Below are 144,179 nucleotides of genomic sequence, written 5' to 3'. Positions count from 1 at the left end.
TTTGTGTCTCATCTGTGGTTATATTCAATCCGGATTGCTCTTGGCTGACTCTGCCAGTGTGACTGTAGCAAAAAGTGTTCTCATGCCACAGTGACACAATGGAAAACAACGGTCACTGATTTTGAAATGGTTGCTAAAAAGCGGGAGAAGACGTCTGTGACCATTAGGTTGCTGCAATTTTCAAAGTCACTTCGAGTCAAGGCAGCAAATGTGACAACAAAATGATTAGTCTGCCACCAGCCTGCTGTCAGTTTGTGACTGAATGCTTTCAAGCTGGCAAATACCAGTTTGTTTGTTTTTTTATAATCAGATGTTGATTAACTGTGACAAATCAGCAAAAATAGCTCTGTGGCAAATTAGGCATTCGCATAAAACGTTGAATGTCCAGCCACAATGTCATAGAAACTCAGGAAAAGAAATTCTGAAATTCCTCCATAAATAGTGAACTAGTTGCTGCAGGATGATGATTTAACTGCAAAATGACATGGCTTGGCAACCATGCTTTTATAGAAAGTAGGAATATAACCATATTACAACCAGTTGGTAAGCAGCTGAGTTGAGTCATATATTGCAAAGAAACTCTGATGGACCGCAACCAATGTGTCTGAGAAAGATTGCAGTTAGCCTAATGCAGGACTCTGATTTTCTGCCACCAGGTGACCTACACTATCGCCTCGCAGAGTGGTTGCGACAGCTAATGTCAATACTAACGTTTCTGAGACAGCTTTTCTAGTGTCCCTGACCCATGACACAGAAAAACCACACACTACATTGTCTTTAAAGGCTGTAACTTTTAAAAATCTGCATTTCTATTTACACTAATAAGTATTTCAATTTAATTCAATTCAATTTTATTTATAAAGCTCCAAATCACAACAACAGTCGCCTCAAGGCGCTTTATATTATGTATGTATAGTATTTAAAAAAACACATCAAAGTAAGGCAGCCTCAACAATGTAGAGCTTGAGAGGAATATTTTAAAAGCTTTGAAAAGTGAGAGAACCAAACAACAGCTTATTTCACAAAGTCAAACCCTTTGTTTTTCTTCCATCAGACAGTATGGTCAGCTCTGGTCAGCTCTGGTCAGCTTAAGCCTCAGGGCCCACACTTAGTGCAGCTGTTTCTTTTGAGGGGATAGTTCATCTTAGAAGTGGTATGCTGAGACAGTGGCTCTCATTCAGTTCCCGTAAGTGTTGATGACAATGTTAATGGGAACAGAACGGAAGAATCGGAATGACAGTTGTTTCACAGTGTGCAGTTCCTGTTAGAATGTCCTGTGTTTTGAACACCTGTTTCACATTCAAACATTGATTTCCTCTAGATGTTCCCATTGTATTGAGACACAGACACGAGAGAAGTTACTGTGAAGCTCGACACTATTTATTAATAAAGAAGCAGAATCAATAATGGCATTAACGTCAACGTAAATCCATTCAGTATCCATCGCTCTCTGTGGATCATTTACCTGCCACAAGCCACAGGGTGACCTCTGACCTCTCTGTGGAAAGAGAGACAATTTTACGTTGGAAATTAATAAAATTAATAACAGCAAAACAACCACAACAATGATGAATATAATGATAATAATAATGATAATAACGATGATGCTTCTTCTGCTGCTTCTTCTTCTTCTGCCTTGAAGTGATGACAAATACTTTCTATTTATCTACATCAATCTCCTGGCGTGGTCAGGGATCATTAAAGTCCTGCAAACCTTCGCAAAGCACTACATAAACAAATATTATGAAACTGATTTAATCTAGCTGAAGAGAACATTTGCACTGCCATGACTCCCTCTTCCTGCAGCTAAATAAAGGATGAAAACTCTAAACTATGGAGGAGTACACATTGGTATCCCACATACTTACAGTCGTGAAGTGTTGCGCAGGATCGCTCAAGGGCCGCTTCCCTGCGAAGCTGATGTGTGGACTCATTTCCTGCTGCAGCTGGAGTGTCTTTGCAGTTTGCAGTTCCTCTCATTTCTGCTATGTATTTCTTTCTATCTTAATTGTTAACTTTTCTAACCATCTCCCAAAACTGATGCTGGTATTTAGAGCCCTAGTAGGTCCTACCACTTAGCGCATGCCACTAAATGCTGCCCTTCTGGTTTTCAGTAAGGGTCTCCATGTCAGTGTGTGAGTAATTTAGAGTGTTCCTGTGGCTTTTTGAGTATTCACCTATAACAAAGCCTGTAAACAGAGCCCCTACTCTACTGCCTGACTCACTCTGCCCTCGACAGCTACGCCAGTCTCATTACATGGTACTTATCAGGATTTAAATGCCACACTGCAGTTGTGTAGTAGCTCCAGGACCTAGCATCTTGCTTGCATTTCAGCAGTGTGTATGAATATACAAAGGGTCATCATTACAAAAGTCATTGTCAGGTACCTTTTATCATGACACTTACCAGCGAAATCCTTTCTTAGAAATTAACCTGTACAACTCATCCACTTAACACACTGTTTACTGCAACAGCTACACCCTTTTTGCACGTTCTTCCTTTTTCAGCTATTTATTAATAAGTGACTTTATGTATATATATGTATGTATATATTGTGCTATTCTTACTATTGTGCTATTCTTACTTAATGTATTATCTGTCTTTGTTACTGTTTGTGGAGCACTGTAACCAAAAATAATTTCCCCTAGGGATCAATAAAGTATTCTGATTCTGATTATTTATTTATTGTCAGTTTATTTTAATGCAACCTCTGCAGTTCTTTGCATTTAGTCGTCCAACATTAAGTTTGTTAAGAAAAAAGAGGAATTCAAATAAGGACATAAAGCTGATTGGTTATTATGTGATATTTTCTGTTGATTTTAATTACACTTGGTGGGTGAACTTGAACTGTTCTAGTTCCATTCCTCATCATGTAAAGTATACCATGTTAGGTCTATAAGAAGAGATGTAGATTTGAAGGGTGGCATATAGCATAGAGGGTCCACATCAGGGGTTAAAGTCAGTCAGAATGCCAGTGATCCGGCACCTTAGGAGGCAGATGGCCTGCCAGGCTGTGGCTTGGCAAGTCACCAGCCCCACCCTAGGAATCGGTGTGGGTGCCAGAACCTGCTGGATGCCAGCCACCCTCACCTGGGGAACTGGTATGGTTGCAGTGAAAGGCAGGGTCCTGGCTGCCCTGTGAACAGGCTAAGAGACAGGTTCTAGCATGATCACAGGAGGAGAGAAATGGTCAGATTCAAAAACATAATAGTCCTGGGAGATAGTCTCAGAGGCTGGAACAGTTCTTATGGAAGTAGGCTGATAATGAACAGTCATTGGCTTTTTAGCAGAGCAAAGAGGAGTGGCTTTTGTTGAGCAGGAGGAAAAAAGTCTGACCCACTCTCCCTGGGGAACAACTCTGCATGAGAAGAGCGGCGACAGCGGGCGCTTCAACCTCCAATAAGCCAAGATGGGAGATGGAGCTGGTTAGCCATATCGAGGCAGAAGAGCTAATGGGTAAGGAGGAAGGTGGATGAGCAAGGAGTAGAGAGGGAGTGAGCAGCCAAAGATCAATGGGTGGCACCCATTCCCCACCATGGAAGCTTGTGTGCAGGCTTAGCAGCAAGTGGAGGAGCGTGGCACCTTCGAGGACCTCTCAGAGTCAGAAAAATCCTGTTGAAAACTTTCTCATATTCAGGTATGAGCCATGGTTTCCACCTCACCTTCTCCTCCAGAAGGGAAAGCGCTACTTCAGAGTCCATTCCTTGTTTTCACGGCAAGGGTCTTGTCAATCTGTCACAGTCAGGTGTGTGGGAATGGAAAGAAGACCCAAATGCAGGACTCACGGATTTATTATAATGGCTGGATGAAGTAAACATGAAAGACTTCACCGAGTGACTGAATTGAACTGGGAACACACTTGAGGAGCCTAGAACGAGACGAGAAACTGAGGGCTTAAATAGACTCCACGATGAAGATTGGAAACAGGTGAGAACACGGCTGAAATAACTCTCACTAATGACACTGAGGAAATAGGACTAAACAGAATGCACATGGACAGAAGACTAACATAATAAACATAATAAAACAGGAAACAGGAAATGAAACAGGAAACATGCATGTAAAACTAAACAGTGACAAAAGTCCAAGCTGACAACACTGGGTCAGCAAAACCAGGTATCCTGACAAATCATTGATGTGCTGCAGCCTGTTGGAGATATTTGGTCAACAAGTTACAAATTAATGTCATCCTATGGTCCTATTACAATCTGATGTCTTTCATGTGTTCATGGTGGAGTGGAGATGTCAATAAAGTTGTTGTCGCTGACACAGTCAGCACATAGCCATCCAAGCTAGTGCTGCAAAATGGAAGAAAGCCCCAAAACAAAATCTGTTCAGAGTGGCAGATAATTTCAATGCAGTGCTTCAAAAAATGTTTCGAGGTCAGCTGGCCACAGCTGGTACACAAAGAAAAATGTACTGGAACTCACAATGCAAATTATTTCTAAGGGACTCTTTTCCTCATGTTGCGTTGCTTTCTTGTTGTTGTGCAACTTACATTTTCCACTTGAACTCCCTGACCTCCAGCCACCATCTACCCAAACTAAAATATGAAATAAGAAGAGGACTACTTTGAATGAATGGGTATTTGTAGTAAACAAATACTACATGCACCAGTGTTGTGAATCACTTTACTGACTCATGAATCATGATTCACAAGCCCAACTGACTCACTGACTCGTCCCTGTTGCTGTTAGCAGCAACATATCTAGCTTATAATTAAAATTGGAGAGAAAAACACAACATCCAGTATCTTAACAAAAACATTTCTGCTCTGAACTGGAAGAAAAAACCCTGAGTAGAAGCTCACATCAAGACAATAGCTCCTCGGTTCACAGTAGCATCGCTCTGCTAACATGCTAACAGCACATTTGAGCTACTCACCCCCTCCTTTCCTGTGCTGAATCGTAGGGTAAGCAAATCACTCAGGACTCGCTCACCCCTCCCTCCTGTGCTGAATCATAGAGCTAAGAATCACTCAGGACTCACTCACCCCCTCCCTCCTGGCTCACAGCTTCTTCTTCTTCTTGGTTGGCAACCAATGTTAAGGCACATTACCGCCCCCTGGCTCACAGCTCAGTGGACATTTAGATGAGAAAATATACGTATATTTGAAACATTTAAGGAAAATACTAATAAATAAAAATAAACAAAATAAATTTTCCCTTTAGAAATTTTTTTTGCTCTTTTTTGCTATATAAAATAGTTGTTTTCTTTAAGAATCACTCATCTTAGCAGTAAGATTTACATGAAAAGAGAAAAGAAATTAAGTTTGAGTGAAAATGTACATTTTTTGCACTCTCTGGTCAACTGACTCAGTGAATCAAATGACTCAAAAAACCCGATACACTTTGGTGAGTGACTCATTAAAACTCGATTCAGTAAAAAGAATCAAATTTACCATCACTAGTTGATAATGAGGTCAGGTACAAGTGTCTGTAGACTATAATGTTTGCAAAAGACAATGCGATCTGTAAGGAGATTCAGGAGCAGGTGGAAGAGAGGCTGGAGAGGAGGAGGTATGTACTGACAGAGGAATGAAAGCCAGCTGAAGCCTTCTTCTCATTCCCACATGTGTGACTGAGAAAGGTATAATAGTGAAGATGTAAAGAGCAGAGGTAATGAAAGTGGATGGATTTCAGTGCCTTCAGTCAAACATTCAAAGCAACATAACAGTTTTATTATAAGTTTATCTGTTTTTCTTTGCATCAATAAGGACATCTTCACTTATCATTTTGAAAGAGTAGAATTGGTGCATGCCGATAAATTTATAAATTCATGAGAAAGAACTGAAACTGTTAGAGAGCAAAGCAGTCACATTTTATGCTAGTGACAGTAATCTCCAGCAACCACTCACCAACTGGTTGTGGAAAACACTATTCTCTAGCAACTGTTGGTTGCCACGGGGTCACTGACTGGTCTCCTGCATGATCTGCATGAATAGGCCATTAGGAATTGATTTCCCAGCCACTGCCAACATCCACCTGTGTTGGGTTCATTTTTTATGAGAGAAGATGAACAAACTCAAAGTCTAAGTTTTCAAAATTTGTTATTAAAAGGTTGGAATTTTAATTTAATAGCAGCACCATGTCTGTTATTTTGCTCAGGAAACTGAACAAAGAGCATCACACCCAGGCAGAAAACACTTTTATTATTAGACTTAAAACAGACTCTTAATGTGATTGGTCAAAATAGTTGTGGGGTGGCCATGGTTTAGACTTCATCCTCCTTACTTGTCATGGGTCTATCCCTTGGGTCACCCTGCATGGATATCTCCCTGTGTAATGAGAAGAGCAGAAAAGGAAACCCCCCACTCTCTACACACAGAACCTATTCCTTGTGATATTTTTCCACTAGCCTGGTATTGGATAAGATAAGATAAGATAAGATAACCTTTATTAGTCCCACACGTGGGAAATTTGTTTTGTCACAGCAGGAAGTGGACAGTGCAAAAGTTATGAAGCAAAAATTAGAATAAAATAAAATAAGAATAAATACAGTACACAACTGTACAGAATAGAATAAAATAAAATACTATATACAGTAGAATAAAATAGAATAAAATATACAATGAGATAAAAATAGAGTACAAATGCTATATACAACTAAGTAAAAATACAACGATGCCAGAAAAGATTATTGCACATTAGTGTTATTGCACATTTGTGGATGTGTGTGTTTGATCAGTTAAAGTCTATATTGTGGAGTCTGACAGCAGTGGGGAGGAAAGACCTGCGAAGTCTCTCCGTCCCACACCGTGGGTGCCGCAGTCTCCCACTGAAGGAGCTGCTCAGTGCTGTCACAGTCTCATGCATGGGGTGGGAGATGTTGTCCATCAGGGATGACAGCTTAGCCACCATTCTCCTGTCACTCACCACCTCCACTGGGTCCAGAAGGCATCCTAGAACAGAGCTGGCCCTGCGGATCAGCCTGTTCAGTCTCTTCCTGTCCCCGGCAGAGATGTTGCCGCCCCAGCAGACCACACCATAGAAGATGGCTGAGGCCACCACAGAGTCATAGAAGGTCTTCAGGAGTGGGCCCTCCACTCCAAACGACCTGAGTCTCCGCAGCAGGTACAGCCTGCTCTGCCCTTTCCTGTAGAGGGCGTCTGAGTTATGAGTCCAGTCCAGTTTGTTGTTCAGATGAACACCAAGGTACCTGTAGCTGTCCACAGCCTCGATGTCCATACCTTGGATGTTCAGTGGTTGCAGTGGAGGATGTTTGTGCCTGCGGAAGTCTACCACCAGCTCCTTGGTTTTACTGGTGTTGATCTGGAGGTAGTTCAGCTGTCACCAGTCCACAAAGTCTTGAGTCAGTCCTCTGTACTCCTTGTCGTCCCCATCAGTGATGAGGCCGACTATTGCAGAGTCATCAGAGAACTTCTGCAGGAAGCACTGGGTGGAGTTGTGGGAGAAGTCTGCAGTGTAGATGGTGAAGAGGAACGGAGCCAGAACCGTTCCCTGTGGGGCCCCCGTACTGCAGACGACCCTGTCCGACACACAGCCCTGAGTCCTCACATACTGTGGTCGGTCGGTGAGGTAGTCATGTGAGGACGGGTGAGGATGGGTGTGACATTATCTTTACAACACTCTATTCTACAATACCTATTTGTGTAATAAAAGATAAAATGTAAATGTATGATAAAAATTCTGAGGTAATTGTATAATATAAAATAATGAGGTACAGATGTATTAAGGATAAAAAATAAATTCTAGCACCAACTGCTCAACTGGTTTTGGATGACTAATATTTCCCTTGTAATGAGCTATTGCCAGATGGACACTGACATGATATAGCATGTTCTGACTGAGAGATTTCTGAAACATTCAAATGTACAGCTCTGCTATCACTTCCAACATAAATGAAGACAGAAAACTAAACAGCAGTGGCGCTTGTAGGGTTACTGAAGTTGGGCTAGCTGGTATATAATGATGTGCTACGTGATCGCTAGCTACACAGCTATGTTAGCATAGCATAAACACAGTGAAGCTGGAGGATGAACGCTAACTTTTTTCCACTCGATAAAAGTTAACGTGAGGGTTCCCGATGGTTAGAGACAAATGCAATCGCATGGCAGGATGCTGTAAACGGACCAAACTTCAGTCAGGAGAACAACTGAGATAATCCATCCACAATACCAGGTTAGTCATTAATATACTGCTGCATGGGCTGGGCTGTAGTTACATCGTAAGGGTTTAAACACTGAGCTTTAACAGAGAGAGGCCGACAGTGATCACTGACTGTTTTTAGGGGCTTGTTCAGATTAAATAGAACAAGATACAAAGCATTAAAACATGTTAAAAACACAACAGCCTTAATAAACTCAGAGTAGTTTGGACCCAGAAGCAGGGTTCATACGTCATCGCTTAAAGCCCGGATAGTTGGATACAGCGGTTGGGAAGGACACCTCCCTTCTGACTAATGGGATGCATGTAGTGTCAGATTAGCTACATTCGTAGTATACCAAAAGCACAGGAAGAAAAGTAGAATGAGCTCACGTGCTGTGGAGGGGTATGTAAATTTGTGCCTTCACTTTCAGACTCCAGATTTGAGGGATCACACATGTGTTATCCTTTGAAAAAGAGTCCCCTTCGCTAAAGACACAAACAGTATGAAGAAATGACATTAAGCCTCCTCTCTTGAAATGAAGATTCGGTAGCACTTTCATTTCATTATTGTTATTATAAATCCTTAGTTTTATTATTATTAAAACTTCCAATTTTCCAGTATGCAAGTGGGCAGCTTGGTGCTGCTTGCTGCAGGAGAGTCTGGATCTTTGGATGGTTAGGGGTCAATCAGTGATGAAGGCAGTGCAGGACGATGGTGTTGCTGCCCCCACAACCCTGAATTGGATATGTAGGAGAACATGGATGGCATCTCATTTTTGTGTACTTGAAATTTTAAAAATGTGCTCCACTTTCTTTCCGGCCTGAATTATACCTACCATATTATGTGTTGTCATCCATGTATAAACTATGCAGTGAGGGAGGGTCCTCTACACTCCTGTGTGAATCTAATGTATTCATATTAGTGCTGTCAATAGATTTTAAAAAAATGAACTAAATCCCATAATTTTCTGCAATTAATCGTGATTAATTGATTGATCAATAGCCTGGCTACAATTACATTTTTCAATTTTATATTTAAGCTTGTAACTGACATTTATGCAATATAATGTAGTAAATTCAGAATAAACACAAAGAATGTTAAATGCTTGAATTCAAAGAGAATTTGAACAGTTTTCTTCAGTCTTTGAACACAGGTTCTCTCCTGTGAAATACAACTTTTAAAAAAAACCTATATACTATTAGGGATGTATACACTAATATATAATATATATTAGTGCTGTCAAACCCCATACAGTAAAAAACTATATTTTAAAATATATTTTGAAATATATTTCAAAATATACAAAAAATGGCCAAAAAATATATGCGCTAAATTACATTTTAAAATATATTTATATATTTTGAATATTATATGAGAAAAGGCACCTGCTATCTTGATGATGGAGGCTTCATAGACCGGCCACCCGCCTTTTGGCTCCTTGTCGCCACTCCACCAAATAAAGGTCCGTTTCCTCCATGCCGGCTAATTATTCATCCTCATTAAAATATGTCCAGTTGGCAGAATTGAGAATTTTACATCTTCCAACCACTTAATTAACGCGAACATAATCGGCTTGTTTCTTCCCGTCTCCTGTATCCGGCCATTCCTCTCACTGTCGGAATTCGCGCCTCAGAGATGTCGGTTATTTTTCAAAAAAGAAAGAAAGAAAGAAAGAAACAGCAACAACAGCAACTAATAAATAGAATTTTTGCATGTTCATTGTACATTTGTGGGAATATTTAATTTTTACTTTTTATTAATTACTTTTCATTTTATCTTTATTTTTAAAATCACCATGGCAATGCGCATGCGCATACTCTCCTGCACGCAAAGGGCTTTGGAGTTGACGTAATGCTGCAATAGTGATGGTAAATTTGATTCTTTTTACTGAATCGAGTTTTAATGAGTCACTCACCAAAGTGAATCGGGTTTTTTGAGTCATTTGAGTCACTGAGTCAGTTGATCAGAGAGTGCAAAAAATGTACATTTTCACTCAAACTTAATTTCTTTTCTCTTTTAATGTAAATCCTACTGCTAAGATGAGTGATTCTAAAAGAAAACAACTATTTTATATAGCAAAAAAGAGCAAAAAAAATTCTAAAGGGAACATTTATTTTCTTTATTTTTATTTAATAGTATTTTCCTTAAATGTGTCAAATATATATTTTCTCATCTAAATGTCCACTGAGCCATGAGCCAGGGGGCGGTAATGTGCCTTAACATTGGTTGCCAACCGAGAAGAAGAAGAAACTGTGAGCCAGGAGGGAGGGGGTGAGCGAGTCCTGAGTGATTCGCTCGCTCTATGATTCAGCACAGGAGGGAGGGGGTGAGTGAGTGAGTGAGTGAGTGATTCGTTCGCTCTATGATTCAGCACAGGAGGGAGGGGGTGAGTGAGTGAGTGATTCGTTCGCTCTATGATTCAGCATAGGAGGGAAGGGGTGAGCGAGTCCTGAGTGATTTGCTTCCCCTACGATTCAGCACAGGAGGGAGGGGGTGAGCGAGTCCTGAGTGATTTGCTTCCGGTACGATTCAGGACAGGAGGGAGGGGGTGAGTAGCTCAAATGTGCTGTTAGCATGTTAGCAGAGCGATGCTACTGTGAACCGAGGAGCTATTGTCTTGATGTGAGCTTCTACTCAGGGTTTTTTCTTCCAGTTCAGAGCAGAAATGTTTTTTTTTAAGATACTGGATGTTGTGTTTTTCTCTCCAATTTTAATTATAAGCTAGATATATTGCTGCTAACAGCAACAGGAATGAGTCAGTGAGTCAGTTGGGCTTGTGAATCATGATTCATGAGTCAGTAAAGTGATTCTTGAGTATTGAACGATTCGTTCATGATTCGCGCATCACTACGCCGCAATGCATTATGGGAGCACACCACCATATTTGCAGGCCAATCAAAACAAACACACTGTGTTGGAAGGACGAGCCATTCTGAAAAGCAGCTCAAAAGAAAAGGACGGTGTAGAGACAGATTGTGTCCAGATGCAAAGAGACGGTACTTGCAAAAAAATAGCGTGCATTGGAAATGTGGACCCGTATGAAATACGGCCGTGGAGCAGAAACCCTGAAGACCAAACCGCTATTGACTTAGCATGATCTAGTCTCGTACCTTGTCTATGGAGTCAGCGCATACACGGCGAACCAATTTCGCAATTATAAATCTCTGGAGGCGCACATCCAATTCACCAAGGACTGGGTACAAGATTTGGCTATTTTTAAGTCTCCACGTTGTGAATACATCGTCATCCAAACAAAGGTAAGTCAGCTTGAGTACTGCGAGTAAAATGTGTTTGATTTCCCTCCGAACATTCAGATTAGTGCAGCATAAATTCATTCATGAGGGGGAAATTACAGTGAGAACATGTGGAGGCTGTTAGAGGGATAACATAGTGAGTTCAGTGCACTGATGTGACATTGTCCTGAAGTATTTAGTCATTCTCTATGGTTAAAGAAATTGCAATGATTAAATCATATTTATTATAAATAATCCTAATTACACATCTTGCTTCCTTGTTTGTGTCCTGTGTAACTAAAACTACATTCTATTTTAGTTTTATACATTGATCAATGACCTGCAGAATCTCCTTATCATATTAGGTGTCCATAATTGTCACTTAAAGTCGAAGTGATTACATCCTTGCATTACATACTTTAGGTTCATTTTTTTGCTGATAGGTTTCTAAAAAGAAACAGGCAGATTTAGAATATAACATGCAGCGTTCTATAGATGGATACATAAAAACACTTTATTTGTTACATTTATGATAAATGGATTTGAAAGTAGATTAAACACATCTGTGTTGGCCTTGGCTCATTAAAGTTCTTGTCTTTAAATGAACTTTGTCTTTGTGTGTTTCAGGTACTGAAATCTCATAGACTGAATGAACCAGCATTGCAGCCATGGGTCATTGTGAGCATCACAGGGAAGGTCGAAGCCGCCCACTGCACCTGTATGGCCGGAGTCACGGAGACCTGCAGCCATGTTGCTGCTCGTCTGTTTAAAGTAGAACCAACAGTGAAGATCTGTGACACAAGGACTGTTACAGATGAACCTGCATACTGGGTTTTGCTGGGTAATATGACCAAGATACAGTCAGTGGTTGGCCATAAGATAGACTTCTCCTCTTCAGCGGCCCAAAAATCAAATCAAATCTCTCAATCAAAACATAAATAGACCATGCGTAGTGACAGGTAAAAGAAGCCGTCCTCAAAAAAGAAAAATTACTACTACTATTACTACTGTGGAGGAGTTGTCTCAACTGATGGGAAAATATTTTTCCAAGCATAGTTCTGTTCCGAATAACCCATAATGTTGTATTTAGGGGGCCATGTAAATAATTTGCATTTACTGAATATGTACTTACTAAGTAACACTGTTCAAAAGTTGAATAAAGAAACAAACAAATGTTTGCCTTTTTTTAATTAAAACCACTTTGTAGAACATCACATCGGTTACAATGTAGAATCCATGTGGTTTATAGTTTACAAATGACAAAATGTTTACATAAAATCATGACAGCATTTAAATAATATCACCCACTACTAGCATTCTGTAATTTACTGTCTCTTTTGAAAACCTATCACTACATAAACAGCACAAGAATTAAGAGTATTTAACAAGAGCATTTTTCCCTGGTTTTACTACCACACTGGGGCACATGTTCACCAAAACGCAGCAAACCTTCACCATCTTATCCAGGAGGGTCACCTCTTCACCCTCACATGGAAGAAGTAATCTGATTGGCATGATGGTATGTAGCATGTAGTTTGAAGCAGGGATTTCGTAGAGCCCCATGTGTAGCGTTGGAACCCAGTCAGGATTTGTTTCATTCATTTCATAGACTGGTTTGCTGCAATAATGAAAAATAATTAGCAACTCTCTAAATAGAAGGTAGTTCTGCAAAATCACTCATTAGGATGTTTGTTCTAATTTGCTATGACCTCAGAGCGCATTGAAAATAAAACTAATAGGCTATAAAGAGTGATATGAACTTATTTAGAACTTACCAAAATGAAAATACTGGAGCACACCAACAGATATCTGGGGATGGTAGAGAACTGAATATCAGCTCGTCTCACAGCTGCTATCCAGGCTAGATGCCTTCTTTTGGTAACATCCAACACATAAGCTCCCTCATGATGCTTCCAGGTGAGGAAATAATGAAAAGAGAGCCCATTTTCAAGCTTATTCCCTTGCCGGTAGTGCAATCTAACATTACAACCGACCACACAGCAAGCATTTGTTTGGCCTGCTAATATGGCGGCTCGACCAAAAATCCTGGCTACACCCCATCCCATAAGATCACGCTCCAGAGCCCTGTTAACGTACGGATCTAGAAAGAAGACGCTGCACTTTTAACTCTGAGGGAGATGGAGAATGAGCCTAAATCCAAAAAAAGTTGAGTGTGTTCCTTTAAGTACTATATTGTATATATTGTCAAAAATTAAAGTGTACATAGCAGTTGTTGTATCTTGTTTACTGTATCACTGACAGATAATTTCAAAGTCAATGAACGCTACATTATAGTGAGATATTGTGTACTTTGAAATACTGTAAGCAAATGAATAAACATCCTCCATCCATCCATCCATCCATCCTCATCCGCTTTATCCGAAGTCGGGTCGCGGGGGCAGCAGCCTAAGCAGAGAAGCCCAGACCTCCCTCTCCCCAGCCACCTCCTCCAGCTCATCCGGGGAACACCAAAGGCGTTCCCAGGCCAGCCGAGAGATATAATCTCTCCAGCGCGTCCTGGGTCTGCCCTGGGCCTCCTCGGTGGGACATGCCCGAACACCTCACCCAGGAGGCGCCCAGGGGGCATCCTTGTCAGATGCCCGAACCACCTCAACTGGCTCCTTTCGATAAACATCCTAATTCTTGCTAAACCTTTGACTCTGTTTTGTTTGAATCCAACTGTTTTTTGCAGATGTGCATATAACGTGTGGTTACTTTTATTATTATTATTATCGTTGTTATCATTATTGCACTAAATACATTTTAAATGCGGCTCGGGCAGTGGCTGAAGCAAAAACTCGGGTGTGGGAGGAGTTCGGAGAAGCCATGGAAAAAGACTTTCGGACTGCCTCGAAGAGATTCTGGCAAACCATCAGGCATCTCAGGAGGGGAAAGCGGTGCTCTACCTGCACTGTGTATAGTGCTGGAGGAGCGCTGCTGACGTCGACTGAGAAAATTGTCAGGTGGTGGAAGGAATACTTCGAGGACCTCCTTAATCCCACTGACACGTCTTCCGAGGAGGAAGCAGAGTCTGGGGATGAGGGGAATGACCCGCCAATTTCCGGGGGCGAGGTCACTGAGGCAGTTAAACAACTGTTTGGTGGCAGAGCCCCTGGTGTTGATGAGGTCCGCCCCGAGTTCCTGAAGGCTCTGGACGTTGTAGGGCTGTCTTGGTTGACACGCCTCTGCAATGTTGCGTGGAGATCAGGGGCAGTACCCCTGGACTGGCAGACCGGGGTGGTGGTCCCCATCTTTAAGAAGGGAGACTGGAGGTGTGTTCCAACTACAGGGGATCACACTCCTCAGCCTCCTGGGAAAGTCTATGCCAGGGTGCTGGAAAGGAGAGTTCGTCCGCTAGTCGAACCTCGGATACAGGAGGAACAATGCGGTTTTCGTCCTGGTCGCGGAACACTGGACCAGCTCTTTATCCTCTCAAGGATACTTGAGGGTGCATGGGAGTTTGCCCAACCAGTCTACATGTGTTTTGTGGACTTGGAGAAGGCATTCGACCATGTCCCTCGGGGTGTCCTGTGGGAGGTGTTGCTGGAGTATGGGGTGTCTGACCCATTGCTACGGGCCATTCAATCCCTATACAACCGTTGCAAGAGCTTGGTTCGCATTGCCGGCAATAAGTCGGACTCGTTTCTGGTGGGTGATGGGCTCCGCCAGGGCTGCCCTTTGTCACCGGTTCTGTTCATAATTTTTATGGACAGGATTTCTAGGCGCAGCCAAGTGGCAGAGGGCTTTCACTTCGGTGGCCTCAGAATCTCATCTCTGCTTTTTGTGGATGATATGGTTCTGTTGGCTTCATCGGGTGAAGGCCTCCAGCTCGCACTGGAACGGTTCGCAGCCAAGTGTGAAGCAGCGGGAATGAGGATCAGCACCTCCAAATCTGAGGCCATGGTTCTCAGCCGGAAAAGGGTGGAGTGCCCACTCCGGTCGGGATGAGTTCCTGCCCCAAGTGGAGGAGTTCAAGTATCTCGGGGTCTTGTTCGCGAGTGATGGGAGAAGGGAGCCGGAGATCGACAGACGGATTGGTGCTGCGGCTGCAGTGATGCGGACGCTGCACCGGTCCGTCGTGGTGAAGAGGGAGCGAAGTTCTCAATTTAACGGTCGATCTACGTCCCTACCCTCACCTATGGCCACGAGCTGTGGGTAGTGACCGAAAGAACGAGATCGCGGATACAAGCGGCAGAAATGAGCTTCCTCCGAAGGGTGGCTGGCCTCTCCCTTAGAGCTAGGGTGAGAAGTTCAGCCATCCGGGAGGGGCTCAGAGTAGAGCCGCTGCTCCTCCACATCGAAAGGAGCCAGTTGAGGTGGTTCGGGCATCTGACAAGGATGCCTCCTGGGCGCCTCCTGGGTGAGGTGTTCCGGGCATGTCCCACCGGGAGGAGGCCCCGGGGCAGACCCAGGACACGCTGAAGAGATTATATCTCTCGGCTGGCCTGGGAACGTCTTGGTGTTCCCCCGGATAAGCTGGAGGAGGTGGCTGGGGAGAGGGAGGTCTGGGCTTCTCTGCTTAGGCTACTGCCCCCGCGACCCGGCCTCAGATAAAGCGGATGAAGATGGATGGATGGATGGATGGATGGATGGACATTTTAAATAAAGGATACTTTGATATATTCTACTGCAAGGTTGGAAATGTATTTTCTTCACCCTAAAATATCTTTTGAAATGTATTTTGGTTTGAAAAACATATATTTTCAATTTTAAAAATATATTTTTTTGAGCATCACAAATACAACATATATTTACCATATATTTGAAATATATTTTGGCCAGGAAAAATGTATTTTTTTACCGTATGGGACAATTAAATGTTTAATCAGATTCATCACAGGGTTACTGTGGATTCATTTTGATTAATCACGATTAAACACCATTCATTTTTATTCTATATTAATCGCATTTCATTTAGCATGAGCAAACAGACTCGAGGAAAAAGGGGAAATATACGCACTTGTGTTTATTGAACATCTTGAACATTCATGTTAACAAAAACTCTGTAAACATGTATCCTCTCTGTCTCTGTCTCTCTTGGGGAGGCTTCAAGTCCTTGAAACGAGGAACCAAAGCTGTGTACAGCGCCTGTTCTCAACAATATTAACAGGTCTGCAGTTTGATGCAGTCCACTTGGTGTCAGTCAATATGTCCGAAGTCGACTTGAGTGGTTTGTCCAAGCTGGGTGTCGCGTTAGCCAAAGTGCTAGCAGCATCCCCGGCTAACGTTTGCTTGGCGTCAGTGTGATATTTTAAGCTGGAAGTGCTTCGGTGAAAAGAAAACTCCTTCTTGCACAATGTGCATAATACTTTCTGTCGGTCGACTGTTCCAGCTTGTTATTTTTTTAATGCTCAAATTTCCCATCGAGAGGGCCAATGTGCGTTTATCATCTTCCATATTGAGTTGATTGGTTCAGCTGCCCGTCACCAGATCTACTGCTCAGTTGCGCATGTGCAAAGGTAACTCTACTTGGACAAACTGCCCAAAATGCATTGATAGAAACATTTCAGGGATTTTGAGTCATTCTGCACTCTAGATACGTTAATTGCATTAAAAATTCTAATTTTAACCGTGATGGCGGATTAATTTGTGTTAATGTGTTAATTTTGGAAGCACTAATTCATATGTGTTATTCTTTAAGACTTAACTATTAACATTTTGCACAAGTGTTTCCAGTTCATTACAGACTTGCTGGTTCTTTTATTAATCAGCTATCATGACCATGGTAATAAATTACTGCTTATTACCACATTATTACTTTCTGTAACTAACATACAAAAATGCACATAAACATGCTTACTTATTCCCAATATTGTCGCAGTTACCTGCGTGCAGTCTCTCGTCTCTGGACAGCTGACAAGAGCTGGCTAAACAACAACAGCTGGTTTATGACGTAACCTTGTGCCAGTGTAGCAGATTTCAAATGGAATACTGCGTTGTGACGACAGACACAGACTGGTCTGTTGGAAACTGGATTTATTTTCTAAAAGACAGTTCAGCAGCAAAATCAGTGTCACACAGCAACAGCAGGCCTCTCCTTATCCCTGTTTAGCACAAGGAACACATAAACGGATGGTGTAACAGATAAAAGGCAGTTCCAATTACTATTTTCCTCATTCAAAGTAATCAAAAACACTTTGGAGCCCTTTAGCCATAAAAACTAATACTTAGTAAAGAAAAATACACCAAATTTAAACATATAATAGTACAGGGAGAGGAGCTACAGTCATGCAATTCAATTTAATTCAATTCATTTTTATTTATATAGCGCCAAATCACAACAAAAGTCGCCTCAAGGCGCTTTATATGGTACAGTATACTATTATATTGTACTACTATACTATAATAATTGTCGCGCTGACCTAGTAGGTGTGGCTGTTACTCTTCTCTTCCTCCTCCTGCACTACCTGCTCTGCGCTGCTGCTGATTAGACCTGGTGCGCGCTGCTCCGCCAGGTGAGCTGAATTAGAGCAATCAAGGGCTGGCATGCCTAGTAGACCTTAAAATGCATGTAGCAGTCATTTGACCTGAGTGCGAGATACTGAGAGGACAGCAAACAAAGCAATCCACTTTCCACTGTGAGGAAGACTTTGAGCTAGACGGGCTAATCGGTAAGCTCTTGGACTCATATTTGCTGCTTATATGTTTGGGAACTATGGAAGCTCAATTGTGGAAATGTATTTATGCTTTGGGAAATAGTTACTGCATTTAAGTTTAAAAAATTATATTGATTAAAAGGAATGTTTAAGTTTGAATAAATTGTTTATGTAGATAGTGTTTCCCACATATTTATGTTAATTAATACTAAAAATAGCTATCCCAAATCCTTGGTTAAATCTTAGAACTAGTGTAAATGTGTTTGGTTTAATTTAAGGAAAATAATTCTTTGTAAAAGAGAATCCTTGGTTAAAGTCTCTATTAAAATACTTGCAAACTCTAAAATGTATGCTTTAAAAAAGTATAGAATGCAAGGTAGACACGGTTTGTGTATTTAAAAACCACAGTTTATTTCATCTTCGTTGTTTGAAACTACTTGGGTCTGTGATTAAAAACCAATGAATGTAAAACTAACTTAAACTGGGTTAAATGATAGTTTAGCTAAATATTTTTGTCTATGTTAAATGGCTTTACTGAAGTGTATATATTTTTGTTATGTATTCTATATAATGCATTTAATTTATTTGAATGATTAATGAAATGTTCGTTATTTTTTGTGTGTTTAAAGGTTTTTCACCTATCTATCTAGCAAAACAGCTACCTACCTGAATGAACTTGAAACTGGTCAAAAATAAATGGAGTGAAATTCAAAGTCTGGTCTTTTTCAAGTGTAGGCTCCTCACAGACAGAGAACACTTGACAGTGAAAAACTGGCCTGGCCAGTAAAGAAACCGGCCTTGACCAGTGAAGACTCCACAAAAGGTCGCCACAAAGACGGAGAAGACTCCACCTGGGGGCCTGGAGGAAATCGCAACTTGCCGTTTGCCTGTCCAACCAATAACCAAGAAAGCAGCATGGCTGAGTCCAAGTCACTCGAAGAGCTGAAAATAGAGCGAACCACTGCAAAAAGACTGTTTTCCAGGCTCACCAACCATATAATAAGGACCCACATGGATATGTCTGTAGAGGAGTGTTAAGGGTTCAGAATTGAGGGGAGATACAAAACCAGAACAGTCCAGAAGGGTTGGGTCAGAACAATGATTTTATTTAAGCACACGCGCGGGAAGATAGTTACTGCACACATCAGCAAGGATCTTCACCAAAAATACATTTCAATTTGCTTTTATAATGTCAGGGTATTATGACGCCCCCTCATGCATTTACAAGCACATAATTTGCATCTTAAGAACATTGATCAATTTTTAGAAATAATGCAGAAACCAAAGTTCCTCTTTCTGGTATCTTCTTCCAAATAAGGCGATGGTCTCAGGCCTCTGGGTCCCCATGGGCTGGTTCTCTCCTTCTCGTCATCTGTTACTAGGCAGACTCAAATGGAACATGTTTGCTGAATACATTCAGGCCTCTATTCAGGTCTGTTTCTAGGTTATGTGATATATATGTGTTTTGTAAGCCTGTGTGCGATCTTTCTTAAGCTCCCGGCATCTCCTCCAATGGATCGTCCAGACCTATCGCCGAACGAAGCTCGTGACCTTTAATTATCTGGGGGAGCTTCAGCTCTTTATAAGCACAAAACTGCAATATGTGTATAAGGATATAACAATATAAAAATGGTTATCACTGCACCTGTGCTAAAGGTTAATATGGTGTCAGTGTGTTAAATGTCTCCCTGCCGTCTTAAAGCTATATGTGATACTCTTAATGCGATGCTAATGCTATGAGATATATTGTAGCAGTAAAACAATTTCTTTAATTCCACAGGAGCTGCAGGATTCCTTCAAGAGACTCACAGCAGAGGGCTCCAAAGTGATTGACGTGAATGAGGAGCTTGAGGCCGCCTACATCACACAGTGTGAAGCAGAGGGCACACCGGAGCTGATGGGCCAACAGAGAGCAGACGTCGAGAAAACGGAGAAAGAATGTGAGCAGAAGTTGAAGGAGGTGAAGCACCTGATCAGAGAGACCCTGTGGACATCATATGGTGAAAGAGAACTGACCCTTGCTCTAAAATCAGCAGAAATGGAGTGTGAGAACGTCTCATCCACTCAGCCTGATACACCCCTGGAGGCATATGATTTTATGCTCCACCATCTAGAAGAACTGGTGAAGAAAGCTAAGCAGGCACACCAGACATGGAACCGCTGGGCTCCACCTGCTGAGAGGCGAGATTGTGATCGTCGACTAATGGAGCTCGAAACCTGCCTTCCAAAGCTTGTGTCAGGGAAAGCAGCCCTGATCAAAGCAGAGAGAATTAAAAGAGATGCCGACCAAGCAGTTGTCACAGTCCGCAACGCAGCCCCGGTCGCAGCCATAAAACTGAAAGCCACAGCTTTACCAAAGTTCACCGGCAGCCAGCGTGAGTTCTACAGATGGCGGAAGGAATGGGAGGCTCTGCAAAAGCAAGGTGAACCAACCGGGTCCATGGAAGTAAAGAAATTCCAACTTCTCGATAGCCTCGATGATAAAGTGGCCAAAGATCTGCGCCTGTCCACATACACCTCGGCAGATGAGATCTTCAGAGTCCTTGAGAACCGCTATGGAAATCAAGCCACCATCGCCATTGAAGTCATTGAGGAGCTTCAAGCTATCCCTCCTGTCCGTAGCAACCAGCCTAGAAGAATAATAGAGCTTATCCACGCAGTTGAAAAGGCCCTCTATGATTTAAATGACCTGGATAAAGCAAATGCCATGAAGAACCTATTAGTAATAAAGTCTATTGAAAGCAAGCTGCCTGAGTCCCTAAAGAAAGACTGGCTTACCCACGCTGCTGATCCAAAGAATGCTGTGACTCATCAGAATCGGTTTGACAAGCTGCTCGCCTACCTCCAATCTCAAGAGTCCATCTACGAGCAGTTAGACCAGCTGAGAGACATCGACCCTGCCAAGGAGAGAACAAAGTTCCCAATAAAGTACGCCCGTACCAAGTCAGTTAAATCCAGTACTGATCCAGCAGGCTGCATCATCTGTGGGGACCCGAAACACAAGAGAAAGCTCTACATCTGCAGACAGTTTAGAACCAACACAAAGTTACAGGAGAAAAAAGATGCAGTGCAGCAACTTGGAGCCTGCAAGAGGTGCCTCGAGATCCATGACGAACCCTGCAGAAAGACGACTTACCTGTGTGGAAATCCAGAGTGCAAAGACCAGCATCATTACCTTCTTTGTCCCTTGCACGACCCTTATCACAAAGGTCCAAGTCTGGTCCGGTGAGAGCTGAGAGGAGGAGGTACACAGAGGTTCAAGAAGAGTTCATCTCTAAACTATCGCCAGAGCTAGCACAGCAGTGTTGGGAAGCTTTCTGCAACATCTCATCACGAGCCTTCAACTCCATGGCAGCAGAGAGAGGTCTACTGGAGGAGACTGGTCTAAAAGAGTACCCTGTGATTCTGATGCTCCTTGACGTCATTGCCAATGATGGGCAGAGAATTGGGACACTAATTGATCTAGCATCTGACACAAACTACATAACCCACAAAGCTGCAAGTAAGCTCAACCTTCGCAGTGAAGATGTCATGCTTGTCATCCACGGTGTCGGAGGTATGAAGGTGTCTGTGGCAACCAAGCGCTACCTTCTCAAGATCCGTGTCAACACCTCGAGAGGAACTTTAAAGCCTCACCAGTTAGTCTGCTATGGTCTTGACAAGATTGCTGAAGTGAAAAGACACATTCCACCTCAGAAGCTACAGAAGATCTTCCCGGACGTCCCGCTCCGAGACCTCGTCAGACCCAGGGAGATCCAGCTTCTAATCAGCCATAAAGAAGGCCAGCTGGTGCCCCAAAAGATCCGCTCCATCGGTGACCTGGTGCTCTGGGACGGTCCACTTGGCAAGACAATCGGGGGCACGCATCCAGACCTCTTTGAGGAAGTATCCTTGATGGCCCACACCTCCAAGACTCACTTTGCAAGATCAATGAGAGCTGCTGCATTCAAGTACCAAGAGTTCACTAAAGACCTGGCTTCCTGTCAGCATCCTGGTCACCCTGAGACTCTATCCACCACAGCTACCAGCAGCAGAGACTTTCTGAAGTGGTGGAGGTGGGAAAGCATCGGAGCCGCTTGCCAGCCGAGATGTGGAGGGTGTCGTTGTGGGAACTGCCAGCCAGGGGGTAAAGAAATGACGCTCGCTGAAGAGAGGGAGATGGAGATCGTGAGAAATGGCCTGACTTATTCAACTGGAGATGACCACAGCAGTGAACCGCATTGGCATGCCAAGTACCCATGGGTAGAAGATCCAGCAACCTTCCCAAATAACAGGAAAGCAGTAGAAGCAACATTCATCAGAACCGAGATGAAGCTATCTAAAGAACCTGAGTGGAAGACGGCCTATGCTGCACAAGTTCATGAAATGGTAAACCGCAGCGCTGCAGTGAAGCTGTCCAAAGAAGTCCTGCAGAGTTGGACTGGGCCAGTATGGTATATAAGCCACCTCATCGTGCCGAATCCACACTCGGTCTCTACCCCAGTGAGGTTGGTGTGGAACAGCAGCCAGAAGTACAGAGGCCTCAGCCTGAATGACATCCTCATCAAAGGTCCTGATGTCCTGAACCCGATAAGAGCTGTCCTGCTGAGGTTCCGAGCTGGTGTCTACGTCGCCCTTGGTGACATCCGCAAGATGTACAACTCCGTCTGGCTGGAAGATCGAGAGGTCCACTTGCACAGATTCTTGTGGCGTGACACAGAAGATGCAGGCATAGAAGACTATGCCACAACAAGAGTCAACATTGGAGACAAACCTGCTGGTTGCATAGCCCAAGTCGCCATGAGAGAAACTGCAAACCTACCTTCATTCAGTCACTTCAAAGAAGAGAAACGTGTGCTGGAAGAAGATGCTTATGTCGATGACATCCTGACATCACACAATGACCTCGACCATCTGAGACGCCTAACAGCCAACATCGAGCACACCCTGAGAGCTGGAGGATTCTACATGAAGCCTTGGGTCTACTCCAGTCAAAGTGGGAGGGAGGAGGCAAAGAAAGAGTTGCCTCAATCAGACCCAAAGACTATGATCCTGCCAAACCAGCTGATGGAAGATGACAACAAAGCCCTTGGCCTTGGCTACACCATCAATGATGACAAGCTTCATATCATGGTTGCAGTGAACTTTTCAAAGAAAAGGAGGAAAATGCACCTTGGTCAAGACCTGCTCAGAGAAGAAGTCGGAGAGCAAACACCTGATCCACTAACCAGGCGAGAACTGCTAAGCCAAGTCTCCGGCCTATATATATGACCCACTCGGTCTTGTGACTCCTGTCAAACAGAAGGGTGCCATCCTGGTAAGGAGAGCTTTCCAAGAAGCAAAAGTAAAGTACCGCCTCTAAGACACATGGGACGCAGCCTTGTCTGAAGGTCTCCGAGAAGACGCCATAAAACTTCTGGAAGAATATGCTGACCTGAAGAAACTGCATTTCACTAGAGCCCTGACTCCACCAGATCCCTGTGCAGAGCCCAGTGCCATCACGTTCTCTGATGGCAGTGAACACGCATATGGCGCAGTGATGTACCTTCGCTGGAGTTGCAGCAATAGTGTCATCGTGAGACTAGTAGAGTAATAGTGTGCCTTACCAGTGTGGAGTCCACACAGCTCTGGCTGGGAACCCCCACACATGGGCTGTGTCCCAATTCAGGGTCTGCACGCTTGAAGTACGCACACTACGCGTACTACGTACGGTGCGTACTACAAGTACGGGAAGTGCGGAAGTGAGAGGCTTGTGAAATGGGATGGTCTAGCCTTCGTCGTGCTGTTCAGGTTGCCTAGCAACCATGATACTAACCGCGAGAAATGTTTCATACAGCTTTGTGTGACAGAAATGAAGGAGAAAAAATGTTTTGTTGGTCATTCATTTTTGTCATGACATCACTTTGATTAGTTGAGACCATAGGACTGTAAAACATGATAGTTGGGCTTCATTTCTGTACTGAACAGTCATTTCAAGATTAGTTAGTAAATAATAATTAGCTAATGTTATTCATGAGACTAAAGTCATCTCACTGTGGTAATGTTAATATAATATGGCCAATATTATATGTATTGTCAGAATATATATATATGCAAGTAGCAGTTAGTTATTTATATCTCCTATCACCTTAAATCTTCAGTAAAAGACAAGTATCTCTGACAGTGTATATACAGATGTATTATATATATAAGAGACAAATATTGTTCTTTCAATATGTTGGCATTACTAAATTTGGCTCAATGCTTACATATATGTGTAAAAAGCAAATGTACGAGCTGTGAAAACTGTTTCTGATAGAATGAAGATCAGACTGATATATGAAATATTCCTTTATTGGGTGAGAAAATCAGACCATGTCATAACTGCTTTAAGTCATACAGAATAGATATCAGAGCCTTAAACAGGCTGACTTCTGCTAAATGGGTCAAACTGGGCAGAAAGTCTACAAACACATAACATCCTTATAGAATATGATGTAACACTATAGATCAACTTACCTCAGAATATATAAAGCATATAAACAATTACAGCAATATGATGCAACAAACACAGCAGTGCTACTAATCCAAAATACTCAAAGCTTCATAGAACTGAAACAAACATTTATTTTTAGCTCCATTCTGCTGCTGATACATACTTTAGGTTTCTGAATATTAAACTTGTTGCTGCCTTTCATAGTGTGTAACTTGAAGGCCCTGAGTACTTTCTCCCACACTGAAAACACTGGGATGATAACATTATTTGAACATTACCTAATAAGACTGATTCAGGACAGACAATTAGTTATGTTAAACTTTCCTAGCAGTCCTTCACAGACAGGGAACAGTCTGTCTATTCTCTCCATCTGTCAGCTGCTGCTGGCTCTTCCTCCTCCTCTTCCTCACACACTGCTGAGTTTGTCCTGGTGGATCATCAGGGTGCAAAGCCTCACAGATGATGTGCAGCAATGGGTCCCTCAGTCTGTCCTCACTCTGGACACTTGCAGTTGTCACACATGGAAATCAAATGTGTGATAAGCTGCAGGATTCAAACACAAGTGTAACTTATAAATACATGTTCATACTTTTATTCCACAATCAGAGAGAAAGAAACAGAGAGAGAGTGCAGGACAGACAGACAGGTGACAGTCTCAGGTGTACACACTGCTACAAAACAGCACAAGAGAAGGAGGATTTAGTGTTTGTGTTATTACGAAGTGCTAAACAAGAAGAGTTCCAGATGGTCCAGTGGACACATGTGTGACTCCTGTGATTAAAGCATCTTTCTTTCAGCTTAATGAGTGAACCGTCAGCTCGTTCAAACACACGTTAAAGTCCGTTTGGCTCGACACCACCGAACAGAGGCAGCAATATAACATAGCTAACATTAACAGTGCAGTGAATCCTGCTTGTGCCGTCATATTCAGGACTGCAAACCGAGCAGCATCACTGACTTTCAGCTTGTTGTGTTTGTGGATATATCACTGACTTTAATTATCCATAAAATCATCACATTCTCTGTAAGATTAAGGTCGACTATATATGTATTTAGAAGTAGAGGCTTTAAAACCAAGTTACCGCTGAAAGTACAAACATCACTAATGTCACATAACTTTGCCGCCATGTGGCCAACAGTAATGTTTTAATGTTCTTAAACATTCGCACATAAATAAGTGACATCATATTCAGTACTTACTTTTGACAGTTCACTCTTGCCGCTCCCTTCTGCCGTATTTTTATGGTAAAATTATCCACACCCACCGCCGCTATGGATTGTGGGATATATATAATACTGAAGCGTGCACCGGACCACGCTTGATATTTGGGGAAATCGACGGCGCATTTGGAGTATGCATTTGAAGTACACTTTGAATTGGGACAGCCGTAGTCGCGTGGTGGTGACGTAATCGCACTTGAAGTGCATACTGTCACTACCCGATCCGTACCGGAAACCCGATCGGTACCCCACATGCGTGAAAGGTGTCTACTTCCGGTCAAAGCGTTTTACAATAGTTACGGGTCAGAGTATCTGTTAAGATGTTAAGAAAAATAAGTATCTCTTAAAATGTTTCCGATAATGAAACATTTAATATAATGTAGACAAAAACAAAAAAAATAAAAAGATAGGGACGGATCAGGACTCCCCGATCCTTACTGGGCATGTGCAAAGTCGGACCGTACAAATCGGGTCTACCCGATCCGTACCGTGCATGTGCAGGGGTTTTCTTCTTCGTCTGTTCGTTTAATGGCAGTTTACTCCCCAGTGTAAGAGGATACTGCCACCTGCTGACCGAGCGAATGAACCCAATTATAAACGGAATTAGCATCATTACAAACGTGTGTTAATTTTGATTTAATGATAGTCGAGTGTGTTTATGCTAGTCTGTGTGGAGAGGATTGATTGGAATAGTGATGATGATGTCCGCTATCACTGTCAATTGTCAGTAAACACTTCATTTGGCTGCTGAATCTTCACGTGACATATTACAAAGTCTGTATTACTAACTCTGTAATTAGGCGCCATTCTTCTTATTTTACGGCGCTGTTGTTCAATCAGGGAACGCTCTGTGTTGAGGAGAAAAGCGTGAATTTGTTTGTATACGGATTATCCATTGTTTAAATGTCCCGGTAGTCAAAAAGGAGGCAGAGCTGTTGAGAAATGCTAGGAGCTAACTGGGCGCTAACCGTATCATTCAAATATATTGAATGTCGCAATGTTGGCAAAGAGAGGAAGTGACACAAGATTTGCGCATGCGGGGTACCGATCGGGTTTCCGGTACGGATAGGGTAGCGACACATACTTCAAGCGTGCATACCCTGAATTGGGACACAGTCATGCTGCATGTTTACAAGTGGTGTCACACTGATTAATGCCCCACTTCAACAGTGACATGTGGAACCTTAGTTTTACAAACATTAAATTTACACAATAAAAAATAAACTATCTACAATACAGTTATGAGAATGTTCACAGTGACTCACTCAGTATATTATATCTCAGCTACACCAGCTAATGTTAGGCTTGAGTGTCCTAAAAAATTACACTTTCACTCTGATAAACAGTTTGATTACTTTCTCATATCATATGAGTTTATTCACTAAGACTCCAGCAATGTTACATTCACTTCAAAGAAAGTTTCACTTCTGGCAAAAGATGCTAACAGTAGCTAACAGTGCCAGAAATGCTTAACGACAGTTGAGGATATCCTCAACAACTCACAGTTTTATGGCTGTTATAGATATCGGTCTATAACTCTGACTCATAGACCGATCTTGTACCCCTTCATAGCTGAGGTGACTATGAAGAGGTGAAAAAGTTCCACAGATGGGGAAAAACTCTGGAGTGAATTGAGATCCAGTCCGAACTGTAGTAGAAACAGGCGAGACATTTCATTTTAATGTCATCTTGTTTTAAGGCAGGAAATACAAAAGGGATCAGCGGTTCAAGTGGCCCATGGAAAGGCAGTAGCAGTCATCATTACAATAATGGCCTCTTTAAAGCATATCATACAATTAAAATTAAAATTGTAGAATGCAATGATAGTAGACCATTAAAAATGTAGAGGTTACTTTGGTAAACTAAGAATTTTCAGGGTGCCGGTTTAGCTCAGAGCGCGATGAGCGGGCGCCCACATGCCTTATGGTCTCCCACCTTCTCTCTCTGCTTTCCTGTCCTTTCTTCACTGATCTATCTAATAATGCTGAAAAAGCTTTATTAGTTTACTTACTTTAGTAAGTAAACGATCCCATTTACAAATGTAATCACAATAAACATCTTCCTGTCCGTATCTGGGGGGAATAGCATCGACAAAGAGGTTTAAAACAGCCCATGATGCAATATTCCTGTCAAGAATTTGGTATTTTGGATTTCAGCACCGTCCCCCACCCCCACCGTGCCAAGGTTGTGGCAGGGTTGGTGGGTGGAGGAGAAGAAGGGAAAGGCAGAGTTCCTGTCCTGAAAAACACACTCCCAGCTTTGGGTGTTTACATCTCCTTGGCATGTCTGTGGCTGTTTCCATAGCGACTGGAGTAAAGGAAGTTGGGATGTCTCTGAGATATGGTGTGCTGAGTGCTGTTGATTGTTGAACCCGAGGTGGAAAATGAGCAGGGAAAACAGGAAGTGGGAGAGGAAGGTGCCGACTCACTATTATCTCAGCCTGAACCTGTGGGAGAAATCAGCGCTGGTCTCCATACAAAGACCAGCTGCTTTGTTTGTCTTTTACTCTCATTTGGAGATGACATTCACAGCTACAGCTGGCTTGGCTTTAAACACTCCTGTGTTATAAGAGTAAATGGGAAAGTGCAGCTACAACAATCAACTTCCCATCAAACTGGAGTACTGCACATTTTACTGAATGACAGTTTGACCTGAGGCAATACATTAGACATATTTCGCTTGAACCACATCAGAGAAATATAATCACACACATAACTTTTTTAAAGATATGAGTAAATTTCTCCCAGTTTTATCCCAATAAACTTTTACATTTTTGGGGATCTAGTTTCCATTCTTTATGCAGTATATCCTTGTTATATAATAAGACTACTTCTTTTTTTTTTTTTTCTTACAGAAAAATTGACAGCTGGATAAAGACCCCTCTGCTGAGATTTATTTGAGCAGGAGAGATTCATTTTGGAGGAACGTCTTCAGGTGAAGCTGCAAGTGTCAAATGGCCCTTACACCCCCACCATCGCTGAAATGTCCTCATAAGGAATGTCACACTAAGGAAAACAGCGGTCAGAGACCACGACACAACCGAAATTACGTCAGCTGTTTGCAGCGAACACGTTGCCTTTGAAATGGTTGCTTCAAAGACGGGGACCAACTACTCACAGCCAGCTGCCATCTTCACTCCCACTTTGTGTCGAGATGAGCAATGGATCAGTCTGGTTTCAGTAGTTAACTGAATAGGAGCAAGTTGGCAATTAAGTGTAATAAACTGGCAGAAATATGAAATCTATAAATGATGAAAATCATACATCATGGCAAAAAAAAATGTATCTGTTTGAGATTCACTGCAGTCAGTTTAAGTCGGGCAGGTTGGCTCCCATTGGACGGCTGGTTCAATGTTGAGGGTGTTTCACATGTAACCACTTGGTTGTTACAACTATTTACAATCACTAACCAAGAGCAAAGATTAAATAAAAATCAATGAAGTCAGCAGGAAAACACAGATTGTTCTTATTCACACGGAGGAATCCACTGCAGGGTGACTAAGTCACTAAGATAAAGGGAAAAATTTGAAGGTGGTTTCATAGGTAATGTTAAGCATTATCAAAGAAATAAGTGGATTTTCTATTTACAAAAGTGGAGACAATTGATTCCAATATGAAAAGTGAGGGTTTGTTTGGTGTGAAAACAGGTGAAATAAAGCAAAGACAGAGACCATTAGTTAAAAGATAAATAGTTTATGTGAGTCTCTCACATAGCATTTACCTTTACTCTATACACATTGTTTTGAACGTGATATACAATATGTCATCTTTATTTTATTTATTTTTTTTACAATTTGACATAATGATTTTTCTTTTCAGCATGCACTTGCCAACAAAAGGCTCCACAAATACAGACTTCAAACTAGAATTATGCTCACAGTAAAACACACGAAACATGAACTCGGATCAAAAGCCTGACAATTTGAGGACACGATGTAGAAGCACAGCATCAGACTACCAGGACTTTACAGGAAAGAGCAAAGTACTCAACAGTAAGACACAAAAATACATGTTCTGGTTTCAAAAAAATAAACACCTTTTTTTTCAAGTTATAACATCATCCTAGAAATACACGGAGAACGGTACCCCTTTGTCAATTCAAAGAGTGAAGCAGCGTGTGTACTACATGAGGAGGATGGTGGGTTCAGGGCGCCTACAACTGTGCCGGTTGTGCCACTTTCAGGTCTGGCCTGGCAGCTTCTACAGCTGCTGTTTCACTCGTTTTCCTTCACCTTCCTGTTTTAACAGGCTCCTGAAATCACAGTGTGGATCGGTGCTTTTGTTTTTCGGGTGCTTATTGCGAATCCAATCTGATTGTGTGGGTATGTGGGATTGCTACTGTGCAGATGTAGCCATTCTAGAAGTCCCGCTGTATAACTTGGTAAACTTCTGCTACACGTTTGCTTCACCCCCACAAGGGGAAAGATCTGGAAGAATCAAGTTATTTTTGTTAGCCACCAGGAGTCATGAGGAATAGTCTGGTAAGAATAATTTGGTTTGTATAGAGATGAACGTCTGCAGCACTAACGCAGGGTAGAGAGGGGACTTCTACAACGGCACTGCATCACAGGGGAGCTCTGTCTCATTTGTGTTTGTGCTAAATGTACAAGAGTGACAGCATCAAGTCCACTCGCTGGTCTTCTCTGACCGGGCCTTTCAGGCTATAGACCTTACCCTGGATTTTTAGGACACGCACATACACACACACGCACACACAGACACACACACACACACACACACACACACACACACACACACACACACACACAGTTACACACAGCTACACACAGCAGAGCAATTAACCTACTGAAATTACTGAAAGGAACAAAAGCAGAGATGATCGTAATGTCACATTTATTCAACGTTGCCTCTCTACACTGTATATACTCTATGTAGAATTTCATATATGAACACACTCCTTGTTTTGAACACAAAGTGCCTCGACTGATGCGTCTCAATACACTTATTGCGAGGAGGGATACCACAGCAAGAAATATGATCGACTCGGAGTGTCGACGTAGCAGCCAGCCGACTCGTACCTGACTCGCTATATCAAAAGACAGATGTGTGGACAGAGCCACATGGCCCAGATGTGCTGTGTTGTTTTGTATTTACAGGAGCAGAATCTACGCACTAGATAGTCTCTTTAAGGACAAGCCCAGTTTGCTTTCCTTTTCAAAATAAGAATTTTTTGTGAGTCGTCCAGTCTGCTCACCGACTGGCTGTCGGTCAGTGGCTCTCAGGTGCATCCGCGTCCTTATTGTCCAGTAGACGTGGCCTTATGGCTCCAAATGAGGTCTTCCCACTGCAATAGGTCCTCATACTGATGACATTTTATCCCGCTGTTATTCAAATAGGAAATGAATTGTCTAAATAAAATACGAACACATGTCTGGATGAAAGAAATGCATCAGACCTCACCATGCACACGCTGTGTGTTTAAAAATATATGCACAAAATTCAAAACAGTACAAAACTCATTTCTAAAGGCTCGTCTGTGTGCTGGGGTCGTTCATGTAAGGGGTGAGTCAATAACTTGGTGCAAAGGCAAAGAGAAGCTCCTCTTTCTGATAGTTTGACTTTTTGCCGAGCTACGTGGAAGATGCATCTAGCTGTGAGCCAGTTGCTTAGCAACCTCCTGCTACTTCTATAGACATACTGTAGTGATGGGCGAGGCACACTGCTGCATGGTTACGTCTGCCCAGACCTGTTGGTACGCAGACAAAGTTTATGCCTGTCATTGTCAAAAAGAGTGATTAGCTTTACTCTAGTCTGGGGACGTGTATCTATTTCTTTTTTGTGGACATTATCTCATGAATAAAATGCTACAAGTCTATGCTTATGCTTGTCACCTCACGGATTATTGCCCCCCCCATACACACACACACACACACACACACACACACATACTGGAATATAACCAAGAAAAGGGTGAGATGGCACGGCACCCTCATTCCTTTACCTTTCCACTATGGCGGTGCCTTTCTTCAAGCCATTAAGATAGAACGCTGCTCTCTGCTTGTGTAAAACCAGTAAAGACAACCTCTTTGCAGTTATCTGTGAGTAACAACCAGAAACACAACAGATTTGGTGGCACTATGTCAGAGGAAAGAAGAAAATTAGACACAGAGGAGGAGGGAGAGGGGGAGAAAGTTATTCAGAAATAGCAGCAAATGAGCAGAAAGCAACGCCCAGCTGGGCTTCTGTGTTTTTAGACTCCTCAGTGGATTGTTGCTGAAGCCAATGGCAAAATGAGACATGGTACGAGTCGGGTACGCCCTCCCTCGCCTAAATCCCAACGTTACAACATTTTATAGAAACAACTCCAAGTCTGTTCTATAGATCCTCGAGCTCTCCTCCCCTCCTCTGTGCACGCTGCTCGAAGACGATGGTTACAGGATGATCCATGCAAAAACACGAGCAGGCCCAACAGTGGGTGAAAAGCAACTTGTCCCTCCTCTCCATCTCCAACCCAAATATAACACAGTTTACCACCAACAAAGTCACAGTTTATGTGAGGTTAAAACAAAGTGACATCTCTCTTTCTTTTTCTGGAAGCACATCTATTTCAAGGTATCTAAATATAACAACATCTAATATCCCTGATTATTAAATGTCCTTTATTACACGTTATGGCTGCTACTTCTGAAGCCACCAGTAATAGTTTTTTTATTGCAAGACTCAAATTATGATAATATCAAGCTGAAAGGTACATCAGGAGATGAATGTGAGCTAAGCAGATGTACCTTGAAGGAAAAGCGCAGAACTTGCTCAGGTTACTCGAGATATTTACACGATTCTTGGCTACGATGGTGGAGTACTTATCCACTAGTCACAAGATCTAAAACAGAGTTCAGATTTGATGCCAGAGGGATGTGGTTTGTTAGTGGAACGGATGTGGGTTGGTTTGGGTCAAAGCGCTCCAGAGCTGGACATCTCACAGGATGGAAGGGATAGGGGAGCGAGAGCGGCGTAGCGGGCAGGGCGATCCGTAGGGCGAGGTCACAGGAGACAACCTCAGAGTGTTACCAGCCATGCCAGTCATGCCTGCTATGTTGTTTAAGCTCCGGGATTTCTCATAGCCTTCAGATGAGGGGGGGCGACAAAGGTGGTGGTGGTGGTGGAGGTGGTTGTGCAGGAACAGTACATGAACACACACAGGCAGGCAGGCAGGCAGGCAGGCAACGATCCAAATCCGAGCCAGCCGAGTAAACCGAGACAAGACAGGAGACAGGAGTGAGACATAGCAACAGTAACATACTGTATGGTGAGTGCATGTGCAGCACATTTCATGACAGTGGCCATAAGGCATATCAAAATTCTTAGGCCTGGAGCTGCTTGAGAGGAAGAAACAACCTCACTGGCTCAAAAGTGCTTCTTTAACTATATATTTAACTTTAACTATATATATTGTTGCTGAAATAACTGAAATATAAAATCCTTTACAACTACAACAAATACAAACAAATTTGGATATATTGATATCTGTTCACATCTGTAGTTCCTGCAGTAAATCGCTACATGATTAGATTAAATTCTCTTTATTTAAATCTTTGCCTACTCTGAGACAAAATAAGTGTAGAAAGCTGCCGTTTGTGTGGCGACATTTTAAACCCGAGCTTTTCTTTATGCTGCATTCATGCTATGCTAGCAGGGAGCTACTGGTAGCCTTGTCGTCACACCAGATGTTGAAAAAAAGGCTACTTTTATTGTTGAACAATGCACTAATATATAAATATATTGCTCAATAATATTATATTTTCAGATGGCAAGAAGTTCTCTGTTGTGTCACATCAAATTGACTAAATGTTTTAAAATTGAGTGATGAAGAAGTGGAAGACTTTAAAACCCCACCATGCGCAGTTTTCACGTTTTCCTCTTTAAGGTCCAAAAATGTAACAATGCCAACAGTTGAGCATGTCAGAGCTGAATCTCACTTCTGTTTGCTATTTGGCCAGCTGTGCCATTCATTTTAAACTTTTAAGATGAAATATCGAAATTCAATAGTACGAAATGCTGTCATTTAAAAATAATCAATATTCCTTTTAGTAGATTCCTAAGAAAACATTCTGCTTTAATGAACTTTTTCCTGCTTTGACCCACATCTACGGATCTCGATACAGCGAAGACAGCTTTGTGACGTGTTCTGCAACATCTTGGACCACAGGTTTGCTTACTCGTTAATGGTCAGTGAACTAGTGAATTAGTCATGGTAAAGGTTATCTGTTTCTACTGGAGTGCGGCTGCTCCTCTCTATCAGCGGCAGCTGCATACGCGTAATTTCATCACAGATGCCCCACATAACTGCATGACATCACAGATGGCAGCTTTGGTAAAATTAAGTTGAAAAAGTAAGCTGCACAGCTATCTTTGGTTAGGAACTCTGACGTCAGTGACCAGGCCAGTGTTTGACACACAACAGGAACATTCGTGGGATTTGTAGTCAGTCCTCTGATGCTGGGAATCTACTTCATTTCTCTTTTACTTTGCTGACGTTCATTTTTCCTCTGAAAAAGTGGTGCTTAGTCACTTAATGAAAAGTGGATATGAAACGGAAGAGAAAAGGTCAGTTTTTTATTTTATTGTTTATATCGTAGACAGTGTTTCTGTTTCTTGGTGCTTGTAATGAAAACTTAAACTAATAATGGAGCAGTCGTGCTACTCTGTAGTTAGCTAGGTAATTAGTTAGTAACATATGGCTATTTTGGAAATTTTATGTGTTGCCATTTGAAGCTGTATGTATCTTGAAAGTTCTTTGACCTTTGCAAGCCAGCGAAGCTCCTCTGTAATTGTATTTCTGTAACTTCCACAGCAAGCTCCACCTCTAAGAAATGCCTCTGTGAATTCTGTCAGAGTCTTTTTAGCTAAATGAGAGATATTATAATTCTTTAACTTTAGGGCTGAAAAATAAAACATAAGCAGTCGTTCATGTTATGGCACCGGTGACATCATCATTAGTATTTTCTCCCATTAGAAATGGATAAAATGTCCAAGGAACGGTTAAACGGTTTACAAGTGCACATATAAACCTCCAATTCATATATTGAGACACAATATGGAGGTTAAAATGAACAACATGTACGTGTCCTAGATTATGTATCAAATATTACTGTATTTGTGTGTATGAATCCAGACACATACTGATGATGATGATAATCGACACACCTTAATTCAATCATCTTAACAGCAACAGCTCAAACTTCTGCATGTGATGCACATCAGTAAATCTGCATTGGGTTCAAAATAAACAAGCAAGCCACAGCAGCCAGCACATTAATGGAGCATGCCAATCGGCTGATTAGGAACAGCAAATGGAAATGTTGCCTCATTACCGCCCTGCATACACCACCATTTGATTCACTGAGAGGATGGGTGCAAATTAAACTGGGGCTCTTTCAGAACGAGCCAAGCGAGCAGAACAAAAGAGAGCCTGGGTCTGAGCCAACAGGTAGTGGGAACAAGAAAGGAACCCATGTTTTATGCATTACCGTCAGTGTGGTGGCAACTGCAACCATGATGGATAAAAGGGACAGCTGCTCACCTGACTTCACTGAAAATCATGATGCGCTGTTGCTGAAGATGTGGACAGGTTAACCTGCTACATTACCCCAGTGTCTTCATAAGATTGACTCAGTATATCATGCCTCTCTATGGTTTATTACAAACTGTAGGGCTTTGACCCATTGTTGTGATCTCTACGCTCGAGTGGGATGGCCTTCGTTGTCCTCCAGGAGGTTTGCTCACTGGTGCATCTTTATTTATAAGGCCCTACTTGGACAAATGCCCACCTATATTTGCGATCTGCTCACACGGAAAAGTACTGTTTCTTACAGCCTGCGTTCAAGCGATCTTTTGTTGCTCAATGTTCCATTTGCCAGAACTGAACTGGGAAAGAGGGCTTTTACTTATGCTGCCCCTTTCACATGGAACATGCTGCAAAAAGATTGGAAGATAGCAGATCTTATTTCATTAAATGCTTTTAAGTCTAGATTGAGAGAGCCAGAGAAAATCGTTTTTTAAAATGTAATTGTTATTTTAAAATATGTATGTAACTTTGTAATTTCAAAGTGTTGTTGCCTCTTGGCCAGGACTCCCTTGAAAAAGAGGTTCTTAATCTCAATGGGACTTTTCCTGGTTAAATAAAGGTATAATAAAAAAAAAAAAACGCCTTAAAGCCATCAGCAGTTGTTGGTTTTTTTTGGGGGGGGGGGGTTTGTTGCTTAATGCATTTGGAAAAATAAGGCTCCATTAGCAAGCCTAAATAATGATGTGCATTCATTAGAATTCGTGTATAATGGGTGCTTTAACAAAATAATCAGTGGAACAGAAGCGCTGATTTGCCTGCCATCCAATGAGTACTCTGTGGCTTTACAGCAATAACATTGTGAGCCGGATATTCTGCAAGGCTCCTGGAGACGCAGTTACCTTCTCATAAAACGCAGTTAGCCAAAGCTTAACGTTTCCACTTTACTTTGCAGATTAACACAAGATTCATGTCTCTGCAGGTAAATAGAAGAAACAACCTGAATGACATGTTTTATGTTTCACATGGCATCCAAATGACATTTTAGTATGTTCTCTATTTAGCAGAGATAATCTGCATCTATCAAAAAAGCTGCAGTCTGAACTAATCTCTGCTCTGTGAGCTGCTTGATTCATGCACTTTGTTTCCTGACCTTTTCTGCCTTTGATATCACACAGAACAGCAACAACGCTTTCAGGAAATTCAGCAGGTGCAAACTTAACAATAACCTTTAGGTTGGGTCAAAGTGTTAGCAAGCCCTTTCTGAGTCTGACCTTTTCACAATGTACTAGCACAAGGTGACGTGTGCTATGCAATTCAGGAGGGCAAGTCTGACAGCAAATAATGATTAATTTTATTCCTGTAATTTTATGAAAAACATTATTTCAGTCATGCAATCAGAGCTATTTCCAACTCATAATATTTGGGAAAGTGACTTCTTCATTATTCTGTAAACTCAAATTCAAAGAACTGCTTTATCGGAACTGATGGTTTGCTAAATAATGTAAAAACCAAAGGTACAAGAGAAAAAGTTTAAGAAGCTGATATAATAGTGTATTTATCAATTCTAACAGGAGCTGATAATGTAAGCTTCCCTACCTAGCTAGCTTCAGTCTTTAGAAATAAATGTTACCTTCATGGCCAAGAGTTACAAACAGAAACTAAAACCTCGTCTATTTCCTGCATATCCTCTGATGATGATGTTTGGTAGGGCTCAGCCAATACAGGATTTTTAAGAATGGTACCCAGAGCTATAAGACTGATATCCACTGGTGATTTATAGCCTACTGCTTGGATAAGCTTGTTGTTGTATCCCAAACACATGTGTTGCCCACAGGGAAGTTGCCGAGTGTCGTTGGATGGACAAACTACGCAGTATCAACATCTCTTTTGCTGATTTTCATTTATTGGCCATGTCAAATAGAGCAGCAAATAACTAATATCAGCTCATAATATCGGTCTGCTGATAAATCGCTCATGGCCTAATGCTTGACTCTACCACTCTTTGCCTTGGACATTAGCCAATAACACAAATGAAGAAGTTAAATATGTTTATGAGTTGACTAAAATCTGGTTCCTTAACCTTTTATCCCCTCTGACAGTGAAAAACTATCTGCTGGTGTATCATCACCTTACAGGAAGATGATGTACTTGGCAATTATTTTGCATGCTGTAGACGGACAGTGGACCAGGCCACAGCCAAAAAAGTAAGACACTGGGTCAGAAATTTATTCAACTGTTTCCAGGCAACCAGAAAACAGGAATAAATTGTGAAGAAAGCAACAGTTCTGAGTCAGCTGCCAGGATGTGTTTGCCCCTCAGAAATGCCAAAAATGTTATGCAGTGTGTCCCTGCGGGGAGTCGCGGCAGCACATTAACTGGTTACGTTACCTGAGCTGACTAGGGCTGAACATAAAGCCTCCCCCCTTCCTGGGATGTTGGTGTGCCACTCACTAAGGACATGGATCAGCTGATGAGCATTTGGACAAGTATCTGTCATTTTATTCGGTTTATTCAGACCAGTGGTTCCAGGAAACTGAACTTTACTAATGATGACCGATGAATCAAACAACCAATCAGTAGCAGTGCACAACAGCAAGCGTGGATTTGACAATGATTTCCCAACAAACAACAGATCCGCATGCTTTTTAGAATACTTTTATAAAATGACATCACAATATTCTAATTCTATGATGAATTAAATGACATTAAAAAAGGTGAAATTTTCCATATCAATTAAACTACCTGTCTTTCGTATCCCTCCGTCTGCAGGGCAGGTGTAGTCACTGGCAGCAAGCAGGAAACAGGTCCCCCCACTCCGGCGGTCCTGTTCTCGGGTGCTTGACCTACGCATGGGAACCCTCTCCTCAGGAGACATGGTGAGGTCACTGCAGTCTGCAGACAGAACTGAGAGAAAAATCCATTTGCACATCCATATTCGCTTTTGTTCATTCATGGAATTTACACCAAACTGATGATTTTGTGGTGCTTTTCCCTTATAAACATGACAACAGAACAAGTTACCAAGCAATGAAACTACAATCCTCACGTCTGCCTTTAAGAGAAAGAAACTACAATCTGAATCCATAGAACGAAAGCTGAATGTAGAAATAAAGTATCGATTGACTTCAGTGTTATATCAGCAAATATCTAAGAGACTCATAATTTGAGGAGTTATGCAACGTGTCTTTTCAGCGAGGTTTGGGTCATATATGTTTTCTAAAAGTCACTAAGAATATTCTATATTGAACATAAAGGTGATGTGAGCAAACTCATTTTAATATTGGACAAAAATAACTCAGATAACTTAAGAAAATAATGCTTTTGTTATTTGCTCCGTTGTGAATAAAACATGTGTTTGTGTGATATAAAAAAGCCTTCTTTTATTTACTCAGTTTCCCAACTTTTTTGTAACTGGGCTTGTATATTCAAATATATTACAGTCAGTACAGTACAAAAAAGAAGGAATGTTAAACTTGTGTACACATGGGACACTGACCATCTCAGTCATCTCATCTCAATTTATAGGGATGTATGAGCTTAGAATAGGGGATTGGGAGGGAGTAGAAGAGCTTTGGTTGTAACAAAAACAAAACTGCCTCCTGCTTTAAAATGTTTCTGTCAAAGCACCTCTGTGAAACACAGCAAAGGTCAGAAATCTGACCACACTCCAGTGGATTTCAAAGATTTCAAGAAATCTGTTTTTACTTTAGCCTTGTGAAAAGATACAGATGAGATTGATGTTTCCATTCTACCCAAAAAATAAAAATCCTGCCAAATAGCATCATTCATAGAGCCTAAACCTGATGTAGTTTTTGCCTTGTCTACATAAAAGAGCTATGATTGTGCATTTGAGTGGCATATTCCATCCATTATCAGGAAGGCTAATACATTCTTCTTAACGTGTCACTACATGCTCTGGCAGTCATAGAGCTCCTCTTTGGGGACTAAAGACACATTCTGACAGTTTCACAATTGGCCATGTCAATTTTTATGATTGAATATGTCATAAAATTGAAGGGCTGGTACATTTATGTGGTTCTAATAGTTTGTGGATGACAGTGGAGGTCCTTGGCACAGTGGAATAAAGTATAGCAGTGTTTCCCTTTGCAGGAAAATCATCTCATTTTTTTTTTTTTTTTTTGGTAAAGATGAAAAAGTATCAAGATTAAATAACACCAGTGTGGAGCGTTAGTGATTGCCTTAGCTACACATATTTAAACATCTGTGCCCGCAAACGATTTTAAATCAAACAGTAATGATGTGATTGGTGCAGACTTTAACTGAACGGGTGCAAAAAATGTATTATCTGTTCAGGAATTACAGTCAGTTGTTTGACATAGTCTTAATTTCAGATGCACTTTCATGGCCAGGTGAGGCCTGTTCCCTGATTGCGAATATCTCAGGTTGATTCCAATGGATGAACTCGCATATATGTTACCTGGACAGGTGAATCCTCGATATTTGATCCAAAGAGACACCAATGCAAGGACCCACCCCCCAAAAAAAGCAAAACCAAAAACTGAAGGCACAACTTACAAATGAGTGGCATCTAAATAAAGACCTGGCAGAGCGTCTCAGTGGAGGAATATATATGTAATGACATCCGTGGGTTCTAGAATTAAAAGGATTCAAAACAGTCCTTTCATTTAAAATTATGTCAGTTTGTCCATGTCCAGTTACTCTGAGCGTAGGAAAATGCAAAGATTATTGTAAAATTCTTTAAATTAAAATCTGTACTTTATTACATTGTGATTATTTGATTCAAAAACTAAAACTATAAAAAATGCAAAAATATGTAATTGTTCAGAACAAGTTGTATGATTTGGAAAAGAAATATGTGTGCCATTACCAACAACAGTTAAAACAACAACATATTCTGATGTCATAGGGTTGGGGTTTGTATGAACTATCAGACTCAGTACAAAGCTGGTATCTACACATGAGGATAATATGTCCTATCTAAAGGACACATGAGAGGAAAGTATCTTTGCAGACTTAAATTCTAAATGACCTTTGAGAAAATCAGAGAAGTGACTATGGCAGAATGATTCTGTTTGTGCATCCAGTCAATGAATCATGAATTATTCTGCGGTTATTAAATGTAAGTTTCAGGGACTTAATAAACAGATAGTAGGGAGCACCTACCCTGAGGAATGTCTGCACTAGAATTCAAAGAAAGCGAGTATACCGAGGTCAACATTAATTTCCATCAATATCAGATGTGTCAGAGTCAATTACTGATATGGTCCTAGAGGGAAAAACAGCCACCTACGGTCTGAGAACCAAATGAGCAATCCTTACAGGAAGAAACACTTGGAAACAAGGAGTCTGAATGCTTATCTCCCACTTTCTGTACCTTTGGCATTGGTGCTGTAAAAACAGCTCCGTCATCTGTTGGGCAACTGCTTTGGTGCTTATGGGTCATATGAGGAAATCATGTCTAGTGTTGGGGAATCTGTCAGATGGCCACGGCTTTCTAACTAAGAGGAAGTCCCTCATGAATTCTCTTCATTGTCACTACATAAACAACCCCCTTCAGTGTAATCTGAATTGACTGTTAAACAAAGCTTCTCTTAGTTCTGTTTTCCATATGACCTTTGTCTGAACATATGGTCTTACCTGAACGGTTGCGTTCTAGTACCCTGCTCCCTTTGACGTGGCACAGGTCACCTTGAGTACTGTTGCAGGTGGTGTTGAGATCAGCTTTGCAGTAGGTGGGGGACCCTCCCTGCACTGCTTGAGGGATATGTTTCTTCCTCTTTTTGGGTAACTTCTGCTTGGCCATAGCCAGAGAATAGTACATCCCAAAGTTATTGACGATAACGGGCACAGGCATGGCTATCGTCAGCACACCAGCTAAAGCACACAATGCGCCCACGACCATACCTGACCAGGTCTCTGGATACATATCACCATATCCCAGTGTTGTCATGGTTACCACGGCCCACCAGAAGCCGATGGGGATGTTCTTGAACTTAGTGTGGAGGGTAGCCGTGGGATCATTGGGCTTGGCGCCGATTCGTTCAGCATAGTATATCATTGTGGCAAAAATTAACACTCCCAATGCCAGGAAGATGATGAGCAGCAGGAATTCATTGGTGCTAGCCCGTAATGTGTGGCCCAGTACTCTAAGTCCCACAAAGTGTCGAGTTAACTTGAAGATACGCAGAATACGAACAAAACGAACCACCCTGAGGAAACCCAACACATCCTTGGCAGCCTTTGAAGAAAGGCCGCTCAGCCCAACCTCCAAGTAGAAAGGCAAGATAGCCACGAAGTCGATGATGTTGAGAACGCTCTTAAAAAACTCCAACTTGACTGGGCAGAAGGTCACACGCACCAGGAACTCAATGGTGAACCAGAAGACACAAACACCCTCCACATATGTAAGAGCAGGATCAGTTTCGATCTCATACTGTGGACCTGAGTCGGTCACGTTGCTGTCCCGTGCCACATCAGTCTTGTTGATGATTTTGTTGAAAGCCTCATGAGTCTCCAAACAGAAGGTGGTAATGGAAACCAGGATGAAGAACAAAGACACAAAGGCAATAAACTAAGAGAAAAAGGACAAAAAAGAGAAAAACACATTATGGCCATTACATTTCATTTCAACCATGACATCCTACACTATTTAGGATAGATTTGACACCAAAATCATTCAATAAATGTTCTCATGAGAAAGGGACAAACTACAACAGGTTTATTACATTTCCATCATTTCGAAGGGACTAAAGAGAGGAGACTTGATGTGAGAATGCAGATCCAGTCTAGTAAAGCAAGAAAGGCCCAGTAGACTTCAACCCCAGTGGAGAAAGGTGTCGAGGAAGGGGAATCTCTTCTTTTGGGTTTGCATATTGAGTTACACATCTCCTCTCAAAAACATACTTCATTCTGACCTCATAGTATAGCTGCTGTTACTATATTAGTCTAGCTCAGGGGTCGCAACCAGCGGCTCCGGAGCCGCATGCGCTCTTTAGTCTTTATTTTTTATGCGGCTCTGGGTGGTTTGGGAAAATAAATTAGAAGTGTTTAGTTCTTTTTTTTTTAACTTGTAGTTCTAAATTGGAAGATTATTGTGATATTGAAATATAAAAATAAAATTATATCTTATTATTTTTTTCATCGCTCAAAATAAGCGTCACACTCGCGGAAGCTGGTGTACCCGCCAAAACGCCATGCATTTATCGAGACTTTCAACCCCAGGTAGGCCAATTATGGATCTTCGGATCCACATTATGTCAGCAGCTGTTCTCCACCGTGAACTATGTTAAAAACAAACACGCTCCCGCCTCACAGATGACAGCTTACAGTCCTGCATAAAGATGAAAGCCCCGATTTGCAGACGCTGTGCGCAGAGGTTTGGGAGCAGAAGTCCCATTGTAAACATATCACGGCAGACCCGACGATGTTTCCATGAGCATGCTTTTTGAGCATCTCTTTATTGAGCACTTTTTCACACACGGTTGCTGTACGCATACAGCCGGCTGTAGCTTTGCAGCTCACAGCCCAACAACACAACAGCAGAGAGAGCACAGACTTTAAGGCGGCGAGGCATGATTGCGGGTGTCGCTCAGCTGCATCGGCCTCGCATGCAGCGGCACTGCAGACCTCACCCCGCCACACACATTAACCAGGTAAAATACATATTTAGGCAGAATTTTGCAAATATCTATTTTTTTTAGCAGCATAGTGCTTTTTTTCCAATTACTTTTTAAAAGTCAGGTCAAGGCTCCAACAGCCCAAAGGAGATATAAGGGTGGCGGCTCATAACAGTTTTTGTTTGCTACATGGATCATTTTAGTTCAGCTGGGTGTCTTTCCTTTTGTTATATTTCTTTAAGAGTTCAAAATGTGTTAATTACATAAATAAAATGTAATTTTCTCTGTAACACTTCATGGATTACATAAGCAACACACTTTAGTTTCTCTGTGGATTCTTTTAAAAAGCAGTTAAAAACTTTTCTGTTCAAACAAGCCTTTTGTTGATCTACGTATTTTATATTCTTTACATTATTTACATTTGATCTTTCACATTGTGTATAATGTCTATTGATTGTATTGTTTATTTTAATATTTGTGTACAGCGCTTTGTGACTGCCTGTCTGTGAAAAGCGCTTAATAAATAAACTTTACTTACTTACTTTAGATGTTTGCACAAAGCACAAAGGTAAAAAACAATATGTTATCTTCATTTTAGATTTCAAAAAGTATTTGCAGCTCCCAGTGTTTTCTTTTGCGTGGAAACCGGGTCCAAGTGACTCTTTGGGTGTTAAAGGTTGCTGACCCCTGCTCTAGAGCCAATAGTTCGAAGCTTAAAGGGCAAATTAAAAAGGAAAATCTGGTGTAGGACATTCAAACCCTGATCTCTAACACATCAGGACATGTAGTCTGTTAGCAACACATTATAAAAAATGATTACCCTAATTAAAGATCGACTGACTTTGGCCTTACTTTTGTCACTTATGTTAGTGCTAAGCAATAGGTTAACTGGCACCCAGTTGCAGACTTGTTCTTAACTCATTCACTGGTAGTGTACCTTACTGGAGAATCCTTGTGCAGATGGAAATTTGTTGCACAGTGGTAAAGTCTAAATCTATAGATCTAAGATAAATATATCATTGACATCACTTTGAGTTTAGCAATCTATTCATTCTCCCAGACGTACTCTGCATTATTAAAGTAACATAGAGAATTTCTTAAGCTATTTTACTTCATGTTTTTGACGTCTTTTGCAAAGCCTTAATGGAAACAGCTTCCTGATGCGGAGCTCAAATCCAGGCATTCAGCCGCTGTGGAAGAAGACATGCTGGACTTTCTCTAAGAGCTAGATGGAGCAGATTTCCAGCCTGGTATGCTGCTTCTCCACCATCCTCCCACAGTCCACTGGTGCGCTCTACCTACTGTGCTCTAAAGAAGTCGTTTCACACTCTGTCTTGTTTTGGATTGCATGACTCACACGCTCTCAAAATATCATTGCCACTATTTGGGTTACTGTGATCCTGAACTGAGTGTGTACATTCACTCAAGCGCCTCTCTTTATGTATCTTCATTACCCTATAAGTGTTTTTGTTCATACACTTTCAATGGCACAAATGTATGCAGAAGATGTTGTAAAAAGTTTGAAAGCAGCAATATAACAAGGCTGTTCTGTTCCCACCTCTGACACTGGTCTATGAGTTTATTTTTCCTCTACTATAGACTGATCCAAGCTGTAGGCGGAGGTAAACAAGACGCCATTACTGAGTGGGATGTCACTTCTGAACTAACACAGTACAGTGTACTGCATGTGAAGGATTTTACATTTTCTCTGATTTTGCTAAGAAATTCAGCAAATCATCGGACTCACTCTGGATGCAATCAAATTCTGTAACCTGCTGCAAAATTAAACAACATTCAGAAGAATAATGCTCCCTGTAGAGGGCCGTGGGTGAGACTGTCCTGCACTGTTTGAATACAGAATATGAGCCTAGCTTTTGAGAGCTGAATGAGTAAAAGGTTTGTGTTTGTGGTTTGGAGGGTTTACAAGTGTGTGTATCAGCCACAACCACAACAGGCAAAGTGAAAAACACTGATCACGTTATTAAAGTAAGTAAACTAAGTAAATATTATTTTTACATTTAACCCTACCAAAGACAGACACCAAGCACACTCCCCCATGGTACCAGCCTGTGCCTGCAAAACACTTCACCCTGCCAAGGTGTTGACCCTGCTTTGAAACTGCAGATTTGAATCTGACGGAGCATGTGTGGCATGCACTGTAACAAACTAACCAGCAGGACCCAAACAATCCTTTGCCAACACCACAGGATGCCACCATAGCTCCAGTTTGCATACCCCGATAGGTCAGAGCTCCTGTGGCAGCTCTTTTAAATTTTCCACAGCATTTTTTGTTTGTTGTGTTGTTGCTTTTTTGTGTACATTAAACAGAAAAATAGAAAAATCTACTAATTTAAAATTCATTCTTTTTTCCTGTGCTTCTTTTTATGATGTCTTTATTTCACCTTCCCTGCTGTCTCCATCTCTGTCCTCTTATCATGACATTGCCTGAAACGAGAAGCAGGACTGCCTGAGCTGTTTCCTGTAGCTGTGTGGATGCTGTGCAAACTAATGACTAGTTCTGTCTCATGCTGGGATGTAATTCTGATGTGTTCACGTCTGTACAGAAAGGATGTAGCGTACAGCAGCCTTTAAAAGCTGCATCGTGTCACAGAACAGCAGCTGGACATGAACCCACACTCACATGCTGGTGTACGCACTGATGCCCATGTTTACACACACAGCCTCCCAAGGTTATTTATGGTAGGTGTTAAAAATGCAAATGTGCTAACTTACCATGTGATTGCAGCACACGCACTCTGCATGATGAAGAAGTCCCGTGCTGCTATAAGTCACTGTTTAAAGCCAGCACAGGGCGCACAACACACACACACACACACACACACACTGTTCAGTCGATTTCTGAACAATGCAGATCTAATTTAGCAGAAGCCATTTGTCTGGCATGCTTCTTCAGAGAGTTTGTCAGTGATAACGGCTCAGAAGGCTGCTGAGGAGCTCCAACCTGTGACCTTCATGTCACGTGCACATGGGGGTAGAGACTGTAGATTTGACAGTAGAAGAAGTATGTCCACCTACACTCCTGGCAAAAACTATTTGCTTATTTGTCACACTTTGATGTTTCAGTTCATTAAACACATTTTAAAATTAGACAAAGTAAAAAAAAGAACCCAAGTAAATACAAAATGCAGTTTTTCGAAGCTGTTCACTTAATAAAGCAGTTTGGATAACTTTTCACTTCTTAAGCTGGATTTTGATTTTCTCAGGTTATCTTTGTCTAAAAATAAATTTTGTCTAATTGTTGTGCTGATCAATTTAAAAAAAAACTAAGAAGTGTGAAACATTCGACATTAGGTGTGAAGAGAGAACAGGGGGAAAATGGCTCCTTTTCTGCCATCATGTTGGACAAGTGTGAGAAAATGGATCGATGGATGTTCATTCATTTTTTTTTTTTACCAGTTTACCAGTCCAGTTAAATAGGACTGCTCTACTACAGAACACTGTATGAAAAAAGAAATCAGAAATATGGCCTTTTTAAAATCTCCTGCATTGAAAAATTCTTCTCAAAAATGAAACATTGCATCAGTTCAACTCAAGGACTAGAACTGTTATATATAGAACTCTAACATGGTCTCTATGACTGAATGCACTCTTGGTTTAAACACGATGAATCTCAAGTTTCCTCTGAAGCTGATTTGGTGTTTTTAACACACTACCAATAAAATAAAAAATCATCAATGTGTTGTTTGTTCTGTTTGTCCAGTGGATTTATTCTACACACTGAATTGAGCATTTCGGTCTCCAAGGGCAACTAGCACAGCAATAACCTTTAGTATTGCTTTAAGCGTGACTGAAATCTCAAGCATGTCTTTCTCTCCCCTTACAGCAAACTATATGCAGCTGTTCCTTCTTACTGACTATCAACAAGTGGAAAAAGATGAGACCTTCATGTTGCTCAGGCGCTGATTTTGTGTTATTTTATTGTGTCTGAGCTGAATGTTTTCATATCACTGCTGCATCACGTCAGGCTTGGTTCCCTATCAGTCACTCAGACGAAGAACTGGGCGTCTCATTCAGGAAAGACTTTATTGTGTGAATGCCGTGAGGCTCATATCTTTTGGTGCTCATAAGTTTTATACTTCTTCAGAGATTAAGCTTTTTATGCCATTTTACGGCCCATTTTGCTGAATGGGACCACATTATGAGTGTGATCACCAGTTTTGCTTGCTGGGCTGAGCCATGTTTTAGCTCAGTGAGATGAGCAGCCATTCTCAGAGCAGGCGGTCCGGGTTCGAATCCCACTTATGGCAACATTTTCTTCAGTTAACAGTTCAACTGTTTTAACTCTTTTCAGCACAATTTAGTTTCTTCTGCACCGTGCACATTTTTTCTCTCATCATATCTTTGTTTGAGAGCAGAACTGGTTTGGCTCGGTGAGATGAACAGCTTCCGTGAGATCCGGTGGTGAAGGTTCAAATCCTACATGTGACATTTGCTGCACATCTTCCCTGCTTGTATGTACTGCGCTTTCTTTACACTGCTTAGTGTACCCTTTCAAATACAACTGTTTTCAGCAAAGACTTCAGCTTCTACACAATGTTTTTAGCAGGTAGTTCTCCTTCTACTGCTGTTTTCAGATTCCACTACACGGCATTCACACTGCATTTTCACAGGAAATGCAACTTTTTCTAGTTTTATTAAATTATCTTATGATGTAGTGTTAGCTCTGGTTATTCAGAAAAAACATAAACAGCATCATAAAACCAGCATTGCATAATAGCTGAGAAATGAAAAGCAGGAGATGTCAAAGTCGTCCATGTATCTCTGTTAGATGCACTGTACAAACAGAGTGATTCATTAGGAGTTTCTGTCAGCCGCCCCATCACCTCCCCAAACCCTGATGGGGTCTGATAGCTGTCAGACTTGAACCATGGAAGCCATCCTCACAATTACATAATTTTTCACTAGACATTACTCCCACTCAGGGATTCTCCCTGTCCACAGCCAGGAGAAGAGACACGAGGAAAATGCCAGATCAAACTGCTGCAAACACACCAGCCTGCCTTTGGCCTGGTGCCACAATGGATGTCACATTCAACACCAATGGAAAGGAGAAAACTTGCAGTTTGTATGTTACAGGCCTGTCATTAATCAGTGATGAATCAAATTTGACTGATACATACAAAAACTGTTTGTGCGGTTTTCTTTAGAAGATAAATTCAGGCTTAGGAGGTAGACCAGGTCGTCTAAAGACTGGATGGTGCTGGTGGTTCCACCCCTGGCTGCTCCAGTCTCCATGGCCAAGTATCACTGGGAAGATACTGGACCTGTTTATCAGAGTGTGTGTGTTTGATGGATAGGTAGAATGTGTGTGTGTGAATGGGTAAATGTGCTTAAACAGAGTCGTGGGGGTCGTCCATTTACCAAACGCAAATCTCCAATGTGACCCATAAAATCTTAACAGTGGCTCCTACATCGTGATGTGCAATAATCTTGTGCACTTATATGGCACTTATTATTAATAAACAAATGGCAACACTAAAGTAACACTTGAAAAATATCAATAAATAAAAAGTCCCAACAACACAGTAACAACAGCTAGAGCGTGTGGTGCTAAGTCTACACACCTCTGGAGTGAGAGTCGCAAGTTCGATTCCCACCTGGTGTAATGTAAAAAAGGTGACATTAATGGTTTTGGATGGAGCATGTGCAGCTCCACAGCTGCAGGGTTAATACATGAAACCATGAAAGAAAGCCAAACCCTTTCTTCGTCCATGAAGTCTTGGCTGCTTCTAGTCTGCACATCACATCTGCTCTGTTCTCTTTTTGTCTCGTTCATGGACCCGAGTACATGGTTTTAAAAACAGAAACACTTTGGACTGTGTTTGATTCACCACCTCCATCTATGCATACGTTTGTAGGCATTTGCTCCACCTGGGTCAGGTGCTTCCATTTGTAATAGTGATCAGACAGCAGTTGGATTTCCTATAGTGGCTACACTTTTATGAAAAGCCAAAGAAGAACAGTACACAGGCCTGTAGAGCATTGGCAGGAAATGTAGTAAATACCATATAGAGACAAAACTACATCCTCTACAGTGCAAGAGCTTAACGTGTGTCAGAGGTTGTAGTACTGCTGAACTGTCATGGAGAGATCCATGATTATTAGCTGCCAAGTTGGAAAGGCATTTACAGTCCTGTTGTGACTAACAGCTGCCAGTCTTTAAACCCCAGGATTTGAGATATTCTCTGTAAATCCTGGTAGCTTTGGGTCTCAGTCAGAGCTAAAAACAAAACGACTCTAATGGACAATACATTTGTTTGTATACTGGCACAGCAACACATAGGATGGACAGATCTTGGCAGTCTCCCAGTGAAAAATCCCCCACATACACGTGCACAGACCCAAACAGTCCACCGTGCTGCTCAGGCTCTGTTTCAGAAACCGCCCTGCTGGCTTGGCCAATCACCACGCTTGCTGTCCTCACCTCCTTGGGAGTGCCACCATCTGTTTGACACTATGAGTGGAAGCTCTGTGTTCGGTTCCTGGACCTGAGACCACCTTCCACCACTGTGCTGGTGAAGCTCCCTGTTATGACATCATGAAGCTAAGGGGACCCTGGAGGTGCTAACACAGTCTGAGAGGAAGTCAGACACATGCACACACACATGCGTGTGCACACTGACATAATGAAACCTGTGGGGTTTGAGCCTGTGCTCTGCCTTGTGCTTCTCTTCTGATTGCCTGGTTATAATTTCAGTTTCAGGGCTTTTCCACGTCTCATGTACACACATGAAATCTGCAGGCAGCTTAAACTGTACGTAGTCGCAGCCCTAACTTCTCAGTATGCAAGGATAGCATGGATGTACTGCTGGGAGGGTGCATTCACCTCGAGACACCTCATCCCTCTGGCTCTGCTGCTACTCCACTAGCTTTTTAGTCCAATCCAACATTACATGATGTTTATGACATTTATAATAAAAGTTTTAAATTCATACTAATGAACATGGATTGACAAATGTTTGGAAATCAAATGTATTTGTTTATTGATTATGAGGTATTGTTTTCTTTTGGTTTACAGTAAAATGCTTTATTTGCTATTTATTTACTGCAAACTTATGGGAGCATATATGCAGGAGGACAGCAGCAAAATGGCTATTTGATTTCAGTCATGTGCTGTGTCAGTGACATGCTTGTAGCGATGACTGTGATAAAAACCTACTGGTAGCACAAAATGGGCAGTTACCAAAGCAACTGTATCCCAGTAGTGAACAGCTACCACTGGGAGTGAAGCGTCCTGCTGAACCAGAGCCTCTAAGTCCTCTGGTGACCAACTGTGATGAAGAAAAATGAATAAATGTGCAGTTCCTCTAATGGCCACTTGGCTTCAGGTGAGTCGCCTGCTGCATAAATGATTTCAGCCTTCAGACCAACTGTAGGGTTGGTCTTTTTTAAAATTCATAATTCATCCATTTGGATGCTGGATAGGTTTTGACGAGCTTTGACACCGGTAGCTGTAACGAATAGATGTCTGCCAGGCTCCGCCCCCACCAACTGGAGTAACTGAACTGGACGTATCAGCACTCGGAGAACGTTTGAATGAATGCTATGACTATAATATGGCTGTCTGTGTGATGCAGGCTGTGTAAGAAGTCTGTTCTTCAGTCTGGCTAAAATTCACACAGAAACACGGATCTCTGTTCTGCACCTGCTTGCTAGCTTGTGTTGACCTACTGCAGTCATTAGATTCACTTAGAGTCAGATTTCAAAAGCTCTCATTAACTCAATTTATACTTCATTTATAATACTCATAACAAAACAGCATCCAGAAGCAGCAACAAGATGGTGAGCACACAGAAGCTTTCACAGCTGAAAGAGCCAGACATTTGTTTTTAGGGCTCAAAGAGAGCAAACTGCCAAAAACACGACTCCAAAATAAATACTACAACTGCTCCGTGTGTTCGAGCTGGTGAGCTGGTGATGGTTAAAAATTTTGCTATTTCTGAAGTGGGCAAAACAACAACAACAACAACAACAAGACCGATACTGACTCTGTCTCGTTTCAGTGTTCATATTGTTAAAAAATGTAAAAATAATAAAAGCATTGATTAATCAAATTTGTGTTTAATGCAATAAAGTTCAAACAAATCCTCTGAGTATAAATATGTTGCTACCTTGTAGGTATGAGAGTGCATTACTCCAGCTGGATGTACAGGCAGACATCAGCGTGCAGACATCCAAAGCTTTCTGCTCCTTCACACACTGAGCTTAGCTCCAGCTGAAGCAGAGACCCCCGGGCAGAGACATCCCTCTGTCTGTCACTCAGTAGTGTTGTGTCTCTTCAAAGCAACTCCCCCTCCTTGCTTTCACATCACTACAACCCACTCTTCTGACAACACACCAGGGAGCGACACTGATCACCTACATAATGACGGGAGCGTCTCGCTCTGTGTATCTAGCCCTGTCTCCTTCCTCTCTTTGTGTTGCCTAGTAACCAGTGAGGCTCGTAAACAGGACTCAAACCGATTCCACAGCTGATTGTTTTCTGACTTTTGGAAGTCTGTGACCCGACCAGATTTGGGATTTTTGCAGCTACAGAGAGAGAGACAGGGAAAACAGATTCCAAATGATATTCTGAAAATGGACCATATATTCCAAATGAACCGTTAGCTGTCTCCATATCTAAAAAACCTCCATGTACCTATATGAGTGAAATTATAAAGAGTTGTTCACATTTGACATTTTCACTGTCATTGTTTTTATTTATTTATTCATTTGTTTATTTAACAAAAACCATATTTGGATAAAAGCTTGATTAGCTTGATCAGCGAGACACATTGATACTCTGTATGTGTGGACAGGCCTACATTGATGCCTGCAAAGAGGTGCAAACAAGTGAACAATTAACACTGGGATTTTAATTCATAGGACTATTATTTATTTCACCACAGAGAGCTTCATTAGCAGATAGCTAATACTAACAGACGGCAGCAGCTGTAGTCAGTCTTGTAAAAGCTTGTAAACGTGTTTGCAATGAGGGTTAATGGTTTTTATTGATATTACTCAGCCTCAAATCACCATGTGTGCTTCTTCAAGTAAATCAGACATAAAACAAATATGATCGGAATAAATACAGAAAATATTAATTTACAATAATTGTGTATAATGAAGAAAAACAAAACCATTTTATCCAGAACCTAAATCTTTTACATGATCACATCCTAAAAGACCAGCATTTGTTACTTTGTTGCTGAAAACATTCCAGCTTCCAGTTACATGATCCCATTTGATTCAGATTTGCATCGCTTCTTGTGTCCACACACATTTTTTTGCTTTGAAAAAACAGAAATTCAGTTTCATTCCAAATTTGGGTCAAATCTTGATAATGAACTTAAACATGCTTAGCATTGATTGTATTGTTCCAGTCCTCACTTTGTAATAATATACACAACACATATGCAGGTAACTAATGTTTTAGTGTTGACAGCAGGCAATCAGACGAGGAAAAAAAAAATCAGCTTTTTCTCCTTTCATGTGAAAATTGATTTGAATTGAAACATCAAGTTTGACTGCAGCTTTCTTTAAGGACAGGTTCAGTCTAGATGAAGATATTATTCACTTGTTTGACCTTTGAAGTGTCAATAAGAGGCCAAGTGACTGACACAGTCCTCCATTGATGCTGTTTTCAAACGCTGCACATGCTGCTGTCCACTCTGTGTAGTCAGTCTGCTGAATACTAACACTGAAAGCTAAGTGAACTGAGTGGACAGGGAAAGAGTATAGAAAACTGGCATTGTTATGGACAACAAGCATAGAGGACACTGATGTAGAAGATTTTGAAATCTTGAAGCTGTTTAAAGCTAAAGTCCTGTAAAGCTCACTCGCCCTGTGGGGATCGAGAACCTTTGGATGACTGCCTCCTTAGAGTCCAGCCCATTAGCTGTATACACAGTTAGTGTATGTTCTTAGATTTGCCGTTTGATAGCCGGGCCACCCTGTAGGTCACTGTGCATGCTGTCACATTCAGCTCCCAATCTAAGATCAAACAGCAGCTAAATCAACTTTAATCGGTGTAGTTAACTGAATGGACCATTTAAAGATCATCGTACCACATACATAATTAAACCGCCAAGTAACTGATTTCCATCTCAGCCTTTATTTAATAAAAGAAAGCTTGTGTCTATAAAATAAGCAGGGAGAAAAATAAAGCAAGGGGCTGCGAGGACAGTGATGAGTCCTGGGGAATATCAGAGATGGCAAAAATAGGAGTCTATTAATCTTACGTTACAGTAAAGTCCTCCCCAAACACATGTTTTTGTCAGACAGGCCTGCACTTTTTTTCATCCTCATCAGCTGCCACCATGGTAACAGTACCGTTCCTTTTTCTTTATCGCTCACGATGGTGAATCGCAAATGAGGAGAGAGAAAGGGAAGAAGAATGGGAGGCGGGGGAGGCAGCAGAGGGGTAAATGAATGCTCGTGTTCTTTAGCAGGGGGAGGGTTTTCCCCTCTCACTGTCACTTCCTGCCTTGGTTTCCCTGAACTAAAAACATGTTTTTGTTGTTGTTAGCACGGACAAATTTCAGTTTCAGCGCTAACTGAGAACCAACAGATGATGCAGGACAGATGTTAGCAAACAACATCCGACCCCACACTGCAAACCGAAAACCACAGAATGTTGTGCTGTTCCCCTCATTCTCTCTGCCATTAGCTCCCTCATTATACGGCTCACTGTGACAGCCAGCTCACGGGGGGAACCCTTCTACATCCACAGCTTTTGGCAACCAGCCACTTGTTGGGGATAAAAATAGCCCATCAAAAATTTCTCAAGGCATGCTCATTTGAATAATTCATTGTCACTTTAAGTGGATGAAGTCAGCGTTGGAGGAAAGGTTGGGGAGTTGAGGCAGAGACAAATGAATCCTTGCCAGCCTCTGCTATTGACTCAAAGGGTCAAGACAAATGTAAAGAGATTAAGTTCAGCTTTAATGAGCACAAGGACTAATTTATGCTCACATGATTTCTTTGGTATTGTGCAATACAATTAACCATTAATTTCATGTTTTAGTCTGTTTTGCTGCGAGATTCTTCAAAGTACGATGTGACAAAGCTGGTTCATGGAACACTTGAGATAGATTCTCTTGATAGGATTCAGCCTGTGTTTGCCATAAAACCACATTTAGTTCAAACCAGTCAGCATCTCGTGAGAACTGCTGATCAACAGGGTCACAACAGTGGTTGTATTTTTGGAAAATGGCAGCCTGTTAGAGCCTTTACATGGACATTTTTATTTTAATACAGACAGAATAGCTTGCTACTTCCAGTCCCCTGCCTGCTATTTTGTAAGGCCTGCCCTGTTTTCAAGCATTTTCATTGCACTATGTGACAAACCATCTGATGTGAAAAGCTAAAATAACATAAGCTGAAGTAACAGTTCCATTTAAGACCAAAGAAACTGACTGGTGTTACATACAGAAAGGCTTTTATTGCATATTTTTGTATACATACATCACCACAGTGGATTGAAAATAATCAAGATATAACTGAAGTGCAGACTTAATTCAAGTTATTGAGCATAACACTATATTAATCTGTTTATTTAGATACAAAGTATTTATATAAGTAACTGGAAAAACAAATATAATTTTACATATAAGGACTGTTTGAAGTTTTGGATCCTTCACAGTCAAAATCAATGCCTGAAGTCTAGAACCAACAGAAATCACCAAATACTGTGTATCTTAGTTGTTGCAGTAAATGAAGATACACAGTATTTGGTGATTTCTGTTTGTGAGTCTGTGCCTTCAGTTTGAATTATTCTCATCTGGATTTCTGTTCATAACATCTTAGAAGTGGACTCGATCAAAAAGGGGTTCCTTGATTGTAGACTTTGACAGTGATACACAAACCTAATCTAGAGTGTTCTGAGTTAATTCTCAAAACGATAAGAAATCATCTCACGTCATCTGTCACCTGTGGTTATCCAGGTATCTTGGTGTTGTTCAGCTGGCTGGAGCACTCTTTTTTTTTTCTTTAGCAGAGCTCCAACAGCTGTATCAGTGTTTTTCAGCCAAACATCTCTTTGGAGATCATGTTCAGGGTTCTCGTGAACATCTGCCAAATGCAGGTTTACTTGAATCTAATCCAGATTTTATTTATCTGCCTAACTTGTCTTAGAAAAACAAGAGAACCTCCCTCTCCATACAAATGTTTATTTGATTACTGAATAAGGGCGACTGTATAAAATGCCTAAAGTCACATATTTTACATATATTACTCACATAGTGTATTTTCATATTAAGAATGAAGCACTGGTGCTGAAATGCCTGTATACATCCCTTATATGAACAATGAACAAACCAGCTGACTATAATAAAACTGTGTGTCACCACAATGTTCCTTGTTTCTTAAATTAAGCACATTTCTCAGCTGTTTCCTGTCAAAGCTGGCCCAAATAATGCCTGGTAAAAAAAAAAGAAAAACAAAGAATTGAAGACAAAGATTAAAGTGAACAGCAGGCAGACAGCATGTCAACGCTTATCGTAACATCACTTAAAAACCCACAACAAAAGCTGTATTCAGCCTCTCCAGTCAGACAAAAATACTCCTGCTTGAAGATCCCAGAGAGACTGTGGTGCTAAATATAACCAACATGCCTCTCTCTCTCTGCTTTGCTCTTTCATCTGTTCATCTAACCATCAATATTTCAGCTCTTTGCCTATGGCTCAGACAAACCACTGACTCATGAAAGTTGATGTTTATTTGAGCACGTTTACAGTACAGTGGCATGAATAGTAGACATAATGGTGCTGCTGTTATAAGAACCCGTATGTCAAAAAAAACCAAAAAACGTTCAGTTGGGGAAAACACAATTTGAATCCCTGCTGATTTTATAAGTTTGCTCGCTAACAAAGAAATGATCATGTCCATAATTTCAGTGGTAGATGTATTTGAACAGTGAGAGGCAGAACAATCACCAATAATGCATTTCAATAAAGTTATAAATGAATTCACATTTTCATGAAAGAAATAAGTATTTGATCGCTTTGCAAACTGTGCTTTAGTACTAGGTGGCAAAACCTTTGTTGGCAATCACAGAGGCCTGGCGTGGATCGTAGTCGGCTAGAAATTTTGCACACACCTCAGGGGGATGTTGTCCCACTCCTCTTTGCAGAGGATCTCATTAATGTTTCGTGGCTGATGTTTGGCAGCTCGAACCTTCAGCTCCCTCCACAGATTTTCTTTGGGATTAAGGAGACTGACTCGGCTGCTCCAAGACCTTAGTATGCTTGTTTTGAGCCAATCCTTTGTTGCATTGGCTGTGTGTTTTGGATCATTGTCATGCTGGAAAACCCACCCACGACTCATTTTCAATGCCCTGGCCGAGGGAAGGAGGCTCTCACCCAAGATTTGATGGTACATAACCCAATCCATCCTCCTTTGATGCAATGCAGTTGTCCCGTCCCCTTGGCAGAAAAACTACCCCAAAGCTTAATGTTTCCACCTCTGTGTCTGACGGTGGGGGCGGTTTTCTTGGAGTCATAGGCAGCATTCTTAGGCAGGTCTTATCTGACCACAACACTTTCACCCAGTCCTCCTCTGAATCGCTGAGATGTTCAGGGGCAAACTTGTGCTTTCTTCAGCAGGGGGACCTTGAGGGCACTGCAGGGTTTCAGTCCTTCACGGCGTGGTGTGTTACTAATGGTTTTATGGTGACTATGGCCCCAGCTGCCTTGACATCATTGACAAGTTCTTCCCCAGTAGTTCTGGGCTGGTTCCACAGCGTTCTCATTTTCAATGAAACTCCACGAGGTGAAATCTTGCGTGGAGTTCCAGACTGAGGGGGATATTTTATGGTTCCTCCATTTGCAAATCACACCAGCTGTTGACACCATGCCGCTGCTTGACGATGGTCTTGTAGCCTTGTGGTCTTGACCATGGTGAAGAGTTCTGGATAGACTGATCGCTTCTATGGAGCTCTGCCTTTTATAAAGGTTGGGAAGACTCCCAGTGTCAGCTTATTACCGTATAAAACACACCTGGGAGGCAGAAATCTTGCTGATGGATCAAATACTTATTCCCTTCATGAAAATGTGAATTCATTTATAACCTTTCTGAAGTACATTTTTCTGGATTTATTGGTGGTTGTTCTGCCTCTCACTGTTCAAATACACCTACCACTGAAATTATAGACTGATCATTTCTTTGTTAGTGGCAAACTTACAAAATCAGCAGGGATTCAAATGATTTTTTCTGCACTGTATTTTGTTTGGAATCTTGAAATTGACAAAAATAAATAACTGTTAAAAAAATAGAAACTGACAAAAAGTAAAAAAGTATATATATATATATATATATATTTTTTTTTTTTTTTTTTAACCCAGCACGCCCCTACGGGCGGTTTATCCTTCAAGCTCGGGTCCTCTACCAGAGGCCTGGGAGCTTGAGGGTCCTGCGCAGTATCTTAGCTGTTCCCAGGACTGCGCTCTTCTGGACAGAGATCTCCGATGTTGTTCCCGGGATCTGCTGGAGCCACTCGCCTAGCTTGGGAGTCACCGCACCTAGTGCTCCGATTACCACGGGGACCACCGTTACCTTCACCCTCCACATCCTCTCGAGCTCTTCTCTGAGCCCTTGGTATTTCTCCAGCTTCTCGTGTTCCTTCTTCCTGATATTGCTGTCATTCGGAACCGCTACATCGATCACTACGGCCGTCTTCTCCTGTTTGTCTACCACTATGTCCGGTTGGTTAGCCACCACCATTTTGTCCGTCTGTATCTGGAAGTCCCACAGGATCTTAGCTCGGTCATTCTCCACCACCCTTGGGGCATCTCCCATTTTGACCTCGGGACTTCCAGGTTATACTCGGCACAGATGTTCCTGTACACTATGCCGGCCACTTGGTTATGGCGTTCCATGTATGCCTTGCCTGCTAGCATCTTGCACCCTGCTGTTATGTGCTGGATTGTCTCTGGGGCATCTTTACACAGCCTGCACCTGGGGTCTTGCCTGGTGTGATAGACCCCAGCCTCTATGGATCTTGTACTCAGAGCTTGTTCTTGTGCTGCCATGATTAGTGCCTCTGTGCTGTCTTTCAGTCCAGCTTTGTCCAGCCACTGGTAGGATTTCTGGATATCAGCCACCTCCTCTATCTGCCGGTGGTACATACCGTGCAGGGGCCTGTCCTTCCATGATGGTTCCTTGTGTCTCCTCCTCTTTCTTGGGTTTCTGCTGCCTGAGGTATTCACTGAGCACTCGGTCAGTTGGGGCCATCTTCCCAATGTATTCTTGGATGTTCGTTGTCTCATCCTGGACTGTGGTGCTGACACTCACCAGTCCTCGGCCCCCTTCCTTCCGCTTAGCGTACAGCCTCAGGGTGCTGGACTTGGGGTGAAACCCTCCATGCATGGTCAGGAGCTTTCTTGTCTTTATGTCAGTGGCTTCTATCTCCTCCTTTGGCCAGCCTATTACCCCAGCAGGGTACCTGATCACGGGCAGGGCGAGGTGTTGATAGCCCGGATCTTGTTCTTACCGTTCAGCTGACTCCTCAGGACTTGCCTGACCCTCTGCAGGTACTTGGTGGTTGCAGCTTTTCTAGCGGCCTCTTCATGGTTCCCATTCGCCTGCGGGATCCCCAGGTACTTATAACTGTCCTCTATGTCTGCAATGTTGCCTTCTGGTAGTTCGATCCCCTCAGTTCTGACTACCTTTCCTCTCTTTGTTACCATCCGACTACACTTCTCCAGCCCGAATGACATCCCGATGTCATTGCTGTATAGCCTGGTAGTGTGGATCAGTGAATCGATGTCTCGTTCACTCTTGGCATACAGCTTGATGTCATCCATGTACAGGAGGTGGCTGACAACCGCTCCGTTTTGTAGTCGGTATCCGTAGCCAGTCTTGTTAATGATCTCACTGAGGGGTTCAGGCCTATGCAGAACAGCAGTGGGGACAGAGCATCTCCTTGGTAGATCCCGCACTTGATGGTGACTTGTGCTATGGGCTTGGAGTTGGCCTCTAGTGTTGTACGCCACATCCCCACTGAGTTCCTGATGAAGGCTCTTAGGGTCCTGTTGATCTTGTACAATTCTAGGCATTCCAGTATCCAGCTGTGGGGCATTGAGTCATAGGCCTTCTTGTAATCAATCCAGGCTGTGCACAGGTTGGTCAGTCTGGTCTTGCAGTCTCGGCTGACTGTTCTGTCTACCAGTAGCTGGTGTTTTGCGCCTCTGGTATTCTTGCCAATCCCTTTCTGTGCCCCGCTCATGTATTGACCCATGTGCCCGTTCATTTTAGCCGATATGATGCCTGACAGGAGCTTCCATGTAGTACTGAGGCAGGTTATTGGTCGGTAGTTGGATGGGACCGGTCCCTTCTTGGGGTCTTTGGGGATCAGGACCGTCCGACCTTCAGTTAGCCATTCCGGGTGTCTCTCGTTAACTAGCAGCTGGTTCATTTGTGCTGCCAGACACTCGTGGAGTGCAGTCAGCTTCTTCAGCCAGTAGGCGTGAACCATGTCGGGCCCTGGTGCTGTCCAACTCTTCATACTGGAGACCCTTTCTTGGATATCTGCCACTGTGATGGTTACTGGACCCTGTTCAGGGAGGTTGCTGTGGTCTGCCCTCAGATCCACTAGCCACTGAGCATTGCCGTCTCCAGCCTTGGTGGTGCTGTTCTGTTATTGTTCCCTTGCCACTGAGAGTACACCTTTGCTGGTTCTGTGGAGAACAGCTGGTTTATTCTCCTGCCTTCTATCTCTCTGGTGTACCTCCTCAAGCGGCTGGCCAAGGTGAGTCTTTGCTTGGCAGTTTCCAAGGCCTCAGGTATGGACAGCTTGCTGTATTTCTTATGCACCTTCTTTGTCACGCCTTTCTGCAACTCCGTTAGTTGGCTAACCTCCCTCCGTGCTACTTTGATCTTGCCCTCTAGCCTCCTTCTCCATGGAGGGTACTGCCCCTTGTGGCTGTTCAACATCTCACTGATCACTGCTGCCGTAGTGTAGATCAGCTTGTTAGTGTCGGTAATCGTGGTTGTAGGTATCATCCGTAGTGCTGCATTAACATCATCTAGCAGACCTTCTGAGGGTACTTCACGTAATCTTGGTAACCGGCTACTGGGGATCCAGGTTTCAAGCTTGGCCATGATCCTATCTTTCAGGTCAGTTCCTCTATACTTGGGGCTATGTACCCAATCTCGGGTGGGGGTGATGATATCTCCCCCCTGACCTGGCGTCCTGACTCCTCCTTGCCGTAGCATTTATGTTGTACCTCGTCAATCTCTAGCTGTGAGAGCAGTCCCTTCTTTCGAATGTTGGAACACTGAGCTACTAGTTGTTTCGCCGTCATTGTGGATGTTGGGTATCGAAGAATCCATAGGCCCCTCATCCTATTCATGTAACCCCTTCCGCCAGGGTTACTTGCGTAGTAGCATTCCAACAACGCCCTGTTTTCATCTCTTGCCCACCGATGCCTTCTTGTTCCAGTAGCCCACTTGTCGTCAGGGTGCCCTGGTTCCTCAACACCTGACGCGGACCTTGTTGATCCGGGCGACGTCCGAGCCATATATATATATATATATATATATATATATATATATATATATATATATATATATATATATATATATATATATATATATATATATATATACCTATATATACTTTTCCTTTAACCTAAAAGCAGCAGTTTGACAAATACTGGAAAAAAAAAAAACACATTATATTTCAAGACCAAAAGCAGAAAAGTGAAATAGATTTAAGAAGATCAAAGACAAACAGAAGCATAAAATATTTTTAATATAATTCATCAGTTGATTGGTGCATTTTAAAAAAGGGAAAAAAAAAACACATGAAATTCTCTGTATTTAGTTTTCAGCCTTTAATCTTTAATTTGCTACATTTATGTTGATTATTGTCTAATTATTTCAGGACATTTCCACAGTATTTGAAAACTAAGTTTGACTCGAAGCATCGTGCTTAAAGATATAAAATTGTTGTACATATAAGACATTTTTGTTTAGAATATTACCAAGATTAGACACTCTGGTATAAACAGGAAAGTGTCCACCTAGTTTCCATCCATTCCTCCATGCCCCAAGAAAATGCCACTATGCAAATCAACAGTAATATTAAAAGCCCTAAGAAAGGGCAGTAAATGTATTTCTCAATAGGAACAATGATTGCCCATATTCTAAATAAAAGACACAGTCCGTTGATTCTAAAATCCAAATCATGCTTAGCCTAAATGTGAAATTAATAACATTTCATCGCTTGGACAAGTCCTACATGATCATCTGAAACAGAACAGGATCAGAGAGATAAGGCTCCAATGGAAGACGAATAGCCTCATTCGACTTGACCTCCTTGATATTTCGTGGTCCACAACACATCTGATTCAGGATGGCACAGAGCGCTCTGGGCCTGGCTGTCTGTTAAGCTGAGGAGCCTCAATTTGACAACAGGATTGTCGTGTGAGCCATGGTGGAAAAAGGCAGACATACAAGCCAGTTTTTGCTGAAAAGGTGTGAAGCAGATCTTTTTGATGTGTATTATTCCAGGTTTATTCAACACTATCTGCTTCTGTCAGGAGAAATACTGACAAGTTGACTATCCAGGTGGCTCCGACATACGCTGGCAAAGTCAGACGGATCGTTTTTGGCATAAAAACTGATTTACACTCCTTTGACTACCTTAGAACAGCAAGACAAATAAAAATACCACCGACAGACCTTAAGAAATGTTTCCAAAATTATAGGAAACAAGAAATAGGTCAGACAGCAAAAATAGCGTCTGTCTATCCTGGATATTCTAATGGGGCTTTTATAAAGTAACTAATGGAGCTGTTATTCACACAACGTGTTAATCTAAAGTCTAGAGGGGCCGTTGCAGTACTCATTATTTAAATGTGTTCTGATTCCCTTAAGATTTGACCCGACTGTAGAGATGTCCAGCAACAACAAATGTGATTCTTAAGTGAAAACTTGTCTTCACTGATTTGAGACTATATTTCTTGGACTTACCAAACCTGAAAATTAACTTGGAGTCTGCTCACCAGACATGAGACCATCTTCCTGATAAATATTTTACTTGACTTTAACTGGAGAAAAAACCCCAGCAAACAGTGAAGGACGTTTCCTTAGACACCACTGTAAGAATTCACGGTATTCATTCAATAAGCAGCGCTGGAAGTGGACTGCATTTAAACTTGACTGAATCTTCATATTTTGGGACTAATTTGCTTGCATTGATTGAGGACTTAAACTTGCAATCACCGAGGTTAGACTTTGTTTCCTTCACACTGTGAGACTGTGTTGGTCACACAGGGTTTTCGAACACATTGAATAGTAATGTCATAAATATGGATTAGAATGTGCCTTTTTCCTGTTGTGCGTTGATAGATGAGTGATAAGGAACATTGTGTGTTTGTCTTTGTGCTAGAGTGTTAAAATTCATGTCAGTATCCGGCCTCTTTTCTGTTGTGATTAAAAGCCTAGCTGGCGTTTACTCATCCCTCCCAAGATTTCATGAATACATTATTGTAATTTAAAAGAAACAAACATGCAATTATATGGAGGGTAAGAATAAAGAAGAGAAACAGGCTGACTGAACACACACACACACACACAGACACGGGGACACACACACACACACACACACACACACACACACACACACACACACACACACACACACACACACACACACACACACACACACACACACACACACACAGACAGTACCCACTGCTGACTTCTGCACCACTTCCTGTCAATTTCCATTTGCTAAAAACACCCTTTACGTCACATACATACTTTTATCTGTCACTTTGCTATTATTTATGCTGTGACAAGTTTCCTGCTCCAGATTTCATCAGCTTAATTTAGACAAAAGCTACACTGAAGTGGGTCACAAACACACAAATAGCCCAGCTGGCAGTGTCCAAAACAGAGCAGCACAAGTACAGATTTCTCTCACTCCATCATGGAACAGCTAATACCACACTATGGAAAATTCATAACCCCAAGCATCCTAACTGTGGCCTCCCAAAACCAGGACATTCTTCATTTTCAGGCTTTGATAAATAAACCATGTAGTGAGAGGTCTTGTACAATGGCTCAAGTTCAATGCTGATGGCTTAGCAATGAGCATGAAGTTCTAGACAATTTTCAGTGTGCACTCATGAACTTTAGGGAAATAAAACACAGTGTTAAACGGCTTCTGTGTGGAGGAAAAGTGAGACAACTGCAACCTGAAATTATGATATACTGCACACACAGGGGACCATGAAGGACAAGGAGGAAGACTGGGAGGGGGCTTATGAGCTAAGATAGTTGTCACAGACTCTGATGACCTCAATTCGCTCGATGATTCATCCAGTGAATACCAGCACTGCAGGTTAGTTATGACTTTAGAGGTCCACTGACAGAAAAACTGCAGAAAGAGGTGCTGTTTGTCACTCATCATATTTTGTTCCCTTCTGTATTCACTCTGACATCATGGATTCTGGTGATCATTTATTCACTAACAAGTGAACGCTGCGGCAAACTAGTTCACAACTCAAAATTTTATCAGGAGTTTCTATAGCACACATTCACATACTTGTATACATGCAAAGGACACCAGTGTTGTGAGGCGTGCTCCTAATGAGACGATGAATGGTGTCCTGGAGGATCTCCTCCCAGACCTGAACCAGGGCACGTTTCAGTTCCTGGACAGTCTGAGGTCCAAGATGGAATGACCATCTTTGAACAGAGGGCAGGGCTTACGGCACCAACTGTCTGCCATCTATAATCCAGTGTTGAGATCCCTTCCCAGACGCCTTAACGCCCATTCACATCCTGGGCCATCTGACCTCAGGAAATCACATGATAGGGTGGGGCCAGGTTTCACAATGAGCTCACCCAAAACCCTGGCTGATTGTGACCTACACCCATTTTCACACCTTGGCTTGTGTGATTAGGTAGAGGATCAACAGGGGGTCCATGACTCTCCTGGCGGGGATACTCCCACAGGGCTTAAATCTGGGACTCTCCACCATTTGACCCTAGAACTGAAGAAGCTTCTCGGATGAGAGGTGAAACGTCTTCAAGCAACTTCAATGACCTGGATGACTGAGAACCTTCACACACATTGAGGGTCAACCTGTCTGTGTCAGATTGATTTCAGTTGGGAGGAGTGTGGGGTCAGTCAACCGTATCGATTCCTTCATCCTCCAGGAACTGCCTGCATACTTGTGTCACATGAAGTCAGGCATCGTTTTGCACCAGAAGGAATCCAGGATCCACATGGATCCAGGCAATGGATCCAAGGAATGCACACTTAGGATGTCGCTAATTAACTTTTACCAATATGTAAATTGTCCCACAAGGAATATCAAAAGTCTTATATATATGAAAGTTCAGATAAAATAAACGGACAACTCCTTAAAAACGGTGTTGAGCAGTTGGCTGGGATTTTTTCTCGTCTTTTCTCAAAGTCTCTTGAGTTTCGTAGTCCCTTCAACCTGGAAGGGCTCCATTATTCTACCAGCACCTAAAGTTCGAGCACCTAAACCTTTAAATGATTTTCGGCCTGTTGCTTTGACTTTCCTTGTGTTGAAAACTTTTGAGAAACTTGTAAAAACTGAATGTTTGCATGTCACTCAAGAAAACCTGGACAACCTGCACCTTGCTCCACGTGGTTCTGAAGCACCTGGATGGTATACAAACTTTTCCTAATCCTTTTTGTGGATTTTTCATGTGCTTTTAACTGTGTTCAGCCCCATATTTTAGCAAGACATCTCACCAGTACATTTTATCTGTGCTTTGGTCTGGTCTAAAGGGCAATGGTTATTGAGTTTCATAAAAATCAATAACCATGGTCAGGAAATTGAGGTGGCAGAGAAATATGAATATTTAGATGCTATACTTGATGTAAAGCTGAAATTTGATTTGAATACAGACGGCATATGTGTAAAGACTCATCAACTCGAAATTAAGGGGCTTTAATGTGGTATTACAGGTACTGCGCTGCAGTGGTTTGTATCATATCTATCTAATAGATTCCAATTTGCATGTAATGCATGTAAATGGAGAGTCCTCTTCACACACTAAGGTCAATTATGGAGTTCCTCAGGGTTCAGTGCTAGGACCAATTCTGTTTACATTATACATGCTTCCCTTAGGCAGCATCATTAGAAGACATAGTATACATTTTCACTGCTATGCAGATGACACGCAGCTCTATCTATCCATGAAGCCAGGTAACACACACCAATGAGTTAAACTGCAGGAATGTCTTAAAGACATAAAGACCTGGATGGCCGCTAACTTTCTGCTTCTTAATTCAGATCAAACTGAGGTTATTGTACTCGGCCCTGAAAATCTTAGAAATATGGTATCTAAGCAGATTCTTACTCTGGATGGCATTACCTTGGCCTCCAGTAACACTGTGAGGAACCTTGGAGTCATTTTTGACCAGGACATGTCCTTCAACGCACATATTAAACAAATATGTAAGACTGCTTTCTTCCATTTGTGCAACATCTCTAAAGTTAGAAATATCCTGTCTCAGAGTGATGCTGAAAAACTAGTTCATGCATTTATTACTTCCAGGCTGGACTACTGTAATTCATTATTATCAGGATGTCCTAAAACTCCCTGAAAAGCCTTCAGTTAATCCAAAATGCTGCAGCAAGAGTCCTGACAGGGACTAGAAAGAGAACAGATTTCTCCTGTTTTGGCTTCCTTCATTGGCTTCCTGTTAAATCCAGAATTCAAAATCCTGCTCCTCACATACAAGGTCTTAAATAATCAGGCCCCATCTTATCTTAATGACCTTGTAGTACCATATCACCCCATTAGAGCACTTCGCTCTCACACTGCAGGCCTACTTGTTGTTCCTAGAGTATTTAAAAGTAGAATGGGAGGCAGAGCCTTCAGTTTTCAGGCCCCTCTTCTGTGGAACCAGCTTCCAGTTTGGATTCAGGAGACAGACACTATCTCTACTTTCAAGATTAGGCTTCAAACTTTCCTTTTTGCTAAAGCATATAGTTAGGGCTGGACCAGGTGACCCTGAATCCTCCCTTAGTTATGCTGCAATAGATGTAGGCTGCCGGGGATTCCCATGATGCATTGGGTGTTTCTTCTTCACTCACTATGTGTTAACAGACCTCTCTGCACTGAATCATATCTGTTATTAATCTCTGTCTCTCTTCAACAGCATGTCTTTATCCTGTCTTCCTTCTCTCACTCCAACCGGTTGCAGCAGATGGCCCCGCCCCTCCCTGAGCCTGAATTGCATAAAGTATTTATGTTTTAACTTTTTCTTTAATCTGCTGGTTTGGGTTTCTTAGCTTGAGGAACAGAAAGACATTGGAGAATATTGTTAAATTGTGTTTTAAAGTGTGAGGCATACAGCTAAATGATCTTGCCTTCTGTAGGGAGGGCGACCCTGAAGGCAGAAAGGAGTTGGGGTGAGAGCACACATCCTCTGTGAGTATCAGCTGTTGCCTTCAGGGAGGAGTTATTCTTTGCCTCGTTGCAAAACAAATAGATTTAAATTCACATTTGTTCCTATCACTATTAATGTTTTAAATTCTATTATGTGATTTGTGGGTTTTGGGGTGTATGTGTTATGTGTGATATTTATGCTGCTGGCTACAAATCAGATTGCCTCTCGGGGAAAATAAAGTTTATCTTGATCTTGATCTTGCCTGTCTCCTGGAATTTCCTCCATACTCTTGAGACTGTGCTGGGAGACACAGCAAACATGCTGGCAATGGCATGTATTGATCTGGCATCCTGGAGGAGTTGCAGTGCCTGTGCAAACTCTTTAATATCCAGGTATTACAGTAGCAGTCAACGTGAAAAGTGCAAAACCAGTGAAAAAACAGATAAGAAGGGAAAAAAGTGTCCTCCACCCATAAAACCATTCTTGTTTTGGGGGAGCTGTCCCATTGTTGCCCCTCTAGTGTCCCTGTTGTTAATTTCATAAACACTGAAGCAGCTGAAACTGATTAACAACTGACCAGATCAACACTCCTGAAGTTCAAAAACCCCTTTTCCATTAGGACCTCGGCGGTTCATGGTTCACTATGGTTTTCAGGGTTTTCCATTGGTTAATAGTACCTGGTAGCAGGTACTAAAATAGTACCTGCTCAGCTGAGGTTCCCAGCGATATGAGCAGGTACTAAAATGTCACATTGTCAGACTGCATGTCACAGATCGGCTGGTCAGTAGTGTTACTCGATGAGAGCATCTCATTCATGGAAATAAAAACCCAACAACGAGGGAAATAGCTACAAAAACCAACGCCGTGGTCCCCGAGTCTGACGAAAAGGCACAAACCAAGCAGCAGGTATTTTCTTGCCTCGATGTCCACCTTTGTTGTAGTGTTCATGTTACATATTACGGTTGGACACGTTTCTAAGACAGCGACCACACACACTGTAATGGGAAACCAGCCCATCCAAGTCGAGTCTTGGCGAACAGTGGCAAGATGATCCGAGCAGTACAAATGGAAACGGAAACTGACTTGATGCTACATCTGATTAAAAAGTGTTCCTTTAATTTTTTTTCACCAGAGTATAAAACCTTAAAATTGAAAGAGGGTGTGCACACAGCTAATGGAAGGAATGTTTAAACCACGTTTTGTGCAGTTCTATCATACCTTTGAAGCTTTGCTCATCTGATTTAATTTGTTCTGATTCCATACATGCAGAACGACTTTATTCAAACTTGGTACTGACTTGTTCATTTGTTTTGGTGTTTGCCAGTGACACAGAAAGGTAATGTGCAATTCTGAATACCAGAAGTGATGATGACTTCATGACTTCATCATCTGAGTCACATCCTACCAGTCATGAAGGAAGTCTGAATTGTTGGATATGTAAGACAAAGTCATCACACTCTGTCTGCCCCATTCACCGATTCCCACAGCAGATCAGCAACATTCAACATCTTTAGGGTCATGGCTCTAACTGAGAGATGAGGTAGGGAAAGGCAGTGTTGCTATGGCGATGAGGAATGTGAACACAGTGGCTCAGGAGCACTCTGACAAAAGATGAGGTGAAATCCAACAACGACTGCACTGAATGCTAATGTGTTTTTACATGTCACCGTGTTGAACTAACATCCAACTGGAGTGGCATACCTGAGGTTCTTTCCTCTCATGGCATATGCTCTAAATCAGCAAATATTTAGACATTTACACAGTGAATGCATGTCGTTATGTCAGACTGCAGTAAAATAATCTCAAAAAATACCTAAACCACAGTCTACACACACACTGACATCATTCTCTTGTATTGCGATAGCCCGTTTTGTTGTCAGGCTGCAGATGTTAATTCAATAATTCAATAATTAAGGATCAGTTGGCTGCGGTCGTGAGGTCTCAGAATCTGCTCTGTGAGCAAAAGAGTGACAAGATCACGGAATCGATGGCTAATAACATCATGGAGAAACTGGCAGCTATCCAACGGGAGATTGAGAGACCAGTGTCGGAGTGTTAAAAACAGCTTGAAATTCTCATGAGTTGTTTGCAAAAAGAAAAATCACCATCATAATGCGGCTACCCCTTCGGCGCCAGCTGTGGGCTCAAGGCTGGAGCTGAACAAAACTCCCTGATAACGACTGTGTTGAGTCTGTTCCTTCCCATTCCATGCAAGGCCACCTGGGTTGGCTGGAAGACTGTTTACTTAGCCTGGCAGGGCGAAGGACACTGTCTCAGCTGAACTATGGACACGCAGACACATACATATACTGATACTGATAAGCACTCACTGACGCATCACCCTCCCTACCCAACGCCACCTCCAACACTTACCTCCCCTCTGATGTGGACATCGGGTCAGTTGGAGGCGGAGTCGAAGATTGCAGCGGTCCCAGATCAGATGTACACACTGGAACTCTTTCCCATGTTGCTTGTCTGTGTTTATTGTGTTATGGTGTGTTGATATCTGTGCATTCCTGTATTATCCTTTTGTGTTACATATTTCGATGTTTTTTTCCTCGCTACCTAGCCTGACCTGTCTCCCCAATGTGATGTTTGTATTGTATGTACGGTCGGCAAGGTCTGTCATCTCGGTTGTGGGCAAAAGACTTGCAACTGACAAATAAAGGCTATCTCATCTCAATAGAGACTTATCACAAATACAATGAAGCTGACATTGCCTGATTTGTTATTTAAAAGAAAATACAACAAGAGTTTATTTTAATAAAAACATTTCAAATCACTCATCAGAAAAGCTGCACCAAGCAAATGTTGGCATTTTGCTTCTGAACAACAGACCAGACTTGTTTCCCTTGAAGGCCGGCTGTGTGATCTGATCTGTGCTGAGGTTTCTGCAAATACTTCAGAAATAACTATCAGCACAAATCTGTTGCTGAGCATCAGCAGCTTATTTCACATCAAAACCTACTTTGCTTGTTACCTGGGCCCTGTTTCAGAAAGCCGGTTTAGTGCAAACTCTGAGTAAGTATACCCTGAGTTAACGAAAACTCTGGGTTTTCGGTTTCACAAAGCGAGTTTAGATTAATTCTGGGTGAGTTACTATGACGACACACTCCGTGAAGCTAACCTGCCCCCTAGCAGGTTTACTTCAACTAACCCTGAACTTCTCCGCCTCTTTGTCGGAAACCTGACTGTAGGAAGTGTCAGACATGGCGTGCCCCTTCCTTGAAGAGCCAGTAGATGTTGAAGCCCAAATTCTCCGCAGAGCTCTCCGCCGGGAGAGAGTGATTAGAGCGCGTTTGGACATTTTATCATGTCCTGATGATTTTCTGTGTGAACGTTACCGTTTTCAGCACAATCGATAATTTATTTGAATAACATCCTCAGGCCTTATATTGCTCATGTGACACATCGCGGACATTCTCTCAGTTCTGTGCATATTATTTGTATTGCACTTCGTTTTTTTGCAAACGGGAGCTTTCTGTATAATATTGGTGACGCTGAGCACGTTTCCAAGGCTACCGTCTGTCGGGCAGTCAGGAATGTTACAGTTGCACTGAAACGTCTCCTGTACTCGTTTGTGGTGTTCCCCGGTCATAGACCCACAAGATTTATCAAAGAGGATTCCACAAAATTGCAGGTATCAGGATGAACAAAACTTAATTCATGATGTGGTGATACTTGAACTACTACTTAGATTTTACATTTATTTTCAGGGCTCCCAGGCGTGATTGGCTGTATAGATGGCACTCACATTCCATTCTGCTGCTTGAAGAGTTCCATTTCAAAAAGCATTTTTTATTTTCTTGATCAAACAGGTCTTGTACAGCTGCTTTACAGGGAGCTATTGAAACACAGAAAATAGCATTGACATTCATAGTACATGCCTACTTAGGTTGGTTGTAAATCAGTGCTGAACATCTTACTGAGGAAAGGTTTGTTGGAGAAGTGGCTGGACCCTCTTCCTCTACATTTTTATATTTCATTTTACTTGCTGCCAGGAACGTTTGGGGCCTGTTGGGTTGCACATGCGCTCACATCACATCACAAAATAAAATGTATAAAATAAAAATAAAATGAAATATAATAAAATAACGTGTTAAATGGGTGGAAATCCCTAGATCAATTTTTAAATTAACACTCACGCATTGACTCTGTCGGCTATGTATTGCCATGCATGCTCCCTTTCTTTTGCAGCTGAGGCTGTGTTACTTTTTTTCCATAAAATTTGCATGTTATCGGCATATGCTGCCATCAGAATTTCGGCCTCAAGCGCTGTAAAATACATTGGCCGCGCCTTCTTTCCCTCCGTCTCCATGGTGACTCGCTTAATCTGTGCTCCACTAATCAGGGCTTTATGCGCGTGCTTAACTTGGGGTTAAAGCAACTCCGCGTTGATTGAACTAATTGTTATCAGCCTTTCTGAAACCGAATATTCCGAGTTGGACAGTTCGGGGTTACTCAACCCTGAGTATCATTTTTAACTCTGAGTTTTCTAAACCGGCTTTCTGAAACAGGGCCCAGGACACAAACACACACACACACACACATTCACACAATTCAGAATCACACACTTTAACTCCACTAACCGCACGTCTTTGGGCTTTGGAGGAAGCCAGAATACAGAATACCAGTTCAGGACAGGAGTTCCAGTCAGACTGTACAGGTATAATTCTACCAATGGACAGAGGCATAATTAGAAAACACAATGGCCTGTATGAAACTCTCATTTGGATTTAATTACTCATTTGGCAGTGATGTCACAAATGTTTTGTCATAGGATGATTTATTATTGTCATTTCATGCAGCAATGACTGAAGTGTGTCTGCGTACTCTTAAAAATGATCCTTCAGCAGTCACACAGAGGAAACATCCTTGCAGCTTATCATTTCTTATCTGTCTCCAGCTGGAGAGCAGGGAGGCCCCTGATCGAGTCTGGTTGCTGCCTCATGTGTGACCCCTCTCCCCCACCCCAGGGAAGTTGGAATTGCAGGTCCCGCATTGCCATCATGCTGTGCAGGATGAATGCCCACAGGCTAACAGTGAGTGACTATAGCTACTTGCCATATAGAGTATCCAGCCAGTGATCCAGTCCCTTGTGGGACTGCTGAGGGTCACACAGAATGTAATACGGGCGAGGTACAGAGTTTCACTGCAGCCTCCAGTTTCAACATTTATTCCTGGATGACAAAAACAGTCTTAACAACTTCCAACATCCATCATTTGACAGTTCTTTGGCAGATCCATGCATAATAAACAGGATAAAATTAGAACAGTGTTTACTGAAAAAAATAGCTAATGTTCAAAAAGGAAAGTGCCTTGCATTCTGCTTGGATTTATCACAGGTGAGCAGCTGCTTTCATACAACTGGGAGTTAAATATCAGACATTTATTGAAGAACTAATCGGATAAGAACAGTTTCAGTTATTACTAACAGTATTTTTCCCCATAGGATTTATATTATGGTGACTATTCATAGTATCAGACACCTTTTGTATCATGGTATTAACACATTTACCTATTTATTTTGTTTGCAGGAGTATAAATTCTCTATATTTGTCAATTTGAATGTTTATGTTGAAGCTCATAGTCCAAACTTCCCCCATAGTTCAGTAAACTATACCAGAGAAAGAGCATCACCCTGGGACACATCACAGCTATTACCTGTTTTTGATGCCATACTCTCAGATCTCCTGTTACCTGTCATGTCTCCACTGTTAAACTGTCCTGCCAAAGAACCAGGACATACAAACACATTTATGTTCTGCAACTGAATACATTTACATTTATATGGTACCACAGATACAGTTGGTGTTTGTCTATGTTTGTCTCATAAACAAATTGGAAATCATTTGATGGTTTTCTTAAAGCCTGCTGGAGGGACTGGTTTTTGCCACTGATTTCTCCCTTATATGCACGAATGGTTCAAAGTGCTAAGTGGATAACAAACAAAGAAACAAAACAAAATTCCTCTGAAAATAGCCAATTACAAGGACTGGAGTGAAAATTCAGCTAATATCCAACAAAAAAGAATTTGAAAGGATTTGAAAGCCTGGGAGCTCCTGGCTCCTTGGGATAAAAATGCAGATAAATGAGCGCTGGCTCAAGACTATTGCACAGTACTGCCTGCACTCTACTTTGTTCTGTCAGTTGAAAATCTATATTGCTCTGTTAGAATAGTTTATTTTTATCATTTACTGTCCCACCTATTTTAATCTCGTCTTTTTTTCTTTTTTGGCTTTTGGACAAAATGACCAGACTTTCCTCTGGCGCTTCACACGTCACATCCTCCAACGCAACATTGCAAAAAAAACAACTACGACATGTATGTTGGTATTCAGTCATCTCACTTTACTGTAATTGCACATGACCACTTTGTCTCTGTCCTCTCTTTGTTTATGTACATAGATATAGTTACTAATAGCACATTTTTATCTCTTAATTTTCACCCAAATTTAGCAAGTTATTATTTATTTGTAATTCCTAGTTTTATATCTCTTGGAGAGATATCATTTATATTCTTATAAATGCACCACGGGGGGCTTGGGGTGAAACAACATTTCGGTATGCTGTATACTGTGTATATTGTTGTATTGACAACAAGACCTTGAAACTTGAATCTTGAATGTATGAGTAGCTAATATTAGCAAGTTAGCTAAGAAGAGACAACTTATAAATAAACAAGACAACTACAGAGGACAGCCTATGTGCTCCCTCTTCTAATCCACTGAACATATAATCCAAATATATAACACTAACATTAAGTTAGTTTTGAAAATAAAATTAAAACAGAAGGTCTTTTATCAGAGTTCCAAAGGGTCACATCTGCTTCGATTTAGGCACAGCATTTAATATGACTCAAATGTTGATTGTTAACAATCATTGTTCCCCAGAAGAGGAATTTGATGTCTCTGCCAAATGGAGTAGATCTGGGCTCATTCTGCAGGTCCCTCTGGGCTTGACAACCTCAGCAATGAATAAATTCATGTTTGATGTAGCTGCAGTCACATTCCCCTTTTACCTCTACACACACACACACACACACACACACACAAACCCTGAATGTTAATGCAGATGAAGGTCACAGCAGTGTTTTTTGCTCTGGGATCTAGCCCTTTTGACTGATGACTGTCCCCCGGCTGAATGTGAACACCTCCTTTTCAATCTGACATACTCCATTTGCCATGTCACGGGGAGATATAGCATTCAGTTTATTTCTACTCGTGGGAGCTACGTGCAGAATAATTGGAAAGGAGATCAATTATTTATCTGTTGTAATGTTTAAAGTCCTTGTGATGACAGGAAGCATCCTTGTTTTCCACCTTATGTCCATCTGCTTTTATGCCTCAGTGATAAACTATGAATGACACTCAGGGAGCAATAATTTAAATATATTCCTGTCATTTGTAACTAAATGTTGACAAACCCAAATCATGCTACTGTGCGCTAGTGTGACCTCCACTCACAGTGTGTCTAAACTGTAACACTGTTTTTGTTGCCAGTTAGTCTTAAATAAGTAACAAATTTGTAAATTTACCTGTAAACAAACAGAATTATTAATATCAGATGATATCTGATACATTTAAAAAGGGTCATGTTAAAACAGTTATGTATTACTAACACTTTATTTCATGAAGTCATTTTTAACAGTTTACTTTGTGTAGATTTTGCACTTTTTTAATAGTTCACTGTCTTCCATCCGTCACCTCTAACCAGTCACAGCAGATGGCCCCGCCCCTCCCTGAGCCTGGTTCTGCCGGAGGTTTCTTCCTGTTAAAAGGGAGTTTTTCCTTCCCACTGCTGCCAACTGTTTGCTTGTAGGGGGTTAGCTGATTGTTGCAGGACTGTGGGCCGGGTCCTCCGAAGGCTGAGAAGGCCGGAAGTGCGAGGCTGTGAAATGGGACGGTCTAGCCTTCAGATTTGCGTCACTGCTGTCTCGGTGGAGTTTAATGAACTTGGCCATCTGCTTCTTGCTATCTAAAGTATAACAGGACACTGGAGTAAACTCTTGACCATCTCACTCTCACACTTTACTCAAGAACAAATAAAACCCTGAAAAAAGCAAAACAATAACATTAAGTTATCTAAGTGACTTATATATCATGTTTAACCTGAGTAGCCAAAGACCGCGGGGGTCTGAAAATGATGTGCCGGAAGTTTGCCGTCCTCGCCGGCTCTAGTGAGCCTTGAACCCCGGTCAGCTATCGAGCTGGTGGGTAACAGACATCTCCGAAAACATCGGAGCAGTTTTACATATATGTGATGTCTTGATAAACCGAGCAGATATTTGAAGTTTACACAGCTACATTCTCACCTGAAAATAACTTAAAAGTTTATTTTGTGACCCAGAAAGAGTAATAAGAGTAATATTACAAGAGCACAAGTTGTCAAATGGAATGATTTGATTGGTCAGATATACAATATTGTTCATGTGCAGAAACATAATTCAATCTTCAGAACTGTTTTTTTTTCTTTTACTTTAAACGTCAATTAGTCTTGAACAATGGCCTCAAATTATTGCATTATGTATTGTTATGCTCCAAAGATAGCCACACTGCTTAAAAATGTTAAAAAAAAAAAGCTTTATAATTGTTTTAAAAAGATGTGAACATTTTCTACATTTAAATTACTACACCATGGTTACAACTTCTTCTTGCCTAGTTGTAATAGCAGTGTGCCAGAAAGCTCTCAGGGATAAAATTTACAGTTAATTCAATAATTACATTTCTGTCAGAAAGCTGATTAGATTAAAACCCTCAGAGAAAAAGACACAGATCGAGTCAGTGATAAAAAGGCAGCGAGTACAGGAAGTAACAGTGAATGATGCTAAAAGGAAGGTATGAAAATGGAAGAGTGAGGGAAAAATCAGATAACAGAAGTAACGAAAGAGGAAAGGAGGAAGACAAAGAAAGGCAGAGGGTGATGATAATAATGAATGTGGTTGCTCGCTGTGCTCACAATCCTGACCCTCCATTGCTCCATGTTAAATAATATAGCTTTGTCCTCATCAATTTAGCGAAATCGCCTTGTATTGCTGGGAAAAAAGTGCTTAATGATTCATGAGCTCCCATTACAATCACACCAACTTCCTAAGAAAGCATGAGTAAAGGACATGTGAGGAGCTGAACTATAGCAATATGAAGCTTGGCTTTCATTAACAGAAAGAACAGGGTTGGTGAGCAGGTGGAAAAACATACTCACATTATGTATGTGGCAAATGATGAATCTGAGTCGAACATTTGACCTTCAGTCCTCTTTTTCTTCTCGCTGCCTAGCAAAGCTAAAGCAATGACTGTTGGTGGTGTGTTTTGTAGGGTGGATGTTAGTACAACACCACTAATATAATAATATTTATATTTCTGTCCAGCAAGGCCGCAGCTTTTCAACCATTTTTGAGATGTGATTGGGGATTAAAAACCAGCATATTAACAATGTAAAAGTGACTAAATGATTTATAGATGGTACTACACACCAGAAGGTGTTGTGTAAGTCAGTGCTAAAAAATAAACCATGATGTTAATGTTTGAAATAAAGCAGTTTATCAGGGAAAGAGCACTAAATCACAGACAGTGTGTTGCACTTTTGGAGGAACATGATATTGAATATGGTGACATAGGCTACCACTCAGCTTTCAGTTAGCTCAGCACAGGCAATGGGACCTGAGAACAGAAATTAAAAGTTTGTGTGAGAAAAAACTGCGATAATGAATAAACTAAAGTGCAGTTGGTATTTACGTACAGAGCTCAGAAACAGCACTGCACAAGATCTGCTTTTAGACACATAACTGAACGATCAAATGACCGGTTTTTCCTCAAACCTTTCAATAAGAAGTCAGTTATTTTCAGCACTTGATAACAAATTAACAAAATAATCTTCTACAAGAGTCATAAAAGAAACAAAGAAAGACTTTGTTTCACACTTCAACTTATTTCTGTGACTTTAACTGACATCTGAGCTTATTTCAGTGCTTCATAAGCTACTGTCACTTGAAGTGCAGAAGCTTTCACTCCCATACTTTATTTAGCATGCAAAGAATAAATAAAGAATGCGACCCTTTCAAATCTAACACCCATGCCTCCTATTTTATAATCTTTAACAATTTCACATGTAGGTTTTTTATTTTTTCACAGACTCTCACAGCTCCCAGACTACAGCAATTACAGTAATGAGTTATTATTTCCAGTATTAGGCTTTCATAATGAGGTTTTCAATTATGATAATCTGGATAAAGAGTGAGTAAATACGCAGCAATTTCACTACAGTGTGGCTTCTCAAATTAGCGTGTGCAGTCAACCTGAACATTCTGCCAGGCAACATGCACAACGCAAACTGACATTTCAGAGCAGCCATTCGGTATGTTAGCGCTGTACCATGGAGATATCTGGCACACACTTGCAGACAGGCACACAATATTGCAACCACACACACAGTCTGGTGCACAAGCAGACACGCAACCCACCACCACCTCACTCACCCCCCTCTCCACTGTCTGTGTCTCACGCTGAGGCAGTGAGGTGCTTTTGCTGAAACAGAAAAGAGCAGCCTCCCTGCCCAACAGAAAGATCAACACAGGCATCATGGATGGACCTATCTGGTGTTTTAGATCAAGTTAATGCCACCTAGCCTGTAGGAAGGCAGAGGAGCCAGCACAGAAGACTTAAAAAGACTACAGCAGTGATTAATTACGTTGCAACAACAGCTTCAAAGAGTGGCCCAAAAACCAAAACCAAAAACATCTTTGGTGAGACCCAGTCAAAGTCTGCATGAGGAGCTCGGCCATTTGGGAAGAGTTGGGAGTAGAGCCCCTACTCCTCCTCATCAAAAGAAGCCAGCTGTGGTGGGGGATGAGGATGCCTCCTTAGACCACATAGTTGGGCGTCATATGTGGAAAATGCACTCAACATGTTAGGCTGAAAATTACGTGTTTTGTTCTTCATATATAAACGTATAGTTGACATATTAAAAAAAATGGTAAATTATCCACTCTGAGACAACAATAGTCCATATGTTGCCCATTAACTGAAGTTTGTTACACCTGTTATAAATATGCCCCTTTACATTAGTTCCCAGCATGTTTAAATGTGATCCTCCACAGGTATCCATAAGTCAGATCATGAGATTTTACTCTTTCCATAAACCTTTGTGTCACAGCACCAGCCCATGGACCACCTACGCCTGCTGCAGCCACTAACAGACAAATGCATTTATCACCCCAGGAGTGTGATTACGATACATTATGATAATAATAACAATAATCAATATTGAAGAAACAGGCCCCAGAACTAAAACTCTAGTAAATAACTGGGATACAGAAATATTATTGTCCTGTATGTTTACCATAAGTACAGTATGTCTGCTGTTCTAGTCCCATTTCCCCTTGCAGATTTCAAATGACACTTCACAGACAGAAAAACACAGCACCTGTCTGTAGCATGAGCTAACCAGCCTGCTTTCAGTGTGCAGGGATTTCACAAGCACTGCGAGGTGGAGGTGATCTAAGCGGTGAGGCAGAATGGATATAAACATCATTTGTTTTCCCTGAAGGTGACTGAGATAAGCAGCCCAGCGATGGATGTGTGGAGTGAGAGGGCAGCCCTGCAGATTGATGTTGTGTTAACATGAAATGAATTGCCAGAGGGAGGGAAGCTGTACAGTGTTTTAAGATATGATAAGAGATCAAGCAGAGATGGAGGTTGCGGGCATGTGCGTCACCGTGTGTGGGAACATGAATTGTTTGTGAATGAGCAGCTCTGAGAGCGAGCAGCAAGCCATCATGTGAGATACAACGGCAGTATCCAAATGCACCTCCGCTGCATTTATGGGAAAGTAGAGAGAGCAAAAAATAGTGAGAGAGAAAAGAAAGTTAAAGACAAGAAAATGTGAAAGACGGTCAGAAAGAGAACGCCAGAAATGGACACATATTCTCATCTGAGATCCTGTGCCCCCTTTTTCCTCCTTTGACTGTCTGTAGCTCCAGTCTGTCTCCCTCTCAGCAGTGGGTCAGAGTATCAGCTTCTCGTAATGAAAGCACACACTTCCCCTGCTTACACTACCCAGCTTCTAAATGAGGCCTGGGATCTGCCATCGACATCCATCCCTCCGTTGACTGTCTAACGGGTTTGTGATTTCCAGATTCTCCAATGTCTCAAGGTCGTTGCCATCCAGGAGGAGGGAAGAGGCTGTGACTGTGAGCTTTGTAAGCTCCTGCTTATTTATAGGAGCTTACAAAGAGCTGATTTATAGAGCTTAAAAATGCAGCTGCAAAACCTGCAGTTCCTCCAGATTGAAGCTGGTTCCAAAATGGACTCCATTCCCACAAAATCCCAAAATTAGAGCATTAAGAAGTATGTCTAGGGTCCAGTACAAAGAGCAGATTGACCCCGTTGATAGTTTCTGCCCATCTTTTTTCTTTGCAACAAACCAATCACAAGGAGGTTACTGGTGCAGTACCTCCCCCTTTTTGCACCTGAACATATGCGTGCCCGAGCCAGTTCATTCAGGTGAAAACATAAATATACATCTGAAGACTTTAGAAATCAAGCATTACTTTGCATTCTTAGGTTTACCCACTGATCTAACTGCCATAGTGTAGAAGCCTTAGATGTAGAGGCAGCAGATGTGCTGTCAGTGGGCTCTTTATTATAGAAAGTGATTTTGCCACCAACTCTATATCACTTCATAACAAGATAAATGGCTGGAGTAAATGGTGACCAATGAGGCTTTGTGCTGGAGGGCAGGTCATGCAACGATTCACTGCACATGGAGTTAAAAACACCTCACACACTGTCCTTATCATTCCTATCCCCACCCGCAAAACCAACCCCAGTAACAGCGAAGGTTTGCAGTGGCAGAGAGAGGCTTTTCAGCGTACACGGAGACACGTGCTGTTTTAAGCCAGTCACTTTACTGTGCTGACATTTAACCCACAGGAACACTGAATCTCCTGAGGCAGAAAATTGGTCTGTGACTATCCAGTTACTCATGGCAACCAGGAGCTATGTAAAGCAGCTAGCATGCCTCACAAACATTTTATTGCTAATTAATGAACACTCCAGTGTTAATGAGCAGAGCTGTATTTCACTCCGGTGAGAAGTGTTGCTGTATTTTTGTAACCACTGATGTCAGAACGATCTGCTGAGCTGCAGCTGCAAATGCACAAACTCTCCTCCACTTGCACATAAGACTGAAACTCACTTTGGCTGATAATCATCACAAATCCACATCATTTTAGGATAAACCACTGTCTGCCCTGAGCCACTGAAGTCAAAGAGCCGTCTTTAACACAGGTATGGAAGCATTAATAAAGAGTTGCACCTCTGCCTGCCTTCTCATATAACTTATAGAGAATTGTCTTTCTACACTGGGTGAAACTGCAATCAGTGTCCAAGTCAGCCTATTGGCAGCTACAAAATCAATAAAAAAGGCCTGACCGAGCGACAGGCACCAGGCCCCATGAGGTGTCACCATTACTTTCTCTCTTATACTGTTGTGTGAGTATGCCTGAGCCAGCTCATGGTGACAACCATGAACGAACCTTCTACTTTAGAAATAAGTGTTCCTGCCCAGCATTAGCCTCCAAGGACCTGCCGTCCACATATGTGGATGGGGCGATCGTGGCTCAACAGTTTGGAGTTCGCCTTGTAATCGGAAGGTTGCCGGTTCGAGCCCCGGCTCGGACAGTCTTGGTCGTTGTGTCCTTGGGCAAGACACTTCACCCGTTACCTACTGGTGGTGGTCAGAGGACCTGGTGGCGCCAGCGTCCGGCAGCCTCGCCTCTGTCAGTGCGCCCCAGGGTGGCTGTGGCTACAATGTAGCTTACCATCACCAGTGTGTAAATGGGTGGATGACTGGGTTTGTAAAGCGCTTTGGGGTCCTGCCCAAAAAAACTTGTATTAAGCAGCATTGGCATTAGCAGGTTAGTACTCTGAATTTAAGGACATGGCCTTTCAGCTCAGATTTTTGTTTCTATCTACTGATGAAGATGTCAGTGGTCTTTGACTCCCACACAGTGTGAGGAGCAAAACAGGGAAAAGAACCGGTTTTTTTTTGTTTTTGTTTTTTTTATTGAACTAGTTTTCAATAGTTATGAATACTAATATACACTCAACCTGGATTTTATTATTACTGATCTGGGTGAATCTGCCTTATAATGGAACCCAGTTTTTGGGAGATTGAAGTTCATGGTTAGAGCATGAAAAATAGAGAATACCTGCAAATTGTGGGACAAAAAGGAAAACATGTTTTGCCAGAGGCCTGTTTTACACCTCGTGGACTGGATTCAACTTACATCGAGAGCAGGGCGATATGACCAAAAATATTTATCACGACATACATTTAAAAATTTGCGATAAAGATATAACTGACGATATAATTGACACTAGACAAAATACTTTACAACTCCACAACTTTATTAGTGCAAAAAACCCCATCAATGTATTTTCACTTAAACAAGCAGCTGTTTTTTATGTGCATTAAAGTTATATAAAAATGTAACAGTGCAAATTCCTCACTGACAGTTTAACCAAAAGGCATTTCCAGTGGAAACTGGCCGACATATCCTCAGCATAACCATGTATAATATCCACAAAACTTACAAAGAGGTTAAACACACACAGTACGGTAATATTATGTTGAAGCACAGTACGTATCACTCTGCGAGGCTCCTGCCTACGATAGCCGTAATGCTCCGACAATCCATCAAGCGGTGCGGCTTCGTAGCTTAGCAAAGTCGTACTGAAACATTTGACAGATTTTCGAGCGCCGTGTACATAAAATCGTTTCGAGGTCAGTAAACACAACCAGAATTCATACATAAGGCACGCGGGATTATAAGGGGCACTGTCGATTTTCAGAAAAATCAAAGGATTGATTTTAAGTGTGCCGTATTTTCCAAACAACACGGTAATAACGACGGCCCGCTAGCATGCGCTACCAACAATAGTGCTTTGTTGTGTATTTGACGGACGAAAGCTAAACCAGTTCCACACCACTGAAGTTGCAGCATTTTTACAAACCAATTCTGGTTCATCTGTTTCATTCAACGATCCACTTTCGCTCTTCTCATTCTGCGTCACCACCATGTGCGTATGTAAACATAGGCACTGCTCATGCGCGTTTTACCCATATTCTATCGCGATATTTCATTTTCCTATCGTTGCCCAAAATTACACCGGTATTACCGTGATCGGTATGATATAGCCCAGCCCATCCACTTTTCTGCAGCATTCACAGGCACTATTACACAGTTGGGGAAGATATGCAATCATGGCGGAGATATTGATGTCTTTGCATTTGGCGGAAAATGCCTGAAGTGCCTGTGTGACAGGAAAGATGAAGGAGAGCCTCAAAGAACTGGCTCCCCAAACTGGCCTACAAAATTCTGGCCCTCTGGTTCCAGTAGTTTGGCTTGAGATGACTTGGCACTCCAAACAAAGCTATTTCTGTCTTTCAAACTTGCTTACTTCACTCTGATGACAAATGGCCAAAGTCTGACCTCCTGTAGAGGCCATTTTACACTTTAACTCAATTCAATTATGCTCTAAAAATACCAGCATATAAACAGCAGCACAGCTCCAGATGTTTAAAGGTTTGAAAACAAAGAAACCAAGTGAAACCGTGTTTTCCTGAACAACAAACACTTGAAAAAAAGGGGGATTAGTGGATATACATCCAGAACTTCGGCTGTGCGTAGCTGGAGAAAAAACTTTGGTGTTTCTACGATGTGTGTGCGTGGCCACGGAGGTAAGTAGAGACATGCTGTCTTCTTATGCAAAAACCTTTTCCTTCAAAATAAAACTGAAGATACAAAACAAGCACACATCAAGTTAGGGCTGGGGAATGACTCAAAGCTGACAGTCACCTCATCGTTCCCGTGTCAGTTATTTTGGGTCTTTGTTTTAAGGGCTGTTAATTCTTCTGCTGTTGCTACGTGACCCTGACCTGTCCAGAAACATTGTGGAGGAAAAGTCAAACGGTGGCTGACTGCAGGGCTGGAACCATTTCTACCAAATGACAACGCTGAGTCAGCTGTTTGTAAATAACAAAAGGTGAAATTAGAAAACTGTGTGAGGAATGGCTTTGACAGTAATACCATTAAAACCATAACTGAAAAAATATCAAATGAAATAATGACTGAGATCAAAATTGAGGTCACATCAGCCAACATCAGTCTCACCCTGCTGCGTGTCGTGGGGTGTATGGTGTGACAAAGTGCACATACACCTCCGCCAGGTGAACTGGAGTTTAGCAGGAGTTGAGCTGTGTTTAGATTGTGATGCTCTGCTCAGTGATAAGAGCGCACATTCAGACAGCGAAAAGGAATTCTCTGAAAAGTGCTGCTGCGCACAAAAGTAATCTAATGATACTGATTTATGATTTCATATATTCTGCCCGTGAGTGTAGTCAGGGATCGGAGGCTTTAGCAGGTCGTGTGGTCCTGTGGGCTTTGTGAGAACATGACCAGAGATCATGCAGCTGAGGCTGAACTAAACACTTCCAGGTCACAGGTCACCTTGGTTGGGGGAAAGCTGCTCTTTAAGCAAAGTGATATGAGGATGTTTTAGGATGTTTTCATGAATGTTGGGAAGGTGAAGGCTAAAGAACCTGACTTAAGCTAAGAAGAAAAAAATGTAATGGATTCTGTATAATGACGTGTCTGCATGAATGAATGACTGGCCTGGTCCAAGTAAACAAACTAATGAGATAAAAGGATTCATTTCATTTTACACCAAAATTAGCTCCTAAACATGGAAACTCTGGAGCACATCTAAGAATACTGTGAATGTGGGCCAAAGTCAGTGAGAGACAGAGCGTAAAGAGAACACCGGGAGATTCAAACTGGTCCCTGGTGTGTCTGTGTTCTTCCTGTTCCTGACTGATCACCCTGCTTCCTCTACAGGTGAGGCTTCCTGCTCCGCTGCTCGCTGCTACCTGAGCTGGGAATAGATGCTGCCTGGAGAGCCGAAGGAGTTCTGACAATCTGAACTCAAGAGGACATTTGGCAACAACTTGCTGTTAGAGAGCAATTCTGCACACAGTCAACAGAGATACTTGTCTTAAGAAACGGTCTTTCTACAGCCAATCACTGCGCGAACCTCCTGTATTGTTTATATAAATGAAAAAGGCCGACCGGAACTTTTAGCTTCACTGAAGTTTGGAAGATTATCTATATTCCCAACAGGCAGGCAACAGGAGGGGACGGTGGGAGATGTGATAACTGGAAACAGAATCAAAGACACAGGAAGTTACCACAATATTATGTCATGTGACTGGTTGGGTACATTCAGACTGAAGAGTCGACAGCTTGTAAAATCAGTTGGAGTTATATCATACTTTAGGGTAAGGTACTAGTGTCTTTGATACCTTCTGTTGTTTTTTTGTTCAAATTAAGTCTAATAAAAACTAAAAACTAAGAGCACCTGTGCAGCATCCTTAGCTATAACACACACATTTAGGTCAGTTAGGGCTGCACGAGGTGTTTCATGCCTGTCAATGCTGAGATTGTTGTGCATGGTGCTGTACAGCAAAGCCACTGTTGCTGCCAGTCGTGTACGTCTTACTGTGCTGCTTTGGTGACATCAGTAAAGAAGCGCAGACATTCACAGATTGAACAGAGCGAGATGTTGCAACAGTTTGAATTTCTTCTCCTCTGCTTCCTGTACTAACAAGGAGAGATGTACGAAAGGTGACACGTATCTTTCAGGAGAATACTGCAGTGGGTGCATGTGCCATAACGGCATGCATACAGGGAGTGCAGAATTATTAGGCAAGTTGTATTTTTGAGGAATAATTTTATTATTGAACAACAACCATGTTCTCAATGAACCCAAAAAATTCATTAATATCAAAGCTGAATGTTTTTGGAAGTAGTTTTTAGTTTCAGCTATTTTAGGGGGATATCTGTGTGTGCAGGTGACTATTACTGTGCATAATTATTAGGCAACTTAACAAAAAACAAATATATACCCATTTCAATAATTTATTTTTACCAGTGAAACCAATATAACATCTCCACATTCACAAATATACATTTCTGACATTCAAAAACCAAACAAAAACAAATCAGCGACCAATATAGCCACCTTTCTTTGCAAGGACACTCAAAAGCCTGCCATCCATGGATTCTGTCAGTGTTTTGATCTGTTCACCATCAACATTGCGTGCAGCAGCAACCACAGCCTCCCAGACACTGTTCAGAGAGGTGTACTGTTTTCCCTCCTTGTAAATCTCACATTTGATGATGGACCACAGGTTCTCAATGGGGTTCAGATCAGGTGAACAAGGAGGCCATGTCATTAGTTTTTCTTCTTTTATACCCTTTCTTGCCAGCCACGCTGTGGAGTACTTGGACGCGCGTGTGATGGAGCATTGTCCTGCATGAAAATCATGTTTTTCTTGAAGGATGCAGACTTCTTCCTGTACCACTGCTTGAAGAAGGTGTCTTCCAGAAACTGGCAGTAGGACTGGGAGTTGAGCTTGACTCCATCCTCAACCCGAAAAGGCCCCACAAGCTCATCTTTGATGATACCAGCCCAAACCAGTACTCCACCTCCACCTTGCTGGCGTCTGAGTGGGACTGGAGCTCTCTGCCCTTTACCAATCCAGCCACGGGCCCATCCATCTGGCCCATCAAGACTCACTCTCATTTCATCAGTCCATAAAACCTTAGAAAAATCAGTCTTGAGATATTTCTTGGCCCAGTCTTGACGTTTCAGCTTGTGTGTCTTGTTCAGTGGTGGTCGTCTTTCAGCCTTTCTTACTTTGGCCATGTCTCTGAGTATTGCACACCTTGTGCTTTTGGGCACTCCAGTGATGTTGCAGCTCTGAAATATGGCCAAACTGGTGGCAAGTGGCATCTTGGCAGCTGCACGCTTGACTTTTCTCAGTTCATGGGCAGTTATTTTGCGCCTTGGTTTTTCCACATGCTTCTTGCGACCCTGTTGACTATTTTGAATGAAACGCTTGATTGTTCGATGATCACGCTTCAGAAGCTTTGCAATTTTAAGACTGCTGCATCCCTCTGCAAGATATCTCACTATTTTTGACTTTTCTGAGCCTGTCAAGTCCTTCTTTTGACCCATTTTGCCAAAGGAAAGGAGGTTGCCTAATAATTATGCACACCTGATATAGGGTGTTGATGTCATTAGACCACACCCCTTCTCATTACAGAGATGCACATCACCTAATATGCTTAATTGGTAGTAGGCTTTCGAGCCTATACAGCTTGGAGTAAGACAACATGCATGAAGAGGATGATGTGGACAAAATACTCATTTGCCTAATAATTCTGCACTCCCTGTAATGCAGGTGGCAAAGCAAATATTGCAGCAGGTGCATGTGGCCCTATCTCTGTTTGTCTAAAGAGAGTCTTAAGTGTCTATTGTTTTGATGACTGTGTCACATAAAATAAATGGTTTGGCAAGGTTTTTCCGGCTGTCTGCACGTTGGGGCTAAACCTCCAGTCCGCAGGCTGCTGCTGCCTGATCTCAGCTACTGTCTGCACGTGCAAACAGAGCTAGCATTACTGAGTAATTCTGTTTTCTTTAACTTAATATGTACGTTTTCTTTCATTAACCACTCTGGCCAACATGTGTGATATATGAACCTTATCAGGTTTATGAAACTTTAGTTAACTCCTGTAGCACATGCAGCCTTGGAGATGGACGTCAGCTCCTGCCATGTTCAGCGTTACGAAACAGTCAGGTTACACAGGTGCAGGTGCTGTCAGCGTTTCAGAACTGAATGTTCCAAATATAACAAAATTCACCTTTTTTATGTTAATTTGAATTTCTCTGCACACATTGACATTTAATCATGTCACACCGTGACTTTAATTCAGTGCTTTTGGGCCTTAATATATTTCAATTTACTTTTTTAAGCCTCCTGTTATGTTGCAGGTCAAATTGACCTGAACTGAAATATAAGTCAGGTAAAACTGTCTGCACCAAGTCAACTAAGTCACTATCAGTGATCTGCTTACCAATGTAAGCAGTGAGCTGGTCATGTCCAACTCACTACAGAAAATCATTCTCCAAATGACCGCATGTTTTAGAGAAGAACTGGAGGAATGGACAGTCCCCTGACGGGGGAAGCCGGACAGCCCGCCTGTGGGATTCAGAGCCCTGTATTTTGTGCCACAATGTCTGTAAGGCTTCATATTTTCTGAAGAGTAATCCGATTTGATAATTGACAGACGAGCGGCGTCAAGCTTGTAGTTATGATTATTCCTTAAAAGAATTCAAATGGATTTTAAAAAATCAATGTCAAGAAAAATGACTTTTTTAAATTTAAATAAAAAAATGTTATACATTTTTTATGAAAAATGAGTGATACATCCTCATTGAACCGTGATGTGTGAGACATATAGAGCAGTATTCACTAAATATTGATTGACATGGTTGGTAATAATGAGATATAAACCCTTTGGACACGTTTGTGTACCTGCCCTGGGTCAGATTAACCCAAGAACATCACTGCTGTACCTGAGAAACAAATATGACAGAGGGCTTAAAAACTAAAATCATCTCCATGACAGACTTCATGCATGAAATCCTGCCAATAACATTCTGTTGTTATGAAGGTTTGGACTCGGGATGCTGTTGAGGGATGTTCTCGTGGCATTCCAACAAAGTGATTTATTCCACGGACAAATTCGAGGAGAGGCCACACCAAAAAGTGACTGGGAATGCATCCAGCCTTCTCAATCCAAGGAAAAGTCATCTTTCTTGTCACAGCAGTGTACATTGTTCTGTCATTATAGCTGCCTGTCCCATGGTGATCATCTTAGGCCTGTAGTTTTCTCTTTGTGACTATTAAACCTGTCAGCTGATTTACTGAGGCCAGCACTTCCCCCGAAACAGTTGAGCCGTAACGATAAACACCGTCTTCCTTTTGTTTCCCCCCAGCAGCTTAGACTGTGAGCTCTACTGCCATTTAAAGCACTTAAACATTAGACTTTCCTCTCTAACACGTATTGATTTAGACCACTTTCCACACAGCTTTGATCATCTATGAACTATGGCTGCATTTCCAAGTATCATAAAGGCTGTTCTGCTCTTAACATTCATTAGAAGTCACCTGTGTCTGACTCAACTGATGCTTTTGGCACTTCTTACAGGCCAGTAAATTACTCATTGATTACCTAACATCATTTTCACTGGGTTCCATCATTGTAGGAAAGAACTGTCTGTAGTCCAGCGTGGGATTAAACACAAAATGACCCTGAATTAAATGGAAAGGCCAGAGGGCAAGTTTAGAAGGTGTAGGCAGATGATGATTCCAGGAATAGGATTTAAGTGAGGAGAGACGTGTTATTCTGTGGCAGCACTTTGGCACAGGTACACCGTGGCTCAGACGTGGTTCACATCCAATCCCTGTGGCTATCTTTGTCTGTCCCAGCGACAGGAACTCTGCCTACCCTATTCTTTTTCAGGCTTAAATGCCAAACTGATCCTTTGTGCCCTTCTTGAAATAGAAAATCGAACTGAACTGACCTCTGAGATAAGTCTCAGTCTTAAGTTTCAAAGTGAAATTATCTGCTTCTTGAAAGAAATGATGCCACTGGACAGGAAACTCTATCCAAACAAAGTGGATACTGTTGGTATTCAAAGCAACGTAATTCTGTGTTTAAGAAGATGATTCAATTTTAGCTGATGAAAAAAGTCCAACATAAAAAGTTGAAGAAGTAACTGCAAAGCTGAACCAAAGAGTTACACAATTCTTTAAATAATCAGAAATCAGAAAGGAATCAAAAACTCAACCCAACAGCCAGAAATAAAAAACACTAAATCCTGTCTAAACACTACGACAGCGACAGTTAGTAATATAATCACAGATATCATAAAAGTTTGATTACAAATATTTATCAGTTTGTGTTCAAATTTCCTTTTAAGGAGCAGAATCTCTGCTCGCCATCTGAGGCCGAGGCGTCTGCGCAGTGGCACGCTGATATAATGGAAGCCTATCAGGTTACTGCATGCAGCAGGTTGGTCATCGAGTGTCATTCAAGACTCGGGGACATTATACTGTAGATTTTAGAGCCATGACTACTGAGGCATTAATAGGCCCCTGTGATTGTTGTTACGTGAGCATAAGCTTAGAGGGAACACATGACAGCAGGCCGCTGGCTACGTCCTCTCCTCCATAATCACCTCTATTTGGAGGGGTTAAAGGAAGGGCCATAAAACATGACCTTTTCAAAGGCTCTAATCTCTTTCCTTGGGGCCATTCCCAATGTGATGCTTTTACAAGTCCCTTCTGACACCATTGACTGTGTTCATGGACACTAAACATGGAGAACTACAGATTAACACAGTCAGAGATGAAAGGAGGGGAGGGGTGAAGGGCAATAGAAGGACTTCCTGACATATGGTCTAAGTCACTATGACAAACATCAAGAAGGGCAGAGAGAATACGATGCTGATTAGCAACAAGCATCTGGTTCAGTTTCCCTCCATTACATAAACAGTCATCTGTCACGTACACACTAAAGGAACAGCCTGTATGAACATAAAGGCCAGCATATGTACAGTGTATTTAAAAGCAGTCGTCATCTACAGAAAGCACACTTTTCAGTCTAAGGCAGTTTTTTGTTGTTTTGGCTCAGTGTTTGCTCCTTTTATTTACAGAATAAACGCAGTGTTAGTTCATGTCTTAAATATGGTGGCCAACTTAAGAAAACACCAGCTAATAGAAAATGCTGCAAAAATACATCACATATGATGATGCACTGAAACACTTCCTTTGTGTTTTATTCAGCATCTGCTGAGTTTTGGGAGTTTTTGTTTTTTTTCTGAAGTTGCAGTGCATTTGACCTCTCAGGGCCACCATACTTCAATCCTTTCAAAAACATTTGTGAAGGTACATGAAGTTATGACTATTTTTTGGTCAACTAATAACAAATTCTAATGTCTCTGCATATGCTGAGACATTTCTCACATTGAAAACAGATGTGTGACCACCAAACTGTAAGAGACGGTAAAAGGCCGAAAAAGTAAGAGCACTTCAGTGAACAAGAGAAAACGATGAAGCATGTTGCTCGAGTCCTCTCAGGCCTAACTGGGTCCTCTTTGCTTACATTAGAGAGATGTTCTGATTCATGCTTTCAACATTCTCACTGTCCTCTACTTTCCTCTAACCTTTTAGACCAACTCCTAGAATAGGTACTCTATAAATAGCCCCCTTAACACACACCTTAACACACACACACACACACACACACACACACACACACACACACACACACACACACACACACACACACACACACACACACACACACACACACACCGAACTCATATTAAAGGACATCTTACCCTCAGGAAAAAGAACTTCTGGACCAAGCTGCAACCATCAGTGCTGACAATAAATGGCCAAAACACTGCACTTCCTCTAACGGCCGCTTTACATTGCCTCCAAAGTGAGACAATTCCCACAAACTTCCATGTTTGCATCCAGGCTTTATGGATACTTCCCCCACTTGAAACTGTATGATGGATGGCACATCCTGTCCAAGACACTTGTACTGGGGTTTCAGGCAATAAAGTTCTAGTATGTTATTAGTAGCACTAATGTCTAATTAGTGCATTGCAGCTTTTTTATGGATGGATTAGGGCTGTAGCCTGTTTTGTGCTAGCATTACCTGAAAACTTCTCTGGCCTGCTATCCAAGTGAGGAAATGTTGGCTGCAAAAAAACACCCCAAAATGTTACCATTAAGGTTTCAAAATGCAAAATCCATAACCAATGGGTGAGTTATGGTCATCTGTTGTACAATCCGCATTCAAAACATACATAAACTGCTTCTTTGACCTCTTATATTCCATATTAACATGAATCCAGCGCGACTCATCGTGACTGACAGTTTCAACAGTGACAGGAGTGGCTCGCATTTCCTCTGGAGTGAACGGGTTAGGGTGCTAATTCAGGGGTACTTTGTAACAAATGGAGACCTCCTGAGATTGTAGCTCGGAGATGAGCCATGATAGGAAATCTGTTCTTTTTAGTTCAGGGAGCACAGTTGGAAACTGGTCAATGTCCAGAAGAAAGCAGAGTAACAAACTGCATTAAGTTAACACTACGCAGTACAGCATCAAGAGTCTCACCATAATGCAAAAAATGTTGAAGGGGGAAATCTTTTTTCAAAGACCCAAAAAACAAGGACTGACAAGGCACTGAATAACGGCACAAAGTACCTACGTTGTTTAGCAGGTTGGTTTCAGTTTGAGAGGATAACTGACACTGACTGCCACTGACAAGGAAAGTATGTAAATATTAATTAAGTGATCAGACATGAAATCTAAAGGAACTAAGCAGTTGTATAGATCGATAAAGGGCTATTTCTTTGGAGTGTAAGAATTGGAAAAACAAATTCTCACCTGTGTGCCTGTCATGGTCGTCATACCGTGACAGGCATGGCTTAGAGCTCTTTAAACACTTGTTGGGAAACCCATCAGCACTTTGTGGCCTTGGTCCTGAGGTTGCTGAGTGTGTGAGCGTTGGGGTGGCCAGAACACCCGTATGTGAGTGACTTTACATGTCAAAACCTATAAACCACACAATAACCAACAATTCTGAAAAAGCTTTGGACACTCTGACCTGAGGAAACCTTTGGGTGAAGTGGCTTACATAAGCACATGACCTGCTCGAGCACATAAGTATCATAAAAGGGACAATGTGGCAGCCAATCAAATATTTGACTTTCTATGTGTCTAAGCCAAAATTCTTAAAACAAAATAATCTATAAACTGCTAAGAGATGCTTGTAAAAGTGTCATTTGCCATCCAAATATTAATTCCCATTCATCAACAATGTCTACACACTATGAATAACTCTGGGGACACGTCCAAAATGCTTTATGGATTCAAGCAGAGCAGCGTTTACATGTGACAGCCTCAGACAGTTCAATGGACCGATGCACATACTCGGTCTGTATAAACAGACCAAAGTGGGTTAGAGCCTTGAAAGCAACACAGTTTCACACAGTAACTCTATAACCTGCACGCTACACGAGTTCTCCAATCTGTCTGATAGCTTTAGTCAACAGAAAGGACGGAAACCGGCGTGTATCATACCATAATTCAGCATGTGGTGGTTAATATTTTCTTTAATTTTCTTGATTGTCTATCAGAAATAGAACAACTTTGATGTGTTTGAGCAGAAAAAGCAGTGCAGATATTTTTAGATTAAAAGCATTTAAAATCATTTCTCTGCGGCCTGCTGGAGCGGGGGGGCTAGGAGGAGGAGTTGGCCGTCCGACTGGGGTCTGGAATGTGGGGCCTCCCTGCTGCTGCGGAGTCGGGGCGGTCTGCTTCTCCCCACCGCAGGGAAAAGGGTAACACCACCTGGGTCTGGGTGCAGTTTCCCCCTCCAGGGGCAAGGGTACCCAGACCCGGTTCTTAGAGTACGCTTGGGGAGTGTGATTGTGTGTACAGTGTCTCTCTGTCTGTCTCCACATTGGGTGAGTGTTGAGAGCATGAGGGTGGGAATAGATGTTTGTATCTGTGTGTGCCTGTTTGTCTGTGTCTATATGTCAGGTTGGGTATCAGACCCCACCTCTCTGGGGACATCTCAGGCCCTCCAAGGTTTGAGGCCCATCTCCCCACCACTTCCCTGCCGGTGGCAGACGCCCTCAGACATCGGTGCATTGGTGGTTCTTTGTGTCCGGGGTGGGCGCCCAGGTACCCACCGGCTCACTCCTTGGCGGCTGCTTATCGGGGCCTGGAGCCTGGGGCTCGCCGGGCCACTGGGATGGGGTGCCTCGCCCTCGCCCGGGGCTCGGTCACTCAGGCACAGCTGGCTGCCGGCGGAGCTCACGGGCACGTCACTGCAACCCCCTGGCTTCTGCTCCGCGGCTGCTGAGTGACCCCTCATCTGGGACTCTCCTCAGCTCTTTCTGGGATAGCATGCGGCTGCCCTCTGTTGGTCTTCCTTGGTCTCTTGTGTTCTGGGGGCCTCTGGATGTCTGGAGTCTTGATCTCCTCCATACCTGCTTCATGCCCTGGAGGACGGGGCCGTGGCCCCCACACCCTCTAGCAGATCATTACATGAAGGAACCTTTTTAAAACAAAGCGTTCATGCTCACAGGTGTACACACGGGTGCTCACACACACAAACTACACCCTTTTGGGCTCCTACCTCAAAGCACACTGTGCGCTGTCGATCTCACGTGCTGCACCATAATGTTTAATATTTAGTATTTACTGTCATATTCCCATATATCATTGTGATCTTGTTTATTACTCTTGTCTTCTTCTGCTTGCTTTCTTTTTTCTTTCTCAACAGGTGATCCAGGTGATCGATATGTATTTTTTTTTTTTGTCTGCTTATTCTGTTGGTTTTTGGTTTTTGCCCTTTTTCCCCGTCCCTCTTCTCAGGTTTTTTTTTCTTTTTTTTTTTCTTTCCCTCTTTCTTTCTCTCCTTTCTTTCCACCAGTCAAGTCTGTCCCGTATTCAGCAAGTGAAAATAAAATAAACAATAAAAGGTGAATCAGATGGACCATTACGGCAAGGCTGGGATGGTCCATTTGGTAAAGTAAATCCGTTGGGCATCTTTCTTCGCCTTTAGACAATAATTCTGATGGCAAAAGAGCCAAACGGGACAGGTTAAAAAAAAAAAAAGAAAAGAAAAAAGATTAAAAGCATTTAGTGATTTCTGCAGATTTGTACTCTTCTTAGTGTGGAAGCACCTCTGAGACAGCATTTTGACTGTAACAGGACGCTAAACCTGAGTCATATTTTAAGAGTTGGTAAGGCACAGAAGATGACTCACCCCATATACTCAGTGAGAGGAAAACACTGGGGTATATTTCACTTCAACAAAGAAATATCAGACGAACAACAACGTGACTCTGCTGCTTTGGCTTGTTCCTTCTAATCGGGGCTTAGAAACAGCTTTTTTCCAGCTGGTTTCATGCAAGCCAGGAAATGTAAGGCTTATGTATACATGGATTACGAAAACCAACCACCCAAGCCATTTTAAACTTTAATGCCATCTGAAAGTAGCACAGATATAGACCTCCACCTGTTTATATGTGAGCAGTAAAACTCGCCCCACACTCGATGCACACTTTGACTTCTTGCCATATCTCTGCCGAAGCAGAAAATTCCCCCACATGCATGATTCCTAGATATCCGTCTATATTCCTCCTTTGGATATAGACGGATATCTGAATCTGGATTTGTTTGGGATATTATGACTCAGTGTTTTCTTATTTCAATTCATATTTGTGTATTTGTGAGGTTATTGGGATACAGCTTGGAGGGACTGAACCAAGTTCTTACTGCAGTTAAATAAACAAAGCAGAATCTTGGGATTCAGATCAGGTATTTTAATAAAGCTTGGTCTGCACGAGGACAACGGTCACCAACAGTGGACAAAGAAACAGGACAGGTTCAGAGAGTTGTGCCAAAATTGCTGCATAATACACAGAGCAGCTGTATGCAGTCATGCAAAAACTACCCCCTTATTCTTTTCTATAAGTCTATAACCACTAAAGCTTTGCAGAAACTGGATCATGCAACAGGACCACAGGACAGTTCAAATACAGCAACAGAGTGGCCCAATCAAAGCCAAGAACCCAACTCGACTGAGAAGCTGTAATGGGAACTTAAGACAGCTGTGCATAAACAAATGTGAACTGAAGATGGTGTAAAGACGTGTTAGTCCTCCACAGCAAAGCAAGAGACTGATAAAGTCTGACGTCTCCTAAATGAGACAACTCCATGGACGTGGCGTGATGAAATGTCTTACCCATGACATTTAGAGAATATGCCTTTGAAACACGTACTCAGCTGGAACCAGTTAGATACAATATCACGCATGTTTCTGAATCACATAGCAGCATATGACAGCAAAGTAAAAATATACACTGAGAGTCCCGTGAGGGCAGATTTCATGTGAAGGACACAACAAGACAGGCAACATGTAGACAACCAGACTACACCCTGTCAGATATGAAGTTCTTCCACATCCAGCAGCCTTATACTTACATGCTGGGCATGAATTTCATTGCTGTGCTGGGAGCTGGTTAGTTCTAGAGCATGTATGCCGTTAATGTGTATGAATGCATGTGTGTGGCAGCAGGTGGTGCAGTGACGTTAGTGTCATCATGTGATGTTGAGCGTGGAGAGCCAGAGCTGCACAGATGGTGTCGAGGCAGGGCTCCTCCAGTGTCGTGGCCCCGCCGCCGTCTGTGCTCACAGACGGTGAGCAAGAGATCAAAAGGGATGGCAGAGACACACATGACAGAGACAACTGCAGAACATGTTCACATTCTCAGGTCTTTAAAACAAGGTAAGTGATGCCTTCACCATAAAGGCTCCATCAACTGATTTTCGACTCGTCTCCCCGGTGAAAAACGGAAAGCTAAGGCCAAGCGGTAATCAGGGTTTGGGAGAACCCTGGTTGGCAAATAAACATTAATAGAAGTAATTTCACTATTTGGTAGGACAGAGCATTCCCATTCCCATAACATGCCGACGATTCGTCCCGAGGCGTCTCATAGCAACGTGAAAGGTACCCTTCAGCGTCCTTATGATGCGCTCCAGACTCTCAATTGAATCCAATAGAATGCTGCTCGCAGTGGTAACACACGCCCCAGCCGTCTATTCCAGCCCTAACCATAACATAACCATCAGACAGAGTTTTCCAAAGCGATTCATGATCAGAGCGTAAAACACATTTACATGTATAGATTCACTCCAAACAGCTCTCATGCCTCTGAACGCGTAACATAGCGGCGATTTGTCACATAGCGTCGGTGTGTGACGAGCTGGCATGAGAACGTGTTGCCTTTTGTGATAACTTTCATCCTTTATGAGTGTGCAAAAGCTTGAGTAGTACAAAAAGCATAAAACTGTTAAACTTGACAAGAAGAAAGTTCATGTAGTGATGCTGGAACTCAAACCAGTTCAATCTTTCAGGATGTAAACATCCTTAACATCGCCTATTAGATCCTTTAATTTATTTTGCATGGCCTCTAATGATTTCTGTTATGATCATAATTTAATGATTGCTTGGTGATTCTGCTCAGCCTGCTTCACTCTGAGGGTGTCTGTACTCGAGCTAGACCAGTCTATCAAAAATCTACCCGTTGTTTCTGATCCAGTCCAGACAATTAGTGATTTTGGTCTTACATTTGTGAAGCTACCAGTGGCTGAATTTGAGAATATAATATTTAATATAACATAAGTCACATTTCATGATCTGTCATTGTGTTTCTTGCTAAATTCTCAAGAAGAAGGCTCAGCACAAATAATTACGGAAGCTGTAAAAGTAAAGGCTTAGACATTTAAAAGATGGTGAGGGGCCCAAAGTGGGTCAAGAAATATCCCCCACACGACTGCACCATCAGCAGCAGATTAAACTGGTGATACGAGGTAGGGTGCTTTGTGGCTGCCATCCAAATGTCGCTGCAAAAATCGAGACTCACCTGACCAGGAAACTCATTCCCAATCATCTGCTGTTCAATATTACTGATCCTGTGTGAATTATAGCTTCCTGATCTTAGCTCACAGCAGTGGCACACGGTGCAACTTTAAGCATGGCCCCAAACTAAATGACAACAAAGGAAATTCAAAGTTGGAGGTCTAAAACTTTCCTGAGTGCAATCTAACCAGGTGCTGAAAGCTGAAGTGGGCAGGTGATGAAGATGGAGCTTTATTGGCTGTCACCCTCATTAAGCTATCTTAGTGTTTGGAAAGCTACTTATACCCACACTCTAAGTGTAGGTCTAAGTGAAAATGAGACCCTCTCCACAAACGCACTAGCCTCCTTCAACATGCTGCTTAAGTGACTTCTAATGTGAAGAGAGTCATGGATGGAGGTGAGCTTGGCAGAGAATGAATACCATAATTGCCTGTGTCTGAGGAGGCTGAGAATATGAGGGTTCTACAGAGGAGAGGGTTATATTTACATGCTAGGTCGTGCGCAGACACACCATGGCATTTAAATCTGACACGTTACACAAACCTGTAGATCTCACACAGCGCCTCGTTGTTTTTAACTCCCGTGCCTGCTTGGTGCATAAATAGTGGGATGGCTATAGTGCAAACATGCTGCAGTAGAACAAGTGGGAACCTGCGCTGCTCATTGATGACATCACTGACTTCAGAAAATTATTAAGGGGATGAAGGTTTAGCTCCAGTTTGTGCTCCACAGCTTCCCAGTATATTGACTGGCTGTACATACACTCTGGTCAAAACAACTCAAAGAAACACTTGAGGAGCTCCTTAGATTGTTGTCACGTGGATGACTGAGAACATACACAGAAAGATTTTATTGTGCTTTTAAATCATGTAAGCTTGAGATGAACAAAATCTAGAAAGAGGTATTTATCAGAACTCTGGTGGGTAAATGAATAAACAAACCTTGGAGTAGTGAGGGGGTGGTACTATTCAAGGAAAGAACAATGCAATTCTTAACCTTTGAGATTAAAGAGATTAAATTTTATTTTATCCTGCTTATCCAACACTGGAAGTCCTGGACGGGTCGTCAGCCTATTGCAGGGCTAACATAGAAACATACAACCCGTTTGCATCCACAGTTTTCCCTACAGTGAACTTTGATTAACCACTGAAGCTAACATGTTTGCTTTGGATTGTGGGAGAGGAAAGCCACACGTGCACATGCAAACTCTACACAGAACGGCCCAGCTGGAGAGTCCAACCAAGAACCTTGCTGCTAACCGCTCACTGCTTATGTCTGATGAATTTGAAAGCATAATCCCAAATATTTACAGTCTTGGAGTTTTTTCTCTTTCTCAGTATTCTCCATGATATGCACTTGTAAAGCGTGGCTGCATATACCACTGGCCTTTTATTGACTTGAGTCAGCATTTTTATGAAGATCAGACCATTAAATGTGCAGTCGGACGAACTCAGCATGTTAACTGTTATTCTGAGCACCAGATTTCTCAATAGTCTGCTGTCCTTCAGTGACCCACACCTGAGTAAGGCTTATTCTAGCAAGGCTTCTGGCTTTCTGCTTCCTCAAGTTAAAAGTGCAATCCCGCCAAAGTCAAGCCGTTTACCTGAACAGCAGACCCATTTCAGCATCTGGGCAAATGTGATACCGGAGGTCATTTAAATAAAACTCCAGACACGCAGTGACTTAGCTCTTTCTCTTTTTTACAGCAACCATCCTGCCTGCTGTCCTCTCCTTCTCATCTAGTGCTCATAAAAGGCCAACAGGCTGCAGGTATTTTAGGTTGGTGCTTCAGTAAACTAACCCTTTTCTTTTCTTATTATATCTTCCAAATAAAGATGGTAGCTCTGGCTGATGGATCCACGTTTCTCTCTCATGTCTCTGACTGACCTGGGCTCTCACAAACGTGCTCATTTCATCTATTAATATTGTCAGTTGCACTAATAAAGTTCTTATCTTCTTGCTAAATGATAAAATAAGATTTTTAAGTAGTGTATGCTAATTCTTACTACAAGCTTACATAAATGCTTTCATTAAACCTGTGACTATGTGCGACATACAACCCTCACATCACTAAACAAACAGATACACGCGGTTCAGCCGGTCTAGTCTACACACAGACTTTTCTGCTTTCATTATTATGTTTAGTTGGACACATTTCATCACAGCTATATTCACAAGACTGTGTTGCTCTGCACATGATGCTCTTTATCCTGATAGAACTATGGAGTAGCTGTTGTAGTTGGCCAAGGGATTTTCAACGTAGTATTTCTAAACACACTAGTTTTCCTTAGGAAGCATCCATTATTTCTATTTGCACACAATAACAACATGATTTCAGAAACTTTTCCAGAGTTAAAATCAAAACCATTCACCTCCTGAAAAGCTGACTGTAGCACAAACCACTCCTGTGCTTGCTTTGCTTGTAATATTAAGTTCAAACTGAGAATCATCTTCCAATTTACACACACTATAAAAACTTCAGCAAATAATAAAGCTTGTTTGTTTGTTTGTTTGTTTAAGCTGTCATTTAAGTAAACAGAAAGACATCAGTTGAGAAAAACAAATGATTTATATTCACAAAGTAGGAAACACTTATATGAAGTTTTCATAGGTTTTCCAAGTGTCGAGAACTGGAGTGAGAAGAAAGAGAGCCACACAGCACAGGCGTGGTTTCAAAGACTCAGGAAGGAAAACTAATGAGAGATGTGTCCAAAGACACGAGTGAAGACACATTCAAGCCAGACTACAGTATGCTTGGGACCAGTGTTGGGACGGTAACTTTTAAAATGTATTCCACTACAGATTACAGAATACATGCCCCAAAATCTATTTTGTAACATATTCCGTTACGTTACTCAATGAGAGTATTCTGAATACTTTGGATTACTTAATATATTATCATGCTTTTTACAGCTACATGAATGTACCATTGCTGTGTGATTTATTACTATTACTGAAGGCTACTCTCCATACCAACACCAACTAGATGTTTAAATCTTAATATCAATGAGTAACAGTAGGTGGACATTAGGTAAGGCTGCACTTTTTGCAGCGATCTCATATAGAAAACTATTCCGCGCATATATAAAAACAGGTGCGTGGCTCCGATTCGTAGTAACAACAATAATAATAATAATAATAATAATAATAATAATAATAAACTTTATTTATAAAGCACACTTAAAAACCAAGGGTATGCCAAGGTGCTTAACAAGTAACATAGAGAATAGAAGGAAGATAATAGAAATAGGACCAAAGCAAGTACTAGGTATGCAAGCAGGTAGCTGTCACTGACACATAGGAAGGCAACAGGTACAGAGCAAACAAGAAATTAAATGAGCATAAAAGTGCATAATATAAAATCATGAAAGAAATATTAACTAGAGGGAAAGGCGAGATTGAATAAGTGGGTTTTTAGTCGTGATTTGAACAGTGCAGTGGAATCAGATGGGCGGAGGTCGAGAGGAAGGGTATTCCACAGTACCGGGGCAGCCAGAGCAAACGCACGGTCACCCCGGGACTTCAGCCGAGATCTGGGTTGGGTCAGAAGTAGTTGAGTGGCAGATCTAAGTGTTCTAGCAGGAGTATGTGGTTTGAGAAGTTCACTGAGATAACTTGGCGCTAATTTATTAATAGTTTTGAATGTGAGGAGTAATATTTTAAATTGAATACGGTACTTTATGGGCAGCCAATGCAAGCTAGCTAGAACAGTAGTAATAGGGCAAAATTTCCTGGTACCAGTCAAGAGGCGGGCTGCTGCATTTTGGACTGTTTGCAGTCTAAGAAGAAGAGAAAGGGGAAGACCGTAGTACAAGGAGTTACAATAATCCAGCCTGGAGGTCACAAAAGCATGAATAAGCTTCTCCAGGTCCTCATGTGGAACATAATGCCTAGCCTTAGAGATAAGGCGCAGTTGGTGGAAGCTAGAGCTCACTACAGCAGACACTTGCTTATCGAGATTGAGCGAGCTATCCGGCAGTACACCCAAGTTACTGACATAGTCACAGGAAGAGCTAGCAAAGGAACCCAGGGCAGCACCGAGTCGGGCACGAGGGATTTTACTGTTGAACACCACAATCTCAGTCTTCTTATCATTTAAAACAAGAGAATTACTCAGGAACCATTCTTTGACCTCCCGCATGCATTCTTGAAAGTAGTGTAGGGACACAGCAAGGTCGTCAGTAAGTTCAAAATAGATCTGTATGTCATCGGCGTAACAGTGGAAGGCGATATTGTATTTTTCAAAGATTGCGCCTAGGGGGAGCAAATACAATGAGAAGAGAATAGGGCCTAAAACTGGTCCTTGACGCACCCCACAACAGACCGGAGCGGAGGAAGAGGAGAAGGTGCCTAAGTTAACTGAAAAGGATCTATCAGCGAGATATGATTTAAACCAGTCGAGGGCAGTGCCTCTAATACCCACAGTGTGCTCAAGTCTTAGTAATAAGATGTTATGGTCCACCATATCAAAGGCCGAAGAGAGGTCCAGTAAAACTAGGACCATAGAGCGTCCAGTATCAGTGACTACAAGAATATCATTAAGAACCCTAACCAACGCTGTTTCAGTGCTATGCAATGGCTTAAAGGCAGATTGAAATTTCTCAGCAATATTGTTCGTGTCCAAGTACGCCTGGAGCTGGGAGAGAACTAGTCTCTCCAGGATCTTGGACAAGAACGAAAGCTTAGAGATCGGTCTGTAGTTTGAAAAAGGGACCTCTGGCTAATATGTCGGGTTCGTGTCGGGCTCGTAGCTGAAAACTAGCTTACTTTGTTGTCTGGGTCAACTTTGCTAGCGAGAGACAGAGAGAGGCGTTGAAAGGCTCCAACAGAACTTATTGTTTCGGAGGAAAACATGAACACAGTGTACAGTTGAGTCTTAATAGCTTACTTACAAATGGGCTCGTCAGGCACTCTTCTTGGCTGCAGTGGTTATTATTATATTTACATGCTTCCAGCTCCCGTTTCTGCTCGGTGACAGCTCGGACTTTTCCTTTCTCTCCCTCCCTCGCTCACAGACACATAACGAGTATGGCAGTCCATTCTTCCTGCAGCACGGACTACACTGCCCATGAGGCTACATTCTTTAGGGCCATGCCTGTAACACTCTGCCTATTGCCTTCATATTAAATCATTTTTGTGAATAATTTTTTAAAATATTTCTTCACGTCATTATGCGGGCCGCAAGTAGGTGACACGGGCCGCGAGATTGAGACACAGGCATTAGAGCCTCTTAATGCGTGTTTTGTTTGGGGCGTGGAAACTGAAAATAAAGAGGGCATAGCCGAACATATGAAACAGGAAAATACTGCCGTGTAATCCCTTTATTTCAACAAAGTAACTGTATTCTGAATACCACCTTTTTAAACGGTAACTGTAACAGAATACAGTTACTCATATTTTGTATTTTAAATACGTAACGGCGGTACATGTGTTCCGTTACACCCCAACACTGCTTGGGACAACCTGGACAGAGACGGTGCATCATTGAAACTAGAGCTGATTGGAGAAAGAAGGCAGAGGGAGTGAGTACAACGCTGTGGGGAAGATTCACTGCTTATTGTCAAGGTGGAAAGAATTATGAAGGATGTGCGAAGATTTTGAAAAAAAACCTCAAGTGGTCATCAGTGTGTGTACCAGCACAATGACAACATGCCTCGCTCCCGGTGAAGACCACAAGAAATGTTGCTGACTGGCCTTCACAAAGCTAACTTGTGACCAGTTCAGAGAACAGAATGGCCCATGGTCAGACTAAAACAAGCAGGTTTAGAAGAGTATTTTGTGGACAAATGAAACTTGGATCAAACTATGTCAAAATGATTTGATTTTCTCACATATGGAGAAGGCTAGTGTGGACATATTACACCTGTAAAACAAGCTGAAAGCAGTGTGATGGATGGTTTCTAATTTCCAATGTCACTTGTATTTACTGGTGACAAAAGACTAAAGCAGACACATAAAGACAGTCTGCTCATACTGAGCCACAGCAGTCGTGCTGACTGACACTCCTATTGTATTGGCATGCACACATAATACTGTCTGCATGCATTCTGTTGCTGCCTGAAACATTACAGCTCTTCTGGCAGCAAACAACAGTGGCAATTTAAGATATATGACACAGCAGGAGGCACTAGTGTCTGTGGAACAGTGTCATGCACCTGGTCAGGTGAGGATTGCCACACACTGGGAGCCTGGCACTGATGTAGTTGTCCTTGGATAACAGTAGGCATAATGCTGAGAGCTGCATTTGGTGCGCTTGAGCGGTTTTGAAGTCAAACTCTTATAATGGCTCCTCTGCCTGCAGGAACAGATGCCCGGTGACCCTCTACACCGACCCATATGTGGGAAAATAATCTGATCCCACAACATTCAGGTTAACTGTTCCAGAGGAGCATTCAAGGAACAGGTGGGAGCGCTCAGGCTGGAAGTGAGCTTCATCAAGACGTGCGCATCAAGCAATCAGCTGAAACTCTTATTTAGACTAACTCAAAAGTGAAAAGTGCCTCATCGTATTCAAACTCCAATACATACAGTGTGCAGCTCCAGAGTCACAGGAAACCTTCGAAATATACAGAATACCAGGAAGCATCCTTCACTCCCATTAGCACAGGGGTGGGCAACTCCAGGCCTCGAGAGTCCTGCAGGTTTTAGATCTCACCCTGGGTCAACACACCTGAATCACATGATTAGTTCATTCAAGGGCACATCTAAAACATGCAGGACACCAGCCCTCGAGGCCTGGAGTTGGACACCCCTGCATTAGCAGTTCTTTCACTCATTCACTACAAAGTCGAAGAAATGCTTAAACGCGTGATTCGCCCACTGCATCACCAATGGTTTCATCTGTTGTTTCTTCACAGTCTGTGTGAAGGCTTTCCATAAAACCAGAAAAATCAAAGCTCTGCTAACTGCAACCTTAATTATGCACCTTTTCCCTTTCACTTTTATTCATAGAGATCTGATATTCTGGCAAAAACATCAAAGATGGAGAGTTAAAAATAGTTTTTCAACCGTTAACACAGCCATTAGAAGCTCTGAAGTACACTGCTGTCCAAAATGGACACGGCCACTATCATGCAACACAAAGTAAGACACAGCAGCAGTTAGGTCCTCTGCTTCATCCACCGTCAAACGTTTCCTCGGAGGACGGGCTGATAATGAAACTGTCTGCCAGGTGGAATCAGTGAGCTGACCTGCAGCAGCAGTGTGCTTCTCTCTGGTATTCACACGGTTACGCATCACTGACACAGGCATGACTTTCAGGCACGATCTGATATCGTCGTGTTGGTGTTGTTCCCAGATCATCATACTAAATGTTGTTCCAGGATCAACATTGCAAGTGACCAGTCAGAATGTTGTGACGTCATACTTTTGCGACTTCGGGAAAAACCGCCGTAAAACAAAAAACTGTACTTAAGCTGCGAGAAACCGCCTCTGTCCGCCGATCAACGGACCCTAACCCTGACCCTTTAATAAATGTTAGCAGAATTGATATTGTCCTTGCAACATTGGAATTTCATAAATGCACGAATGGCTTGGCGCGCAAAAGAATAACGTCACAACAATGTGATTGGTCACCTGCAATGTTGAACCTGGAACAACATTTTGATGATGATCTGGGAACAACACCAACACGACGATATCACATCATCCGACTTTCGGATGTTTTCATTAAACAGATGAATAATGGAGTCATTTATAGAAAGGGCCAGGGGCAGTGATGTCATGCCAGCCTCACACCTGCAACACTGACGTGTGAGTGGCTCAGCGTTGTCCTTTGAAAAAAAAAAGCTCCTCTTTTGAAACATTTACACAAAACTTATGCAGAATATTTTTTTCCCAAATGGATCGACTCCACCTCACTCACACTCAGAGGGGTTTTTCTCTAGCTGAGATAATATCAAGGCTCCCATCCATATCATCTCTGCATAAACAGGTACTGTTTGGACTGTATGTAAGAAGACAGCAAACATAGTGCTTTGGCCCCGTGTGCTTCCTGTCAGCACAATAACTTCATCTTTAACCAAACACCAAGATAACAGTCGGACAGTCGCACACTGGAGCATTATAACACTTGTATGAGAATGCTTATAAATTGCTGCTGAACCTTTAATTTAATACATTTTAATTCAAAATTTGACTATAACTAATGGGCCATAGTGTATTCAGAGCAAATGATTTTTTATCACGATACTGGAAACATACTGGGAACACACTCTCTATGGATAGTGACAAAACAACGACAGATGACCTGATCATCAATATTTCCAATCCTAAACAAAATAAGTTAAAGAACAGAAATATAAATAATGTCTTTGCTTATAAATCAAATCTCTGCTAATATAACTAATTAAGTTATATTATTAAGTTAATCAACCTCATTAATGTAACTTGATTTCAGTAAATGTTTTGAAAACACTGAGTTTCACATTGTTGACACGATGATGATGAAATAAATAACAGTGAGTCACTAACACTGTGTCTTTGGCCCATTTAGTCCCATATCAACCATTAATAAATCTTACTTGCCCTTCCTTCATATGTCATATTAACTATTTACCTGAATTTATAATAATAATGATACTTTCATACTAGTTTTTCTACTTGACGCTGTGTTGTGTTCAGGTTCATGTAGATGCTGGTTTGCAGTGTCAGGAACTTCACAACATGTTAATATTAGGAGCTCATCATCATGACAAATAATTAGAATTTACACACAGAGACAAATTGTTGACATGTTGCAGTCAGTTTGTATTAATGCATGCACATCTGCAGTGTGTGTGTGTGTGTGTGTGTGTGTGTGCAGCAGCTGGTTGAACTCTGTTTGTCATCCTGGATGTTTACAGGTCATTATTATTCTCAATGATCCTCCGAATGAACTATGACATTTATTTTTATTACATATTTCTATATATGCAGATTACCATGCTGATCAACATTATCACAAAAATACAAATCATTCCCATTATATTAGGGTGACCAACCGTCCTCTTTTCCCCGGACATGTCCACTTTTCACGTTGTGTCCGGGGCGTCCGAGGGGATTTTCGAGATTGATAAAAATGTCCGGGTTTTCCGACAGAGGACCCATGTGTGTGACGTCATCCCCGAACTGCTGCTTTGTGAGCGCTTGTTCTGCGCTCATAGACGGGACAGACAGCGTCATTATCATTATAATGATGTTTAAAAGACATGACATATTGTATTTCACAATTCATTAACCGCACAGAGAAGGCATCGTTTTAATATGTTAATTATGTTTCTTTCAGCAAGTTTTTCATGACTGAGCCAAGTGTCCTCTTTTTTGGAAATTGAAATATGGTCACCCGACATCATATGCATTTAGTTTATATCCATGAAGTCACAAACTGATGGGAAACTGAGTCCATCTATTTCATCTCGATGCACCAAAGTAGCTCTGACGAGGATCACAGACCTGCAAAGCAACCAGATCACCAACTCACTGCACACAGCTGCAGTCATTCTGTGTGGCTGTGCTTTTTATCAGGAGATGATTCCAGTCAGTGATTTCAAAAATTGAGAAAACCTAAAACTGAGATTCTGAAATTATTTAGACTAAAATGTGCTGAACTAAGGCTTTACACATTTAATGAACTTTAAATGATATAGATCAGGGGTGGGAACTCCAGGCCCTGAGAGCCGGTGTCCTGCAGGTTTTAGATCTCACCCTGGGTCTACACACCTGAATCACATGATTAGTTCATTACCAGGCCTCTGGAGAACTTTAAGACACACTGAGGAGGTCATTTAGCCTTTAAATCAGCTGTGTTGGATCGAGGACACGTCTAAAACCTGCAGGACACCAGTCCCCGAGGCCTGGAGTTGGACACCCTGATCTAGAGCTCTTTTACTTTGGTATTACATCATTCTGTCATTTGAGTTCTATGTTCTCAAAATACACAGAATAACTTTTAATTGAATCACATTTAGTAATCATTGTTATATTTATATGGCTTTTATAAATTGTACTTCAGGTTTTGGATCATATTTTTAAAAGTGTGACTTTGCTCCAGGACTCTTATGAAGACGTTCCTGTGTAAATGCTGCCTGTTATTGCTGTTACTTTGTATTCTTTGCCTCATGCAGACTTTCCCATTGGTTGGTCTTTATCTATAAATCTGTAGTTGGGCTGTTTCCCTCTTATTATGTGTTTATATGGGTAAAAACCACAACCAACAAAGCCTTTGTTCAAATGATTGTCCCAAAAATCAGAACAAAATTAGGAAAAAAGGCTTTTAAATACGCTGCCCCTGTTTCCTGGAATAATCCGCAGAGGGAATGAAATGATCAGATTTGGTTACCTTGGAAGAGTTTAAGTCCATCTGATCTATTATTGTATATTTTTCACATGTTTGTACAGGATATTGTATTTGTTGTATTTGTATTTGTAATGCTACTTATATGGTACATGTATTTTGACTTTTGTTGCCATGACGCCAGGTCTCTCTTGGAAATGAGTTTTTTAATCTCAGTGAGATTTTTACTTGGATAAATGACGGATGCTCGAGTTAGTCGGGAACCAACTGTTAGTGCTGAATTTCAGGCTTTATTGCTGATAACTGAGGAATAAGTGTGTCAGAGTGAGCAGTCTGAGAATGATCCAGCTAAAAGTCTGCTGTTATCATAACTCAAATTCAACATTGTTACAAAGTATTGAATTTTGGAGACACTTACATCCAACTGACAAGTAGTGAGCAGAGTCAGCTGAGAGGCCCCGGGGCCGCTGTCCAAAATGACCAAAGGTGTTAAATGAACTCTGAAAGGTAGAAACCTATAAATGCTGCCATGGTTGTTTTCTTTTTTAAAGCATGTAAGGATTTATTACAGCACTGGAGTCTGGGCTGATGCTGAAATCTAAATTTGATGACATACTGATCTACAGACATGTAACCTGTATGTCCACAGCTTCTGTCTTTGTTTGTAGGCTAATGTTAATCTCTCCTTCAGGAGCAGAATTCAAATAATATTTCTTTCTTCTTTTACATCTTTTACATGTTTACTGGTGCCAAATGATGATTAGTACTAAATGTCTCATTTGAAACTCACTGATTTGCATTAATTAGTATGAATTTCTGTAGCAGGCTGTGACACTGATCGCTGAGTCGAATTGGGAAAGTGAGGCTTGTGATTGAGGCTCAGATTTCATCAAAGGCGTCATAAAAATCATTAAATATTTACCATCCTGACATCCACCTGCCGGAAGCTGATCTTTCCATTTCACCCAAACACGTTTTTGGAAACGCACCATCAGTTCGAAACAAAGAAGACTGCTGCTGTACGTTTTGCTACCGAATCACAACTGTGTCAAGGAGATGTGTAGTGTAGTGTATATATTGACTAATAAGTGACAGTGGTTTGAGAGAGAAATCCCCGGGAGGCCGTCAGGTGGAAAAATCAGCCAAATCAAATCTGCGAGTCCATCTACTGTGGTGATCATGTCAAATGCAGCAAACATTCAATTAATCACCCGTATCATTTACAAAGGCATTGATACGCCTTTCAGCTATGATACCAATCTTTACAAACATGCAGAGGCTTCAAATAACCTGCAGACATCTGACATATTTAAATAGCATGAGGAAAATATATGTTCAACTCATCTTAGTCCTGTTTTATCTTGATTTTTTCCTTAATAAACGCAGTGAAGACGCATCTTCCAACAAAACTCTTATCAATGAGAGGATGCAGGAGGAATTCAGTTGGCCACCAGCTACCAGGAATAAGGATAAAAGGCAGATGTTACAAGCACAATGAGAGAACTAGAGCGACAAAACAGGACTCCAACTTTGTACTGGCAAAGCTTGTGTGGTTGTTACTGAAGAGCACTCAGGCATGATGCCTGTTGGAGAGAAGAGGATTGTGTGAGTGGAGGGCTCCTCTGAGACCACAGGAACCTGAATCCAGTAGAGATTTACTAATGGGAGGGATTGTGTCAGGTCTGTGCCAGTAAACCATAGAATACAAACTCAGAAGCTAGGGTCAACTCGCCTTCACTTCAGTCAGTCCACAAAGCTGATTCAACAAAAGCAATGTGCTTCTTTCTGTCACTGAAGCTTAAGTCATCATATTCCAACATCATTCAAGCATCACATGTGAGCTTTAACAATGAGGAATGTTTAAATTTACCTAAAAATATTCAAACATTTGGATGTCTGCTGCATAAATGCTTCTGCTCTCAGAGCTGCAGATCCACCCAACATCACTGCCAGGTTTGTTGGGTTAGGGTTGCATTAAAAATAAATCTGAGGCATATTGTTTATTTAATATGTTCAGCACACTTTGTCCTCAGACTGATCCCAACATGGACAGTTCAGTTTTTCTCTGGTAACCTTCAATGTCACCACTTTGTGTTTGTACATGTGGTGCATCCTGTTCTTTTATAATGCAGACATGATGCATCAAATATGTTCTTGGTTTAAGACATTGAAACCTGTTAACTTGTTATGATGAATAACTGACTAATCAAGCCGATCGGTGGATTCAAGCGTTTCGATCTAAATGTATACGTCTACTGTAAAAGGCTAAACTTTAAGCAGTATTGTTATTTCAGCTACAGGCTGGTCAGACATCCTATTCCAGTGTTAAATAGTGTTTGTTTGAGTGGGTGTGATTGAGGCCTGTTGTATAAAGTGCTCTGAGGAGCGTAGAAAAGCTCTAAGTCAGAATCAGTCCATTTACCTTTGATATCAATTGATCACCGTCGTGTGGAAAGAATGTGCGGCTTATTAGCTGCCGAGTGCTCAGAGATGTTCACGGTCCATCCGTTTGGTATAATGGAACTTATAATGACACCGGGTTAACCCTGTGCAGAAATAACTGTTCAGCAGAAACATAAATAGAATATAGAAATATTGACCATTAGTGAGCCCGCATAAAATAAATGGTTGATAATGTTGACAAAGCAAAGGGATTTGTAGATTTGAGTTTAACATCCATCCTTTTCCGGTCAGGTTTTTCCTAATTAGAGAAAATCTAAATGCAAAATTTAAAAAAAAAAAAAAAACCTTACAAAAACAAAAATAGTCTAGCATGTGCTCTTTATTCTAACCCAAGGAGGGCTGACCACTGAGCAGATCGAGTACCATAAAATTAAATTTTGCCTTTACCTTCCATAAAGCTTTTTCTGTATGGATACATATAGTAATTACACTCTCAGCAGGGTTTATACCACGAGAGACGTCCTATCACTGTGTGCAGTGAGTAAGAAGAGAGTGGATTGTTCAGCTGAGCGTAACGTCTACCCAACAACATTTTCCGCTTCAAATCAAACAAGCTGCAGATCCCAGGAGGAAAACTGCAAAGCAGACTTAAGTGGTAGAGGTCTGCAGTCTGATAAAGGTTCATCAGCAGAGGCAGAAGAGAACATCTTCACTCTGATTCATACAGCGATTTAAGCCTCAGCTATACATCTGAGTCATTATTTACATTATTGTGAAAATGTGTTTTTATCCAATTCCTTCTTACGTACTCGACAATATCCATTTCACATCTTATGCAGATTTCTTCCTGAAGGAAGCTATAAAATCAAAAACCTTTCTGCAGCTCCACCTCAGGCCTGACTGTGACCCTCTGGGAGGACTCTTTCACTGGCTGCAGTCACACCCTGTATTATTATTAACAGCCACAGACTCCTGACAATGATGACAGAAGTTTCATTAAAAGTATTTACAGTAACTGATTACAGTTCTCGAGTCTGCCCAAGAGAAAAGAAATGGAATAAATGGTAACAGGAAAACAGATCAAATGTAAACAGGGTCACGTTTCAATGACCCCTTTTACATTTTTACTTGTGCTTTTATGAAACAAACATGGCTGATGGAGTCGATGCAAAATTCTCAAAAGATTTTTTAATGTTGTTTCTCTCTGAGACCGACTCTTTGACTTTTGGCAGAAAGCACAATTCATGGAGAAAACACTTTGAGTGGACACAGAGCCGGCACACTAACGTTATAATTAATCCTAAAAGTTCAGCAGTTTAAGATAAAGATGTTTGATCCCTTTAACCCTAGAACACTATCGCTATAAATAGTAACACAATCACTAATGCCGGGTGATTTTTACCCGATATAATGTAACCAATAAAAAGTAATCAAATATATCAAAATATGACAACACATGACAAATTAGAGTGGTCTTCTTTTACTTTCAACTGTGCCATGTCTAACAAAATGAAAAAAAAAAACCTCCTAAAACAAAATAATGACTCTGGAAAGCTGGTCTTTGGTCCACCCATTCCTGGGACATTTGAGACTTCCCTGGTGAAGGCACAGGCTCCTCGACATGCAAACAGCTGCAGGAGAGAGAAATCATGTAAATGTATTTGCTCGGGTGTAAATCACCCAGCGATAGTGTTCTAGGGTTAATAAAATTGTTGCCAACTTACCAAAAAAAGATAAAAGGTGTTTGTGTCTGACTTTACTGTTGATATCTCACTGTTAACTCAGATGATCATCAGTGCTTAAGGGGATTTGGAGTTCCCATAAAAGGTGTGGACATGGTCTGTAACAATGCTTAGGTAGGTGCATGTGTCAAAGTAACTCCCAGGTGGATGCAGGACCCAAGGTTTCCCAGCAGCACGTTACCCAAAGCATTACACTGCCTCCGCCAGCTTGCCTTTATTCCGCTGTGTATCCTTGTGCCAGGTGTTCCCAAGGCTAAGCAGTGCACACACACCTGATCAGGCCATCTTCTTCCATTGCTCTGTGGTCCCAATGCCCATTGTTGGTGCATTGGGTGGTGCGTCGGGGTGGCTGTAGCTCAGGAGGTAGAGCAGGTCACCTACTGCTCGGAAGGTTGGTGGTTTGATCCCTGGCTCCTCCAGTCTGCATGTCAAGTATCCTTGGGCAAGATACTAACCCCAAGTTGCTCTCCGATGCATCCATCGCAGTACATACAGCGAAAGTGCTTGTGAGATTGGGTGAATATGGCATGTTGTATACAGCGCTTTGAGTACTCCGGGAGAGTAGAAAAGCACTGTACAAGAATCAGTCCATTTAGACAGGTGTCAGCATGGGCACCCATGTGGCTTTGCAGCTTCATAAGCCACAAACTGTGACGCACCGTCTTATCAGAACCAGCTTTAGATTTCTTGATAACTTGGACAAGGCTACAGTAGCTCGTCTGTTGGATTGGACCACGAGGGGGCAGCTTTTGCTCCCCATGTGCATCGATGAGTCTTGAGTTCACTTCACCTGTCAGTGGACTGAATCTTATGTCACATCAGTGGACCTTCTTATAGAAGGTTTGCGTTGTCCTTGTGTTATCTTCTGATGATTTCTTTGAGACTATTGGCTAGACAGTCCCAGCAATAGCTCAGTTTACATCTGGAGCATTTGGAGCATTAAGCTTGCTGCTGACCAAGTGAATTGTTGGTTTTGTCCAAAGACACAAAATGATGAAATGTTTTCTCTGCATTGTCTAAAACCACAGGCTTGTTATACACAGGCTGGTTTTACATGTTGTAAAACAAGCGAAAACCTTCAAATCAACACAAATGTTTCCCTTCACACTGAAGCTCCATGTGTGTGATTCACTGGATAAACGCCTTTCCAAACACTGTGGGACTCAGTATCAACTTATTACAGGTCTGTTTGGTGCCCTCAGTTGTCTGTCTGTCACTTTGTTCTTTTTGAGGTGTTGATTTGTCTCGCCATGTAACTGAACACCTGCTCGCTCACATGTGGCTGCATTTGACAGTGGACCCCCTCTGGTCTGGCTTTAAGCCAGCGTAGATAGACAGAGAGATCCAGGGGCTGATGCTGCCGAGTAACCAGGCACACAGTTCGCATCAGATAAAATGACCATGCAAACGTCACCATCAGTTCGTTACCGCGCTTCACTTTGTAGGGACAGAAATAAACAACAACAACACCTTCAGCTGTTACGGAGGGTCAGCTTGCTCCATTATTAGGAGATGGCAGCTCTTTTCGTGCACGTCTGTCTTTTCCTTGTTTGTATGACATTTTTTGCAGCCTGGCCCTTGTGTTTCTGACAGTGTGCAGTCTGTACACTGGATATTTGGCCTTTTTTCAAAGCTGTGAGGATAGCTGAGCAGTGTGCTGTCAGCCAAAAGCCTGTGTGCTATAACTGTGACTCTTGGCAGATAAGAAAGATGCCACTGAGCATAAACACGTCTTTCGAAATGCAGCCTGACCTTTGCCTAAAGTCAGAGGCTCGGATGGTGCATTCCTACAAGATGTGAGTTGATCTAAGCAGCAGGAAAGCATTTCTTCAACACTTACTTTGGCTTAAAGAAAAAAAAGGTCTGAGGGATGTGCAGCTTATTAGATTTCATCAGCCTTCAGTTGCTAAGTGACTGGATTTCAAACCCTGGGTAGGAGAAGCAGACAGACAGAAATATTCTTTTACGTGACTGAGAGCATTTCGCTATCGGGTCAAAACATTAGCTTCACCAGGATGTCCAGTTTTTTATTGAGCTACGTTTTATTTGATGATGTTTTAACTTGATGATAAAACATTGATGTATTATAATCCTTTTTAAAAAGGCCTCGTTGTTTCACACAGTTACACTTTAACCACAGATGACATGCTCACACAGAAGTCTGGGGTACCATCATCACAGCTTAATAGAGTAGACAGAACAGTTTTGCATATGTTACACCAGTCTGAATACTTTATCTGAGTACTGGAAATAAACAGCATCCATTTATCTGAAATACCTCACGTTATCATATCACCCCAATACTTCGCTCTCGGTCTGCAGGCTTACTTGTTGTTCCTAGAGTATTTAAAAGTAGAATGGGAGGCAGAGCCTTCAGTTTTCAGGCCCCTCTTCTGTGGAACCAGCTTCCAGTTTGGATTCAGGAGACAGACACTATCTCTACTTTCAAGATTAGGCTTAAAACTTTCCTTTTTGCTAAAGCATATAGTTAGGGCTGGACCAGGTGACCCTGAATCCTCCCTTAGTTATGCTGCAATAGGTGTAGGCTGCTGGGGGATTCCCATGATGCACTGGGTGTTTCTTCTTCACTCACTTACGCTGTGTTTATACACCACTCTGCATTTAAGCATTTGTTATTATTCATCTCTGGCTCTCTTTCACAGAATGGTCTTTGTCCTGTCTTCCTCCCCACACCCCTGGTTGTGGCAGATGGCCCCGCCCCTCCCTGAGTCTGGTCTGTCTGGAGGTGTCTTCCTGTTAAAAGGGAGTTTTTCCTTCCCACTGTCACCAAAATGCTCATAGGGGGTCGTCTGATTGCTGGGGTTTGACTGTCTTTACCTTACAGTATAAAGCACCTTGGGGTGATTGTTGTTGTGATATATATACAGGTGTTAGAATATCATCAAAAAGTTGATTTCACTAATTCCATTCAAAAAGTGAAACTTGTATAATGTATACATTCATTCCACACAGACTGATATATTTCAAGTACTTATTTCTTTTAATTTTGATGATTATAACTGACAACTAATGAAAACCCCAAATTCAGTATCTCAGAGAATTATTGTGAAAAGATTCAATATTGCTGCTGCTGAGCGGTCCAAAGTGATGTTCTCTGATGAAAGAAAATTCTGCATTCCTTTGGAAATCAGGGTCCCAGAGTGTGGAGGAAGAGAGGAGAGGCACAGAATCCAAGGTCAACACAGCCATATATCAGGAAGTTTTAGAGCAATTCATGCCTTCTGCTGCTGACCTACTTTATGGAGATGCAGATTTAATTTTCCAACAGGACTTGGCACCTGCACAAAGTGCCAAAGCTACCAGTACCTGGTTGAAGGATCATGGTATCCCTGTTCTTAATTGGCCAGCAAACCAGCCTGACCTTAAAACCATTGAAAATCTATGGGGTTTTGTGAAGAGGAAGATGCGATATGCCAAACCCAACAGCTGAAGACCACTATCAGAGCAACCTGGGCTCTCATAACACCTGAGCAGTGCCACAGACTGATCGGATCCATGCCACCCCGCATTGCTGCAGTAATTCAGGCAAAAGGAGCCCAACTAACTATTGAGTGCTGTACATGTTCATACTTTTCATGTTTATACTTTTCAGTTGGCCAAGATTTCTAAATATCGTTTCTTTGTATTGGTCTTAAATAATATTCTAATTCTCTGAGATACTGAATTTGGGGTTTTCATTAGTTGTCAGTTAAAATCATCAAAATTAAAAGAAATAAGTACTTGAAATATATCAGTCTGTGTGGAATGAATGTATACATTATACAAGTTTCACTTTTTGAATGGAATTAATGAAATCAACTTTTTGATGATATTCTAACACCTGTATATATATCACGATCACGTCTCTATAGGCAGTGTGGGATCTACATTGCTTTTCAATTCAATTCAATTCAATTTTGTTTATATAGCGCCAAATCACAACAACAGTCGCCTCAAGGTGCTTTATATTGTAAGGTCGACCCTACAATAATACATACAGAGAAAAACCCAACAATCATATGACCGCCTATGAACAAGCACTTTGGCGACAGTGGGAAGGAAAAACTCCCTTTTAACAGGAAGAAACCTCCGGCAGAACCAGGCTCAGGGAGGGGCGGGGCCATCTGCTGTGAGAGAAGGAAGACAGGATAAAGACATGCTGTGGAAGAGAGACAGAGATTGTGCTTTTCAGCACACTGTTCTGTTTACAACAACTTGTGATTGAGTCACTGCACTCTAGCTACCCAGCACCAAACAGAAGATGAAGATGGGGTTATATTTTCTCCTTGGTTTACACATCTTTATGTCTTATATATTGTGTTGAGTGTTGCAGAACTGTTGTATTGTAATACCACCATAATCATGGGCAGTGTCACATTGTTTTCACTCAGCTATCTCCACCCCTAATGAAGTTATTATTCATGATTGCAGATTAAATTGTGATCCGTAGTGAGAGCAGGTGGAAGAGAGCCTGGAGAGGTGGTGGTATGCTCTGGAGAGAAGAGGAATGGAAAGTCAGCAGAAGCAAGATAAAATACATGTTTGAGAGGGAGACTGGTGTATTGGTGAAGATACAAGGTGCAGAGGTAGTAAACGTGGATGGAGGGTGGACTGAGTAGAGATGAGTGCAAGCAATGATGCATGACAGAGGGATGGCAGCAAAAGTGAAAGGGAAGATTCATATAATGGTAGTGAGATGTACTACAAGGTCTTGTTTTGAGACAGGATTAGAGGTAGAGCTCAGGTGAAGCAGTTTGGACACAAAGAGCGGCGAGTCTGAAATGGTTTGGACATGTGCAAAGCAGGAACTGTGGATATACTGGACAAATCATGTAGAACAGAGGAAAAGAGGGACCACAGTGAAGATTCATGGATGTAGTGTAAGAGGACATGGAGAATGCTAGGAAGAGGTTATTCCCTTAAGAGTGCAGCTGAAGGAGGAAGAAGTAAAGGTATAATTTTTTGACCACTTTATGTCTCTCTTATAATAGAATTCCAATATTCAGTGTTGTGTCCTTTTGTACCTGGGATATCAGCTCCAGTACAAACGTTACACATTCCACTGTCGTTGCAACACTGCTACAAAATAATACTCATCTTTTCCTCTGTGTGCTGGATGTTTGCGTGGAGAGAATTTCTTGTTGTGACACCCCCACATGGTCAAAACAATGAATACCCCTGTTGTTACAGAAGCTCAAGTTCCCAGACACTATTTAGATTCATAAATGTTTAGTATCATCTGCATCAGCTGATGCATGACTCGATTTAGTAACAACAAATATGTGATGTGTTTGGCTAAATAATGAGTAAAGGGTTTATGACCCACAATTTACACACAAAATTAGTAACTGCTGAGATTTAAGGGACAAAACCGGATCATCAAACCAAGCTTAACCCTCTCGAGGCAGGCGTTGCCGATTTGCAAGAGTTAAAAACTAACAACCTGATTAGCCCACATACATATTTTATGAGTTTTTTTTACTCAGAAGTACCACTGCAGGACTTGGTTGTGCATTAGCAACAAAAACTTAATTTGAGCCTGAGAGGGTTAAGCTGGTCTCAGTGAACTCGTTCTATACTATGTAAGGTGCACCTGAGCCACAGTCAGCCAACTGGGGCAGAGACTTGAACACAAATCAGACTAAAAGCCTGATTTATTAATTACCTTTTAATGCATGAGCCTTGAGGTTGTGCAAATGGTGCCAGAGGAAAGAAGTTTCAGTAAATCCATTGTCCTTGGGAAGCGCTCAGTCTCTTAGAGTGAATGGATAAGCATTAATTATTCAGCAGTAAGCCCAAACAAATGGCACATCTAGTATCTTGGGGCCTGCGTCAGGGCCTCTCCTGGAAGTCGATGGGTAGAGCACACGCAGACAGGAGGAGCACACCTTTAGCATGCATCACATTACATTCATAAATGCATGATACATAGCTTGTATCTCACCCACTCCTAAGTGCACTTCTGAAGCATGTCTTTCTACTGTATGACTGAGTATCTTTCAAGGTGTCCTCCTGCTGATACAGACATCAAAGAACAAGACCTATCTCCTTCTGTTTGATCCGTTCCAGTTCCAGCAGCACTCCTCGCAGTCTCCACCCATGGTCGCATCATTTTCTGTTTGCAAATTGAACATTTTGAACATGTCAAGCTCTTCCAGTTTAGGTGACATTGAGCCAAACGCTTTCTGTGAAAACCACCCGACATTTTTGTGGTGACTGTCACACAAACTGACTGTGTGGAGCAACCCATCCCACCCACCTGAGGCGTGAGCCTAAATCCAAGTCTGGTTTTTAATGGAAGACACTAACTACCATCAGGACACAGAGGAGTGCTGCAATCATGGAAGTCAAACATGCATTAATTGTGTCATGCTGCAAAATGCTTCTACATTCACAATCAAATGCACATCATGCCGAATGAATTTCAGGAACCTTGTGGTCTTTTTTCCCAGCTATTCCATCAAGGACAAACACATCTCCACAGAAGTTATTACCCACAATCCACTACTTCTCTGTCATTCAAACTGCCGTTCCATCAACTGGGATTTTTTTTAAACAACTGACTGCAAAAGCATGAAGATTAAAGACAAATATGTCAGCGATAATAATTACTAAAAATAATTCCAAGCAAATGTGATAAAACATTCATGAAGAACGTTATTTTTAAAAGTGATTTCAAATCACCCCGTGAATATTCAACAGTTATTACAAAGAGAAAGAATGACAGAAACCCAAATTAGCGTCTTAGAGTAACAGTCATCATGTATGCCAAAGCTGGCACTTTCATCTGTGAGGTAATAATTCAAACGTCTCTGTGTTCTTCAGTGGAAAGCTTGTGACTGTGAATATGTGAAAAAGGGTGAGTCTGACAGAAAGACCGAGAGTGCAAGACCTGCATATAGCAAACAGCGAGACCTGTGAGGAAAGGGATCCAACCATGCATACTGAACACTCTCTGTCATAAACTATCCAACAGGCCTCTGTTTTACCTCTGCTTTTGTATGTGCACAAAGGCACAATCCTCCAATCATCTTTTTGGTGGTGGACGCTAACTGCATTATCATAAAGGATAAATATTTGCTTCGCTAATCTATTTGCTAATTCATAAAACACAAAAAGTGATAAAGCCACTTTAAGCGCAAAAAGGTGTTTATTTGTCAAATGCTTGATATTCTGATTGATCTGGTGGGTTTGGATACAAAAGAAATGTTCTGTTTGACTGTGATAAAGCAAACAATAGAACTGGGTCTTCAGCTCCTGGCAGTATCTCATGTGCTTATATACAGTTATGTGGCCTTTTATAATATAACATGTTAGAAGTGTTTTTAATTATAATCTTCAAAAAAAAATTAGTAAAAAAAAGCTTTAAAATGAATGGTAACAGAAGCAGCACATATGATAAGTAGAAATACTAGAATATAGTCAAACTGTATTTCAGTGAAGTACTTGAGTACTTTCTATCACCGATGCATCGTAAGATTAAACGACTCTAGCTCAAAGCCATTTGAGATGGGCTAGTGAGGGTCCGGTCATAGTTTGGAGGGCAGTACCATCACATGACCTCCCTGTGGACACGCCTTCATTGATCAGGACAGAAGCCAAAACTTTTCAGGGGTGACTGTGCATTTCCTTCTTTTTTCAAGTCTTTATCTGCCCTGTGAAAGTTACATTTACATTAACACCTGTGACCTATATGTTCAAAATAAAGACTTGATTGATTGATTGATTGATTGATTGATTGATTGATTGATTGATTGATTGATTGATTGATTGATTGATTGATTGATTGATTGAAAGCTTGCTCCTGGGATGAGGAGCGGGAGTTCAGTGGTGTTGACGCTGGGGTAATGCTGTACAACCCTCTATAGTTTAATAAGGGCACATATTTCGTTGCTTCTCTGTGGTATTTGTTCAGTGACCCACTCTGTTGATTCTGAGCGTGTTTTTCATTCTGGATCATATCGAGGTTTTGCATCGTTTCAAACATTTAAAAATGTTACATTTATATTTTCATTATCTTTTTACAGGTTTTTCTTTTTCATCATCTTCATCAGCCTCCTCCACCACTACCCTCCTCCTCATCTCCATCCTCTTCCCTCACACTTGAAGCTTCACTCCTGAACTGAAGTTAGGTTAAGTTAAGAGATCTTACAGGGATTCTTGTTTTTGTCACAATCAATTATCAGCAGATCAGATGTGCGACCCTATGACAAATTCCAGCTAAACAACAACATACAATATATGCTAATGTCATGCCATGACATCAACTTTCTAAAAAACTACGTTCCCTTTGATAAACAGTTTGATTACACATCATATGAGCCTTACTGCTCAGAAAATTAGGGATATCCTCACCTCAGGATAAGTGTCATTAAAAACAAATGAGCTACCTGGATTCTGTGGCAATGTAAGGGATGAGGGGTCAATTTCAAAATGTAAAAAAAGTCAGGTAAATACCTGAGCAGTGACCAGGGTCCAAAACATCAAGTACAATGTAGAAGATCTGAATGCCAGTGATTATGTTTATATCATAATTATGGGCTCAAATTGTGGTCATAAATATTTTGTACTTGTAAATCAGTTTTGTATGTGTAAAAAGAATTTGTGTGTGCGTAAAAAAGATTTGTGTGTGAAACTCTGCACTCAAGTTTCAAGTTACAAGTACGAATTTTGACCCTATTTTTTTTCCTTTCATCTGATTGGCCAGTGTCATGTCAATCACAAATTTAACAATCCAATCAGAGAACAGATGGGTTTGGCTGTCGGAGGGGTGCTTTTTTTTTAACTGCAGGTCCTTGAAGGGTAATACAGTTTGAAGCTGGAGGATCTTTATATAAATATCCGATAGAAGCTAGGTCCCCTAACCTTCAGTAGCTGTTGAAAGGATAAAGTTGTGGTATGTCAGTGGTTAGAAATACCATTATTACTTTAGGATTAGTTTAACACAAAGTCAGGGCTGACCCGGGACCATTGCTGTGAGTCACAGTGCGCAGCATAAAGGTCCTTTCACATCGGACGCAGGATGTGCTGCTAATGCTAACTGCTAACTAAAAGCAAAGGATCCAGAATTTGTTGCGCTGGCTGCTGAGCTCTGTGGGTTTTTGCAGCAGCTCTACCTGTACAGGGTGGGCCATTTATATGGATACACCGTAATAAAATGGGAATGGTTGGTGATATTAAAGTCCTGTTTGTGGCACATTAGTATATGTGAGGGGGCAAACTCCTCAAGATGGGTGGTGACCATGGTGGCCATTTAGAAGTTGGCCATCTTGGATACAACTTTTGTTTTTTCAATAGGAAGAGGGCCATGTGACACATCAAACATATTGGTAATGTCACAAGAAAAACAATGGTGTGCTTGGTTTCAATGTAACTTTATTCTTTCATGAGTTATTTACAAGTTTCTGACCACTTATAAAACGTGTTCAATGTGCTGCCCATTGTGTTGGATTGTCAATGCAACCCTCTTCTCCCACTCTTCACACACTGATAGCAACACCGCAGGAGAAATGCCAGCCCAGGCATCCAGTATCCGTAGTTTCAGGTGCTGCACATCTCGTATCTTCACACCATAGACAATTGCCTTCAGATGACCCCAAAGAGGGGGTCAGATCAGGAGACCTTGGGGGCCATTCAACTGGCCCACGACGACCAATCCACTTTCCAGGAAACTGTTCATCTAGGAATGCTCAGACCTGGAACCCATAATGTGGTGGTGCAACATCTTGCTGGAAAAACTCAGGGAACGTGCCAGCTTCAGTGCATAAAGAGGGAAACACATCATCATGTAGCAATTTCAAATATCCAGTGGCCTTGAGGTTTCCACTGATGAAGAATGGACCCACTATCGTTGTACCCAGGGCTCGGAAAATTTCAAAATCTCTGGTAGCCCTTCGGGCAGGCACTCTTCAGTTTTTGGTAGCCCAAAATAAATTTAAGTAGCCCGAATAAAAAAGAGAGCAATTTTTTAATGTTTTGTTTCCTTTACAATATTATACATTAAAGTATAATATTGCAACGGAAACAAAAATTTATCAGAAAATTGTTAAAATACAAATCACAACAACTGTATAAAAATCACAGTCATCAACTCAAATACTTGGTTCTAATTGAACAGAAATTTCTATGAACTTGTAAGAACTGTGTAGAACATGAATCAGTCTGTGTCAGATCCTGAATCTGAAATTTCCACTGAAGTCAAGGGTAAGAGGTAAGGGGAACCAAGATCGAGGCCATTTGCTTTTTGAAGTTTGCAAAAACTGCTAAATTTGGCCAATGGTGGTTCGCTCTTTGCAACATAGTACGCTTTTGAAAGATTTTTCAGGACTTCTTCTTGTGCTTGATTTATTTTTAGTATGTTTTTTGCAATTGCTGTTTGTTCTGGGAAAGATATTGCAGACTGGGCAATAATGCATTTCTTGCATTTCTCATGGGTTCTGATGGGGTCTTCCTTCAAATTACTGGTCCCAGTTACAAAGACGCTTGTCGACTCAAATGAAATGAAACTCACGACACACCCGGCAGAACATCATGTTATTTAGCTCGTCATATTCCAGCCACAGAAATTCTTTTGTCCATGAAACCAAAAAAGCTGAGCTTTCTTTTTGCCTCATAGTCTGATTTGTCATAACTTTTCCGTTTTGTGGCAGGCTTTTATGTGGCTGTGCCTTCTTCACCCTGACCTGTCTTATTTGGCTCAGCAGAATTAAAATTCCAGCATAAATCCTGCTGCTTTTACACACGTACTTACATAACGGTCAGCGATTCTCTGCGCAATCAACCGCTCATGTGTTTAAGCTTCCTGTGGGAGATTTCACTTGTCAGGTTTGAATAGTAAGCTAATGAGTGATAAGACGATGTCAGAGGAATTGGTGCGCAATTAATCGTCACTCACCAATCAGTGCTGCCGCTCTCTACACACAGTTCGCACGATCGCAAAGTGAAAGTGAAAGCAAAAAACAAGCGCAAATTCAAACGCGATTTCAATATGTCACATAATGACAGTGGCTCATCGATGCCAATAACATAATTACTCAGCTACATTTGCAAAAGAAAATGCAAAAGCATTGACACATATTTTTTCTTCCTATGATAGCCCGACGGGCAGGGCTGAGATGGATTTTGTTAGCCCGACTGGAAAAATCGCTAGCCCCGGGACGTCGGGCTAGCGATTTTGCGAGCCCTGGTTGTACCCCATATACCACACCAAACCATCACTTTTGTTGTTCCAACAGTCTTGGAGGGATCCATCCAATGTGGGTTAGTGTCAGACCAATAGCGGTGGTTTTGTTTGTTAACTTCACCATTCACATAAAAGTTTGCCTCATCACTGAACAAAATCTTCTGCGTGAACTGAGGGTCCTGTTCCAATTTTTGTTTTGCCCATTCTGCAAATTCTGTGCGCCGATCTGGGTCATCCTCGTTGAGATGCTGCAGTAGCTGGAGTTTGTAAGGGTGCCATTTGTGAGTAGCTAATATCCGCCGAAGGGATGTTCGACTAATGCCACTCTCCAGTGACATGTGCAAGTGCTACGCTGTGGGCTCTTGCTGAATGAAGCTAGGACAGCCACTGATGTTTCTTCATTAGTGACAGTTTTCTTGCGTCCACATTTTGGCAAACCCAACACTGAACCAGTTTCATGAAACTTAGCAAGCAGTTTGCTAACTGTAGCATGGGAGATGGGTGGTCTCGTAGGGTGTCTTGCATTGAAATCTGCTGCAATGACCCGGTTACTGCGTTCACTAGATATCTGCACGATTTCGATCCGCTCCTCACGTGTTAACCTCTTCGACATGTCAATGGCTGTGAACAAAGAGAAACTTGTAAATAACTCATGAAAGAATAAAGTTACGTTGAAACCAAGCACACCATTGTTTTTCTTGTGACATTACCAATAAGTTTGATGTGTCACATGGTCCTCTTCCCATTGAAAAAAATGTTCAATAAAAACATGTATGCTAATTCATAACGAAGAAAGCTTTGTAACTATCCCCACTAGTGAAGACTGTGTCATTTCCACAACACTGCCCCTGATTGGATAGTTAAATTTGTGATTGACATGACATGACAAAGTAAGAAAAATAGGGTCAAACTTCGTACTTGTAACTTGAAACTTGAGAGCAGAGTTTCACACACAAATCTTTTTTACACAGACACAAATTCTTTTTACACATACAAATCCTGATTTACAAGTAAAAAATATTTATGACCACAATTTGAGCCCATACATAATACAATGACATTAATCATGTGGCGTGGAGTCACGGACAGCGCCAGGGTTGTACTTCACAACATCAATCAGCCCATCCAAAATGGCCGAAGAGTTGATGGCAACCTTTGCTATGGGGTTGAAGTTGACCTTAAAGTTGGCCACATCCCCACTGAGTTCCTGATGAAGGCTCTTAGGGTCCTGCTGATCTTGTACAGATCTAGGCATTCCAGGATCCATGTGTGGGGCATTGAGTCATAGGCCTTGTAGTCCCACCAGGCAGTGCCCAGTGAGTCTTGCAGTCTCGGCCGACTGCTCGGTCTACCAGTAGCTGGTGTTTTGCGCCTCTGGTATTCTTCCCATCCCTTTCGGTACCTCATTCATGTATTGACCCATGTGCCTGTTCATCTTAGCTGCTATGATGCCTGACAGAAGCTTCCATGTGGTGCTGAGGCAGGTTATTGGTCGGTAGTCAAATGGAACTGGTATGGTACTTCTGGGGGTCCTTGAGGATCAGGACTGTCCAGCCTCCAGTTAGCCATTCTGGGTGTCTCTCATCAACTAGCAGCTGGTTCATTTGTGCTGCCAGACACTCGTGGAGTGCAGTCAGCTTCTTCAGCCAGTAGGCGTGAACTCTTCATACTGGAGACCCTTTCTTGGATGTCTGCCACTGTGATGGTTACTAGACCCTGTGCAGGGAGGTTGCTGTGGTCTGGTCTTAGATCCACTTGCCACTGAGCATTCACGTTTTAACTTGTAACCAAGCACTGATCCATGCGACCGTAGTGTAGATCAGCTGGTTAGTCTTGGTAATGGTTTGAGTGCTGGATTTACATCATTTAGTAGATCCTCAGAGGGGGATCTACTAAATGCTCTATGCACTTATAGAGCATTTTTGTCTGCCTGCATTGTGCATTGCTGAGTTATCTATAGAAGGTTTGGTGGTGCAGGTAATGGCCAGCCATGTGGATAGTATGTCCCATCCAGAGAATGTGTTCTTTGCTACTTCCACAGCTGATTCCATGTAGATAGATCTTAGAGAGGATCTCAGTATGTAGAAGATTTGATCTTCTAAAGACAGGCCAAGGGTCTTTGGCAGCACTGCATATAAGAGCTCGAGTTTATTTGTGATATGCTGTCTCTATGGGTTCCATTTTCCTTCTCTGTAGATTGAGATAGTGATACACACTGCAACTGCATTCTGCATACCTTTGTACTGATCTCCAGGTTTCTGTCTTCCAAAAAATATAGGCTATACAGCACATGAGGCCAAAGGCAAAGTGTTCTGTTGCCTACAAAAAAACTTTAACATTTTGAAAGGAACACAATTCCTTAGATGGGATCATGGGATACTGAATAAAAATGTGGAAAAATTTAATATTCCTCAATGATTTTAGAATAGTTTCCTTTATTTTTTACATGCCTAATGTGATCAACACTTGAGAATCAAGATGATCATTTTTTGCTGGTGCTTGTTCAGTTAGTAAGTGCTTGACTGGTTTCTTAGCCTGTCACTGTCAACCATAATGCTTCTTTTCCCACTACAATATTACAAGGCCACATATTCTCCATAGTATTATTTGTACTTTCTCCTAGAGCCATCATGGTATATAACCAAACTCCAGTACCAACAATAATACACTGCAGAGCTGGCAATTCAGAATAAAAAGCCAGAACGCCCCAGTTATGAACATTTATCAACGAATATGCGAATATGAATATGAAAGAAGCATACATATCACATTTCACCAGTAACATAAACCAAGGTGTAATTACAAAAACCTTACTCATACTAATCTAATTACCACAGCTTCAGCCCTCCACGCTCCCCCCATTACACAAGCTATTATAGTCCACCAAGGCAGCGCAGGATGATGATTGGTGGGGCAGATTAACGTGACTGGCAGCGGCTACAAACATGCCCAGCGGCATGCCGTCACCGCCCACGCTCGGGCAGCCATTCGCCCTGCTCTCCTACCCAGTGTCAGGTCTGCTGCTGTTTACACGTCAGACTCTATTTACTCAGCGTGGCCTTGCAGTCTGTTTGCAGTGGATCAGGAACATTTCCTGTCTTACAGCCTCAAACTCTGCATAACAGGATTCAACAAGGGTTTCTGATGAGGCACGAGGGCCTGTACACCTGTAGCTCAGACAGACAGTGACAAAAAGTTAAGAAGCTACATCACAATCAACATGTATCACCTCTCACAGTAATAAGAAAACAGTTAAAGAGACATGCAAATGCAGATCTGTTGTGCAAGTGACTCTCAAACACCCTTTTTTTTGCATCACAGAACTAACAAGCCAGCACGCAAGGGGTTACTGAACATTAAGGGTTCACGGTCGAGCAGGTTTCTGAAATCAATCAGTTTCACGGACCGGACGCATCTCAATGAAAACAGGCCGTGGTGATGAGCAATGATGTTGCCATGACAACAGGAAGGCTGAGCGTGCAGCCTGGCTTCGGTATCTTCAGGCGTGCGGCAGGCGGCACCCAGACGGTTTGGGTTTTTAACCTTTTAAGTGGCAGAAAGCAAGCTGCGGTTTCAGATGGGATCATGAAAAAATGGGGGCTGCGGGCGTGGGTGGATGGGTGAGGTGTTTGTGAAGAATTGGGGGTGTGGGGTGTGGGTGGGGGGCACAACAAAGTCAGGCATCATTTAAAACTGTGCCTCAAAGCATAGACAGAGGAAATGGAAAAGCTAGTGGGTGGGCTTTTTTGTTTTGTTTTGTTCTTTCTTTTGTTACCCTCCTAATCCAGCCATGGCCAACTACAGAGACATGAGAGGGACAAACAAACAGGTTAACACAAATACACACAGAGACACAACCAAAATACATTCACTTTTCCTTTTCAGAATCAAAATCAACCAATGTTCAGACTTCCTACTATTAGAGACACACACACACACACCAGTGGACATGCTGACAGTCGCTCTTGAAACACACTGGATGCAGATTAAAGAGGCAGCACTGAGAGTGAGAAGAGAACAGGATGGCTACAACAATAGAAACAGTGTGGGGAGCCCAGAGAAACACGCCTGCTACCGCTGACTGCTGGCACATGAACACTCGCATACGAGCTGGTTAAAGGAACAGCTCAGACTTTGGGGTTTGAGCTTACCTGCAGAGGCAAACATATGAAAGGCTTTCTGACAGCTGATCTGACACAGAGCCATGCCCTGGTGCCACTTATTCTGCTGTTAATGAAGCTGTCATGTGGAGAATTGTCACACTCATTGTGATATCATTATAAACAAATTATCTTGTGCAAGACAAAACTATAGAATCTGAAAACATTTACTACTGTAGGGTCTTTACCTTACAATATAAAACACCTTGAGGGAACTATTGTCGGGATTTGACGCTATATAAATAAATCTGAATGGAAGTGAATCTATCAGCTAAACATGTAGCAATTTACCCTTAAAACTGTAGCACTGTTTGCAAGGTGGATGTTTTTGCTCTGTTCATTTGTGAAATAGTACATTTATTGTGGGACATGCTTTTACAGCATTTGCCATCTTCGAGCATTAAAGGCTTTGAATGAATAAAGCGCCTTGAGGCGACTGTTGTTATGATTTGGCGCTATATAAATAACATTGAATTGAATTGAAGTGAATTGAATTGAATTGAATCGGAAAAAACTTTTGCTTGGTGAACAATCACACACTGTTTCCAAAATATCTCCCCAGTGGCTTATCCAGTCTTTAAGTGTGACATCATTAGCCGTGTCTGGGCCCAAACTCCGCTGCAGGTCCCAAAGTCAAACGAACACTGCAGTATCACTTGGAGTTAAAAACTGTCGAAATTCCTTCATCTGTAATAAAATGATCAGTGTTGCTGCTTTACCAGGTGTAACAATTAAGTTTTACATCCAGGCATCCATGAAAACAGGATTTATTACATTTAACAGAGTTAGAAGTTAGCAGGAAGTTAGCTCGCTAGCTTCCACCTAAACATGATATAGCATGTTCTGACTGAGAGATTTCTGGAACATTCAAATGTACAGCTCTGCTATCACTTCCAACATAAATGAAGACAGAAAACTAAACAGCAGTGACGTTTGTAGGGTTACTGAAGTTGGGCTAGCTGCTATATAATGATGTGCTACGTGATCGCTAGCGACACAGCTATGGTAGCATAACAAACAGTGTAGCTGGAGGATGAACGCTAACTTTTTTCCACTCGATAAAAGTTAACGTGAGGGTTCCCGATGGTTAGGGACAAATGCAATTGCATGGCAGGATGCTGTAAACGGACCAAACTTCAGTCAGGAGAACAACTGAGATAATCCATCCACAATACCAGGTTAGTCATTAATATACTGCTGCATGGGCTGGGCTGTAGTTACATCGTAAGGGTTTAAAAACTGAGCTTTAACAGAGAGAGGCCGACAGTGATCACTGACTGTTTTTAGGGGCTTGTTCGGATTAAATAGAACAAGATACAAAGCATTAAAACATGTTAAAAACACAACAGCCTTAATAAACTCAGAGTAGTTTGGACCCAGAAGCAGGGTTCATACGTCATCGCTTAAAGCCCGGATAGTTCTTTTATCACTCTTCCACAGATCCAGTATTACCTTTAGTTACTTTCAGTACTGAATATAGCGGACTTGGGGTTTAGGGAACATCTCTAAGTTTGTGTCTGTAGAGAGACAATCACAAATTAAAACGCATTTGTTCACTAAACAATACAAGGACTGAGATTTTTTGAGATTATTAAGGAAAGCACAACAGTTTTGAAGGTCATATCATATGAACGCACAATTTAACATGAATATAATTTGCATTTTCTATCAGTTTTCCTGTTTTTGTCACAAGATTATGATAGTGCTGATACTGCACACTAGAGAGGTCAGTTACTTCCAAGAGGACAAATCTCAATAACATCTACAAACGTAAGGACATAAAATTAGGTAAAGCAGATATGCTCGAGTGACAGGGTTCACCTCTGTGGTTTCAGTGACTGTGACCAGAAACAATCCCAGTTCAGATCCAGCTGTTGCTTTGCTTGCTCATTGAAATGCAGTGTAGAGGTCTGAGGTCAGTGTGTGTGAGCTGGTCTGTCCTGTGAATTTTCTGGCATTCAGAAAGTAACTCACATTATTGACATGTTCCCTGGATATTAAGAAAGTGTTCCTGTTGTTGGCTATGCACTTCGTTTGGCCAAAGCTGCCCCCTGAAAATCCTTACAGCATCACGCCGTGCATGCCACCCAGCTAATCTGGTGAGATTTCAGTCTTCTGATGGATTTCAGGTTGTCTTTAATTTATGGGTCCCTGAACACAGTGAGTTAGAAAGAAAACTGGGACTGCAGCAGATCACAACCCTGAGAATTGTTACAACCTACTCAGCAGGGTGGCTGAGGGACACACAAACATGTGATCATGTTTAATAATCATGCTTTATATTGGACATGAAAAAGAGTTAGTGTATTTCGCCCGGTGGCGCCAGTGTTCGGCAATGTGTGTGTGAATGTGTGCGTGAATGGGTGGATGACTGAATGTAGTGTAAAGCGCTTTGGGGTCCTTAGGGACTAGTAAAGCGCTATACAAATACAGGCCATTTACCATTTACAAAAAGGGAAACAACTATTAGAGTAATGGGTCAGTGCAATATCAGGACAGTCAGGGCATGTGTAATACTGAGGTTTGTGCAATATAATTGATGTGTTTCCGTTATTGTTCTCTATATTGTCCTGTGTGTCCACTCTTCTTGTCATTGTTTGTTCTAGTATAATGTGATCACTGTTTTTGTCCTCGTCACATGATCTGTAAATAGTGTCTCTGTATGTTTTTACTAACGTGTGTTTAACACCAACCTGCCAGAGCGTCTGCAGATGGAAATTAGCCCAAGGCTATAATCTGGCATATTTACATTTGTTAAAATGTTCATTAATATTTATTGCCCCTCTTTCTAAATGAAATAAAATAAACAAAATAAATAAATAATATTAATCACATGGAGCTACAAAAGGAAAAATGTGTGGAAATCATCTTCTGCTGTATTTGCTTCCAGAGTCAGAACATTGGATCTTAAACCCTGTTCACTGCAGTGTAGTTGCATTAGAAGAGGATTGCTGATGACCTTTATGTCCAAAGGAACAAGTAAATGACTTTTAACTGTAGTTTTTTGGGAAATAACCACCTGCAGGTTAAAACAACTCGTTCCTCTGCTGTCTGAACTCGTTTTTGTGCAGCGCAGCCAAAATACTGGATGGCTGTTGAGTCAAATGCACTGATTCTTTCTGTGTTTACTCAGTTTGTAACAATTGCTAGCAAAGGGACTATAGTTCTTGTTAACCCTGCGATACAGATGCATTAGCCATATTATACGAACCCATCCTGTACAGCAGGTTCAGTTCTTAGTGGTGGATCACTGAAAATTACACTGGAAATGAGCTTTGATTAGATTTATGTCATAATAGATTGTGATTACCTGACCTGAATATTACGGTCCTCTTACACAGACTAATGCCCCACACTGCTGATTACAGTGAGCCTGAAGCTTAGGGCTGATGCTAGCTGGTTGTACCTGTCAACACTGCTTTGAAGATGGGGAGCACACAGTGTACAGTAATAGTAGTGTAACTTGAAGTTACGTTTTTGCCCACCAGGGTTTCGTAAATGAAAACCATGAATATGAAATTATACTGTTTCTTCATTAATACAGCTTTACGTCTCAGCTGTAACATAAATAATCTCCAAATGAATGTAAGAAGAACTGAAATTTTGCGATGAGCTCGTTAGGTTAATGCACACGTGTAATGTGACAATGAGTCTGACAGACACCACGAGGACTTTCAGTCCAATGACAGGAACTTCATCGTTCGCAGTAAATCTCACAAAATTATGGAAAAGTTGTTTTTCATATATATAATTAAATTCATCTTCTATTTTGATTGCATGTGAAGTGGTGGTCTGTGGTGGATTTTCATACACGAGGCTAACATCTGATGTTTTTCATGCGCTATGAGATAATCATCAAAATGAAAGCAGAACATATGAAAGTTTACTTCATTCTATTGAATGACATAAACCAAACTGACAGTGACGACAAACAGGACACAGTCACGTCTCATCTTTCTGCTGTTAAAGAGCACTTTACTGTTAACGCTGTCCCCGCTGTGGTGTTGTGAGGTGAACTCAAACCACACGCTTCCTTTCCTTGGAGAATAATTTCCCTTCCTTCTCTCCTTAACACCTTGTCAGGGAGTAGATTAATGCCCTGAGGGGGTTCTTTCAGGCACACGCCGAACACTTGTGTAAGAGTTGTATTATGAGGTTAACCAGACCCAGCTGGTCTTTAATGCTACAGGAGTGCTTTAAACAAGAAGAAGCTGCAATTATCACATCACAGTGAGGGAATGTGATTCTCATGGAGATAATAAAGGTTTGAAGGCGCTCGTAGAAGCAGATGCTTCTCTATTGTACTGGTGGCAGGAAAATACGGTTGGTTAGTGTTGGTACAGGAAGGCAGACGTATGCGTGTTGTAAACACGAGCATTCATCTCCATCAACTCCGTCCTAAAGCGGCGCGGAGACAAACTCAATATTTACCTCTGTTACACGTCTGCTCGTTCCTCTGTCAGCAGGGTAATCGCCAAGAAACACTTCCAAGAAATTAGCAGTCACGTCTGCGGGAGGAACAAAAGGCTGGAAAGACTGGATTTTGTCCCTGTCAGTTAGAGTTTCCATTTACAGACTAATGATGTGAAATAAATCCAAGCTCAAATTTGTTAGCGCGTATGGGAACATCAGCCTTTTCACACACAGGAAAAATTCCCTGCTGTCATCCTCGCTCAAAGTCTGTTGATGGACTGAAAGAGGAGGACAAGCGATCTGGGGCGAGGTCACCGCCAATACCACCTGCCCACCCACACACTCTCATCCTGCCCAACACCTCCTCTTTGGTAAAAATATAGAGTCAGACTCTGAAACGAGGAGAGAAAGGACATTTTCATTTCCTGCTGATCATTGAGGATTCCTCTGACCTGAGCAAATGGGCTCGAAACAATTCTATGAGTGAACAAATTTACACTGATATTCTGGCTTTTCTGCAATTTTTCACAGTTTTCACAACTGGAACAATTCTTATCTCACCACAGAATTATGATCGAATTACTGTATCATTACAAGATAATTAGAAATGTATGTTCATCTTATCGCCTGTTGTTATGGCAAACTTTGTCTGATGAGTTGTTGTGTGAGGCAACAACACTGCTTTCTTTATTCAAACATCAACCTCATGGTAGTCCTGCAGACACTGAAGAGGAGGAATGATATAATGGTGAAAACGGACTCTGCTGTTCTCTTTTTAGATGGACGAGCTGCTGTGTGAAGAAAGCAGAGCCTGCTTCAGCTTACTGACAAAAGGAAAAGCAAACGCTCAAACATACTGAGGGGAAATTTATCAATGAGCAGGATGTGTGGGGAATATATAACAGCAACAATTATTGTTGTGTACAGACGCGATACAATAAATGCACGAAGCACAGAAATCCACTTTGTGCTTACATGTTTTCACCAAATAAGATAAAAGCATATTTTCCCTCAGATGTAGCTTACATCTAGCCTAATATCAGCCTGTGGGCGGAGCATTTGTGCCTGACTTCCAGACGCCTTCAGAGCCTCGGAGGATTATGGGTTAAAAACCCGAAGGGCTGTACTGGCTGCAACAACGTGGTGGTGAGGATATTCAGTTTCCAAGTGGCACTGCAGGAGCCTTCACCACCTTTTTATTTGCCGAGGTCTTCTCTGAGATGATTTTGTCCCTGGGTTAAAGATCAGGGGTTGGTGAAATTTTGGATATTGTAAAATGCTGTAAAAACTTACAAATGTGGGGAAACTTCATAGAAATAAACACAATATCAGCAAACAGATATTCAAGTCTATCCATCCTCTTCTGCTTTTCAGGGTGGCGGAGCTGGAGCCTATCCCAGCTAGCACAGGGCGAGAGGCGAGCTCCACCCTGGACAGGTCGCCACCCTGTCACAGGGCTGACACACACAGCCACTCACACCTGTGGGGATTCAAACCCAGGACTTTCTTGTTGCTGTGCTAACCGTGCTGCCCGTATTTTTTTAAGGGTTGGTTTACAAAATGCATTTATTTTGTATAATTCTAAGAGAATTAGTAAATATTTCTCTTATACTAACATCAAGATCACAGTGTGCTAAAACAAAGAGTTTTATTAAAAACACTCAGATTGATGATCTAGTAGTGCCGTTCTGTCAGAGCCGCTGGTGTCGCAGAGAGAAACAAGCTGGCATCAGTGCTTTGACACAGCAGCTGCAGCAACAATGGACACCAAGACAAAATGCTCTTTTTGAAAGGCTGATGAAGGAGGTGTGAGGAGTGGCACTGGCATTGGAAAATATCACAATACTGTCAAGCAGAACTCTCATTCACATCCACAGTGGGAGCCTCGTTTTAGCACTGCGGTTTTTTGTTTATGTTTCTTTTTCATTCACTGTGGTTACAACAAACAGTTTCATTACAACAAAGTGGACATAATTTATCATCCCTCTTTATATCCATGTAATAGTAACAATATACTGATACTGTAAAAGCTTCATTTCAGACAGTTTTCTTCTCTATCTGTGGCTCTCTGAAGTCAAACCCATCAGATATGATTGATGCAGTCTTCTCAGACACACAGTTTTGGCTGTCAGCATGATAGTACCATCTACCTTACATTTATGAGACAGCGAATCAGAAGACAGTCAGCTAAAAATGTCAGACAGTGCATGAACGAGGGGCTGCACAGAGTCCCAGCACGAGACAAATAAGGTTTCATTTGAACTGTAAATTATGCCGGGTCACTCAGGTAAGCGTGGAGGAAGAATAACATGATACTGGAAACGAGCGTGGCACGTTCCTTTAACCACGCACAGTGAAAGATGATGCCGTTCATTTCTATGTGACAGATCTGAGCCCTGGTGTGTGTATATATATATACATATATCATACATGCGGTCTCACCTATGAGCACTTCAGGAGCTCCAAACTTCCAGCCACCCTGAACTCTAACCACATCCTGAACAGTGATGTCAGGTCAGATGTTTGTTGCCCTGATGCTTAGATCAAACCTCACCAAAGTGCTTTGTTCCTGCGTCGCTGTGTTTGTGTTTAATTACCCTTCAAATAGCCTACATCATTCAAACCTGCGCAGCAGCAGCATGCTGTCGGAGACATCCTGAAGGCTTTCCATTTACACAACATGACATCGCAACTTGCTCGTATTCCCTCTTACAGCACATCAATCAGCATATGAGGGAACAATTTGCTCCCAAATACCCAGAATACACCATAAGCCTGAGGAGAGCTTACCACAGCTCCTGCTCTGAAAGCAGACAGGCAGCTGTTCCAGATGTGGACTTCTGCAGAGAGACTGAATGAACTATTCCCAAACTTTTGCTGATTGACTCCTGAGGGCAGCGTGTGCTTGTCTGTGTTGGCTCTAACATCTTGGTGTTGCACTTTCAATAAACAACAAGCCTTGTGAGCCAGGTGGTTTAATCCTTTGATGGGAGGTTTCACATTGTGCTCGAGTCTAAATTAACTAAAAGATGAGCAGAAAGGAAAGATGAAGATGCCACGTGTGGCCTATAAGTTGACATCCCTATTATTCCCAGCACGAGGCACTGCTCTAATTTTAGAAAAGATGAAAGTCCCACACATTTCTTTGGAGCGGTGCTGAGATGCAGTTTATTAGAAAACGCTGGCTGTGATCTAAATAGTGAAGTAAGTCAGTGTCAGTGATGGAGTGATATTTCTCGAGCTGGGGCCAATAAACAGAAAGCACTGAGAGACACAGATACAGGATACAACACTGCTGCTATGAATATCCACCCTGACGGTGTTAGCACCTTGTTTGATCGTGACTGGAAAAATCTGCTTGTTTTTAAAGTGACATAATTAAACTTGGAATTCAGCAGGACTCACTATAAAGCAATGGATTCTTCCTACTCACGGTAAAGCTTTGGTTGCAAAGAAAACACTTCAGGAGCACAACGCTCACATTTTGGGGGGGTGGGCAAGTTTTAAGACAATTTGCTAACTTGTGAATTTGACTCATACTATGAAACTGTGGTCTAACAAGAGCTACCCTTCACAGCGTGAGCCGCTGTTTTTTCTCTGAATGAAAGGCAAAGAGTTAGCAGAGTGGAGCTCATTGTGTGTTTTGGAGAGCCTCAGACGCAGCGGTGCGCCCTTACCCTCGCTGCCCTGGATGAGTAGGGGTCCTCGAACAGATTCCAGATCACCGGCTGCCACTTCCTCCACAGGCTGACGTTCCCGTCGGCAGCCACGTCCTCGATGCCAAGCCTCTTCCCTATCTCGTCGTCCTCGTCTCCGTTGTCCACGTTGAGTTCGAACACGTCCAGAGCCTCCTCTGCGTCCCGGTGCTGTCGGTATGTCATCCAACAGCAGGGCTCCACGTCCGTCTCATCGATGCCCCAAAAGGAGAGCTCCTCCTCGAACAGCGGTCCGCACACATCCGCCGGGCAGTGAAGCTTGCCGGTGCGGTAGTAGTTAAGCACGTAGGCGAAGACGCCCGGGTGACGGTCGAAGAAGTACTCGTTGGTCCGCGCGTTGTACTCGATGAAGCCGGGGACTTGTTGCAGCTGATCCAGCACGGAGTCGATATCCGAATCGGAGGCGAGCAGGGCCAGTCGCGTCCCCGGCAGCGTCTTTAAGGTGGTTTTGTAGGTCTCGTGCCTCGTCCCCCCGACGTTGAGGATTATCCTCTCGTTGTCGTCAAACTTGCCCATCGCTCTGTATCAGACATGACTTGATGAAAGCGGGGGAAGTTGGCGAGTGCAGTCTGAAGGTTTAACGGCGAGCCTGACGCGCACACACCCACAGTCCTGTTAACAAAAGCTCCGGGATTTTGGCCGCCGTGCGCAGCATCTCCGATTTCACTCACCCGTCGCTGTCGTATCTTTTGAGGGGAGCGAGGAGGACGTCCATCTTTTGTTGACGGATATTTCACAGAGACATGAGGAGTCTGTTTGTATCCCGCTATCTGTTCAGGTCAGTCGGTCAGTGCTGGGAGTGATGAATGATCTCAGCCGGTGGCTCCAAACAGACTGAGCTCCTCATGCCGTTGCGCGTCTCCGGCGTCCAAGACGCACAGCCGCTCGTCATCGTCGGGCTCGTTACTTAAAAATGTGTAACGCAGCACCAAGAGTCCAAGAGTGATGTCGACACCTTGCACATTATCACATGATTAAAGTTACCCATTGTGGCACCGCCTCACTCTTTGCTTCGGAAAATCAGGATCTGCGCCCCACTTCCGTGCCGTCACGGTTTGGACTCAATCAAAGAATCTGAAGAGGAAATTTCCACCCAGGAAAGAAAATGAGCCTCCAGGAGGCTACAGTTTCAGCATAGATCACACAGCTCGCTTTGAGTGATGGTTTAAATACTCCCATCTACGAGGACTTCACATATGTGTGTTCACACAGAGGCAACAACACAGGGACACCTGTTGTAAAGCTTTGCCTATAAATGTGTGCAGATGAATGAAATACTGACCTTAAAGAAGACATCTGTCCTCCTGACAGCACATCACACGCACAGTAGCAAAAACACGTGACGTGTGTTTTAAACAATTAAATAAGTATTGGTTTAGTCATAACTCTCAACTAAACAGGAGAATAACAGGGACCGACACACAGACAGTAAGCATGTAACCAGGGCACCGATTAAAGCTTTAATGCGTAAAGGGCAGGCTGGGATAGGGGAGCTGATCTGTCCTCTGCCAAGTGAACCACAAAACCAAAACTGTGTTAACAGTGACAGAAGAAGCAACAACAACCGTCTCCGTGCATTGTACAGGTGTTTTCTTGACGCTGTGCATTACAAAATCGAGCTGGACAGAGACAATTATGGCTCAGATACTGAATAAAACCTGCGTAGAAATTGTTTGTTTACAGCGGCACTTGGTATGTTTGTGAATGAAAAGCCAAAGGAAGGACTTCACATTTATATCACACAAAGGAACATTTTTATGTTTACTTTACAAAGGACAAGACACTCTCTGCACAATCCCAACGAAGAAACAAAGTGACCAGCGAGAAAACTGAATGGAGTAACTTCCTTTCATAATCAGCTAAATAGGTGTCATAAAAATTGGGTTCTTGTTTTTTTTAATATACATTTTAAAGTGCAAATAATACTTGACAACGTTCAGTGACATACAGTTATAATATAACATTCATATTCTATAATCGTCTGGGATAATTGTGATTGCAAATGATCCAGTATCGTGCAACTCTCCATGTAGTTTTCTTTACTCTGATATAAAACTGTGTAGCATTTTTCCTTTACTACTTTTATGTTTTTGGTGTATTCTTTATTTATTGATGAAAAGCAAAAGAGGCCCACAGTAGTGTTAAGATATAGTAAACTGGTTAGAAGATAGAATTTGGTGGTTTTTTTCCTGGACAGCTGTCTCAGGCTCACCTGTCTGTGAGCATCCCTCTACATCAAAGCCAACACACAGGACTGGTTACCACTGCAGCTGTGTTAGTAACTGTGTAACCGATGTATCACTTCCCATCTTCAACCTTTTATAAAAGGACCCTCAAAGGCCTGAGACCTAATCACGACAGTCCACACTCAGGCTGCGATCGAGTCTTAGATGTGTGGAGTAGTAACATCGGTAGTACAACTTGTAACAAAAGTACTACCATAGTACTTCATGGTGTGAACAGAAGTGGTAGCAGCAGTTCAAATATACTGTCTAGTCTTCCAGTACACTGTTGCTTATTCATGAATTATTTGTGCTGTTTTTGCATCAGGTGGCAAACATCAGTGACAAAACCAAGAAGTTTCCTTTTCATCAGCGAAACTCATTTAACAGCATTTGTGTGGTTTTCAGCCAGGAGGTTTTACAGCTGAGACGCCGCCGTCAACCAGAAGGCCCGTCGTCGTCTCCCCAGAGTGCACGAGCAGGAAACAGTGACATCTTTCAGGAATCCAAGCACAGCTCAATCAACAAGTAGACACAGCAGGTGATTTGCCTGTAATTACATGCATCATTATTCCCTGATGTACGGCTGTTCAGTGAAACTCTGAGGAACCAAGTTACTCTCCGTCTTCATCACATCTATAAAATCTGGGATCAGAATGAAACACAGAGTATTTTCATGGGGCTCATGGTAGTCTCTCACTTGGTCTTGGTTTTAATTATTTTTGTAGCTGATCTAGAATCCTAACTGTAATTAAAAGCACTGCAGTTAATTTAGCTTCTAACTGCACTGGCAGATACAGGGGGAGGGGCTCCAAACAAGTGACTGTTGACCAGAAGTGGAGCGAATATTTCCAACAGAGCTCTTTATGAACCCCTGTGAATGATCATCACAGCAGGAAAACGTTCAGCACACTGTAGCACATCAGTCAGTAACAAACATGAGACACAAACACCAAAGGACAAAGACCTGTTTCACCCTTCATTTCTTTATATTGTGCTAGGAAAATGGGAAATAAGCCCCACTCGCCTTATAATTACTATACTACATAGTACAGGATATTCCATAGTATACTATAGAACATACTATCTATTATAAGAAACAATGGTTCCCGCCCCCAGTTTAAATCTCAGCTCATCTGTTCAAATCTGCATATTCACTGTGAACCCACTGTTTGTTTATTTTATGTTGTGCTTTTGTTTTATTGTTCTTCATTGTGTCGTTGTTCTGTTATGTGTGTTATCCCATGTACAGTGTCCTTGGGTGGTTTGAAAGGTGCTTTATAAACAAAATGTATTATTATTATTATCAAATGTAGTCAGCTCTTTTCAGATTTGCAAACCTCATTTCAGGATAATGTTACCTTCAAAATCAACTTAAATAGTTAGGTGACCTAAGAATAATGAATAATGACAGATTTTAATATAATGCACCAGTTTTAAGGTGGACTTGAGTTATCAATCCTCATCAAAGGGTCAATCATGTTGACCAGAAGTAGAGAACAACTTGTGAGGAGAGAGGAGAAAAATACACAGCATTTTTTTCAGTCTCTCAATCCTTTTGGAGGCAGTCGGCCAAATCATTAAGCACTTAAAGTGGCATTATTCCATAAGGAAAGTGAAAAATCGCACTGCTCCTCCAAACACCTTGACTAGAAGCAAACTGGTAACTGTGTTTACTTTAAAGTGTTTTAGTTCATGCAAACTCTCTCTTTATTGTGCATTTCTCAGGTCAAGGGGCTTTGCGCGATTTTATCCCGTTTGTAGGCCTGACACTTATTTTTGCCCTCTACATTCCTCAAATTTCTTTTGTTTGGGAATCACTTTGCTGGTTCTGTTTTATGCCTGTCAGATTGTGTAGTCTTTGATATTTTTCATAAATTAAAAAAAATGGAACAAATTATATTTTTGCAACAGGCTGCTAAAAACTAAGGTGCCCAATTCAAAACTGGTTCTTTTATGTTGTAAACACAATGCTGGTTCATCTCTTGAGTTAGGTGTGTTTTTATATTTCAGTTATTCGGAGGTCAGTTTTAAGTAGTTCAACAAACAAAAACCAAACAAAGAATAATCCTCTGAAATGTTCAGGCACAAGGAGTGGACTGAAAATGGGTGAAAAAGCAGCCAATGTCCAAAGGAAAACTTTGAAAGACTTGAAGAGAACTACGGCTCAAGAAGACTTAAAAAGTGACCGCAAGGTCTGGCAAACAAAAAGAAGTCCGGGGCACAGTACTGTACACCATATAGTAAATGGTAAATGGCCTGTATTTATATAGCGCTTTACTTAGTCCCTAAGGACCCCAAAGCGCTTTACACATCCAGTCATCCACCCATTCACACACACATTCACACACTGGTGATGGCAAGCTACATTGTAGCCACAGCCACCCTGGGGCGCACTGACAGTAGTTTTAGGACAGTGGGCGTCGGCTTTGCCTGGAATTCTTATTGATCACCACCAGAGGTCGGATCTGGTCATAAACTTTAAAAACTCTTTCTGTGATAACGTTTTTCATTTTCCACAATGTGCCTTATCCCATTTCAATGGAACACAGGCTACTGAGTTCTGAATGTGGGAAGTTTAGACCCTTTAATGTTTTGCTAATGAGGCCAATCATCATATAATTTGAAGCATCAGGCACAGCAGTGGGGTTCAGACGGTGCTTGCTGATAAACAGCCATCACTGATGATGCAGGAAGCAAGCAGCATACAAAGCTGGAGTCTCGATCCCCTCCTTGCCAGTAATATCTTTACTAAAAATAGAGCAGCCAGATTGCTGATCTTTATCAGGAACTGGAGAGTTTAAAAAACCAGGGTCTGCAGGAGAATCAGACCCGCTTGGGGCTCAGGGCTCGCCACCCAGCCTTGGGAGGTTACAGTTTCTGTTTTCTAGCAAAGAAAATTAAAGAATTTGTTTTAATGTCTCATTTTTTTACCTGCTTTGAAAATAATCCCAGAGAGACATTTTTAAGGCGACAGCAGCAGGAAGTCTCCTCACTGAAAACACAACACTAGAATACAAGAAGGACAGTAGTAACAGAAATGTAAAGCTGAACAGTTATAGAATACAAAATAGGAGACAACAAGTATCACAGGGTGAGTTTCAAAGAAACGACAAGGATCGCCGTGTCGTTGAACTGGCACCACAAAGGCAGTGGTCCAGTCAGACAGAGAGCTTTCTGCCCTTTCACTCTGAACTTTCGGTGCTGTTCTGTCTGCTGGGATCATATCTGATGAAGCGCAGCACCTCTGCCTCCATCCCAAAGCTCCGACAGCACGATCCTGCTGCCTTTGAAAGCATCCTGGGACCAAAAGAAACCATCTCTGTCTGAAGCCTAAAATAGATACACTGCCATTTCAAGTGGCCCTTCAAATAATGACAATAAATGAAGCTCGCAAGCTTGTCTTATTTCTGATGTGACACGGTGACCTGCAAAACTATCTCAGCCAAAACACCGCGTGCTGTTGTCATATATCTGCTTTAACTGGTACTCTTGTGTTTGAGCTTTTTTAAGGCTGAGAGACTCAGGAGAGACAGAAATGATGAAAAAGAAGTTGACAGTTAGTTTATAATATGAATACATTTCCTATAATCACCTTCAGTGGACTCTTGATGCAGATCCTCACAGCTTGCTGAACATCCGTATTGTGAGTCAGGCTCAGGTCTTGATGAAGTGTTTAAGTTTCTAATGTCATCTGTGACAAAAAGCAGAATGTCACATTGTTTTTCATTTGAGGTAACGTGTCTTGCAAACAAAATTATCTTTACCTTCAAAACAGCTTTTATCCTGGAGGCCAAAGAACAAATATGTAAATTCATTTTTCCATTTATATGTTTTAATTTATGGTAATGGTAGCCGGCTTACAATAAACAGCAGCTTGGGAGTCTGTGCGGGAAACAGTCAGAGCGCAGTCATGCTGGAGTATTTCCTCTGAATCTCTTGTGCGTTGTAGCAAATAGAAACATAACATCCTGATACTCTTTCTTTTGCTTTCTCTAGTCATTTGCATTTTCATAACCTGCTCACCCAAGAGGACTTAGTTTCCTATTATAACTCTAGTCTCAATAATATTCTAAACTCTGTTGCCCCACTCAAAACCGAATCTGTATCATTCTCTCAGTCAGCACCCTGGTTCACAGCTGAACTCAGGCTCCTGAAAGCAAAAGGACGACGACTTGAACGCCTTTATAAGAAAACTGGTCTGAATATCCACAAGGAAATGTTTAAAAATCATATTATGTATTATAAGGAGTGTATTAATCAAACAAAATCTGCTTACTACTCCACCATCATCTGTTCAAAAGATGACTCAACCAAGATACTGTTTACACTGTTCAACTCTTCTTTCAGGTCACCAGATTTTTTACCTGCTCACCTTTACTCGTCTTCCTTCTGTGATTCTTTAATGTTATTTTTCATCGAGAAAATTCACAAAATACACCAAGACCTGGTTTGACCTGGGCTGGGAAAATCATCAGAGACCCCAGTCACCCATCACATGGACTCTACAGGAGCCTCCGGACTAAGACCACCAGGTACCGGAACAGCTTCTTTCCCACAGCTGTCAGACTCCTGAACTCTGCCTCCTGACATCTGACCCACGTTAAACTCATGGACTGAACATACACACACCCACAACCACCTACACACACACACAATGGACAACTGTACCCTCATACACACAATAATAACATGGACTGAACCACCACTCACAACCACTAGCACTTTATATAGCCTCTGTAGAAATTATCCACATATCTCACTTATCTTAACTGCACTACTGTATAGTTCTGTGTAAATAATCATTCTGTACATACGATAATTTTTAATCCTACAACTGTTCATAACTTACATAGTTCACATTTCTGTATAACTGTATATCTCATATTTCTTTATAGTTTTTCATATTTATATCCTGTTCATATCCTGTACATACTTATAGTTATAGCATATTCATAACATACTTCATACTGTGTACATTATAACCAGTGTTGGGTAAGTTACTTTAAATTAGTAACTTAGTTACATTACTAGTTACTTCTCTAAAAAAGTAACTCAGTTACTTCAAGTTACTCGTTACTTTCAAAGTAACTAGTTACTAGGGAAAGTAACTTTGGTTTTACTCAGAATTCTCTTGTTAATGTGTTGCTTCCGTAACTGGATACCCAGCCAGACTGCCAGTCTTCTAGCTTGCTTACTTGCCACAAGTGCACTGTGCCACCTACCAATAGAAAGGAAAAAATAATGTGCACATTTCCACGAGAGAAATCCCACGCCTGGACCGTCGTTGACCGCCGCCATGATTCTAGCCTGCTTTTACATCCAACACAAAACTGCAGTCGTGGTGCTTTTGATTGTACTCAGAACTTGGAAATTCTGCCTTCTGAATAGGAAGATGTAGGTAACACCAGACTGCAGATGAGCTGCATACAGAGCTGGACTGGGACAAAAAAAATAGTCCCGGGCATTTTGACTAGAGACCGCCCACCATTATAGGAAAAATCATAAAGCCTTTGAATGAAAATAAACACTGTTGTGACAGTGATGTACACTGTTCTGATGGTATATATGTATCAATCTATCAATTGTTTGTTGTAAGACTCAGATAATTTTTTTTTTAAAGCGAGACATTTTAAATGAGAATAATAAAGAAAAGTATTTCTTTGTGCCCCCTTTCCCTGTTAATGCCCTACCTGGCCCCTGGCAACACTTTGCTAGATCCGCCCCTGCACAGTTACCAGCTGTCAGCTACGTAGAAAAGGATCCTGGTGTTATTTGTCTCTCAGAAACAGTTCATAACTTCCTTCAACTCATTCATGTCACCTAAAAGGTAAACCTGTTTCTCCATCACCTGTTCAGCTCTGATGATTCAGTAAGGACATCTCCTGGTTTCATCTGCATGTTTCCCTCTCACCAGATAACCAAACCGATATCATGACCAGCAGCTTTACAGCTGTGGCTCCAGCAAACATCAGCTGATACTAGCAATTAATATTAAATAAATTCTAACAACAGCTGATCAAGCTTAAACGTGCTGCTGTTGTTTAACATCCGCTGGTTTCCTCTTTCTGGCGCAAAGTGGGCGATAAATAAACAAGAGAGAAAAGCCGATCAGCTGATCATTGATCAGTTTCATGATTGAAGTAGAAACAGGAGAGGAGAGAATGAGAGAAGAAGAGGCAGCTGTGCAGCTTCAGCTTTGTGTCTTTTTCATTGTAGCTGAAGTCCGGGACAAACTGTGTTCCTTTTCACCTCAGTACGAAACGCGTAATATTTTCTCTGAATACGAGACGATTCTGTTTTTTACAGGACGGTTGGAAACTCTAATAACTAACCGTATGAACAAAATAAAGTTCAACATCAGTAACATAGCACCCACCCAGCTGTATAGAAACTCCGTCATGCTAGCTAGTACGCAGTACGAAAAAGTCATCATACCGAAAATAAATATCTGACCCAGATAGACTGCAGGTCATAACTTCTTACCTGAAGTTCAGTTCACCTGACACGCGGACCGGCGGCCGCTTCGGGTCTCTCCTCTTGCCTCCCTTTTCCTTCATCCACCTGCTGGCCTCCACCACTTGCTAATGTTATTGAATCTGTGGAAGCTCCGCGATATCCACCACACGAAGTAACGAGTAACGAGCCTATCTAAATCCCAGTAACGAGTAACGCGTTCCTGGTTTTGGCATAATAACTAGTTACCGTGCTCGTTACCACAATAATAACGTAGTTACTGTAACGCGTTACTTAATAACGCGTTAGTCCCAACACTGATTATAACATACCATAATAGACCCATTTCTGTAATATACTTACATAAGATGGCCTTTATTAGTCCCACAGGTGGGAAATTTGTTTTGTTACAGCAAAAGTGCAAAGTTATGTAGCAGAAATTAGAAAACACTGGAATGCAATAAAATAAAATAAAATAAAATAAAATAAAATAAAATAAAATAAAATAAAATACTATGTACAATAGAATAAAATAGAAATACAAATACTATATACAACTGAGTAGGAAAATACAAAAACACAACTTCGTCAGAAGAAGAATTGCACATATAGCAGTCTTATTGCACATGTGTGGGTTTGTGTGTTTGATCAGCTGCAAAAGTCTTTATTGTAGAGTCTGACAGCAGTGGGGAGGAAAGACCTCATGAAATCTCTCCGTCCCACACCGTGGTGCCGCAGATCTCCCACTGAAGGAGCTGCTCAGTGCCTTCACAGTCTCATGCATGGGGTGGGAGATGTTGTCCATCAGGGATGACAGCTTAGCCACCATTCTCCTGTCACTCACCACCTCCACTGGGTCCAGAGGGCATCCTAGAACAGACATCCCAGAACATATCTATATTATTGCTAATATGGTAAATGGTAAATGGACTGATTCTTATATAGCGCTTTTCTACTCTCACGGAGTACTCAAAGCGCTCTACACAACATGCCTCATTCACCCAATCACACCCATTCTCACAAGCACTTCATCTACACTTAGTGCTTTCTAACGACATTCATACACATTCATACTCCGATGGATGCATCGGAGAGCAAGTTGGGGTTAGTATCTTGCCCAAGGATACTTGACATGCAGACTGGAGAAGCCAGGGATCGAACCACCAACCTTCCGATCAGTAGGTGACCTGCTCTACCTCCTGAGCTACAGCCACCCCTAATATATATTGTAATATATCTATATCATGGCTAAAGCACTTTCTGGATGGATGCAAACTGCATTTCGTTGCCCTGTACCTGTGCATGTGCAATGACAATAAAGTTGAATTCTATTCTATTCTATTCTATTCTATTTCTGATGTTCCATTTAGCTCTTCCTGTGTAATTCCTCTCCCATCACACTATTTTTCTGCTTTCCAGCTCCCCTCGGTTACTGATATTTCAGATTTCATCTGTAAGTCAAAACCTCCTACTTGTCAGCTATTCCTACAGTTTTGGTTAAGGTATGTCTACCTTCTCTGCTTCCTCTCATATCTGTTATCATCTGCTCTTCACTTACCACTGGAACTGTTCCTGCTTCCCTCAAAATTGCTGCCATCACCCCAATATTGAAAAAAACTGGTCTAGATCCCAATAATTTTGAGAACTTTCGGCCTATTTCTACCATTCCTTTCAAAAATTCTTGAGAAAATAGTTGCCACACAGTCCTCTCACATTTAACTAATAATAATCTGTATGAACAGTTCCAGTCTGGTTTTCGCCCCTCCCATAGCACTGAAACAGCACTTATAAAAATAACCAATGATCTTCTTATGGCAGCTGACTCTGGTTTACTTTCCATTCTTATCCTCCTCGATCTGAGCGCTGCTTTCGACACTATTTCTCACTCTATACTTCTCAGTAGGCTAGCCTCCATCGGTCTCTCCCATACTCCACTAGCCTGGTTTAAATCATACCTGTCTGATCGCACTCAGTTCATTCAACTCAAATCCTTTACTTTTCAGCCCTTTCCTCTGACCACTGGCGTGCCCCAGGGATCTGTCCTGGGGCCCCTTCTTTTCATCATC

The 144,179-nt window shown here is 41.8% G+C and overlaps 1 protein-coding gene across 4 annotated transcripts; it reads right to left on the bottom strand.

Moving 5' to 3' along the window:
- Positions 1-29,345: 29,345 nt before the first annotated feature.
- Positions 29,346-134,526, bottom strand: kcnc2 (potassium voltage-gated channel, Shaw-related subfamily, member 2). 4 transcript variants are annotated; one of them, XR_005608946.1, is made up of 5 exons: positions 133,397-134,526; positions 40,759-41,692; positions 37,882-38,043; positions 31,576-32,696; positions 29,346-30,955 (listed from the first exon to the last, which is right to left on the bottom strand). XR_005608946.1 is itself a non-coding variant. In XM_039601591.1 (5 exons), the coding sequence occupies exons 1-4, from the start codon at positions 133,949-133,951 to the stop codon at positions 31,609-31,611; spliced, it is 1,713 nt and encodes a 570-aa protein (XP_039457525.1). In that variant the 5' UTR covers positions 133,952-134,526; the 3' UTR covers positions 29,346-30,955; positions 31,576-31,608. The 4 variants fall into 4 exon arrangements, 3 of the variants coding, with proteins under 3 accessions (XP_039457525.1, XP_031604431.1, XP_039457524.1); XM_039601591.1 differs by having other exon boundaries at positions 31,576-31,670; XM_031748571.2 differs by having other exon boundaries at positions 29,346-32,696.
- Positions 134,527-144,179: the final 9,653 nt, after the last annotated feature.

Source organism: Oreochromis aureus, linkage group 17 (genome assembly GCF_013358895.1).
Source record: "Oreochromis aureus strain Israel breed Guangdong linkage group 17, ZZ_aureus, whole genome shotgun sequence".
Taxonomy (NCBI): Eukaryota; Metazoa; Chordata; class Actinopteri; order Cichliformes; family Cichlidae; genus Oreochromis; species Oreochromis aureus.
Note: the sequence above shows the minus strand (reverse complement) of the source record. Positions and strands in the feature narration are given on the sequence as shown.

Coding starts and splice junctions, on each gene's coding strand:
- kcnc2 (XM_031748571.2), bottom strand. CDS start 133,951: ATGGGCAAGTTTGACGACAACGAGAGGATAATCCTCAACGTCGGGGGG. Junction 41,693..133,396: donor ACTCATCCAGGGCAGCGAGG/GTAAGGGCGCAC, acceptor TTTTTCTCTTAG/TTTATTGCCTTTGTGTCTTT. Junction 32,697..37,881: donor CGGAGGGATACGAAAGACAG/GTAGTTTAATTG, acceptor CCTCATCTGAAG/GCTATGAGAAATCCCGGAGC.